At 40.5% G+C, this 144,179-nt stretch overlaps 1 protein-coding gene across 4 annotated transcripts; it reads right to left on the reverse strand.

The window, feature by feature from the left end:
• Positions 1 to 4,580: 4,580 nt before the first annotated feature.
• Positions 4,581 to 118,757, reverse strand: PCDH19 (protocadherin 19). Of its 4 annotated transcripts, none has more exons than XM_050775535.1 (6): positions 116,533 to 118,757; positions 113,598 to 113,738; positions 112,594 to 112,921; positions 62,047 to 62,105; positions 53,325 to 53,494; positions 4,581 to 8,401 (listed from the first exon to the last, which is right to left on the reverse strand). In XM_050775535.1, exons 1-6 carry the CDS (start codon positions 118,677 to 118,679, stop codon positions 7,803 to 7,805), a joined length of 3,444 nt encoding a protein of 1,147 aa, XP_050631492.1. In that variant the 5' UTR covers positions 118,680 to 118,757; the 3' UTR covers positions 4,581 to 7,802. The 4 variants fall into 4 exon arrangements, with proteins under 4 accessions (XP_050631492.1, XP_050631491.1, XP_050631494.1 ...); XM_050775534.1 differs by having other exon boundaries at positions 53,325 to 53,497; XM_050775537.1 differs by lacking the exon at positions 113,598 to 113,738.
• Between the last annotated feature and the right edge of the window lie 25,422 nt (positions 118,758 to 144,179).

Raw genomic sequence — 144,179 nt, forward strand, 5'->3', positions numbered from 1 at the left:
TTTTCAAACATGCCTCCCCTACCCACTACCACTATAACCTTGCCTTAGCCATCAACCTCCCTCACCCTCAACTAACTTTCTGGATCTAAAAAAGTAGCCAAGACCTGTTGCTAACATATACTGGGATTGACTCCAACTGTGCTGACCTGTAACACACATGAATACATCCTTGACAGATTGCTTGAAACCCAGAGGGACAGATGAATATAGGGTTACCAGACCTTCATTTCAAGGGCTGTTGACTAGCTAGAGTGCACAGACTCTAAAAGGAGTCACAGTCCTGCCATGCATGACTAATGCAACTTGAAAGGCAGGCACTCGGTAGAGAAGGAGTAGGAACATGCCTAGGAGGCTGATCAAAAGCACCCTAGCCTGAAAATCCCACTGCTGCAATCACTTCTTTGGGCCATGACATTGGTTTCCCAAAGATCTCAGTTAAAACGTCAACATGTCCTCCAGGATGGATAAATGCCTTAAGACATTAGCACCATTACTACTCTAGCCAGGAAGAACTTATCATGTTGGTTGCTGATCCCTTAAGAGTAATTGAAAAGAATAGTAATTCCTAAGTAGACAAACATGGATTTGAATCCTAGCTCTGTCATTTAGTGTTCCTGTGGCCCTGGGCAAAATCCCCTAAGCTCTCTGAGTCTCAATTTATTTGTATATAAAATGGAGATATCAGTATTTACTACATAAGTTGCTGTAAGGATAAAATGGGATAATGTTTGTAAAGTGTGTTGCACATAGTAAGTGCTCATGAAAAGTCTTAGTACCTTAAGCCCTAGTACTCCCCACTCTGCCCAGGTCTTGAATGTCCGTGTTAAATGAGTTGCCCACCAAAAAATAGTAAATGGATGGAAGTGTCAGATATATACAAGCAGGTTATTTTTCAACGTGTAGAAAGGTTAAGACCTGAAACTCTCAAGGAATACCTCTCTGCTCCCATCCTAGAGAATTTTGTTCTCGAGATAAGAGCCCCACCCCTTTACAAGTGGTGGCAGTGCATTCAAGGTATACCTCTCTAAGGCATGTCCATACCCCCAAACCAAAATAATAAAAATGGTTACTCGTATCTTTGTCTCTGGAGCAGCTATCATCTCCTGTTGGAGAATGCCCTCTTACATATCAATTCCCATCACGGTTTCTTGACTTCACACACAGCATGTCAGTGACATATGTAAAATGTGTCACAAGCACTTTGGATAGTTTTAATAATGTATTTTGTTTTGTTTTATAAATTTGAATCGATTTGAGGTTATGCCTATAATCTTGCCACTCACCCACACTTAGGCAGAGTTACTGGTGTTGTCAATGACCTTGGATATGCCTGTGTTGCATATGTAAATGCCCTTCATCATGTGAGACTTTGTTTTTCTCTTGCTCATTCCTTGGAGGATCTTATTTTAGGATGGAGTTGCCATTTCCTTTCCAGCCCCTACCCCTGAAAAAAAGGTAGTTGAAATGTGGTCAAAGAAACATTTTCTTTGTGTTTTTGGTGTGAACTAACTCAGAAGCACTCATATAGCCTCCTATGACTTAATGTGCTCCAAGTCAGTCACAAAGCAGCCTCCTTCCAATATGCCTTTATGAACATCTGGGAGTCTGCGTGAACATCTGTACATACATCAGTATGTGTGACTCCATGTGTCCCAGCATGTCTGTGCTTGCATTCTGATGCAACACCTGTTAAACTATAGTACCAAATTGCTGGCTATTGCTGTGACTTTAGGGCTAATTCTGGAGAATAAGATGCAATCTCAATTTAATACAGGTGGATAGAGATAACAGGAAGATGGAGATCCAGGGAGACAGTAGATTTCCTTGAGATCATTTTTAATTGTCCGGAGAGAATAGGTCATGCTGAAGCAATTTAGCCTTTAACCACTAATGGCACTATTTGGAAATGTTCTGCCATGCTCCTGTTTTTCCTCTACTCTTGATTTTTTTTCTGCCAGTCGCAGGCAGAATGAATACTTACAGTCCAAGTGCTAAGTCCCAGAGAATAATGGCTTGGATAAAGAAAGCTTGTCAGGGTTTTCTCTGCAGCCTTGTTCTGTGCAAAGTCAGAGCCTCTCCTGTTGCTTCACTTTCAAACCTGAAGGCATCAAAGGGGCAGCCAGGTCATCTTTGTTTTAAACTCTCTTTTCCCCTGCTGTCAGCCTCTACTATTTCTCACCTTTTTTAAAATTAATTCTTCAGAGAAGTCTCACTGTGAAGTTGCCCTGAAATGATTTATTTTAAAGAATGGCTTTAGCACTCTTGTTTAAAGTACCATCCAGGAAAGTCTTTACCATTCCAGATATGTTTGGGTCTCCCTCCTCAGGCAACGGTATTCACTGGGGTAGGAAGGAGAGGAGGTGCTCAGGAAATAGCTGGAACCTGCTGGAGGAAGAGCCCACCCCCGCCCCTTAGTTGGAGGTCGTGAATGCTGTGAAATGGAAAAGGCAAAAGGATCCCTTGGGGTCTGAACATCAATGACTCCACTAAGGACTGGTGACCTCTTAGGTCTAAGAGTCGCTTCCCGCGAGCCAACAAACACTCTCTGAAACACATTCCACCAGACACTCAATAATTTTCCCATAATAGCCTTTAATACTAAAATGCATTAAATTTTTGAAGCAGAGAAAACACATTTAAAGGGGGAAACAGAGAACCACCAGATAAAAGGAAACAATGTGGCAGATAACACCATTTGAAACATAACTGTAATAATTTAATAAAGCTGCTTTATCATCTTCATAAAATAGACAGTGGTGATTCTTTTTTGTCTTTTTTCTTTTTACAACGATTCAATCACTGTGAAAATGTACATAACATACAGATCAGCATATACAACAATTTCATCTTCATATAATCAGCAACAGAGACTGCTTAATGAGACATACTGTACTTGCATCCCTCTAAATTTCCACCCTGGTTTGACAGGTAAACAGTAATAGTGTCATCAGGCTCATTCCCCTCACTAGAGGAGCGAAGGCGTAAGCCTTTTGCAACTAATACCTTAGCATTCAAATACCACAAGGAGGTATTTGTTGCTGATTTCTAGCTTGAGCTAGTCTGGCTCTTGGTCATTAAAGTCTGTATCCTAGCCTTCCTCAGCTGAACGCCAGCCAGTGCCAGTAAAAATCTACTTAACCAGTGCTGTAATGGTGTTAGCTAGTTTGTTTGCTAAGGTTGACAGCAACTTTCAGTTAGTAACAAGGTCATCTTGAATTGCCAACACAGCTGGATCAACAGTCAGCATCATCAGTTTTCCCTAATGACCTACAATGCTTTCCAATCAAGATCAGGTGTTTGTGGGTTTGTCTTTACCAAGAGCGCCTTCCAATCTATACATCAGACAAGGTGGTAAATTTTCTTTGTTTCACAAAAGCAATATGATTCCTATTTGAAATTAATTCACTTTTGCACAACAAGTGACCCACGGGCCAATTCCAGCGGCACAAGAAAACAAAGAGAGCTGCAACAACTTCATTAGGACAATGTGTTTTGCTCTGGAATATTTCATTATCAATATAAAGCCACCCGGTCCCAGCCCCACCCCCACACATCCCCTTTGAATATTACTTTGTTACATACTTAAACTAAAGAACAACATCTCAATACACTTCAGTGTCAGCAGATACAATTTGACTCATGAAATGACATCCTTAAATGTAATTTTACCAAGAAGGCAAACACTAGGACTGTATACAATGGATTTCTTAAGCTCATTTATGCCAGTTTTTCAAAGTCAATAAGGGTCTTCCTACCTGGGGTAAAGAGCCAAGTGGACCAAACTTGTCAGAATGCTTTGGGGGAACATTCAACATCAAAATGATCCCCAGAAAGTGGATTGGAATTCCAGCCAAAACTGCTATTATGTACAATAATAATCCTTTTCCACTCTGGATGCCCAATCGAGCTATCCCCTTCACCCTGCCTCTCCCTAAATTGCCCTTTGTCCTTGCTGCTTCAAGTGGACCACTTCTGTTTTGCTTTTTTTAATATGATAGGGCTATAGGGAAAAGTCAGCTAAACTCCCTTCATAAAATCAGTCAGTCATATGCTGAAGTAACACTATCAAGATGATACTCTGGTAGGTTCCAATTTTCAGAGACCTAAATTGTATTTTTTAAAAATATTTTTGATTAGAGATCAGTGGATCACTGAGTGAACAAATTTGTCTAAATGAACACCTTAGGTGCAATTAGCTCTATCAGGCAGGTTTCCACTACAGAAGTGGTACTCGAAGTACGGTCCCTGGATCAGCTGCATCAGTATCATCTGGGAATTTTTACATATGCAAAAATGCAGACCCCACCCCAGACCAACTGAACTGAAAACTCAGGGAACTATCAACCTGTGCTTTAACAAGCTCTCAACCTTTAATGGGCAACTGATTCATAAGTATTTTTGGACCCCACCCCCAGAATTTTTTATTCAATTGGTCTAGGTGGGGATAGAGAATTAGCACTTCTAACAAGTCCCCAAGTAATGTTGTTGCTGCAGATCCAGGAACTACACTTGAGAACCACTGCTCTACAAAAACTGCAGGATCCTTTGGGGGCCCATTATCTATTTCAGCAATAGGGTGGGCCATAATTTACTCTACTGGCTTTAAGAGGATCAAAGGGATGGTAAGTTTAATTCTGAACAGGTTCACAGATTAGTCCCTAAAGGGAAGAGAAAAAAGGGATTCCACATGGCATTGCCCCCTTCTCCTTTGTTATGTTGTATATCCCCATATTTGGAGGAAAGCAATCAATGTAAACCAAACCCCTTATTTTGGATGAAGAAGTTTACCTGTCTGGGGAAGGATGAAGAAGTTTACCTGTCTGGGGAATTGCCAAAGCAGTTATCATTAAAGTATGTCACACTTCAACACCAACTCCTCCTTAAAAGGGACATCAGAATAAACGGAATAGAACTGCCTAGGACTTAGGAACCAAAATCACTCCCTTGAGTTTACGTGTGCAACATGTTTAGAGAACGAAAAGGAAGAATATTTGGCCCTGTGGACCTTGTAGCTTTTCACCAGACATGCCAAAAAGGAGAAGGTGGGGCGGGGGGCGGGGGAGTGGGGATACATGAGCCAAAGGGAAATTTAGGATCCTTGCTCAGAATGCCTATTTGCAGGTACAGCCTGCCTACAAAACCAGTTTAGTTTACAAAGCCCTCCTAGTATGCACTTGTGCTTCTGAGAGGACAATTTCTTAATGAGAGGAATTCTCTGAACATGCTCAGTGAGGTTTGGAAGCCAAAAAAAATCTGACTGCCCACTGAGAACAAGGTATTTGGATAGGGAAGAAGGATGGATCTATAACTTGAAGATGAATTATGAAAAGAAATGAAGAAAACTCAAAAGAAAAGCAAAATCAATGCCAATGCCACTCTAACCATTTAAAACTTGGTTGGTAAGAGGCATGGCAGCCAGTGGCTTCTCTGGCTCAACAGCCACGTGACAATTAATGTTCCCACTTTCCACAATCTTTTCTGCTCCCTCGTTCCCACTGAGCATAGCAAGAAATACACCTGTAGAAAACTGTAGAGTCTGACTTCAAAGTGACCTTGAAATGGCAGCTAATAACATATCAGGATGGATCAGGGTGAGAAACAGTCTAAATTCTATATAGGCAGCCATTATAACTTAAAGGGGAAATTTAAAAAAAAATTTTAATGTGTTAATCAAATAGTCACTTGCAAAGAGAAATAAATACTTAATTCAAAATCTACTACCAAAATGAAATAAATCAGAGGGAGAAAACTGTATGAGAGGCAATGAAATGAGGAAAAATGAAGATGTTATGGTAATTCATCCTTAATTGTGTCAGTTTCAGAAGGAAATTTGCAGCCACACCAATATTTTGCATGAGGTAGTATTCAGCACTGAATAAGAAATAAAGATGGATTTGTAGCTTCATTATAAGTTCTTTTTCAGAAATGTTCTCCCCTACCTAACCCCATCCCTACTGCCTTACCCACCCCCTCCCTCAAAACCCTTCTCCCTCCCATAAAAGAAAATACTCCTAGTAATGTGTAAAGCTAGGAACTCAGGCAAAAATAAGTAAAACATTCAAAAGAGCTGACTTATCTACCTAAACTTAAGAAAATAAATCCTCTTTTGCATTCTAGTGATCTAACCTCTAGGCCTTCTCTCTGTGTACTCTTGAATTTCAAAAAATGAAACAAATGAAAACAGAACCATAAAACTTGTTTCTCTAGAAACAACTCTCTTAAGACCAAGGCAGAACAAAGGTGACATATTTCTTTAGTTTATTTTTAAATAATGAACTCTTAGGCTGCAAAAATACTATGTGGGCTAGTGAATATTAATAGACAAAAGATAAATGGGGGAGTTAGAGGAATGTTAAAACAGAAAAAAAAGGATGTACAGTTTAATTTAAAAAGGGTGTATTCCTAGCCTATAGCAAAAAGAGTTGGCTAAATCTAAAGGATTTTTATTTTAATATTTTCTTGTTCACATTTTTAATCAAAAAAGTATTAGTCATAAAAAGACGAGTTCAAGTGTCTGAGTGTCTCCGTTTAGAAGGCACAGTAATGGGATTAGCGATGCTGTTACCTGTTACCTGTCTTTTCCAAAATGTACACTTTGTACTGCTTACTCTATCCCTATGTATAAGCCTAAGATACAGAGCAACATGGAGTTCTCAATTCCAGCCCATGACGTGCTTTGCAGTCTAATTCTAATCATGATTGGGAAACACTGAATCAGGAAGTGTGTGTCTGAAGAGATGCTAATTTAGATCTTAAAATAGATTCAGTCATCTTCAGTTTTAGATGATTGGAGAGAGGGAATTTCTAAGCCTGGAAACATAACTTCAGGAGCAACTTTCCTGTTCAGGGCCTGAAAATTTAAAAGATGGATGTCATAAAACTTTCAGCACAGTATTTCTGACAACTGCAAATTAGAGAGCAGCCTATCCAAAAATGACTTTCTGCAATGATCTATCATGGACCTGGGCAGACCACCGAAAGGCAGGAAAAATACTTTGCAAAGTGGTGAGCAATCACTACATGAGTTAAAAAACGTGAGTATTCTCCAAGTACTCAATCTATATGCGTGGTGTTGCTCATTCATTTGCTGTCTCAGTTGTTTGCACTGTTTTTGTCTGTAGTTTTATTATTTTTTTAAGAAAAAGAAAACACCAACCTTTAAAAGCCTTTTGCCATCACCACACACATAGCAATTTGCAATATCAAATACAACAATAGCACAGCTAGCAAAAGGGTTTTTAAAGCAGGGGTGTCCACAGCAAAGTAGCGGCATTGGGAAGTACTCGAGCTTCAGAAACAACCTTTTGGGGGCTCAATTTCACATCACTGAATCAATGAATAGTACACAATAAATGACCATTAACTTGTCTACACTACAAAAAACAGTGGCGGGCTTATTAAAGGTGTCCAGAGCTTTTTTTTTCTTTTTTTCACTTTTTGCTTTTTTAAATGTAATCCTCCACAAACAATGGTAATTTATATTATAATTTTGACATAGAAAAATATATAAATTCAAACACTTAATACATAATACTTTTCACAACTGAATTTGTCTCTGTTTCCCCAACATCAAGGCCCCATGAACAACTCACGCCAAAGCTAATTTGCTCCAACTGAACACCCCTGCCGCCTGTTGAAACAAGGGATTGTCACGGAATGATAGTCACCTATAAACAATACATTTAGGAAAAGCTCTGAAATATAGCCACTCAAGAACCAACCATTGGTGAGCAATTAAGACAAGAAGCTCCTGCTTCTTCACTAGCCACTGTGGTTTCTTTCTCTTCTTCCCGGAGACTGGTTTAGAGAACGATATCCTTCAGACGCTTCACACCAGGGGACTCTTTGTGGCGACCTTCCTTCAGAATGGGGTTGACCTCGTGCATGACTTTCTCGCTGTCAGCTCCACGGGGCTCAGCTTCAGAGGGACGAGCAGGGCCATTGTTGACATTGCTGACATACTGCTCCAGATCACGGGCCGGGGGAGCCAGGGCAATGGTGTAAGACACGGAAGGCTTGGTGGGCAGAGGGCTCTTGAGGTGGAGGGGGGAGGTGACAGGGCTAATCGCCTCACAGCCATTGCCTGCCTCCCGGATAACGCTGCTGACCTTGGGGCTGCAGATGGTCACATCGACAGTCCTCTTGCCTTTCAGGGTGGGCCTCTCCTCAGCCGGGTGGTCGCTGACATCTTTGCCAAAGGTTGCGAAAGTCCGTTTGGTGGGGCCGCAGTCGTCATAAGCCTCAACATCAGCAGCAGTAGCTTCAATAGACAGCGCGATGATGTTCCTCACATGCTCAGGGGACTTGGAACGGATGGGCATGGGGTTCCGGGGCATCCAGCACCTGTCAGAGTGGCCAAGAATCCGGCATTCTTCCCGGCAATGAAATCCTTCATTCTGATCTGTTTGGGAAAAAAGAAAATATCAATTTCATCAGCTTTTCCCAGGAATCATTGTTACTCCCCAGTGCTCTGGTTTCTTAGATATCCACAGGCCCTTCTGGGAAATGGCACTTTTAGGTAGTCCTTTATTGCCTTTTGGGACAAGTGTGAAGAATTGGATTTTTAAAAGGCTGTAGATCTCCCACTATGTACATCCTTTTTAAGGTTCCCACTACTGACAAAACAAAAAACCTAAAGGGAAACACATTATGATGAAAACACATTATGATGAAAACACATATATATTCTAAAGTTCATCTGGAGTGTCAAGGTGCTGAGAGTCAGCATTTTAATCAACAGCTCCTGCTAAAAATCACCTATGTTTGAAACTGGATTCAGCAGATGAGGGAGCGGAGGCAGGGAAGGGAATCCAAGTGTCAGTATATTTAAGAAGCCTTGGCCATATTTTTGAACAACAGCACTGCCGAACACCCTTCCACTCTACCCATCACTGATACACAGTGCTTAATTTAAGTTTAGATTGATATCCTACTCTCTGTGAAAGCCCAATCACACCCCTTCTTTTTGACCACTAGTCCCACCGGCCAATCTCCTCACTATGCCACTTCCATGACTTGATTTCCCATCAGAAGGAATAAACTGAGATCCCTTCTTTCCAGCTGACCCATAAGCTTCAACTGGCCCTATGCAAACATCAGTCACATCTTGGGCATTGTTAATTAGACCCAACTAGCCATCCCTCCTTATCTTTCTTATCTGCAGTTTTGTTAGAGAAATATTTCTTAAAGAAATCTTTCATGGATTATTTTAACTCCATCCTGGAAGATCTCAGCAGTTACAATTCACAATTATTGGGGAGACATAGATTTATCTTTCCAGGTCAGGTTCACTAAGGGTTAAAGTTTCAATTTGGCTCTCAGAGAGGCTTACTACACAGGCTTTACCAAGGCATGGACCCAGGGTTAACTTCTGCCTGTCACTGGAAAACTGTTAATCTCAATGTTTGTTTTATAGCCTCAGTTTTCCAGATCTATTTATATTTATGTTACATTCTTGCAAGAATTTTCATTAGGATGACCTAATGAAAATTTTCATCGCATTGCACAATGCATCAAAATAGGAGCAGCTTAACATTTACAGAAAATATATATATATACATATGTATATAGAATATATATATTTATGCTGTGACTGATTTTTTGCAGGGGGAAGATGTCTGCAATTCAGAGTCTTACTTGGCATCAGTCTGGATATAACACACCTTCCTTGTATACCTGTATTTCTATATTTTTGGTGTTTTTTTGCTTGCTTCTTCATTGTTTTTAAAGAGTAAATGGCATAGCAGAGCAACGTACTGCTATGCCTCATTCATTAAAGGTTCTTTGTTGAAGGGGCACAAGGCAGAGGGCTCAAGGAATAATGGTTGAATTGGCTGTACACTTCATTATTTGGAGGAAAGACATTAGAAGCCTGTTAAATATCAAGGACTTAATCCAAGCTAAATCCAGCTTTCAACACAATTCTGGGCATGGCCCTTGACCTCATTTAAGCTACTTAAAAGCAAACTAAAGACAAGATCTCTTCAGTGTACCTGGACATAATTTGCCAATTTATCTTTAAGATGGGCACTTCTATCCCCCTTTCAGTGCTGGGGAACGAAACACTCAGAATTTTGCATAGTGGAACCAAATAACAAATGAACAACATGGCAAACAGGAAAAGTGCCTTCCACATAGATAGGACAATGTTTCTGCAAACTCCAGCACAGTTCCACATCAGGCTGCATGGCCACTTCTGCAAAATGAAAGGTCAAGGCCCTTTCTCTGCCCCTTCCCTGCAAACTCTCTGTGTTGTCATCTGATACCCTATTATCATTCAACATGCATGTACCTGGGAGGCAGAAAATATGAAAGTAAGGGAAGCATTTTGGGATATACTTGAGAAGCACTTTGTGTAGACTAAACAGTATGAATGGAAGAGTTAGTTGATCTACTTTTAATCAGTTTCCTCCAAATATAGTGCTTTCCACAGGAGGTCCCAAGATCCCTCAGGTAGAATGGAAGTCACATCTTTAGGGTTTCTCAGTAAGCTGTGTTTGCCTCTTCACCTCTTCTGAGGCCTATCTGGTAACTTTCCAAACAATACCTCTAAAAAATTAGTGAAAATGTTTCAGGGTAGAGAGAGTAAGCAGTTGCAGGTGAGGGAAAAGTTCAATAAATTATTTCCATTTCTACAAATCAGAGTAAAAATCCCTGGAAGCCAGCAAAAAATGTCCAGAAGGCTATAAGATCTCTGTCCTTTTTGTCCCTAACTGAAAGGCATAAAAGCATAAAGACCTAACCCTTGAGCCCTGAAACCATGGACATATGATCAACTAAGAAAAGAAAATCCCAGCCAAGATTAAGACTGATATTTCATGCCACTTGCTCACACTTCTAAAGCAGAACAGTAGTGAAGTACGATTGAGTAGAATCTGCCCAATGTCCTCAACATGAAGCTCAACATTTCTTTGAGTTTTTTAATATGAAGTGACTGTCCTCTAATTTTGAGGTTCAGTTTTTTTCAACACCATTCAATAGGAGAATGCCACCCATATGTCACCCTGAATCCGAGTACGGTGCTCCTTCCCTGTACTAGGCTGCCTCAAATGAACAGCACGAGGAGACTTGAATCCCAGAATACAGGGAGGGAGAATAGAGAGCCCAGAGACAGACACCTCCAAGATCTAATAAATCTAGGAAGACCAGAGCAGGGAATTCAATCTTCTCTGAGGCTTCTCTGCATAGACAGTACTTGCCTTCAGCTGACCCACTGTCTAAATGAAACAATCACTGTTGGGAAAAGGGAAATGTAGACTAACTCAGGACACACCCAACAATGCAATCAGTCTAAGCTTCCCCACCAAGCTCACTGAGCCTACCTCAGCTCCATGTGAGCTGGACTCATATGCAGTTTTCTCAGATTACTTATGTAAACTTATATGCACTGCCCTTACCTCATGCAAGTGAAGACTTGAATCTAAGAGATTATTTTACTCACAATGTCTCATCCTTGGCTTGGATCTGATACCTATATACTTTTTTAAGTCCTTACCAAGGGCACCGAGTTGCTGTTTCTTATTTTTGTGTTTCAGATATTTTGTCACATTTTTGTCTATACAGTTACAATGAAGTCTAACTTAGCTTAAGTATGTTTATAGCCACTTTATATATGAAGTAAAAATGGTTAATATAGACAGGCAGGAAGAGCATCTCTGCCCAGCACAGGGTAATTTACATTCATAAATATACTGCAGATGAATTACCTTTCAAAAATCAAAATTTCAGTTTAGTAAAGAAATTGTGTAGTAAATGTGAGAAAGTCACAATACAAAGCCCCTTAAAAGTAGCAATGAAGACAGACCAGATGTAAAAAAATAAAAATAAAAAAGACTACTTCTGTAACTGTATAGGACTTGTAAAGATTATGTGCCAGCCTTCATGTAGTTTAGTGGCTGGGAAGGGAGTTATGAGACTAGAGAAGAACCATTTTGTAGCATCACAAACTGTCAAGGTGCTGGCTCCAGCTTACATAGAGAGGTGGGCTAACAATTCACTAATTTCCTGCTAAGATTCTTCTTATGAGCCTATTTGTGACTTGATACTTTGCTACATTTTTATCTGAAAGTTCTGACCTGAACCTAGGCAAAGCAAAATATGGCATTCTAAAATCCACATGTAGTTGTGGAAATTCATGTATAGATGAATGAAGGCAGGTATCTTTAATTTAAACATAATCATGATTAGGGTTGACTGACGAATTTGTAAATTGGTTTTCCCTGCTTCTGAAGTTGTTCCTAGGATTTGCAAAACAAACAAGAAAAAGAGAGTGCATAAATTTGGAAGAGGAACATAGATCTTGAGACCAGAGAACTCCTTAGTTCAAAACAAATCTGATTATTTTAGACCATTAAAAAATACAGAAAAAAGTGAAAGTTTCTTCAATCCACATGGTAATAAGTATTTGGGGGTCGCAATTTGTCATCAGGAAACTTGGTGAGAGAATCCCAAAACCCCTGGCAAAAAAAAAAAAAAAAAAAAACTAAAGCATCAGTCTTGTCAGGGTACAAGAGGCAAAAGAGGCAGTAATACAGTAATGACTAACTCATGATGGATTAAGGAAGTAATTCAAATAGAAAAAGACCAGAATATGTTATTTTGTGCAGATAATAGCAAAACTTTATGCAGCAATTACTACTCTCCTCAGGATATGAAACTGCCGTCTCCTCAGATGTGGGCAAACAATGTACTTCCACACTAGAAAGAGCCTACCCATGGTCCCCACCAAAGTAATAAAAGAAAATGATGAAAACCTCATTTCAGGCTTTGCTAAAACTTTCAAAGTCCTGGTGGGATAGATGAGCTAAGAGGCTCTGCTGGGCTTGTATAGATATCCAGTCACAATGGATGTGTTCGATAACGCTGGCAGTTCTTTACTGTGACTCAGAGTTCGGGTGTATTAACTCAAAGATCCTAATGATCACAGACAAAAATCCAACACTAAAATAGTTCAAGGTTACAGTTACAAGAGCAATATGTTTCCTCTTCAGAAATAATCTGCAATCAATGAAGCAGAAAGAAAAAAGTTAAAGTGAGTTCCAGTTCCTGAGAGCTCAAGTAGTTGGCTACTTCTAAGTGGCAGCAGTAATAGAACCAGCAAGCAAGTGATGTGCATATCAGAAAAGCTTCCTGAATTGTACTCTTATACATCTACTTAGCTTATTCTGCATCACCTCATGAACAAGACAATCTGTAACCAAAGAAGGGCCATTTTTTTGTGAGATATAATGGAAGAGATTATGGCAATGATTATGAAGAAGTTTAGTGGTGTTAAAATTGGTCACATGTGCCTAATCAAGGAAATATAACTGTTGAGAAGTCCACCTCCCACCCTTGACCTATCTAACACCTACTCGATGAAGCAGAGATAACTAATTACCTGCCAAATATCTTTATCTGTTTTTGTTAAATAGAAACAAAGCCCCATTTCTGTTAGGGATGGCAATGTGCTCAGCTAAAAGAAACTACATTTCATAGGCTCCCTTGTAGACAAGGGTGGCCATGTAACATAAGATTGGACCAATGTTATAAAGCAAGATGTTAAGAAAATTCCTTAAAAGGGGAGAGCTGACTTAGGTAGGAGACTATTTTGTCTTTATTCCTTCCTGCTTTGTCCTGTCTGGAATGGAGACATAATGGCTGGTGCTGCAACATTCGTCTTACTACCATGAGGCAACCCTGAAGATAGAAGCCATGTGCCTGTGGGTGGCAGAATAGAAAGATATAAGGACCTTGGGTTATTAAAGATACTGTAGAGCTACCCTCACCAGACTTGAACTTCTTTAACAAGAGGAAAAATAAATCTCTCTTATTTAAGGCATTGATTTATTTTCTTTAGTAGGAGAGGGGTGTCTTTATTACTAGCAGTTAAACACAATTCATGATTAATACATTATCCCTGAAATCTCCATTTAAATTTCACTTCCCCAGGGAGTCCTTCTGTGATCCTTTAGACTAAGGTAGATCTCATAGCACTTCCCTTTTATGACATTCATCACATGCGTAATTACAGTTGACCCTTGAACAACATGAGTTTGAAATTGCATGGGTCCATTTACAGGTAGATTTTTAAAAATAAATATGGTCAGCCCTCTGTAGCTGCAGGTTCTGCATCTGTCGCAACATGTGAATAGAAAATACAACTTCTGTGGGATGCAAAACCCTCAGATTTGTAGGGTCAACTTTTCATTTATCCACAGGTTCCACCAGATTCCCCAGGGCAAACTGCAGGACTTGAGCATGCACAGATTTTCGTATCCTCAGGAGTCCTGGAACCAATCCTCCATGGATGCCAAGAGACAACTGTACTTGTTTAATGTCTATATTGTCTGCCACCTTTTAAGCTCTGGATGAGCAAAGATTACATCTATCTCAACCTAGCAAAGCGTCCAGCACAGAGCTGTCAATTAAACTGTCAATAATAGTTCAATTTAATTGAATGAAAAATGCACAGAAGGAAGGAAGAATCTTGGTCAACGCCCCAGATACTGTCCGACCCCAGATACTGTGCAACTCCTAAAAGTGGAAATAACTATTTTATCATAAACACTACAGAAACCTACAAAGTAAACTATGTAGCTTTGTCACAGGCAGTAAATTTAGAACTTTTGAGAAACATTAAGTGTCCTCTTAGCCTCTGTGTGGTTTCCTGCACACTATATACAGGTGTTAGAGAGATCTAGTACCGAGAGATCTAGTACCCTCTAACATTCAGTTGAAAATACATTTGCCATAGATCTGCAAGTTTTCTATCCTAACAATAGTTAATAGTGCTCTCTCCTGCACTATTAGTGATCCCATCTCTGTAACTTAACAAGGCAAGTAGGGCAGCAACGGGCTCAAAGGAAAAGGAAGGAAATGGAAGAAGGAAGGAAGGAAAGAAGGAAATAAAATATTGCCAAGGCTTTAGGCATTTTATTTTGGTTTTGATATGATTGATACCTTGAGGATTGATTGGGCTTATTTGAGTGTTTAGATATCATATGGAAAATATCTGTTACGTATCTAGCAAAAATTCAATATGGGCATAATGACAACTCCCTAGAGCCCTCCCAGGCTGTAATGTTGCACGGGGCTTACAGTCATATTCTAAAGTAAAAGTTTAGCACAAAAAAAAGATGATATTCCATCTGTAAAACATTCAAGGGAACACCAGTGAAGGCTGAGATATTTGTAGACACTCATGAACCAATGACACCAAGCTATCCTGTAGTCACTCTAAGTGACAAGAAGTACATCACAAATTACACTACAAACAACTACTTGTCTCTTTTTCACTCCCTTCTTCCCTTTTTTTCAGCAATTTTCTCCACTTTTGGTTGCTCCCTAAAACTTTCTTTTTGTTCTCCTGTTTACTAGCCTCCTCCTTGTTAGCAGCCCTCCCCTACAACACTATGGAATGACAGACATCAGGCAGAAGGGAAAGGATGCCAGCACTGATTGGCATTCAAAACACTGATGTGGTATTACTTGACAGATGCCAAAAAGTGCCATCCAAGAACCAGCCCTTGTAGCATGGAGAAAAATTTCCACATTTTTCATTAATCTGGATACATGCATTAAAAAATGCCTGTTAAAATAAGATGATCCAGCATCCACACTACAATACTGCAGCTGATACACTCTGGAAAGCATCACCTCCTGGCTGGAGGCCAATCAACACAAAACCAGTGCACTAAACAAAAATACAGCCAAGGACCCTCACAGAGTCCACTTCACTCTCCTGCTATCTCCACTGGAGCAGGTGCCAATATCCATGACCGAAAGACCTGAAGAGAGATCATGTCACAGGACTTTCTGCAGACACTCCCCAGTACCAGCCCATAGCCTGGTAGCTCCACTGGGTGGCTAGACCCAGAAGAGAAAGAACGATCACTGCAGTTCGGCTCTCAGGAATCCCCATCCCTAGGGGAAGGGGGAGAATACTACATCAAGGGAGCACGCCATGGGACAAAAGAATGTGAACAGCAGCCCTTGAGTCCTAGATCTTCCTTCTGACACAGTCTACACAAATGAGAAGGAACCAGAAAAACTATTCTGGTAATATGACAAAACAAGGTTCTTTAACACCCTCAAAAGATTACACTAGCTCACTAGCAATGGATCCAAACCAAGAAGAAATCTCTGAATTGCCAGAAAAAAAAAAATTCAGAAAGTCGATTATTAAGCTAACCAAAGCGGCTCCAGAAAAAAGGTGAAGTCCAACTTAAATAAATCAAAACCATGACACAAGATAAGATATGAAAGGAAAAGTCTTCAGTGAAATAGATAGCATAACAAAAAACAATCACAACTTCTGGAAATCAAGGACACACTTAGAGAAATGCAAAATGCACTGGAAAGTCTCAGCAATAGAATTGAACAATAGAAGAAAGAACTTCAGAGCTCAAAGACAAGGTTTTTGAATTAACCCAATCTATCAAAGAAAAAGAAAAAAGAATTTTAAAAAATGAACAAAACCTCCAAGAAGTTTGAGACTATGTTAAGCATCCAAACCAAAGAATAATGGGTGTTTCCAAGGAAGAAGAGAAATCTACAAGGTTGGAAAACATATTTGAGGGAATAATCGAGGAAAACTTCCCCAGCCTTGCTAGAGATCTAGACATCCAAATGCAAGGAGCTCAAAGAACACCTGGGAAATTCATTGCAAAAAGATCATCACCTAGGCACATAGTCATTAGGTTATCTGAAATCAAGACAAAGAAAAGAATCATAAGAGCTGTGAGGCAAAAGCATCAGGTAACCTATAAAGGAAAACCTATCAGAATAATAGCAGATTTCTCAGCAGAAACCCTACAAGCTATAAGGGATTGGGGTTCTATTTTTAGCCTCCTTAAACGAAACAATTATCAGCCAAGAATTTTGTATCCAGTGAAACTAAGCTTAATAAATGAAGGAAAGATACAGTCTTTTCAGACAAATGCTGAGAGAATTTGCCACTACCAAGCCGGCACTATATGAACTGCTAGAAAGAGCTCTAAATATTGAAACAAGTCCTTGAAATACATGAAAATAGAACCTCCTTAAAGCATAAATCTCACAGGAGCTATATAACAATAACACAATGAAAAAAAAAAGGTATTCAGGCAATAAATTGCATGATGAATAGAATAGTGCCTCACATCTCAATACTAATGTTGAATGTAAATGGCCTAAATGCTCCACTTAAAAGATACAGAATGGCAGAATGAATAAGAGTTCACCAACCACGTTTCTGCTGTCTTCAGAAGACTCAACTAACACATACGGACTCACATGAACTTAAGGTAAAGGGGTTAGAAAAAGATATTCCATGCAAATGGACACCAAAAGCGAGCAGGAATAGCTATTCTTATATCAGACAAATTGTAAAGCAACAGCAGTTAAAAAAGACAAAAAAGGACATTACATAATGATAAAAGGATTAGTCCAATAGGAAAATATCACAATCCTAAATATATATGCACTTAACGCTGGAGCTTCCAAATTTATAAAATAATTACTACTAAACCTGAGAAATAAGATAGATGGCAACACAATAATAGCGGGGGACTTTAATAGTTCACTGACAGCACTAGACAGGTCATCAAGGCAGAAAGCCAGCAAAGAAACAATGGACTTAAACTATAACCTACAGCAAATGGATTTGACAGGTAATTACAGAACATTCTGCCCAACAACTACAGAACATACATTCTATTCATCAGCACATGGAACATTCTCCAAGACAGACCATATGATAGGCCACAAAACAAGTCTCTATAAATTTAAGAAAATCGAAATGATATCAAGTACTCTCAGACCACAGTGGAAAAACTGGAAATCAACTCTAAAAGGAACCCTCAAAACCATACAAATACATGGAAGTTAAATAACCTGCTCCTGAATTATCACTGGGTCAACAATGAAACCAAGATGGAAACTGAAAAATTATTTGAACTGAATAATAATAGTGACACAACCTATCCAAACCTCTGGGATACAGCAAAAGCAGTGCTAAGAGGAAAGTTCGTAGCATTAAATGCCTACATTAAAAAGTCTGAAAAGGCAAAAATAGACAATCTAAGGTCACACCTCATGAAACTGCAGAAACAAGAACAATCCAAATGCAAACCCAGCACAAGAAAAGAAATAACCAAGATCAGAGCAGAACTAAATGAAATTGAAACAAAAGAAATAATACAAAAGATAAATGAAACAAAAATCTGGTTCTTTGAAAAAAATAAATAAAATTGATTGACCAAGATTAACCAAGAAAAGAAGACAGAAGATTCAAATAAGCTCAATTAGAAACAAAATGGGAGATATTATTACTGATACCACAGGGAAACAAAAGATTATTCAAGGCTACTATGAACACCTTTATTATGTGCATAAACTAGAAAACCCAGAGGAAATGGATAAATTCCTGGAAATATTCAACTCTCCTAGATTAAACCAGGAAGATACAGAAACTCGTAACAGATCAATAATGAGCAGCGAGATTGAAATGGTAATAATTGTCAACAAAAATAGTCAGACAGATTCATAGCTGAATTTTATCAGATATTCAAAGAAGAATTGGTACCAACCCTATAAACACTATTCCACAGGATAGAGAAAGAGGGAATCCTCCCTAAATCATTCTGTGAAGCCAGTATTGTCCTAATACCAAAACCAGGGAAGGACATAACAAAAAAAGAAAGCTACAGACCAATATCCCTGATAAACACAGATACGAAAATCCTCAACAAAATACCAGCTGGCCGAATCCAACAGCATATCAAAAAGATCATCCACCATGATCGAGTGGGATTCATACCAGGGATGCAGGGACAGTATAACATATGCAAGTCAATAAATGTGACACATTACACAAAATTTAAAACAAAAATCACATGATCATCTCAATGGATGCAGACAAAGAATTTGATAAAATCCAACATCCCTTTATGACTAAACCCTCAGCAAAATCAGCACAGAAGAGACATATCTCAAGGTAACAAGAGCCGTCTATGTCAAACCCACAGCCAACGTTATACCGAATGGGGAAAAGTTGAAAGCATTCCCCCTGAGAACTGAAACAAGACAAGGATGCCCACTTTCACCACTTCTATTCAACATATTACTGCAAGTCCTAGCCAAAGCAATCACACAAGAGAAAGAAATAAAGGGCATCTAAATTGGTAAAGAGGAAATCAAACTGTCACTGTTTGCTGATGATATGATCGTATACCTAGAAAACCCTAACGAGTCATCCAAAAAGCTCCTAGATCTGGTAAATGAATCAGCAAAGTTGCAGGAAACAAAACCAATGTACACAAATCAGTAGCACAGCTACACACCAACAGCAAACACACTGAGAATCAACAAGAACTCAATCCCTTTTACAACAGATGCAAAATAATAATAATAATAAGGAGTATATTTAAGCAAGGAGGTGAAAGAACCCCTACAAAGAAAACTATAAAACACTGCTGAAAAAAATCATAGATGACACAAACCAATGGAACTATATCCCATGTTCATGGAGGGGTAGAATCAATATTGTGAAAATGACCATACAGCCGAAAGCAATCTACAAGTTCAATGCAATTCCCATCAAAACACCACCATTATTCTTCACAGAACTAGAAAAAACAATCCTGAAATTCATATGGAACCAAAAAAGAGCCCACACAGCCAAAACAAGACTCAACAAAAGAACAAATTTGGAGACTTCAGAGTACCCGACTTCAAACTATATATAAGGCATAGTCACCAAAACAGCATGACACTGGTATAAAAATAAGTACGTAGGCCAATGGAACAGAATAGAGAACCCAGGAATAAAGGTAAATACAGCCAACTGATCTTCGACAAAGCAAACAAAAACATAAAGTGGGGGAAAGACGCTCTATTCAACAAATGGTACTGGGATCATTGACAAGACACACGTAGAAGAATGAAACTGGATCTTCATCTCTCATCTTCTACAAAAATAAACTCAAGGTGGATCAAGGACTTAATTCTAAGACCTGAAACCATAAAAATTCTAGAAGGTAACATCAGAAAAACTCTTATGGACATTGGCTTAGGCAAAGACTTCATGACCAAGAACCCAAAAGCAAACACAGCAAAAACAAAGATAAATATATGGGACTTAATTAAACTAGAAAGCTTCTGCACAGCAAAAGAAATAATTAGCAGAGTAAACAGACACCCCACAGAGAGGGAGAAAATCTTCAAAATCTATACATTTGACAAAGGACTAACATCCAGAATCCACAAGGAACTCAGACAAATCAGCAAGAAAAAAACAAACAATCCCATCAAAAAGTGGGCGAAGGACATGAATAGACAATTCTCAAAAGAAGATATACAAATGGCCAACAAGCATATGAAAAAATGCTCAACATCACTAATTATCGGGGAAATGTAAATCAAAACCACAATGCCATATCACCTTACTCCTGCAAGAATGGCCATAATAAAAAATAATAAATGTTGGCATGGATGTGGTGAAAGGGGAATATTTTTACACTGTTGGTGGGTATGTAAACTAGTATAACCACTATGGAAAACAGTAAGGACATTCCTTAAATAACTAAAAGTGTATCTATTTGATCCAGCAATCCCACTACTAGGTATCTGCCCAGAGGAAAAGAAGTCCTTATATGGAAAAGGCACTTGCATACTCATGTTTATAGCAGCACAATTCACAATTGCAAAAATATGGAACCAGCCCAAATGCCCATCAATCAACAAGTGGATAAACAAAATGTAATGGAATACTACTCAGCCATAAAAAGGAACAAAATAATGGCATATGCAGCAACCTGAATAGAATTGGAGACTATTATTCTAAGTGAAGCAACTCGGGAATGGAAAACCAAACATTATGTGTTCTCGCTAATAAGCGGGAGCTAAGCTATGAGGATGCAAAGGCATAAGAATGATACAGTGGACTTTGGAGACTCAGGGGAAAGGGTGGGAGGAGGGTGAGGGATAAAAGACTGCACACTGGGTAGAGTGCACACTTCTTGGGTGATAGGTACACCAAAATCTCAGAAATCACCACTAAGAACTTATTCATGTAACCAAACACTACTTGTTCCACAAAAACTATTAAAATAAAAAATAAATTTCAAAAAAAATTTTAAAGAGGCACCACTATCGAATTGAGATTATCAGATTTTTTTTGGTCACATAACAGAGCCCTGAATGAGGGTATCGAGGATAAGAGAGTTTTGATGGGATTAAAAACACTAGAAATGTCTGGATGTGGAGATGCCTCAGGAAGGATGAAGGATGGGGATGGGGTGTGGGAACAAAGTTCCTGAGACTGGCAAAGGGATGTCACCAAAAGAGAAGATAGAAGAAAAAAGGCCAGCCCTGATTAGCATAACTTGGCATTTTCAGTATGGCTGACTAAACAGCAGAAATTCTGCAAAGTTTAGTTTTAGTTTTGAGATAAGGAGAATGGCTAAAAAGACTGATGAACCCCAACCTTGTCCTAGATCATTTGACAGATCAGCATCAGTTAGCAAACGTCACCCAATATTCGGCCTCTGTGATGCCAAATGGCACATAGGCCTCTCCCATCATTCACAGGCTATGCACCTGAAATTCACTTAACTCCCAGTGCAACATGAAAATAGATTAAAAAGATGCCCCTTTCAGAATTCAAAGCAATTGAATTATCTTCAATGGAATCTTTAGTGCTGAGCTGGTCAAACAGACAAAGTTAAAACATATTGAAGTATAAGTGCTTGAGAATTTAATATTTATGATAGATGACAGTGTGGCGCATACAGTCATAAAATCCAAGTTGCAATTTGGGCAATCACAACAGTTCCTGGAGTTTTCATTTTTGTATTGGGGCTCAATTCAATTCAATCCATAAAGAAGAGATTTCAAGATGTATATAAGTATAAATCATTTGTGCTGATACATGGGGAGCAAGGAAATCAAGCAGAAGGCTGCCTGGAAAATTGAGACTAAGAAATAAGAGGTGCTGACAGTGACTGAGATAAGCAGAGATTGACTAGACTGGAATCTTTGTATTTTGGCTTCTGTGAAGGAGAAAATAATCTGACGAAGTGCTGGACTTCATCTAGGTGCTTATAAACCATTTGAAAAAGCAACTTTATAAGTAAATATGAGGTGACACAGAAGGCCAATGAACTATTCCCCAAAAGGTAGAACACTGAGATGCTACAACTCTGAACAACATAGGACCGTTTTTGAAAGTTTCATATGAAGATGCCCACAGAATTAAGTCCCTCAAACCTATATTAGTGGGATACCTACAACATCTTGTCACTTCTCTGAAGAGTTCAAATCAGTTATTTGACTTGGTGTAGATTAAAAAGTCAGGCACATTCTACATGCGGTTATACATCTAGGATGACAGAGCCTTTACAAAAAAAAATAATAAAATAAAATAAAACGTCTTTAGAGACAAGGTTTCACTCTGTTGCCCAGGCTGGAGTGCAATAGTGCAGCCATAGCTCATTGCAGCTTCCAACTCCTGGACTCCAACAATTCTCCTGCCTCGGTCTTCCAAGTAGCTGGGACTGCAGGCTAATTAAAAAAAAATATTAGAGGCAGAATCTCACTATGTTGCTTAGGCTGGTCTCAAAATCCAGGACTCAAAGGATCCTCCCACTTCAGCCTCAGGAGTAGCAGGGTTTACAGGAGAGAGTCACTGTGCCCAGTCACAGAGCCTATCACACTTAAAGAGTAGTTCTGAACCTAAAGTTATCTCCAACTTGGTTTCACTCTTTCGTGGAAAATAAGGAAACTGCTAGCAGATCATCAGCTTCTGAAGAAGCCACTCTTACGATGGTCATGAGCTTCTAGGAGAATACATAGTGAAGATGGCACACATAAGACTGACACAGAAAGCAAGAGTAGACAGAGCACATTGGCCAAGAGAAAAATCTTCCTTTTTTTTTTAATGAAAACTTACTATTGAATGGAACAAAAAAGGCACCCAGCAGCTGGTGTTCCCCTTAACAGGAACTGACACTTCCTTCAGTCAAGTCCCAGGACATTCAGTTTTGTAGAATAGGCCATACTACACATGAGTCAATGAAAAATGTTGCGACTGTAACTACTAAATTCCTTAAAGGTTCTTGACTACCAAAATATTCCTAGGACTGGGTGGGGAAGCTAAGAAACAGCTTTAGTAAATCTCCAATCACTTCTTCCACATTTGGAAAATAAAGAGCTCGGTAAACCAATCACTGTCTCTTGTAATGATTCAAAGGGATAGTGTGTGTGTTTTGTCATCAGCTGGGTATCACTAGAAATGGTCCTTGGAAACAAATATCTATTAATTAATATCCATTAACTACCTCGGATGGACTATTCATTACCAATAGAGGCATCATAAAAAAAGTCTAGCATTATCTTGATGTTTCAGTGTAACTTAGGGAACCATCTGGAATACTGTAGTTGTGATGACACTGCTTCTGGGTACAGCAAACAGCACAATCATTAAAAAAATTCATTTCAAATATCTTCCTGGAAGCTAATAAATTTTACAGCAGTTTTAATCCTTCCTTATTGCAACAAAGAAAAGCTTAGCTCCAGACGAATTAAAAGTAAATTGATAGCCTTAGGGGACTCTACTCAAATATCAGTTTTCCATGTTAGAAATCTTTTTTCCTAAAACATTGAGGGGGGGGGAGAGAGAGAGAGAGAGAGAGAGAAGAGAGAAAGAGAGAGAGTAAAACATTGAGTGGGAGAGCAAGGCTGATGATGGAGACAAAGGGTGTAAAAGGGGCTAGAAGCCAGCACTGTATATGAAAAGACAAGCAACAGAGGAAGAGTGAGAGGCAGCCCAAATCATTAAATCCTTGTTTGCAGAACAAGGTAGAAATCAACTTAAAATAAAATGCAAATGTGTCACTGGGGCACAAGCCTAACATTTGTGCTGGAATTTATGAATAATAGCTATGAATAATGAATACCAAAATTGAAGGGATCAAACACCACCTTCTGTGTTTACTTGTCATTATCCATCTTCCATGGGCAATGCTAAATTTTACTCTTTTGCCCTTTTCTTTAAAATTTACTTTGAATGATTCTTTTTCCATTTGTCCACTTAATTATACTAGTCAGAAAAAATAAGCTATTTTCAGGGTGTTGCCTCAAAAGCAATTATACAAATTCAGAAGAAAGGCTAATTGATGTATTGTTTGAGGAAGTCTGATAATTTGAAGGCACCCTATGCTTGTCCCAGTACTCTTATTAAGAAGAAAAGGTTCTTTACACCTTTCAGCACATGAAGATTACAATATAATCCTCTGGCCTCCAGCTTTCCCAACTTGTCTTTGATAGAGAGAACGGCTCTTCCATCTGAAGTTTCAGAGAAGTCTTGGAATCTATCTGGGCCACAGCTGTGAGGACTTTTTCTGAGTTGACTCGAGCCTTTGCACGTAGGAGTAGCAGAAGGCTCTCTGGTTGAGATGACCTGAATTAAGACACTCAGACACAGCTCTATAAAAATCTCTTTAGGAGCTGATGCATAATAAGCCTGGATCATGGCCACAAAACCACACACACACACACACACACACACACACACACATTCACCACCACTACCACCAGTCCTCATCATCCTTAAGATGCATTTTCATTCACAAATTAATGGAACAAATCAAAAAATTACTGAAAACCAGGCTGGTAAATTTAAATGCTCTGTCCATCTTTAGATCATGTATCTTTACACTCGGAATAATGTGTTTTTCCAAAACATTGCATCTCCTGAACTCCAATTTTATTGTGTTTTCTACTTGTTGGTTAACATGCCAGTTCTTCATGACTGGGTCTGGGAAACATGGGGTAATGGAGAAATGCCATGCTGTGGTGGGGGAAGCCCTGAGGAGTCTAGTTCTGTGTAGAGACAATAAGACAACACTGGGAGAATTTGAAGCTCCGTTCAAGCCTGCATGATTTCCATTCCAAGATTCCAATTTGGCAGTTATAAGAGGAAGAGTGCACATATGTTTAATATAAGATGTTGAACTCTAGCATAAAAATATTCTAAGAGCAAATGGAAATTATTAAAGAAAAAGACTTCTTTGGCTCTAGTACTTTCTTATTCCCTTAATTCCACTTTGCAATCTTTTTTTTTTTTTTATTTGCTTTCATAGTTAGTGAACAGCAAATAATCTGGTCTGCTATTAAAACTGCAGATAAAATAATCAGCTTTGGCAAAATGCAAACAGCACCTAGCTGAAGAGCTAAGGATCATCATTTGCTCATATATTAAGACATGGTACAACTCCTTTATCTATCCTAATGGCCCTGGATGGGTTGGTGGTGGGAAGGGAGGTAGAAAAGGGTTGGAAAGGACAAGAGAGAGGGGCAGATGCAGAATTATATTTTAAAACCTCCTGCTGGAATTCAAAGAGTCCTCTGCTGTTAATCTCTCTCTCTCTCTCTCTCTCTCACACACACACACACACACACACACACAAAGTCTACACAGAATTGTAATGCTGACACAGCTTCCTGAATAAGATGCTTATAGGACACTAATAAACAAGGACATTGATGAATGGTTTTATTCTCCTGGGGAATCTTTGTCCCCCTTCTTCCAGAGTTTATGCAAACTAAAAAGTTTATATTTTTAACACCCTGTTGTGCATTCCGATATGGGAGGTCAGCAGTATTTCAACAAAGAAACCACTCATGAGTAACGATTTTACGGAGACAAGAGTGGGGAAACGAACTGCTTGAAATGAGTCTAATTCCTTGTGTGATGGCTAATAAAAAGAAACATCTGAACACAGTGCTTGAGAAGCATTTTTGTACTGTTCAACAGACTGAAAATAATACCCTTTTTTCTGGTCTGCATTACCATTAATAACAGCCTTCTCTTCTGGTCATGTGTGTTTACAGAGGGAATAAAGATTGATACCAAGAGCTTGCCTTTTTTTCTTCCCGACTCAATTAGACACAGACTGTCCACATGATATTTTTAGCACAAACTAACTTTGATTTTTAAAAGTTAAACGAATAATAGTCTCTAAATATTTCAGAAATTACTTGGATCGGTGAGGAAGCTAGAAATTTTTCCAGGTAGCTCTCAGAAAAAGTAGTTTAGAAAGTAAAAGGTTATGCTCACATCTTGCCTTTGTTTAAGGAAGTTCTTGAACTCTCCTGAGAGGAAATCTTCCATCTGTTCTATCCACTTTATCTTGACCACACCCGGAAGAATGTCCAGGGTAGGAAAATAGAAGAGTGATTGTGCACTAGATAGAATAATCCATAAACTGCAGGTTGTCAGCTCCCCCAGTGTATTTAAGATTGAACTGCTGTTACAAAATTTCAACATATTCACAAGCATTTCATATAAGAAGGGTCCCCTGGAGTTCAACGAACCTTTAATTCCAACTTATAAATAATAAGTGCTTTCATGAATTCATTCCCACTCCTCTTCTCATCTTGTCTCCATTCCATAGTGTTCAACTCATCTCTGCCATGACCAAAATAGCCTCTCACTTAGTTTTATACAGACCTCATCTCTCTTCCTTCAGTTTTGTGGCTTTCCCTCACCACAGCAAATCTTTCTGCTTAGAAACTCATACCTCCAAGGAAGCTACAGGGAGGCAATCAGAGACAATGGCAGTGGCCAGGACTCTGCCAGAAAATCCACTAATATGGAAAAGGCCTGGTCTCTGGGGCCTTTCCTCCTTCCCAACAAAGAACCTTGAGAGTAAGCCTGACAATTCTGTAGGGCGGGGCACCTATTATTAGAAACAGCTGTGCCTGGAATTTCCTTAGTAGGGTATGTTATCAGCACCCCTTACAAGAAAAACACAGAGAAGAGTATTAACTGTACAACTACATAACATGCACACCCTATAAAACAGCCCACATTTCCCTATTAGGAGAGTGAATGGTTAACATGTACTATAAAATAAAATTTCAAGTCTTATATGTCTCTCAAATTATGAATTTTGTGTTTGCCCCACCAAAAAAACAACAGGGTATTCAGTAAACCATTCCAACTACTTGCTCATTAGAAACTCACAGCCTAATGTAACATTGTTCCTCTCCTGTCCTTCATGTCAGGATTGTTGGGCCATCAGCCAAAACCTAGAGAAGTAAGCTTCATCTTGGTGAATTGGGATCTCTACTGTCAGATACAGTCAGCCTGACTAATGGGAACCACAGCTTGCCAAAATCTACAGCCTCCCTGTCTGTTCCGCCCACCAAATATGCTTAGAAGTCCCATGGCACAAGCCCAGCAGTTCACATATCCTAATCAACTATCAATAGTTTAAGTGTAAGTGATTGTGGATGAAGTACAAGCCAAATGTGTTTCCTTTTTAGTTGCAGGAATTCCCGTGCTATTATGGCACCCATAATGTTCATATCTAATGATTCAGACAAGCATCCATGAGCTAAGTGTTGTGGTATGTACATGCTACAATGCACATGCTACAAATACAGAATTCAGTGAAGCACTAATAGGCTCCCAGTCTCAAGTTCCAGAGGTACCACATGGGCAATATTGACAGGATTAACCCCCACCTGTAGTTGAATATGATGGAAGATGGAGGGGTTCCCCTATACCCTGCTGGTACTCTGGAGGCATGTTTCTGCCTCTTTGGGCTACCACAACTAGTGAACAAAAGAATGCATGTGTGTACATCATAGACTGGAAATCTCTAGTGAGTCTCTTATCACTCTGACCATCCAATATTGCATCAACAGTAATTTATTGAATTTTCCTCTCTTTCCGTTCTTGAACACTTTCCATATGATTCAAACTCAGTGCTTTATCAGCCTAGCATTTCTCTTTTTCAATCCAGAGCTCCCCATCCTATAAAAGAATATTCTGTCTCAGAGACATTTTGAAGTGAGCTTCTCAGAAAAATAGTTTTTCAACAGCCAGTTGTAACAGGAACCAATACTATTGATTGGGTTATTCCTAAAAGTATTAGAATCCCCAGCACATTCAAAAGGTAATGCTTTGTTTTCTTCCTTGATCAGGACCATGTCTTGACATTCATATCCAGTAGGAAGCCAAGTACCTTTGTGTTAACTATCAATGATACTCCCCCAAGAATAACCTGGAGAATCTAACAAAACAAAACCTGCTATATCATCAGAAATCCCATCCTTTAGGGCTCAGGAATATGTATGCCCATGTTCCTCTTTAGATAGACAGAACAATTACTAGATCTAAGACTCTACTGAACTGAGCAGAGCCAACACTGTACATAATTGTGGGTGGAGGAACAAGGACAAAGGAATTGGGTGATCCATAATATTTGTATTTGTTATGAAGAAATTGCATTTCCTTCCATAATAATAGTGCTCCTTTATTAGAAGTCTTTAGCATTACTTAGCTACTCATTATTTAAACAAATCTCAAGAACAAAATTGAGTCCAAATATTAGAACAAATCAATCTTTTACAATCAATACAATATTTCTCTACTCTTGCTTCAAGTGACCACAAAAAAGAATCAACTGGAATATAAATGCAGCTACAATTTCAATAGATATTTTATTGGATTTTTTCTTGTCATATTTAGTATTTGGGGATTCCTTATTTTGTCCAATGTCTTCCATTTCTTTGTTTCCTACTGCCATAACTGGAGCATATTTGAGGGTATAATTTTAGATTTTTCTAGCCCTTGCCTAGTTCTCATCCCCTACCGATAAGAAGCTATAAAACAGTATAATTAACTCCAGCTGCCCCATCTTCACTTCTGACTCTAGGAGCTGAGCAAGCCGACTCTGCAGGGTGTGGACTGAAGTGGGTGGAAGAATGTCTGGCTCCAGCCCAGCTATGGTGTGCCACTCCTAAATTGCAATCCTCCCCCATTATACAATACTTAAGTTCTGCAAGCATGTTTACACAGCTGGAACTGTGCAGACCCTGAAAATCATGCAAAGCACAGACTAAGACTGCTCCTTGCTTCATTCTGAATTTAATCCTATTTATCTAAAGAAGAACAAATGAATGCATCAAATTCCCAATGTTGGGGTAATGGCTGCTGGGAAAGAGAATGAATGCTCCCCTTCTGAACAGAATGTTCATTGTCATGATTGCAGCAACCCACAGGTGTGAATCATTCTGTCTACTAGTAAGTAAGCAGCAGTCAATAAAAGTTCAGTCCAAAAGGAAAAAAGTAATAACAGAAAACACAACCATCCACCTCAGAAAACAATTCATTGTATCACCACATTAAAAAACAAAACAAAACAAAACAAAAAAAACCTACTTATAGTGAAGAGACTAGTGCTACCTGAGTGAAGCATGGTTTCTAACCATACTTGCCTTGAGAGTGTGGGTGAGTCTGCTCTCCCCACCATGGACGCCCCCCCTCCACCCGCCCTGCTGACCCTGAGTCTGTCCTATTCATGCTCACCAACACCAAAGAGAGCCTCCCTCCCCCACACATATACATAGCTCCCTCAGCTCTGAAGGTAGAGAAAAGATAGAGTGTAAGCTTGGTCCTAAGCATTTGGCAAATATCCCTATTGATGACTTAAAACTACAGGGGCTGGTGAAGAAAGTTTTTAATACTGCTAAGTTTTGAGGTGCAGAAAAGCAAAGGCAAACCTTTCTGCTGTAGCACTGTGTCCAAAGGCTAACTTCTCTCCAGAAAGAATGAGATATGAGCCAGATCTACTGGAGCAACTCAAGACTTCATGTGTTCCTTGCCAAAGGGAAGCTTACTACCCAGCAGCACATCTGAAGTTAGCTCTTCTGAGTGAAGTGTACATGTGAAAAAGGTACCATCCTTCTCCCAGAGGCAGTGCAGCAAAGAGTCTAAGACTATGGGCTCTGGAGCGAGACTAACCTTAGAGTCCCAGATCTGAGACTTAATAGCCCTATCCTATAGAAGCTACTTAAAGTTACTCTGTGTGCTTTTTTTCTATTCCGTAAGTCAGGACTAATAGCACTGATGTTCGTAAGGAATTGTTGGAATGATTAAAAGAGAAAATGCATGTAAGCTGAGCTACACAGTGCCCGGCACTAAGGAAAAATTCAATACATGTTAGATAGGTATTATTATCCATCAAGCAGCTCTAACTCTCTGGGATAAATGGAGTCCAAGCTAGCCTTATCATTTGACCATGTAGCCAACTATTGGTAGGATATAAGGGAACTGATGCTGGGAAAAAGACCGTATCCTAAAGACATCACCCCATCAGGCTGCATTGGTGACCCAAATGCCACCATTAGGTATTCTTTTGGATTATCATCACATTAAGATACAAATACTATTTGGAAAGAAAGAACAGATCATTTTAACAGGTCCCTTGAAATAATTAGGATCTCGGGGAAATGGAACATGGACCAGGTAAGTTTTTATGGGGAAAGTAGGAAACAAGGAAAGACTGGGAATGCGGGGCCCCGACCAGAAGGGTTAATGGTGGCAGAAACTAAGAAAACCCAAAGAGAATATTGAATGCCTGTGCTCCCAAATGGAGGGGAAGGTGCAGGCAGATAGATATAGTGGCACTGTATAAATAATTGTGCCAAGGGCTGGCGCTCACATATACCTTCTGAGAATGTGAGAAATATTCTTTCCCTCTGTGCTTTCCTTTCCTCCTAGGCACAGAGCTAATTCTGGCTCTCTGTTGCAGTAGATCTCATCATTTAAGAAGAAAAAAAAAACCCTACACATGCAGAATGCATTCAAATTTTAAAAATAGACCTCAGAAAGGAAATATTGACAAGAAGCCTAATATGCTAAGTATATGGAATTAAATTGAATGAGGCGTTTGGGGTGGGGAAGCAAAAACGGGCTGCACCACACACATTTGGAACAGCACTACTAAACCCACAATGCTTTTGATTGATTAACAGGGAGTATAATGTGAGAGGGGAATTGGAGTGGAGTGGAGAAGTTGACTTGATATCTTAAGTGTAAGGGACACATATGATAAAAGGAAATCCCAACAATTAACAATGGATATGAAATCATAAAATTAAAGGCTGGAGGAGCAGATGAAGTCAAAGTACATGAGGAAAACCAGCAATCACTTTCTTAAATACTGGTACATAAGACTCAAATGGAACAGGCAAAAGGGCTTTTCAGAAACTGAAGTGGAGATCCTGTGACAAATGAGGGCTATTTGATTCAGGAACAAAATAGACTGAGGATCTTCTTATCTTCTATTTCTCCAGCAAAACCACATCGGGGACACCAGGCTAGGTTCTCTTCGTAGATCAGCATCTCAAAAGGCTGAACAATGAAATCACTTGAGATAATGAGATAAATGGAGCTCAAAGATTGATAAATCCTCCACTTCATATGAATTAAGTACCCAGAAGACTAAAAGGCACTAAAGGCAAATTGGAACAATTCTGGTCATGGGATTTGGTAGTTCCATCACACAGGAAATGGGCTAGTAGTCCTGAACTAATGGCCAGCTAAAAAATCAAAGGAAAGAGCTAATCATTCCATTTTGGGAAAGACAGAGGCAGTTGCCAAAGTATCAGAGGAGGAACAGCTGTGTTCTTCACTTAGGGGAAAGACCTCATTAAGTTGAAAATTGCTAACTATTCAGAAATGGATGATTCAGTAAGGAAGATGAGAATATGAATTTGGTGTAAAAGGAAAAGAGGACCATTTCCACGAAAATACACACACTTGAAAGCAGAGTTAAGCTAAACATGTGCAAACAAAAGCCTAAGAGAAGGAAGGAGCTCAGAATGTTTAACAAAAGCCAACATCACCAATGTCTCATCCTCATTCCTCTTGCCACAACGGAAGGATTATTACAGCCCAAAGCCCCAGGAGTAAGAGTCAGATTTCCCACCTTGCCTTGGTCTTTAGAAATACACAGGAAAATCCAGCCAAAATGCCATCCACTTTCCAAACAATCTTTCCATACTAAATATACAACAAACAATAAGCACCTATAAGTCATTCCAAGTCCAAACTCTTCATTTACAGATGAAAAAAATTGGAACCCAAAGAGACGAAGCAAGTTGCTTGAGATCACACAGAGTTAGTGGCAGTTCCAGGACCTGAATCCAAATGCCTGAATCAGGGCTTTTCCCCTTTCCTATGCAATAAAAACCCCAATTAAAAGAAAAAGGCAATAAGAAACACCTCGATAACTACTGGGATGTTAGGAGTAATAACAATGTGTTTAAACAATGTGGAAAATCGTTTTTGGATCATTTTTGAGAAATGACAATCACCAAAATGCCCATATAGTACCACAAAGAACTAATTGATCTTGAGTGACTGGGCCTTAGCACACTTGCAGTCCAATAAGCCAAAAAGAATAGAGCCATCTGATAAAACTTTTGAAAACATCCTATCTAAAACAGCCCAGATCAGCGGAAATGACAAGAGGAAAAGAAGCTAAAAACTTGCATTTCATCAGGCATTTTTTTTGAAAGAAAAAGTTCTTTTTTTTTTTTTTTTTTTTTTTTTTTTTACTTTTTTTTCCCCATAAGTGATTGGCATACAGGTGGTATTTGGTTACATGAGTAAGTTCTTTAGTGGTTATTTGTGAGATTTTGGTGCACCCATTACCCGAGCAGTACACACTGCACCCTATTTGTAGTCTTATATCAATCGCCCCCCACTTCCACCCATCCCCCACAAGACCCCAAAGTCCACTGTATCATTCTTATACCTTTGCATCCTCACAGCTTAGCTCCCACATATCAGTGAGAACATACGATGTTTGGTTTTCCATTCCTGAGTTACTTCACTTAGAATAATAGTCTCTAATCTCATCCGGGTTGCTGCAAATGCCGTTAATTCATTCATTTTTACTGCTGAGTAGTATTCCATCATATAAATATACTATAGCTTCCTTGATGGGCATTTGGGTTGGTTCCATGATTTTGCAATTGTGAACTGTGCTGCTATAAACATGTGTGTGCAAGTATCTTTTACATATAATGACTTCTTTTCCTCTGGGTGGATACCCAGTAGTGGGATTGCTAGATCAAATGATAGTTCTCCTTTAAATCTTTAAGGAATTTCCACACTGTTTTCCATAGTGGTTATACTAGTTTACATTTCCACCAGCAGTGTGGAAGTGTTCCCCATTCACCGCATCCATGCCAACATCTACTGTTTTCTGATTTTTTATTATGGCCATTCTTGCAGGAGTAAGGTGGTATCACACTGTGGTTTTCATTTGCATTTCCCTGATCATTAGTGATGTTGAGCATTTTTTCATATGTTTGTTGGCCATTTGTATATCTTCTTTTGAGAATTGTCTATTCATGTCCTTAGCCCACTTTTTGATGGGATCGTTTTGTTTTTTTCTCATTGATTTGTTTGAGTTCGTTGTAGATTCTGGACATTAGTCCCTTGTCAGATGTATAGATTGTGAAGATTTTCTCCCACTCTATGAGTTGTCTGTCTACTCTGCTGACTGTTTCTTTTGCCATGCAAAAGCTCTTTAGTTTAATTAAGTCCCACCTATTTATCTTTGTTTGTATTGCATTTGTTTTTGGGTTCTTGGTAATGAAATCCTTGCCTAAGCCAATGTCTAGAAGGGTTTTTCCAATGTTATTTTTTAGAATTTTTACAGTTTTAGGTCTTAGATTTAAGTCCTTGATCTATTTTGAGTTAATTTTTGTATAAGGTGAGAGATGAGGATCCAGTTTCATTCTCCTACATGTAGCTAGCCAATTATCCCACTGCCATTTTTTGAAAAGGGTGTCCTTCCCCAACTTTATGTTTTTGTTTGCTTTGTTGAAGATAAGTTGACTGTAAGTATTTGGCTTTATTTCTGGGTTCTCTATTCTGTTCCATTGATCTATGTGCCTATTTTTATACCAGTACCATGCTGTTTTGGTGACTATGGCCTTATAGTATAGTTTGAAATCAGGTAGTGTGATGCCTCCAGATTTGTTCTTTTCGCTTAGTCTTGCTTTGGCTATGCAGGCTCTTTTTCGGTTTTGTATGAATTTTAGTATTGTTTTTTCTAATTCTGTGAAGAATGATGGTGATATTTTGATGAGGGCTGCATTGAATTTGTAGATTGCTTTTGGCAGTATGGTCATTTTCACAATATTGATTCTACTCATCCCTGAGCATGGGATGTATTTCCATTTGTTAGTGTCTATGATTTCTTTCAGCAGTGTTTTGTAGTTTTCCTCATAGAGGTGTTTTGCCTCCTTGGTTAGGTATATTCCTAAGTTTTTTTGTTTGTTTGTTTGTTTGCAGCTATTGTAAAAGGGGTTGAGTTTTTTATTTGATTCTCAACTTGGTTGCTGTTGCTGTATAGAAGAGCTACTGATTTGTGTAAATTAATCTTGTATCTGGAAACTTTGCTGAATTGAAAGAAAAGGTTCTTAAATATCAACATGAGCAAGAAATCAGCAAGGCTGGAGGGAAGGAAACTTGAAGACTCAAGCTGTTACTCAACTGAAGTGTTTTGGTCAACAGAATTACCAGTGACACAGAAAACACAGCAGGCCAACTCAAAGAGTAAAATGTAAAACACACACTGAGAAGTCAATATCTATACAGGTGCCAATTCTGTAGACATACCTGGGTACTATCAAACATGCTTCTGAGCTAGTTAGGCACACCAGTGATTTGCTTCCATCTCATAATAATACTTCTGACTCCCTGATCTTTCTGGCTTTACTGCTATAATCTGCTGCTGTTTCCCTAAGCAACATCTCTTCCAAACTCGAGGCAGTAACCGTTCCGTAACAGGAATTAAAACTTCCTGTCAGTCTAATAGCCTTTGAGATTTCAAATGGAAAAGCAGAACAATGCCCTGGAGTCACATAATATATCCAGGAAACACAAACTCTCTTCTGATACTTGTACTGCTTTACAATAGATCATTTCACCTCTGGAATCTGTAAAATAAGGTAGATAAGAACTGCCCTGGGGATCAAACATTGGTGGATGGCATCTGTTGTTTGGTAATGTTCAGAGAAATAAATTGATCAGCACTTATTCATTGAGGGTCTTCCTCACTCATGGTAGTATCCTGTGAATTGTGTGGAAGGAGAGAAAAAATAGTAAAGAAGGTAACTTTACCAAATAAAAATAAGCCATAAAAATCTTTAGAAGGGAAGACTGAACCACTACAACCAAAAAAACAAAAATTCTCATTCAGTGTCATTAAAAATTATTTCTATTCTCTGTAAAAACACAGTGATGAATGAGAAATTGCCTAGAGGGTAAAAGGATAGAATTAGGCCAAGCAGAAAGGGGGGAGGGTTGGAGAAAGAACTAAATAAGAAGCATCAAGGAAAAAAGTGTGTGTGACGAGAGAGGAGGAAGAAGACAGACAGAGGAGGAAGACAGAGGAAAGGAGTTTATATAGTAAAGTTAGCAGTTTACAACTGGCTCCAACGATGAAAGGACATCAGATTTGCCTTACAGTGTTAAGAGTTTAAGAAGAACAGACCAACTGTGAAAGGTGTGACATGATGGCCAAGGAGAAGGAATCTTCTTAAACTTTAAGAAAAATGGAGACAGTTATCAACTAGAAATAGCCACCTTGCTTAGGAAAGGAGGAACAACCAGACAATTAAGTATGCTGAAGAGTTACTTGGTCCCTAACACTAGAAGTTACAAGCCCCTCACTTGGTTGACCTTCACTTAGTTTTTAACAATAACTTTTTCTGAGCTAGGCAAGTGACCTGCTACTTGTTTGATTTTCATCCCATGCTTTATGGCATTGCCACTGAACAGCATCCAAAGAAGGAATGCCAAAGGGAGGAAATTAAGATGAAAGAGCAACTACCCCTCAAAGCAAGCACACCATACCATCTGTTAATTTGAGTGTGGCACCCATTACAGATCCATTGGCAAATGGCTGTGTGCTCAGGAATCTGAAAAGGTTGTACTCAGAACCCAAAATCAGAATAAAAGAAGCTCAGAAGTTGAAGGGTCTTAAAAATTATCAACTTTCTCATTTTACATTTTAAAAAAATAGGAAAAAAGCAAATTAACATGATATAAACTCTGTACATGGGTATTAAAGAACGCCAGGTAAAGAAGAGATCAGGACAAACTGTTAGTCAAAAGAGGCTGCTTTCTGGGACTTAAATTTTGCTTGTAATTTTAAAGACAGAAAGAGATGTGGATAAACAAAGAGGGGAGACAGGAACTCAGGGAGAATGTTTCATCAGCATCATCTTGCCACTACTCTTTTTAAGTGCCTACTGTGGAACAGACACTGTACTAAGTGTTTTACATGCATCGTCTCATTTAATCCTTACAACCACCCTACAAGGCAGGTACTACCAGTATCCTCCATTCTGCAGATGAGAAATCCAAAGACTGGACTGGACAAGTAACTTGTTTATAGGCTATGAATCTGTGGAATATGATGAACACATAAAGTTCCCAATTCTCCGGTCAGGTCAACAGGCCAAGGAAGAGAAGGGCACAAAAAAAACCAAAAGCAAAAACAAAAAAAAAGCAAAACACCTAGCCATCCGATTCACAATTATATTGTACTAAGAAAAAATACTATATATATGTATACATATATACATACACATATATACACATATACATATATATACATACATACATATACATATATATAGAGAGAGAGAGACACTTTGATTATTGGTCTTATCAACGTTAATGCAACATTGCTCATCATTCCACCTGTAAATATACGAATTGAGACTTTGAGAGGTTAGTGATTTATCCAAGCCTCTACAATGAACAAACAAAAGAATGAAAACTACAATTCTCATTTCCCAGTAGGTCACATGGCATTAAAGTATTTTAGGGACTATGATGATCTTAGCATTTTCTGTACAGCACGTGGATTTAGATTTTGGGGAAGCCCAAATGTATGCACTTCCAGTTACATTGTTCATGGAATGTTCAAACTATAAAAGAAAGTTTATTTTCACAATGAATCTGCCTTTTTCAAAAACACAGTGCTTGCCTCTGTGTTTTGTTTTTTCATATCCCTAATTCCACACAGTTCTATGTGTGTACATGTCTCCCCGAGCCTTGCTTTCCAATAGGATGTTGACAAACACAAACATGTCACGAGGTCCCTTACAAGCAAAAATACTTTATGCAACAGAACTGTAGGTTGCTATACTCAACACCATATTATCAGTGAAGGTGGGCCACCTAGCTTACATTAATGTAAGACAAACAGCTGTAAGCAAGGCAAGGGTAAAAAATATTTTTTCATTTATCAACTGTGTGTCTGAGTGGCTCTCTCCTGGGAGTTATAGAGAGAGAATTTTATAAAGGGCTTTGGTTGAGATTTTTTTTCTATCATTAACAAATTCATTTTTCCACTACAAAATGAGGCCAAAATCCAAAGGCACATAAATTCCCATCATTTCTCAGATGACACGCTCCCTATGGACCTGCTGGAAGCTCATTCATATGGCAAGGAGATATGACCTTTCAGGTAGAGCTGAGCATTTTTCAGTCCGTTGTTAGAAAAAAAGAATAGAAGGGATTCTTTGCAGTGTGGCTTTTTTAGAAAAAAAAAAACTAAAAATGAAAAATGCATCTCCTCATTTATTTTTTAATGAAAGTCTGGGCATGCAGTGGGAGAGAAAATAAAGGAATCAAAATGATGTCTACCACCCATTAGCCATTTAAGAACTGTGAAGCGAGAGAGGGAGAGCAGGGAAGAGCAGCAGGGATTCTGGGGTTGGGGTATGTGGCTTTTGATACAGGGCAGGCAAAGTGGAGTCAATGCCTCCAGAGAAGAACCAGGGTTTCTCTTACCTCACAGTAAGTGCTCAAGAATATGTATATTTTGCAATGTAAATGAACACAACCTCTTTTCAAACCTTTGGCAGACATCTTATAATTTCTCAGAGTCTGGGCTGATTCAGAAAAATGATTTGATAGTAAAGGCAGCTTTCCAGCATCCAGACATTTCACAGTGAGTAAATCAAATTACTTTCTTTGGACACCAATAGCTCCGGCAAACTCATGAGGTTGTGACTCCTTGGCACCCCATTTCTATGCATTTATCCCCTCTGACTCTCCCCTCTGAGACTTTTAAAGTTCAATATTCTAGAAACTATATTCTTCCCTCCACCACTCCTCTCAAATAATAAGCTTAGAAACAATCTAATAGCAACTATTTACAACTTAGTGTGAATTTGAATAAATGCATTTTCTCTCCCCATGGACTGCTTGAAGTGTGAACAGTAATTGTAAAATGAAATGCCTCACTTTCTGTTAAAGGGATCACAGATAGCAAACAGATGGGGGGCTTTGGGTGGTAGGGTACCTGAAATGCTATAAAGTGGCCATTTCACTGACTCAGTCCCCACAATAACACTTGCTATGTTTTGGGAACTTGCTATATTCCAGGAAGTACTTACCTGGATCTTCTCACAACATTCTGATAGGTAATTTCTATCATTACTCCCATTTTGCAGTTGTGAAAATTGAGGATTCAAACAAATAAGGTCAATAGCTATTAAGTGGCAAAGATAAGCATGAAACTTAAATCTGTCTTATTTCAAAGTCTGTACTCTTAGCCACTATGATGTTCTGCCTACCTTTGTATTTACAGGCAGACTAATGATGTCAATCTTGAATATAATGGAGTAGAGTGGAAATAGTTGTACTGATTCATTAGGACTGGCTCATATTAGTTGGAGCCTGAATTGATTGGACACTATCTGTCTGGAAGATTCCAATGATAATTAGAATTATTAGGTTTATCAATGTACTATCTATTAGCTAGACAGTAGATGTAAAAGGAAATCTGGATTATAGCCCTTATGTCCCTGCCAATCTCAGTTTCAACCATAGATATTTTTATCTTATTTCATTCTCTCTTATCACCTCATTCTAATTTTTCTGAACCTTTCCCCATTAGCCAAGATTTTGATTTTGATCCTCAGTATAGATGGCTGTCATTTCTCTATTGACCATTTGGAATTCTATGCTTGTCTCTCCCTTTCAGTGTTGCTGTAAGGGATAAACGATATATTGTAACATGAGTTCCATATCACAATGATTTCAGGGACTTTTTAAGACTTTAAGCATTCCATATTGATGACAGTGAAAGCTTAAGATACCAAAGGGGCCCCAGGTAACGCTGCAAGAAGAATATTGGATTCTGTGCCTGCATTTCTGGTATGAATATTTTAATTTCTAAAGGATCCTAGATGACTAATATTTGGCTTATGGAAGAAGTACCTCTTTGCTAAATCAAATAAAACAATGTCCAGCTTTGCAGATCTCACTTATTTAATAGACAGCCAATTCCTCATCTAGAGATTCTGTCCCCTAGGATCATGTAAGTCATTTGTGCTAGGTAATTTTTATTTTAAATAAATGAGAGAAATGAGGCACTAAAAGGTGCTATAGACAGGTAAACAAAAGCACAGGATGAACACATGGGTCCAACATGCTTAGAACACTTATCTCATAATGCTCTTGTTCTGGGTGTAAAAAATATGAAAGAGGAAATGAGATGGGGGACTAGAGCAGGAAGGCATGCTGCTCCTCCATCTTCATCATGCAAATATAATAGTTTGAATGTTGAGTGGACCCATTTGATAACTTATTTGGAGCTAAACAGCATGTCAACTTAGAAGACTTTTCCTTCTCCCAAGAGTACAAAGCTCATTCCTTGACTCATCATCCCCCAGAAAGGAAGCAAAGCACACATCTAACCCCCTCAGGCAATCAAAACAAATTCACACCAAAGGAGGAGGCAGACAGGCAGTCTGGCAGACAGGGCTACAGCGTGGGAATGGGTACTTTCAGACAGTCGAAACATAACGGTGGTAGAAACATCTGCCGCCTACTTCAGTACCACCGGAATCTGGAGAGTATTATAAATTATACCAACTACAGAACCAACTTTTCCTGGCATTTTAATTACCAAAACATTACAGATTAATTATCCAAACTTTACTTAAATGGCAAGTCAGTCATTTTCCTTCATGAGGGAAAAGGCCATACGAACAGGAGCCTTAAAGTGAATTGTGTTTCTTTGAAAATTGTATTTTAAACCGAAGATCTAGAGCAGATAGTTTTATGGGTCTCTAATTAGCGTCACAAAGGAAACACCAAAAGGTTAATAAGAGATGGTTAGTTGGAATGGTGGTTTCCTGGTGCCAGCTCCAGCCGCTCAGTCTGTTTGCAGACTCATTAGCTGCAGATTGATTATCAGCTGAATTCAGCAAGTGCTCACTTGCTGTTTTAGCAGAAGGCTAGTGTGATTTGATACACCTACCCTCCAGCTAACCAGGGTCCAACAATAAGGTAATACTTTCTACAGTCAAGAAAAGAAGGTTTTCTTTGACTTCAACTTCAGTTAACATCAATTATAAATCTGAAAGTGTTTGATGAAGCTGATGGAGGCATAATGAAACCTTCTAAATTGACAGTTGGCACAAACAAAGGTCTGGCTCTAGGTCATTAAAATCCACTTGTGCATAGACACTGTATTTCCGAATTCTCATTTTGTCACTAAGCAAAACCATCCACTGAAGAAAACTCAAACTTAATAGAGTACTCACAGATAGTCACTAAACTTCTAAAATGTACAAACAGTGTGATGAGCATTGAGTCAAGCAAAAGAATTTGAACTTTAGGCTTCACTCTGGACTGTGCTATAGATTTGTGTTCTGACATTAATAGAGTGTTTAAAATTTTGGTGCATTTGTTTTTCTTCTAAAAAAATGTAACAGATATTTATACACAGCATGTCTCCGGAATGCAATGGCTACTTGAATTAAAAGAACTAAAATTTGACTGGGCGTGGTGGCTCACGCCTGTAATTCTAGCACTTGGGGAGGTCGAGGTGGGCAGATCACGAGGTCAGGAGCTCGAGATCAGCCTGGCCAACACAGTAAAACTCTGTCCCTACTAAAAATACAAAAAAAATTAGCCGGGCATGGTGGCGGGCACCTGTAGTCCCAGCTACTTGGGAGGCTGAGGGAGGAGAATCTCTTGAACCCAGGAGGCGGAGGCTGCAGTGAGCTGAGATCACACCACTGCACTCCAGCCTGGGCAACACAGGGAAACGCTGTCTAAAACAAACAAACAAAAAAAGAACTAAAATTTCTGGCTAGTGATGGTAATAATAAGAGCTCCACAAATTTAAAACAGTTCACGTTTGCATATGAATGATGGTTCAGCGTCAACATTTGACTTGCTTTGGTTTATCAACAGTGTGCAACCTGACTCTTACAAGCTGGAAGCATTTTTTTTTTCAATAAGCTGATTTTTAAATTAAATTAAAGTCAAAACAATTCTTTTGCTTCACCTCCCAGATTAGAGCAACTGACAGCCTCATTAATGATTAAAAACAGCAGGTGGTGATGCCTTGGAACAGTTTGACCAGCCTAAATATCTTGAAACATACATCATTCCTCTTTTCCTTCTTTTCCATGTATTAATAGAACTAAATATTCTATTGTTCACACAGGTTGGAAACTCTACAGAGGCCGAAAGAGGAGGAAAGAAAGCAAGTTGTCAAACATTTATTATTATGCAAGAAAAGGAGAGAATATATGAGCTTAGAGATGGAAAGGCAACCACAGAAATTGGAAAATATATCTCTGGCATTGGACTTGGACTTGCAAACTCATGACTTGGAAGCTGCCTTGCTGCAATGAACTAACAGTACCAAGTTTCTCCAAATTATTAGAGTACTGTGTGTCTACAGATTTCCACTTAAAAAGGAAGCAACATTATAAGTTATATTTTTATTCAAAGCAGATTACATTTGCAGTCCTGCATTACTTAAGAGTCTAGGGACTAGACCATAAAATTTAGAAAGACCCTAAGGCTTAGCTTACTGGGGACAGAGGAAGATAAACTTGCTTTTAGAGTACTAAAATTCTAGAGCTCTTTAGCCAGATTGAATATTTTCCTGTTAAACTAAGGCAGTAACCTAAAGAGTCTTATTTGCCATTGAAATTAATATTACTAAGGTTAAAAAGAACTAAACTAATGATAAAACAGGGTTGTCTGTTATTTCAAATTTAATAGTTTGAATTTTTGTTGTCTAAACTGTCGTGAAGGATAATGAAGTACAACTATTGTTTCTGATGACTAGAGACCCTCAAAAGAAAAAATTATTTGTCATGAGGCCACCTCAATGTAACAAAACTTTGAGTAACTTCAGGCACAAAGAGTTCATTTTCTGATCAATTCTTTTGGCCCCTTCCAGATTCACTGCCTTTCAAATCACCTCTTCTACACACCATCCTACACACACTTCCAATCACACATTAGATCTCTGAATGGCACATTTTTAAGTGAAGTCCAGTGTTTACTACAAAACCTAAAATCCTACAGCACCCTTCTGACATAGACACCTGCACACACACACTTACAGTCCCAAAGGATTTGTTCCAAAACAACTCTGGAGACTGATATTTCATGATAATCTCTTTAGCGCAAACTATGAGAACTGCTTTATATTCTCTCTACATGGCAGAATGACTGGTTTACAGGGTTCCATTTTGTCCAGTTGCAAAAGAGTCTGTTTTGTCTATCCACTGTGAGCTTTACAAGTCCATCTAAGACCTAAGCCTAGATTATGTGAGATCTTTGAAAATATCCCCAGAAGAAGAACCTGTGTGTGATCCCCTAAAAAGCAACTTTTCTGATGTTCCTAAAAAGGGAAGCTCAAACCTTTTCTAATTTGGTGCTTGATGATTGATATGGTTTAGCTCTGTGACCCCACCCAAATCTCATCTTGAACTGTAATCCCCATGTGTTGAGGAAGGGACCTGTAATCCCCACCTGTTAAGGGAGGGAGGTGATTGGATCATGGGGACAGTTTCCCCTGTGCTGTTCTGATGATGGTGAGTGAGTTCTCACAGGAGCTGATGGTTTTAAAGTACAGCACTTCCTCATTCCCGCATTCACTCTCTCTCCTGTCACTTTATGAAGAAGGTACCTGCTTCCCCTTCTGCCATGACTGTAAGTTTCCTGAGGCCTCCCCAGCCATGCAGAATAGTGAGTCAATTAAACCTCTTTGCTTTATAAATTACCCAGTTTCAGTCATTTCTTTATAGCAGTGTGAGAATGGAGTAACACAACGATTTTTCTAGGCTGGAGTTTTACTGGGGATGAGCCTTACAGAAAGAGAAATGAAAAAAGACTTTCTTGTCAAAAAGCCACATTTCCAAAGTGGATGTATCAATTAAGCTTTCCTTGATGCAAAGTATACAGGGCACTGAGCCATCTGATACAAACAAGAGACCAAAAATACCTTGGGCAAGTCCTGACCCTGGATGACAAAAAGCATCTATCATAAAAGAGGAAAGCCATCTCACAACTGTTTTGTCCACACAATAAATAAATGACCCATAATTTTGGTATTGTTGAAATTGCTTTTAAAACTATGGGGCCAGGGCATCAGAGAAATGCAAATCAAAACCACAATGAGATAGCATCTCACACCAGTTAGAATGGCTATCATTAAAAAGTCAGGAAACAACAGGTGCTGAAGAGGATGTGGAGAAATAGGAACACTTTTACACTGTTGATGGGACTGTAAACTAGTTCAACCATTGTGGAAGACAGTGTGGCGATTCCTCAAGGATCTAGAACTAGAAATACCATTTGATCCAGCCATCCCATTACTGGGTATATACCCAAAGGATTATAAATCATGCTGCTATAAAGACACATGCACACGTATGTTTACTGCAGCACTATTCACAATAGCAAAGACTTGGAACCAACCCAAATGTCCATCAATGATAGACTGGATTAAGAAAATGTGGCACATATACACCATGGAATACTATGCAGCCATTAAAAGGGATGAGTTCGTGTCCTTTGTAGGGACATGGATGAAGCTGGAAACCATCATTCTCAGCAAACTATCGGAAGGACAGAAAACCAAACACCACATGTTCTCACTCATAGGTGGGAATTGAACAATGAGAACACTCGGACACAGGAAGCGGAACATCACACACCAGGGCCTGTTGTGGGGTGGGGGTAGGAGGGAGGGATAGCAGTAAGAGATATAACTAATGTAAATGACGAGTTAATGGGTGCAGCACACCAACATGGCACATGTGTACATATGTAACAAACCTGCATGTTGTGCACATGTACCCTAGAACTTAAAGTATTAAAAAAAAAAAAAAAAAAAACCTATGGGGCCAGGGGTGGTGGCTCACATCTGTAATCCCAGAACTTTGAGAGGCCGAGGCGGGCGGATCACCTGAGGTCAGGAGTTCGAGACCAGCCTGGCCAATGTGATGAAACCCCGTCTCTACTAAAAGTACAAAAATTAGCTGGGCATGGTGGCACAGGCCTGTAATCCCAGCTACTCAGGAGGCTGAGGCAGGAGAATAGCTTGAACCTGGGAGGCAGAGGTTGCAGTGAGCCAAGATCATGCCATTGTACTCCAGCCTGGAGCAAAACTCTGTCTCAAAGGAAAAAAAAATCTTGATTCCAGTCCCTTAAACTGGCTATGAATGGACTTAATTACCCACATTTATTTCATAACAAAAGGATTAAAAGGAAAATAAACAGAAAAAAATACAAATATTCAAAATCCATGTTTAGACTTATGATTTCCCATCCTGATGGAGTTTATGGCTCTTAACCATCTTATGACAGGACAGAAATAATGTTAGGCTGGGAGCGATGGCTCATGCCTGTAATCTTAGCACTTTGGGAGGCCGAAGCAGGAGGACTACTTGAGCCAAGGGGCTCAAGATCAGCCTGGGAAACATGGCAAAATCCTGTTTCTACCAAAATAAATTAGCCAAGCATGCACCTATGGTCCCAGCTATTCGGAAGGTTGAGGTGGGAGGATCGCCTGAGCCCAGGAGGTCGAGGCTGCAGTGAGCTGTGATCGCACCACTGCAGTCCAGCCTGGGTGACAGAGTGAGATCGATCTCAAAAAAAAGAAAAGAAAAAAGAAAAGAAAAAAAAAGAAAAGAAGAAGAGAGGGAGGGGAAGGGAAGGGAAAGGAAAAAAGAGAGAGAGAGAGGAAGGAAGGAAGGGAGGGAGGGAGGGAAGCGGGGCGGGGGGGGGAGAGAGAGAGAGAGAGAGAGAGAGAGAGAGAAAGAAAGTCCGTCCCACAAAACAACTTGATTTGTCTCTCATCTATAACCCTATTGGCAGTGTCCCTACTTTTCATGGCCTACAGAAGTTGATTTTTTATGAAGCAACTGGAAAACATTCACCTAGCAAATCACCCAAATAGAGCATAATTTTATCTAGCATACAGTGTTGGGGCCTGGCTTCCACTATTCCTCCAAACAGATCCCATTACACCAAAGGGTCCTTTTAAATGCATTTTGGTTTCCAGCTCAAAAAATCTTAATTATTTTCTTCACCGATCCTATGTAGTCTATTCCATACTGGACCATTTTTGTTATTGGGCCATAAACTACTGGAGAATGAAATTCTTAATTGTTCATTGGGCTCCCTTTACATATCCTATATCCTCTAATGTTTTCAAAATGCTTAGAAATGTTGAAATTCTTAATGTCAACTAATCAAGAACAGCTTTGGCATTTATTTTTTGATGAGTAATGAATTCCTTACCACAGGCAGTTTTCTGTTGTTGTTTTTGTTTTCGTTTTGTTTGTTTGTTTGCTTGTTTTGAGACAGAGTCTTGCTGTGTTGCCCAGGCTGGAGTGCAGTAGTACAATCTCGCTCACTGCAACCTCTGCCTCATGGGTTGAAGTGATTCTTGTGCTTCAGCCTCCCAAGTAGCTGGACTTACAGGCACGTGCCACCATGCCCAGCTAGTTTTTGTATTTTTAGCAGAGACAGGGTTTCACCATGTTGGCAAGGCTGGTCTTGAACTCCTGGCCTCAAATGATCCACCTGTCCCAGCATCCCAAAGTGCTGGGATTACAGGCATGAGCCACCATGCCCAGCCCACCACAGGTAATTATTAGTAATAATAAATATTAAAATAACTTTGAATATCAGACAACTAAAAGTTCCAAGTAGATCGGGAAAACACACATGCACGCACACACACTATGTAGAGAGAGAGAAAGAAAAAAAGCATAAATATATATATATAGAAAGAAACAATGTATTGCATATTTCAAGATAGCTAAAAAAGAGGATCTTAAAAGCTATTACCACAAAGAAATGATAAATGTTTGAGGCTAGATACACTGTTTTGAAATTCATGTGGTTATTTCTTCCCCAGTTTTGCTCATATAGAGACTTTTAAAAATGTCTTCATCCTCTTGCAAATATATCTAGTGAAATGTTTAGTTACTTGAACCCAGGAATGTGGGTCTAGTGTACACTTCCAGGGCATGATTCCTATAAACCCCAATCTCATATCAGGATTGCATATTTAAGTAAGAATAATGGGATATCCACATCATCAAAAGTGGTTATGCAAAGAAGCAAGGAGGAGCCAGCTCCCAGCCCCCAGCCCCCAGTACTCAGCTCAGAGATAACCTGGATAGGAAGAAATTCAAGCCCCGTGATACCCGTAATCATGCAACAAACCCATGAGCCTCTGGCATCTCTCACCACTCTACTTGTCAATCACTCTTTTTAGAGACTCTCTGCGGGAACCGCATAACATATATATAACCAGTGTGTGTGTGTGTGTGTGTGTGTGTAGTGTGCGTGTGTGCATGTGTTTTCCTGAAATATATATATATGTGTGTGTGTGTGTGTGTGTGTGTGTGTGTGTGTGTGTGTCGGGAAACACAATATGCTGTGACACAATATGTTAAATAGATATGCTATAACACAATAGCACAATGCCAAAAGAATACTAGAAAAGAAATTCTGACAACAGGGAGGTTTCCATTAGTGAAGAACAACTTTTTATTCTAGTGATTATTTTTCCAATAAAATGTAAATGTTGCTTTAGAAAAAAATCCAATTATGTGGTACAGCAGATAACTGGTTTTGAAAAAAAAGAAAAAGTTCTACCTGTCACCTCTCTTCCTACCTGCCCAAAAACTGCTGAGACTGAGAGAAAAGATAAAGTTTCTGGGCATCGGAAAAAAAGGGGTACTAGGCATTGAGTGCCACTGACTGCCTCTAAACCAGCAAGGTAAGTAGACATGTCAGACATGTCAGAGATTAAACTTAGAATCCTACAATGACATTAACCAAAGGTGAGTAGGAAATTCAACCTCACAACAGGTGGATTAAAAATATGTCTACCAATGTGATATGGTCCAAATTAGAACATCAAAGGAGAAATATTTCATGATATTCCCATTGAAAAGAACATCTTGATTATAACAGTCTTTTCGTATTGCTTCTCTTGCTTTACTGGTACAATATTCACAAGATTTTTAATGACCCCAAAATCTATTCTTATAATTTTTTAAAATAGAATTATTCATTTCATCATTGAGCTGGCCTTGCTCACCTCAGTAAATCCCAGATTACCAAAAGCAAAAAGATGACAACTTTTATAGTCAATAACAGCAGTAGTTGAAACATTCAATTGCCAGAGCCAGGCACATAGTGGGCATTCAAAAATATTACTGAGTAATGAGTGAAATATATCTGTCTGTTCATGGTTTATTCCTGCCTAGTATACCAGAGGCAGGATGAAAGCAGCTGGAAGTCACATATATAGAAACACTGTGTACACATTCCTGGGTTCAAGTAATTAAATTTCACTAGGTATATTTGCAAGAGGATGAAGACATTTTTAAAAGTCTCTATATGAGCAAAACTGGGAAAGAAATAACCACATGAATTGCAAAACAGTGTATCTAGCCTCAAAGATGCTAATTCAGGTCCAGGGGGATCTAATCAACCGCTTTGTTCAAGTAAAGATAAAACTTTTTGACAGCAAATGCTATTCTGATAAAATGGAATTTTCAATTACTCTATGAACATCTGGCCCATGCTACCCTATCTGGAGCCCAGCAGCACACTGCTTTGCAATGACACGAAATAGTCTCCATTGAGAACTCCCTATTTTGCCAAGAGACTAATTGAAATGAGTGTTTCAAAATTCAGTGAGGTAAGAGGTGAGTCGGGGGATAGATAAGAAGATAAAAGAAGGGATGTTCAGTCATGGAATCATAATTTCTTTAAATGGCTAGAGGAAACAAAATTACACATTGTTGGTAGAGTGTTGAAAGTGTAAACATCTTAATACACCTGTGGTTGACACTAGAATAAGCATAGTAGGCAGCCTACAGAACATTTTCATGGCAAATTTGTAACAGCAGTTGCATTAGGCACAGATCAAGTTCTTCAAATCCATGTTATACACAGCGAGCATGTTAAATGCTCTTCAGGTGATGAAACTAGTAAATAAACAAGTCTACTAAAACTATACTTCCAGAAATAAAGCAATCATTATATTGCACTTGGATGCATGTGATATGAAAAGCAGATAAATCTTACAAAAAAATTCTGTAAGTTGCTTCCATTTGGTATCAGTCAGCATGGAGGGAAACCAATTCAGTGTTGTAGTGAACTCCAAATAGGGTGCATATTAGAGCAATTAGGGTCATCTTTTCATCTGGTGAATTTATAATCAATAATTAAAATCATAAGGAAAGAGGGAATGAGTGTAATCTGAAACAAAATAGCTGAGCTTGGGACTATTGTACACTTCTAGGGCATGATCCCTATAAACCCCAATCTCATATCAGGATTACAATTTAAGTAAGAATAATGGGATATCCACATCATCAAAAATTGTTATGCAAATAAGCAAGGAGGAGCCAGCCCCCAGCCCCCACTACTCAGCTCAGAGATAACCTGGATAGGAAGAAATTCAAGCCCCGTAATACCCGTAATCATGCAACAAACCCATGAGCCTCTGGCATCTCTCACCACTCCACCTGTCAATCACTCTTTTTAGAGAGTCTCTGCAGGAACCGCATGAAGGCAAAATTCTTATCCCCACCAGAGGGTGGTAATTTTACCAGGTAACTCAGACTCCTTCAAGCCAAATAATTCCCTCAAGGACAGAAGGCATCAGTTAAAAAATTTGAGTGTTGACTCCCAAGCTCAGCACCAAAGTGCCTCAAGAACCAAATCAAGTGGTAAAATCTGCCAATGACAACACTTACTTGGTCTCAAGCCACTCAGAGCTATTAAGAGACAGCATTCCAAAAAATGCCATTCTACAATACACCAGTAGAAAGCACAGGATAAAGAATTCTCTATCATCTTCTTTTCGGGGAAGCCATAACAACAAGAGCTGAATAATAAGGACAAACTGAAACGTATTAATTCATGGGCACTGGATAGCAAATGAATTTGTAATTCAGTCAGCTGGCAACCAGGAAATTCAACTTAGCCAGTTCATCAACCAACTGACCTCGTCTTAGGCATGTCAAGAGAAACACCAAGATTGACAGTAATCCAGAAAGCAGAAATTCCTGTCATTCTCTCTCATTTCCACCCTCACTGAGCTCACGAATGTGTCTGGTTGGACAATCAAAACACAATCCTTCTGGTGTCTATACATAGTAGGGAGACTATAGCTTATAACAATGTAGTGTATATTTCAAGATAGCTAAAAAAGAGGATCTTAAAAGCTATTACCGCAAAGAAATGATAAATGTTTGAGGTTGCTGGATATACTAACCACCCTCATTTAATTATTATATTATTATATAACATATACATGTATTGAAGCATCACACTGTACCCCACAAATATGTAAAATTATGATGTGTCAATTATAAACAAAATAATAAGTAAATTTAGACATTTTTAAAAATTGAAAAAGAAACACATAATGCAAACTTCCTAGTGACTAAAATACCTGACTTTTGCCATTTGAGTTCAAAAGTCTTCTAAGCCAGGCGCGGTGGCTCACGCCTGTAATCCTAGCACTTTGGGAGGCCAAGGCAGGTGGATCACTTGAGGCCAGAAGGTCGAGACCAGCCTGCTCAACACGGTGAAACCCCGTCTCCACTAAAAATACAAAAATTAGCCAGGAGTGGTAGTACACATCTGTAGTCCCAGCTACTCGGGAAGCTGAGGCAGGAGAATCACTTGAACCCAGGAGGCAGAAGTTGCAGTGAGTAGAGACTGCACAAGTACACTCCAGCCTGGGTAACAGAGTGAGACTCTGTCTTTAAAAAAAAAAAAAAAAAAAAAAAAAAAAGTCTTCTAGATAGTCTCCTTCCTTTGTTGAATATAATATTCTCCTTCCTTCATTAAATATAGTGATTCTGGGTTCCCACCTCTAGGAATATTCTCAGAGAAGGGTTATTGAAAATTAAGGAATTCGGGCCCTTACTCAGAGTCACAAAGCACCCTTGTCATTCACACCGATCATACTTCTGCTACAATAAAATCTTAAGGACAAATCCCATAGAAACTTTTGGCAGTGTGGAAAAGCACAGGGCCCAGGTGTCTCTTAAAAAGAGGAGCAAATATAGTTTATACCTTTACCCCAAACACAGGCAACACAGTATCAGCTCCTTGAACAACCCATTCCTGCTCAAAGGAAAAATTAACCGATGCACAAAATTATCTTTATTTTGAAAATTCTGAGATTCCCCTTCAATCATGTGTCCACATATGTGCAAGGAAAGATGCAGTACTAATATCGAAATTAGAAAAGTCACAGAGAGAGCTATAGACATGAAATACAAGGTGAGCCAAACTCCCCAAAACAAAGGTGTAAGGCACACTCTTCTTGGATACATTTGGCCCAACTTTGGAGTGGTTCTGGCAGGACTACAAGAAATATCAGGATCAGAGTTAGCCTGACAAATTCACTATATTCTTTACTCTGCTCCAGTGACACCTACACAAACCTCAAGAATAGTTGCTCTGGAACTCCAAGAATTTCAGAACACTTGGGTTTAAGATTCCTATCACAGTGTCAATGAACCAAGGGGATTGGGGACTAGTTTTTTTCTCCTCAAGGAATTCTTGAGATTTTCAGTACAGGTCTCAGTCCAGTGCAGATTCTATTTTCCCATCTCACCTTTCTAAATTGGTAATCCTTTGAAGCAACAATACCATGTTACCCTGGGACAAATCTAACTAAAATGGTTATAAGATGAGGCATGCATGGTGGATCACCCAGTGACTGCCTTTCAACCACTGTACCTTAAGATAAAATGTGATATACTTATTATGCAAATGCAGACTTGAGATAGTAAAATGCTATGAAATATTAATTGTTGGAATTGTTCCTCTTTTTTGAGGTTGCAGTCATCAGTCCAAGTGAACTGGTGATGGAATATGTGTGGCAAGCCTGAAGTTGATTTGGGACACACAAGTATGATCACAGAAAGCTTCAGAAGTAGTAGGATATCACAAGGGAGAGACTGAGGTGTAAACAAGGCCCAAATTCTTTTTGTACCTAAACTTAGGCAATCACACAAGTTGAAAAGAACTCACTCAAGGGTTTCTTCAAGTGGTTTAACCACTGCTGGAATAATAGAAAAAATGAAGATACACACATGCAAATCAAATAGTAAGAAACAAAACGTGAAAGTGTTACCAAAATGACCCAGCAAAAAGTGTGTGTGTGTGTGTATGCATTTGTGTGTGTGTAAAAATCATCATCTTATATGTAGGAGAATCTTGGAGTATTGCCACACATCTCCTTTAGAATATTCTCATTATTGATTATGCCAAGGACACAGATGTAAAGTGAGGTATACAAGGCAAATTGGGTTATGTGGTCACTCTACCTATATGGCGACTGGTGGTCTCTACTTTCAACCCAAATGACTAAGCTGAAATAAAATTTAGGTATGCATTCACAAAAAAGAATACTCTTATTATCCAATCTACATAGCATATATATATATATATATACATACACACACACACATACATAAATACATATATATGTAATACATCCAATTTGTAAGAAACACTCTCTCAGAAAAAACTAGCTGCAGTTCCCTCATACTGTTTTCCTAGAGAAATGTGACAAAAAATTAAAACAGATGTTGTTCTAACCACGCATAAAGTGAAAATCAATTATGACTATTTCCTTTCCTGGAGTCATTTCATTTTAGAGAGCATCTAACTAAAACCCTTTCTTGATATAAATGAAAAAGCACTTCTTTGAAACACACAACTAGTATATGATATATATCAGTTTGCATCCTGTGACATACTGCTAATCCTCTAAGTATTAAATTGCCTCTGTTTCAGTTATATAAGTGTTTAATTTTTTTCATCTTGAGTCATAGTGAGGTTTCCCAGAAAGTGTATTATCTCTGCAGATGTCACCACTCACCAATTAGGGAAGGCAGCAGTGCACAATTCATAGTGACCTCTCTATATAATAGACTTTGACACTTGGGTCTGCTGGGGATGGGATGGATTAGACAATTTAATAGAATCTACAGTGACTAATTTTTTTTCCATGAAAAACATTTTGTTTTGTAGATAGTGCATTTTTTTCCTTTGATTTCCAAAACCAAAACAAAAGCATTTAATGATGTTTACAGTGAAATGAAACAGCTGAAGACCAGCACATAATCACCATATTTTGTTTTCTCATCTTTAAGTCTTTTAGCAGTAGGGCTTCCAGCTGAGCTTGAGTCTAGCTTTTTCTCAAGACATAGCCAAGCATTCTGAAGCTTCACTGAGCCTAACCACCAAGTTGAATTCATATTTCTTAATTGAAAAAGACAGGCTGGTTGCATAGCATATTTGCATCAGTAAAATATTGAAAATGACATTTGTGCCCAAGTCCATCTAAACATTCTGCCTTAGCTGAACTCTGCTAATGTTTTTATACCCTGGTTTCTGCCTAGCAAAGTTTTAAATAGTGCCTCTTGATAAAGCATGTGTGGCTGAGTTCTGAGTTCACAGAAATAGACTCTTTTTCATACATGAGGATGCTACTCCTGACATGTGCTTTGAGGTACCTTTCACATTAATGGAATATTTTACATTGACTCAGCCATGTTCTCTTACCCTGGTCTCCCCTATGACTAATGGCATGGTTTTGTGTGGAAGCTAGAGGGAAGGATTTGGCATAGCAGCCCCATAGACAAAATGGGAAGTTTAGTACTTTCTATCCTCAGTAAATAGTACACAATCTGCAGTCAGAGAACAGAGTCTCACTCTGGGTAAAGCTAACCAGTCTGATAGGGAAATAAAACCCACCCCTTTGGTCTCATTAGTGCTGCGTTCTATGCAATTCAATTGATCAGCTGAATTCATGTACTAAAGCAAAAAGAGGCATTTATTCCTGGAGAGAAGGCATCTGTTCATCTCCTATGAGCTCAGTGTAGTTTTATTGAAGAAAATGTATGCAATATGTACATGTAGTAAGCTTCTGAAGTGCCCGAACATTATACAGACCTAGAGGATCCACTTAGGGAGGGCAAAGAAGAATCTGGCTAGGTGTCAAGACATCTCAAAAACCTGTAGATGCTGCTGAGGTGTGAGCTCTGTAGACACCTTGATAATACACTCATTAAGCAAAGTAGTATAGTGTGCCTACAAACATTTTGGGTTCTTTGGAGTCGACTGTTGCAACTTACATCCAAACAGTCCTTACCATGGTCAGGCATCTGAGATCCCATGGAGGTCACACTGGTGTTCAGCACATCATTGACAGCAGTATCACAATACAGGCTCCGCTGGACATCATGCTCACTGTCAGTTTGGTCACTCTCCTCATGTCCACTATCCTTCAGGCTGTTGCCCTCTAAGTCCTTGAAGGTGGAGCTGCTGGGTTGAAGAAAGAATGATAATTTACGACCGTGACAGATCTGATTTTAAAAATCTTTCTGAGCCAGGATGATGTCAGCTCCGTAATGAGGCAAACAGTGGCTAGATTGCCCAACAGGGTAGGAATAAGGCGAAGAGAAATTTGTGTTTAAAGATAATAAAACTTAACATTGCAGAGAGGTTCCCACTATTGGATGCTGATACAGCTAACATTTTCATTCACTTATCTTAAATGCATCACTACAGACAAGGTGGAAGAAGTTACATTTCTAAAACTGCTTCTAAAGAATGTCATCATTTCAGAAGGCTTTTTTCTCTTCTTATAAAATCAAAGTAAAATAATAATAGCTAGTGTTTACTGAGCAATTACTATTCATGAGGCACTGTTTTTAAGTGTTTGACATTAATTAACTGTTTAAATCATCACAACTGTATAAGAGAAAGGTGCTACTAATATTCTCATTTACAGGTGAAAAAAAAACAGAGGTACATGGAAATGAGATAACTCGCCCAAGGTCACACAGCTGGTAAAAAGTATAGCGGATCTAAGACTGAAAACAGGTAGTCTAGCTCCAAAGCCTCCCTAGAAATTTAACCACTATGTATATTGACTCCTAAAAGATGTATACTAACCAACTGTAAAAAGCAAAGGTAGCAGAAATTGAAGTAGTGTAACTAAAATAGGAAGGATTATCAGGATCAGAGAACCCAGGTCAGTTTTATCTGAGAAAAACAGATGAACATATTCAAAGAAAAAGAGGAGAGTCAGTAGCTGAGCATGGAAAGTGTGATGTTTAATTCTGTGAGTCAACTTGACTGCACCATGGAATGCCCAGATAACTGGTTAAACATTATTTCTGGGTGTGTCTATGAAGGTGTTTCCAGAAGAAATTAGCATTTGAATTGGTAGGGTCAGTAAAGCAGATAACTCTCCCCAATGTGGGTGGGCATCATCAATCTACTGAAGGACTGAATAAAACAAAAATTGAGAAGGAAGTTGAGTTTGCTCTCTGCCTTACTGCTTGAGCTGGAACATTAATCATCTCCCACCCTCAGTGCTCCTGGTTCTCAAGACTTCAGGCCCAGACTTGAATGTACACTATTGGCTCTCTGGTTCTCAGGCTTTCAAACTACACTTCCATCTTCCCTGGTTCTCCACCTTGCAGATGGCAGATTATGAGACTCCTCAGCCCCCATAATCACATGAGCCCATACCTTACAATAAAACTCTTTCTACATATTTATAGATTTAGATATGCCTATTGGTTCTGTTTCTCTGCAGAACCCTAACTAATATAGAAGGTAAGACAAAAGTGAGAACCAGAAAGTGAGCACTAATACAACTCTGAGTATAGTTATACTAAGAACATGAAAACTTTCAGCTCAAGTGTTGATGTGTAAAATGATTCTTGCATTTATTAAATCAATCTACCATCCAATGCACTAAGCATGCAATCCAAGAACTCCACAACATTTCTCATGAAATAGAGAAAAATGCATAAGGTACAGCTATAGGGCATCCATCTGCTATTTCTAATACTTTGTATGTCCTGACAGAATCCACAGCTGTGCTACACCATGAACCATAAATTATGCATCTGAAATACCTAGTGGATGGTGAATCCATTCCCTAGTCGGTGAGGAAGCAGCAAAGGCACACTCAAGAAAATGTGTTGTTGCCTCAACAAGGAAGAGTGTTATGTTTGTGAATTAGAACAAACCCTAGTAGACCTACTATGCCTCTGAGAAAAGAGTCCTGTGGAGATGACACTGCAAACTCACTTGATCTGCTCAACCTTGGACATTCACAGGCCTGGCTCTCTGAGACCGATAAGAAGATTCAGTACACATAATGAAGAGCTATGCCATGGACACAATGGATACATTGTCACTTTCCACACTTGGTCAAGAAGAATCACAGCAGATTTTTAACATATGACCAACCTAGATGTAGAATGCTTGCTGACCTCAATATAAAAAGTAAAGATCAGGAAGGCAGTAACTGGAAAGCCATAATTATAAGAAAATGAAGAGCAGGAGAGACTGAAGCATTTACCTGTTAGCTAATTATTTTCAGAAAGAATAACTGAGCATCAACTGCACTAAAATTAAAATTACTCAATAGGCCAGCTCATTCAGCTCCTTCAATTTATGTCACACAGCTAACTCAGCCTTATGGACCCACCAGGATGCTGTTCTTTAAAAAAAAAAAATTATCTTACAGTCCTTTTATGGTCATGATGGCCAATTGGAAACACATTATTTAAAGTGTTTCACCATTTCTAGCTTTATGGCACATATTATGGAGTTTTCTGTAAATACTGTTATAATCCCACAGTTTAAATAGATTTAAAGTTTGTTTTTTAGAAATTATTCTCTGTTTTGTGAGGTGGGTGCCTGCCTACAAGCATCCATGTACCTCTGGAGGAAGGAAATGACCTGCCTGGATGATATTCAGGTAACTCCATTTTTATAACAAATATTTAACTTTCCAACCTGTATATTTTCTGGTGTCTGAAAATTTCCTTAATCCACAACACAAATTTGTCACTTTAAGCCAGAGAATTCAACTCTGAATTCAGCAGCTGTTGAAACTTGCTTGAAACATATGATGGTGAGGGGTCTAGTATGGGGGCAATGTAACTAACCAGCCCTTTGAACAGGGCTTCCCAGTCTTGGCAATATTGACATTTGGGGCTGCATAATCCTTTGTTGTGGCTGTCCTGTGCATTATAAGGTGTTTAACAACATCCCTGCCCTTTATCTACTGGATGCCAGTAGTGACCCCCACTTAAGGGAAAAAACCAAAAGTGTCTCCAAAGAGACATTGCCAAATCATGCCACAGTTGAGAACAACTGCTCCACGTTCTTTATTTCTATAGCAGACTGCAGTGAACAGCCTGAACTTGGAGTCATTAGGAGAGGTAATAATCTATAATCTGCCACTTCATCTGTGTGACCCTGGACCTGATATCTAATGTCTTTAAATCTCAGTTTCTTTATCTGTAAAATGTGTTTGCTAAAACCCCCTTCACAAGGCCATTTAGAAGACTCAAAGAGACACTGTACATGAAGTACTAGATACACATAAATGCTCCATAAGTGGTTATTGTTTAATATGATCATTATTCTGTGTAGTAATGTTTTCACTGAGTTACAATTAAATATTATGTCCATAGTTTTTATAGGATTGGTATAGAAAATTTATATTTAAGGAACTCTTCTATATCTTCTGTAAACAATAGTCACATACTATTAGGTTAATTTCTTCTAACATTAAAGAACAGAAAACAATAGTTCTCCTGTCAAATGGCCATCCTTCCTTTAGTGAATAATGAAAACTATATCACTTGATGTACTTACTGCTTTGTCTTGATTTCTCAAAAACTTCAACATAAATGTAATGTTTAGTTGCAGTCAGTTACCTCCCTGGATGCCAGGGATGTCTACCTTACTTCTCCTAATTGGTTTTGCATCTGCCTTTCAAAAATTTGATCATCTTTTTTATAGGCATCTGAATGTTATAAACAACCTCAGAGATTTTGTTTTTTTAAATAGAAATGATGGAAATAGTAAAACAGTGAAGGATTAGCTACTAGGATGTAAGGGACTGGTAGTGTGAACATGGTAAGTTGTGTAGTCTCAGAATAAAAAGCAAGAGGTATAACAACTCCCCAAAACCTTGGAATAGTTAACTCATTTAAAGATTAGTTTGCCCATCTGACAAACTAAGCACCACTTACACTGATCTTGTAAGAGCATTTAGTGGTTTAATGAATGGATTTGTGTAAGGCAGTTTAAGACCCAGTGAGCAAGATGCCGCAAATTGTAAAACAGCCTGGTAAATGGCTACTCACCCAAAACAAATAACAATTTATGCCAGGCATAAAAAATGCTGATTTCACTTGCTTTATTACCTGCATACCTCTTGGGAGATGAAGGACTTGTAAAACAACTTTTGTGGGACAATAAATTAGGGGTTCCTGTTTCCAATGATATTGCAAATGCACATGTTTCTATTACTGCTCTGGTGGCCAACAGAAAGACAGATATGTTTGAAAACACCTAGAACAGGGTTCTGCACCAAAGAGTTACTCAGCAGATGCATGACGAATGAACATCACACAAATTCTGACCCATATTTACCATCTGAAATATTAGAGCTCTTTTCCAAAAGACATAAGAATCTGAATGGAAACAGGTTATATCTTACAGTAGGTGATACCACATACCCAGGGAATGATATCTGAGGCTAAGAATGAGAAAGGAGTGAGAATGAAGATTATTATAACTGTGTTTAAGTAATACAAGGAAAATCCTAGAGTGGTTTCTGGACCACCTGTATCACAATCACCTTGGGAACCTGTTACAACTGGAGGTTCTCTAGGGATGGAGCTAGCATCTCTGCATTTAACAAGCCTTCCAAGTGATTCCAATGCACATTAAAATCCAGAAATCACCAGCTTAAAGAGAAATCTAGTGCTAGTCTTTAATAGAAAAATGCTAAGGTTTTCTTCAATTCCTCTCATGCATTCATTCAATAAACATGTACCAAGCATTTATTATATACAAGGCACCATACGAGATGCTGTAAAAACCCCAGGACAATTTGGGTGGAAAAGAAAGCATTGTGCATGATTTAGGAAGCCAAAGCTCCTAATCCTTTCCACACTGAGTCAGTGCTTTGTTCATTTTCTATTTCATTTTCTTTGGGCCACAGCCTTATGCCCTGCTTGATATTGTTCCCAAAGCACTGTAGGAGTGGATATCAGACAGCAGCCCACAAAACGGGCATGAGGAAAGAGTGCTGCAGCAGGGACAAAGTACCACTGCTGGCTTTCCTTGCTCTGAGAAGACAGCAAGAAACAAATAGAGCAGGAAGGAAGGCCATTCAGAAGAAACTCTGCACTGCCATGATTTGTTAATCTGGGGTCCTCACATAAGCCTCCTTGGGTACACCTGCAGGTTGCAAGTGACATTCTGAAAAAAGAAAGAAAAAAAAAACTACAGAAATATAATGCTAGATTCCTTGGTGCCTAAAATTATGGGAAGCCTGTCATATCACTTCCTTTTCCCAAGGCTGAGCTCCTTTCTCAACCTTGATTTGTGCCTATGAGAACCCCCTTGCCCTCTGGCTTTCTGTTGCGTTTAGCCAAAGGAAGACACCAGCAGGAGATCAGAGCAGGGGAGAACAATGATATCAGGATATTGATTGTCACTTCATGATGACTGGATCCCTTGGCCAACCAGAAGTCACTGTTACTCTCAAGTCAGTGTTCCCTACATGCTCTCTTCCCTGGTCCTGTCTGAAGTATTTTTAGTTCCTCCAGTGCCATAATACTGCAGTATCCCTTGAGGTTCACTACCCATGCCCAAGCCTTTGTAAATGGTCCCCTTCGTAAATAAACTTTCCTCAAGCCATTCCAATTTAGGTGTGCCAACTATTTCATGTAGGAACCCTGACTGATGAAGGAAAGACCCAGAGATGGACAGTGGTGGCTGCTGTTCAACTACTCAGGGTAGATAGAGGTAAAAGAGGAAAAGATGCCTGTATGTAAACAGTCTGGCTAAGAATGCTAACAACTGCTAAAGAATGCCGAAAAGAAGGGTCCAAGAAACATCCTTGAATAAGTAGAAAGTGAATAGAAGAAGAGAACACGGATAGAAAAATAAGTTCTCAGCCGGGCGTGGTGGCTCACACCTGTAATCCCAGCACTTTGGGAGGTCAAGGTGGGTGGATCATTTGAGGTCAGGTGTTCGAGACTAGCCTGGCTAGCATAGCGAAACCCCATCTCTACTAAAAATAAAAAAAAATTATCCAGGCACGGTGGCACATGTCTGTAATCCCAGCTACTCAGGAGGCTGAGGCAGGAAAATAGCTTGAACCCAGGAGGTGGAGGTTGCAGCAAGCCGAGATCGCGCCACTGCACTCCAACCTAGGCGACAGAGCAAGACTCGGTCTCAAAAAAAAAAAAGAAAAGAAAAGAAAAAAGAAAAATAAGTTCTCAAAGTTAGCCTGAAATTGTATTGGCATTCAAAGAAACAGGGACTTGATAGTAAAATTAAAACTGATAATCAGATTCAGAATTTCCTGGCCAAGAGCTTTTACCACGCATGTAAATGGATCTTCAAGAAACCACATACAGCAAAACCCCTTTCAAACATTGCTGTGAGCTATTTGAACAGGCTTTGCATGACTTTATCACCTGGTGTTAGCCACCACTCTCAACATTTTCCTCACATTTTACATTTAACACAGTTGGTCCCCAGAACAGCATAGCACACAAGACTCCCTGTATCTTTCTAAGTATTATGCTTCGTCTATACTCAATTGACCACACAAATTCCAAGGCCTTCAGGGTTTCCCAAAGCCCTCACAGCTCTCTTAACAGAACCCTGGCAAAAGTGCATGTGTCCCTGAGTTTTCAGATGTTTCCTCTTGATCAAGGTGGTCCCTGCTTTTATTAAAAAAAAAAAAAAAAGCTATCTTTGATTTCATGAAAAATCAGGAGACTTTTTCACCAAGAGTCCATTAAGTCTCGGTTGTGCCTTTTGTGAGTATGTGTCTATAAACAAAAAACATAAAATAATTAACCAAAATCAGAAGTTCCCAGTAAGTCTCAACGCTGCTGTGGAAATACATGTATCCCCAAAGCCATTAATGTTTAAACATAAGTTTTTATCTTATCAGTCTACCTTGTAAATTGGATAGTCAGGACTGATGTAAGATGCAAGGGTGCCTGGGAGTCTTAGCTTTCTTCCAGGCTGTGACAATCAGACTCATATTATCAGGTTTTTAATTTTATTTATTTATTTTTCTTTTTGGTAGAGATGGTAGGGGGTGGGGGGGGGGTTGCACTATTTTGCCCAGGCTGGTCTCCAACTCCTGGCCTCAAGCAATCCTCCACCATCAGCTTCCCAAAGCACCGGGATTACAGGCATGAGTCACTGCGCCCAGCATCATGTTATCTGTTTAACCTGGCTATAGAATTCCCAGGTACCCTGAGTTAGCCCAAGGGACCTGTGAGGCTAAGGCAAGTCACTGTTTTTATCAAAGTTTTAAAATGGAGCTTTGAAAGTAACAATCCGGAAGCAGAAAACAAAGCAGGTTTCTGCTATAAAGGCACTCTAATCAGTGCACATAAGAGGGTTATTTTTTTCTTTCTAAAACAAATTAGTCAGATAATTTTGAATTCCTCACCTTTTGCTTTTATTCTGTGAGCCAGGAAAATATTCTAAATGGATTCCTCCCAACCCCTCAAAAAAAAAAATTTCTCAACTGTGCTTTCACTGATAATACAAGGGCTACCCATTTTCAGACAACTAATGATCGTCACTTAAGGTCACAAGCAATTCCAGACCAATACAGATAAACTTAGCAAGGTTTAGGGGTTACTGAAGCCTCATGAATTAAATTAGACATGAATGCAAGTTACCTGAAGCTTGTTTATTCCTTGAAATCTACTCTTCTGGTGATGTAACTTTATGGGATTAGAGCCAGCAAAATAATAGAATTTGCAAATCTTCTCTGCTACAGCTCTAACATACCCTGCTTGCCTCTCTGTTTCATTTCTATTATTTTAACAAACATACTCAGAGTTCAATTTTAGCTGCAGAATAACCACTGGACTATGTAAGCGATATTTACATGAAACAGCAATAAAGGCATCATTTGAATGGTCAGGACTGGTCTTTCTGTGCAAGAGGTTATCTTCTTTGCTCAGTTTCCACCTTTTAGAGGGCTTCCCAAACTCTTTGTCCTTCTCCCATTGGGTGTAGCCCACTGCACCAGATGGGATCTTTCTTGGCAATATTCAGCTCTGTACTCAACATCTATTATGGCTCCTTGGATACTAAAATATGACCAACCAATCACATAAATCTCAACTTTGTTTCCTCTGAAACACTTCTAAATATTTTAAGAAGAATCAGGCAAATTTCTTTTTCTCTCTCATCTAGAAAGGAACGGATTAGCTTCTGTCATTAAAATATCCTTAAAATGATTTCCAAGTTGTTGAAATAGCATCAATCTCAAAACTCATGGGAAGTTCTACATGCATAAAATTTTTAAGGCTTTCCTTTATTTAAAGTGAAGAGCAACAAGAATTTTGGTATCAACATGATTGTGAAAGTTTTCTACCGTATATTTCTAATATCACATTAGAAATATTAGAAATAATATTAGAAATTAGAAATAATATTAGAAATATTAGAAATAGTAAATATTTGTAATATTGGATTTCTGTCACTAGATAAAACTATATTTTAAAATAATCCCAATTTTATTTTTAATTTTGAGTGTTTATACATACATTTTCATACCAAGAAATATAAAATGTCAACAGTGATTACCTTTGATTGATGAAATTACCAGTGATGTTTATTTACTTTTTTATGCTTTTCTCAATTCTCCAAACTTTCTACAATAAGTAGGTTAGACATTCATTTTAAAATCCCCCAAAAAAATACGGTTTAAAATTTTTAATCTGTTTTGCTTTTTAATGTTAAATCAAGCTTAGTTGTAGCAATAAGCAAGCAAACCAACATACCTTTTGATTAAATGGGCTCGGCTATTCACGTAGTTGGAGTCAAAAGAATAGTTTTCAGTCTGCAATGAGAAGAAAAAATTAAAAAGGTTACATAGATGATTCATAAGTAGATTTCGAACTATCCTACTTAGAAGGAATTTTTCTTCTGGGCCAAGAAGCAGCGAGTGAATTGGAACCCAAGGCCACAGTGGAGCAGCAGCCTCTGCCTCCTTCAGGCCCTAGGGGCTCCTGGAGGCAGTAGCTCCCCACTGCAGACCAGGACAGCCTTGGCATAAACATTCCCTAGAATATGACTGGCTACTGACCATGCGGCCACTTACCGAGAAGAGATAACGTGACCTACAATCCTTACAGAAACTAATTGCTTCCCATTCCCCAGTGGAGAAAATTCTATGCCCATCAAATTGACTGGAAGTTCAAAGGTATTTTTATTAGTAGTAGATAATTAACATGTTAAAATATTTATTCCAAAGATATGGAAATGCAGGCAAGGTAATCCCCCACTGTGGATTTAAACTCCGCACTTCCCTTTGTTTCAAGACATTTGCTCAGCACTGGTTATGCAGGAAGGCCTTTGTTTTATCACAGATATAAAGGCAAACAAGCATTATGCCTAAAACAGGGTGAAGGGCAGTCCACAGGGGGTGCCAAAGCCTTTCATGTGAAACATGAAGTTTGCAAGCAAACCCCCGTCTCAGCTCCTATCATTAGAACACCGCTGTTTAATCTGGTTACAGCAGACTGCTGGAGCAATGGCTTTATAAAAGCAAATGCAGAATACCTGCCAGATGAAAGAGACGGAAAAACAGCTTATGATCACCCAGAGGTTGGGAGAACTAGAGGGGAAAAGCCTTAGAAGGGTGAAATCCAGAGAAAAGTCAACACTAAAGTAACTGAATGTCCTGGTAAAGTGATCTCACGCCCAGCACTAAAGTACCACTCTTCTTGTACCATTGTATAATCCAGAAACTACCCAAACACATCTCCCCGAACCTCTTGCCATCCCACTAGAAATCTCCACCATTCCCACTATTCCTTAGGAGCCTTCTGAAATTACTTCAACTGGGAGTGTGTGGAAAAGGAAACACAACTGCTATCTAGCAAACAAAATAGCAGATTCCTCTCAGACCTCTACCTGTCAGAAACTAACTGTTCTAGGCTCCTAGATGCAGCCCTTACTTCCAAGGAGCTCACAGTTTGATGGAGAAGAAAACAGAACAGGCAATAGCAGATCCAGCTACCACATGGGCACCAAACAGCCAGCAGTCAGAGTACAGACCCCAACTGCCTACAATAGGTAGTAACGGGGATGGTGAATGTGTGAGAGAGAGGAGGAGACAGTACTTCAAATGAAACTAAACCCCAACATTGCCCTGCACTTACTCAGGTGTGTTCACAAACCCACCCATGCCCCTCATTTGAAGATGGACTGTGTAATATCTACTCACACTGCTTTTGTCTAGAAGTTTATATCCCCTTTTTAATGTAAACCCAAGCAATTTTTAATGCTATTGGAAGCATGGGTTGGGAGATTAAGAATCAAAAGGGTTGGTTCATTTCTGGTTTCTTTAGAGAGTGAATGCTGAAATTGTCACAAACAGGATTAGGAGGCAAAGTTGAAGCTGTGTTAGGAATACAATCCAAGTATTTGCTGGAAGAAGTTTATCCAACAGTCAGTCAACCAACAAAGATGTTTAATTGTTGTACCAATATAACAGGTAAAAATGATGTTGGTTAAATGTGTTCATCTATGGTATTCAGTACAATATATAATTTAACAAGTGGGAAGTTCACCACCCCACAAAAATTATGCTACCCTGTGGATGTGGTTTGGACCTGTGTCCCCACCCAAATCTCATGCTGAATTATAATCCTCAATGTTGGAGGTAGGGCCTGGTGAGAAGTGATTTGATCATGGTGGCGATTTCTCATGAATGGTTTAGCACCATCCCTCTTGGTACTGTCTTCTCGATAGTGAAGGAGTTCTCGTCACATCTGGTTGTTTAAAAGTGTGTAGTCCTTCCTCCCCATCTCTCTCTCTTGCTCCTCTGGCCATGTGATATGCCTACTCCCCCTTAACCTTCCATCATGATTTTAAGTTTCCTTAGGCCTCCCCAGAAGCCAAGCAGATGTCAGCATCATGCCTCCTGTACAGTCTGCAGGACCATGGGCCAATTAAACCACTTTTCTTCACGAAATTACCCAGTCTCAGGTATTTCTTTAGGGCAACTTCAGAATGGACTAATACTTCTGTTAAAACCCGGAATTGATTAAGCACTCAGCAGTTCAAATATTCATTTCACTCTGCGATCTTAATCCCTGTGTGCTTCAGTTTCCCTCTCTGTAAAATAGGGATAATAGAACATGAATCTGAAGGAGAATTTCAGCTGCATTTATCAGACCCATAACAGGAATGGCAGGAATCCTGATCCCCTGCTTTATTCAGAACCTGCAACTAACTCCAAGTAGGATCAGGAATTTGACCTCATTCAGGCAATAAAATAGTGGCACATGCATGTTCCATCTCATCTTCCAAACTTACTAAACCATTTTTTCAAGAAGGTTAGTAAAGAAACAAAAATACAAAAAGGAAATCTAGAGGATACTGGCTTTGCAGGAAAAGGATAAGCAGCAACCCAAGCTACTATATTTAAAGAATCTGTCTTTACTGCCTTTAAAGAAGACAGTTCTCAAGTAGAAAATTTTCCATATCTTTGCATATGAAGGCATGGAACCTGTGTGCACTGTGCATCAAATATGAAGCTCCATGGTGACCTGACCTCCAGGCATGGTGCCAGAGCCAAATGTTCAGGCAAAAAAAGCAATACTATGCACATTTTATCGCTAATGAAAATACTACTTCTTGGTCCTAATGCCATAATATATCTCATCATGAGAATTCCCACTCCCGGGCACTGAGTTGAGAAGAGACAAGTCTCGAGGGCTTGTTTGTAATTACCTTAACAATTCTTCCCCCAAATACAGTTCTGTTAACCTTGGGCAGATGTGCCAGGCATGATTTGCTACTGTAAAGAGGAGAATATCATAGAAGCTTATAACCTTCCTATCTTTCTTCCTCCTTTTTTAACTCCAAAGGAATAAACCACCCATTCTTATGGGTCCTGACCTTCAAATGAAAATATATTCCCCCAAATCAAAACAAACCATCACGGGCAGATGTCCCATGCTGCATCCTAATGCAATTAGTAGCGCTAGTCAATGTGGCAGGTTCCTAGAACCGATTTTCCCAGAATGGATGGGGCTATGCTGATTCATCCATTGTCTTGTGCCTTTGTAATCCGTCTCAGGTCTCTTTGTGAGGCAGCTGGGTTACAGTTATGGGAAAAATCTATGCAACAGAATTATTCTAATTGGACAGAATACACTATTCTGGCCTCATTAGTACTACATTCCAAACAACTGAGTTAACTGGCCATAGATGGGCTATTATATTATGGGTCTATGTATACTGACATCAAGTGTTCTAGCTCATACTGGTTCGAGGTGTATGCCCAAACCCAACTCCTGTACACTGAGAGAGTATATTTTTTCACACTTCTGGTGGAGCAAAGGATGAGATTCAGATCATCCTGAAGAAGGAAATATTTTCTTAATGAACAGTTTGTATGTCTTAAGCCAGTGGCTCTCGGCCCTAACTACAAATGAGAATCAACTCAGAATCTTCTTGTAAAACATAAAAAATAAAAATACTGTCACTAAGGACCCACTCCAAGAGATTCTGAGGTAATTAGCCTGGAATTGGACCCAGGCACTGGGTGGTTTTTTTAAAAGCTTTCCAGGAAATTTTAGTGTACCTCCAGGGTGGCAAATAACTGTCTTGAGCAAAGGACTGGCCACAGGCTCTGACCTAATGTGCTGCATTTTCTAAGGCAAGCCCAGTTGTTTAGAAGATGTCATTTCTTTTGTCAGATTACCTACCAAGGTCATCTCAATATAGGATAAAGAACCACAGAAGAAATACATTCTTTAAGATATAATACAAAAGCCTTTTTTTTTTTTTCATGAGTGTATTGGCTCCTACTTAGCCTTATTTAATCAAAATTTGCTTGACATTATTCGAATACCTTCTCTAAGTATACTAAATGGCAAACAACATGAAACATTTGAGAGAGGAAATTTTCTCTAAATGTCACATTAATTTCACTAGGAAATGTCCCCATTTCTAATGAGACAGGCAGGTTAACACAAGAACACAGCAAAGAGATAAGAACAACATTTGCTTTGGAAAAACCTAATTGTGACATTAAAAAAATGAGTCTAGAGCAAACTTTTTTATTTCATCTCAGTGGTAAATAAGAGTCACTTTCTTATTATTTAGTATATTTATCGCAAATTTTTTTTCTTTTTCTTTTTTTTTTTTTTTTTTTTTAGTAGAGACGGGGTTTCACCGTGTTAGCCAGGATGGTCTCGATCTCCTGACTTCGTGATCTGCCCGTCTCGGCGTCTCGCTCTGTGGCCCAGGCTGGAGTGCAGTGGCTGGATCTCAGCTCACTGCAAGTTCCGCCTCCCGGGTTTACGCGATTCTCCTGCCTCAGCCTCCTGAGTAGCTGGGACTACAGGCGCCCACCACCTCGCCGGGCTAGGGTTTTTTTTGTATTTTTTAGTAGAGACGGAGTTTCACCATGTTAGCAGGATGGTCTCCTGACCTCGTGATCCGCCCGTCTCGGCCTCCCAAAGTGACAAATTCTTTTTCTAATTTGAATTCTTTATCCTTGGGTGTAACAGTGAAAGCAGGTGTCTCACTTGACCTAGGTTTAATAAAATTTTGATTTTTAAAAATTCTCAAACAATAAATAATTCTGGACAGCTCAGTTTCCCAGATAGCTTAGGGCATTCTCCTTTAAGAACTAAAACTTTGATTTAAAATCCTAACCATCTGCCTTGTTTCTGAAACATATCACAAAGTTGCCCTCCTTAAAACAGGGTATAAAAACATAATTTAACCACTTATTGGTTACTTAGGAGCATCTTTATAAATGTAAATTATTACCCCATGCAGGTTTTGCCTGTATACTCAACAGCCCCAAACTGCTGTGGTTTTTTCTTGTCTTTAATTTTTAACATAGGATCGTCACCAACCTTCCATCAAACATAGTGTTTTTAACTTTTCAGTGCTGTTGGTATATCAAAAGTAGCTTTTCTTCCATTTCAAGTTTGACGCTTTTACTCTACTGTGTTCTTGGAAACTATACAATTATATTTGTGTCGAGAAAAAAAGAGTTGCAACGTTCTGCATAGAGAGCTGAGATGTTGCAGTCCTAAGGGGGAAATTACATGATCTTTAATATAGGGATTTTTGTGCAATGTTTTGGTTTTCGTTGTTTGTTTGGGTATTTGTTTGTTAGCTGCTTGGGAGCTTTATTTGCTTACTACTTGCTGTTCTCAGCTCTCTTCTGGATATAGGAGGATTCTAGTAAGACGTTTGGGTGGGGGATATGTTATTACATTTCTACGTTAGTAAGTCTGGCATATCAGAAGTCAAATACTTCCACTTTGTCAGGCCCCCAAGGTACCAGAGAATGCCCTACTTTAATTGTCATTTTGCATTACTTTTACAGTTCACTGAATCGTGCCCTAGTCTCTAGAAGAGTGACTGCAGCTCTCTCAGCACCACGTTTATCAGCAGAGAGACTTCGACCCTAAGGAGAAAGAAGCCCAATAAATGCAGATATATCCAGGACTAGACTCTTTGTCCAGTGGCACAAATCCCAGGTCACTATACCAAGCAAAAAAAAGGTTGCAGACACTGGGATTAAAACAGAGGTTACTCAAATCTTTAGATTTTCATTTGAAAATGAACGATACTTTTAAGCTACACTTTTAAAGTCCCATCAAGCTGAAAAGCATTATAACTGTAACTTGCTACTTAATTTTTTAAAGGTTTTAAGTCTTAAGTCACTTTAGCAATCAAAACAGGAAAACTGGAATCCCATATCAGATATACAACCAAGTGATTATAAAATGCTACTTCTTTTTTTAACTACTGACTTCCAATAATGATAATTGTGTCCATTGACCCATAATGAAAAGACCCATAACCTTTCCTAAAGCTGGTTGCTGTTTTAGATATTCAAATGGCCATCTCCTCACAAAGATGGTTTTTGGAAATGAGATAATAAATAGTTTTTGCCTACTTCCTATCCCCGACACATAAAAATGAATATGTAAATTCTATATAAAAATAAAGCTGACGTGCCTCCAGCTAGAATGTATATTCAAAGACTCATCCATCCAGACAGCAGCAACCGAAGCAGGAATTAGTGAAGGTGGAATAAAAGGCACCATCCCCAGCTGCCAACATTACAAAGTTCATATTTGCCCTGAACTAGAAAACATGCTAGGTAAACTCCTACTAACCACTTATTGTCAATCGTATGCTCCCCACACACCCCAGCCCTAATTCAAATTCATTCTCTCTCTCTCTCTCTCTCTCTCTCTCTCACACACACACACACACACACACACACACACACACACACACAGTTTGACTACAGAAAGCAGTGTGGTGTAGTGGGGACAGCTGGATTCTCTCCCTAGGATTGTCATTAACTTACAGATGACCTTGGATAAATCACATTAACCCTCTTGAGGCCTTAAATTATCTATCTTTAAAATGAGGAGAATAACCAAAAGGATTCCATGTTGCCTTCAAGCTCCAACAATTCTAGCCGTCTAAAACAAAGTGATTCTCAATTTATTCATTTATTTATCCAGTAAGCATGAACCAAACCCTGGGAATTAAAAAAAAAATAGCCTGAACCTTCAAGGAGCTCACAAACTAATGGATCTTTTACCAGAGATGATCAAAATGTCAGACATTCAGGTAAATACACATATACAGACTGGCACCTATGTATCTGCAGATACATGCATATACTTGTACGCAGGCTACTGGAGTGCGACTTGGAGAATTACACTGCTACTTTGTAGAACTAAATAACACCCTAATGGCTCAATGACTGTAGGTGACTCATATAAGAGAATCTGGCCCTCATATGTGTCATATGTATATAACCCACATCATAAAAGGCAAGAAACCTCCCTATCCTATCAAATAGGTTATACAATTCATAAAGTTCTTAGAAATAGCTCATATATCTGTCCTTTTGGCTCCATTTCCACAGCCTTCATCACCTTGTGCCATTGTTTTCTCACCTTCATTTGTTCTACCTCATTCTGCAAAATGCTGTTTGGATAATCTTCCTCACCCATTATTTTCATCACATCACTTATCTTTTCAAGACCTTACAGTAGCTCCTTGTTGCAATTAACATTAAATCTAAATGAAGTCCTTAGCTAAGCAGTCATCCAACACAAGCCATCTAATTCCCCTCATTTCTAATATATCTCCATCACTGATCATCCCACATTGCTTAGCATTTTCTCAGCACTTTGTATACAGACTGTACCATGTAATTATGCATTTCCTCAGGTTCTATGATTATTTCATGTGTAGTGTGTCAGTTCATCTCTCAACGGGACTGGAAGCTCTCTTCTGAGGTCCCTGTGCCATCTGCCACAATGCTAGACATTTAGCATGTGTTCGTGTAATACATCAATGAATGATCAGAGAAGAGATGGAAGGGATTAAGAATGAGGCTACTTATCGCAATTAAGGAAGGTGACCAAGTTTATTAGGCCAAGGTGGTTCTACTTCTTCAGAAAGCATCCACTCTGCACACTGCCTTCTGTAGTTACAATTTGTTCACTGTTATCATTCCCAATTACTACCTTATAAATACACAACAGCCTATATATAACTAAAAGGGATAAGATGACACAGTTAGGTGCTTTCTGTCCATCTAACTCCATCAGTCCCACCACATCTCTGTGAATGGTGGTGACAACATATGTTAGTGTTCCCAAACCCAAGTAGATAATGTTTCTGTGAGAAGACGAGGGTTCACCAGAATGTAGACCTCTGAGTCACAGATTGACAGTGTGGCAGCTACTTTTCTACAGGTGGTAAACAACTCTAGCATCCCACTGACTGTCAGGACAGGGCTATCAATGAGAAACACAGGCCATGTGGTTAACATTCAACAAACTAAAGTGAAAGAATTCCCCTCGTAGCAGCCTCTCATCATCATTCCTATTGTTTCACTGGCACTAATGATGTGGTCACCCTACCTAGAGGTGGCAAAGATGGCTTAGGGAAAGCATTTTTCCTTGATCTCATCTTTGGGTCAAAGTTATGCCTTTAGAAGAGCAACCCAGTTGTGAATATCACTACAGAGGCCTCCTTGAGAAACCTAGCAGCTGTCTGCAGTAATCCATACAATTCAAAGCCTGCTGAAAGACGAGCCTAAACACCATACCATAAAACAAATACAAGTTTCTGAATAAGGCCCTTGACCCTTTTCTAAGTCCTTTGTGGGCAGAGTGCACTCCGAAATATTATTATAGAAAGCTCTCTGGAAGCAGTTAATGCCTATTATATGTACAAATGCAAAATCAACAATATCTTGGTATGAGTAAGAGTACCTCAAGAGCAAATAAAATGAAAAATCCAGTCATGTAAGTCAAACTATTTAATCCCATGTAAACAGAACTTAATGGAGAACCAAATAGCTCTCAGCCACATTTGCCAGTGGAACAAATTCTGGAGTCCAATCACCCTCCTGAACATGTAACAACAACACATTAAAGCTATTTTGCAGGCACAGAGTGCCTTTCATCCCCAAATATCAAAGCACTTTACAAGCAAGTGCCAACTGTTATTTCCCCTTTAAAGAGCCATGAAAACAAACACACAGGTTAAGTGCTACAGCCACATTAAGTACTAACTCAGCTAGAGCATGCCGCAACAAGGACAATAAGAGAAACCCCAGGAGCACCGTTCTTGGCATTTTCTGCTACTGGGATAGGAAGCAATCAGAAAACAGTAACATCAGGGAAGTGATTAGCCTGCTTCCTACCTATGTTTCTCTGAGTGATTTCCTTGGCTCATTCCAGTGAAAGGGTCAGGGGAGTATAGTCCAGCACTTAGACAAAGGAAAAACTTGGCACACACTAACTGGAAATCATTCTCCAGACCTAGCTGGAGGGCCTAGTCACAGAGCCCAAGGGATCCAGAAGTGAGCCACTTTGTTCCCCGAAACCTTGATGACCATTTTGGTTGCTCTTTAGAGACGCTGGCAACCATTGTTAGAAGGTGACCTAAGATGTAAGATTAATAGTCATGATGGTGGTTTCAATTTTAGAAGCTATGATTTGGTAAAGCTGGTCCAACTGACAATAATAAACCCATATAGGATCTCCCACAAGAGGGTTGGGCATTGTGGCTCATGCCTGTAACCCCAATGACTTGGAAGACTGAGATAGGAGGATCGCTTAAGGCCAGGAGTTCAAGACCAGCCTGGGCAACATAGTGAGAGCCCATCTCTAATAAAGAAAAAAATATATACATATACATAATATATACACATATATGTACACACATATAAGAGTGTGTGTGTGTGTGTGTGTGTGTAATCTCCCACAAGCAATGGGATCCAGGAACCCACAGTATGAGCTCTCCTGGATCCAGCCTACCTTTGAGCCCTTCTGGCCCAGAGAAGGACCCTCTGAACCTGAGCTGGACCATTTCTTTCTGCTAAATTCTAGTATATCAGTGCCTCAATTCTCTGCCACTTACCAGCTACAGAGCCCTGACTGCCTGCAGAGTGTGCAGAGTACAAGTTCTATTGAGTAAGCTTTGTCAGCTGAAAAGACTTTCAAAATATTTAGAGAAAGCGGCGGGTGGCCGTGTGCCTTTGGGCCAAAACAACACCCCCAAATTCTGTTCCAACCCCAATCCCATTATTTATATTATGTGCCACTAAAAACCCAGTTGCCTCTACAAGCTTATTTAAGACTGAAGGAGCAACAGCCTTTGGCATATCATTCTAAATTCATTTCCCTCGTACCAGCTTGTTGCTGAAGCCCGTAAAATGTGATCATGCTGACAAAAAACAATCAAGTGATAGACCATCTTGGAAATAGTGAATGCATTAACGTCTAGTATTGATATTTTCTAATTAGATACAATACAATAGATCATTTTCTTGTTTGTGATCAATGAAACCTGCCATAGTTCTCTTTTGTTGCAGATATTTTGATTACTGCCTTGGCAGACAGAGGGGTGTCTCAGTACACTGAAATGAGTAGAGTCAAGGATATGAACACACAGCATTCACTTATATTTACTGTCACAAAAATATAAACAGATTATTTATTTCTGACCTTTAAGTACTCATTTCAGATTTAATGAGGCACAATAAACATTTCCCAAACTCAGATTCCATGGTTGCTTAACACTGGCAGCCCTCTAATTATGACTGTAGTAAACAAAGGGCATTTGGCTCTGTTGAAATTATTAGGCACAGAAGGAAACCCACAGGAGCCTCCAGTTTCTAGCAACTTAAACAAGCATTGCAGCAAATCAGCCTTGGAGGCAAGATAGAGCTTACACTTTGGCATCACTTCATAAACTGTAACTGAGAAGCAATAAGAAGATGACTCAAAAAATAATAATAGATATGTTTACTCATTCTCTAAAATGTCCCACCTGTCCTTCTCCCAAATCCTCACAGTGCTTCTCATTTTATTTGGGAAGGGGGATGAGGAGGGATGAGGGCAGGTTAGAATTTGATCTGATTTAAAATAGAGATTAACCAAAAGGCTACTATCTGACATGAGAGTGCTGGCAACCATGCACAGAAAGCCACAATTGCACTTCACAAAGTGGCTAATATTATCAGCATCTTGAAACTGCCAGAGTATTAGAAATCTGTAATGCAGTTATGCAAGGCACCGACAGAACAATTACTAAAGCACCTTGTATTTCTATGAAATCTTTTATCACAAAGACTTCCAGAATGTCTAACTGGCTGTTATAAAAAGGGTTCATTTCCCCCCACAGCTGAAACACAATAGTCATTTTGCACCAGTAACAGTAAGCATAAAAAGATTGCAAAAGAGAGAAAAACTACTAAACCTCAGAAAACACATAAAGAAGAAGAATGTTTTTAGATAGGGAGAAAACAGACACCCAAGTTCATAACTGGGGCTGAAGGTAGCTACATTTTCTCAGATCTCATGGCACAAAATTGAAGAATTTTCCCACTCATGCAGCCAGCAAGACTTCCATGAGGTGCTGAATGACCGTCATGGAGCAGATGCTTCCTGTTAATAAGAATTAGCATTTGAAAATGGACACAATACACAAAAACTTGCCTTTTCTTTTTCTCAAAGCCTTTTAAAAAACATTAACTATTTAATCCCCCTGCTGCCTTTATGAGCTAAATAAATATTATTAACCCCGTTAATGGCATTACAGAAGAGGTCAAGAGACTTGCCCTCTACTACACAGAAGCATCTAGCATCTGCAACTAGAATTTGAGACTCTTCATGCCAGGTCCTGTGCTCACACCACTAGGCCACACCTCATTAGGATTCTGGAAAATGCACTGAAATCAAAGTAAATAGGACTGCCTGACTAGGTGTACTATTTGGGCGAAAGAAAATACACTAGCCTGCTTAAACACGACAGGTTCAAAGGCAGTGAACACAACCAGAGCAATTTCCTCCTGCAGGCAGATTAAGAAATGAAATAATGAGGGGAACACCTCACTCTACCTCTGCTATCAGACTCCCAGCAGCAAAAATCAGGACCAATTTTAAACTTAACTGTCAAAAAACAAAAGTTAACACTGTCAGAAACATAACGCTGTACTATGTCAGACAGCATACTCCTCAACCAGTGTGGCTGATGTCTCCTTTCCTTTCCCCACATTGTTCTCAGCTTCCTCCCTCCACAGCTCTCTCTTGGACAATTTTTCAAATATGTTTGGAAACCTCTTTCTTCTTTCACTCTTATGTACACACCTTTCTCTTGAAGGAAGCTTTCCTCATCCTGGTTGGCTCAATACCTGTGTCTATTTGATAACAAAGAAACATTTTTGTAGGGGCTAAACCAGTAGAAACAGGTGTGGTCAGTCATTTCTTAACTCTGTATGTGTGTGCGCGTGTGTGTGTGTGTGTCTATATATAGTTATATATACGTGTATTATATATAATTTTTGTGAGGGGGAAACAATGATGTACCTTTGTGTACAGATATTTTTAAATGTTGGTTCCTGGTAGACCCAGCTTCAGTTAGGGTCAAAAGTTACTCTGGAGATTGTTTCTTGCAGATGGCTGTAAGCTTTGAAAAAAAGCACATAAGAAAAAAAATTTAAAGAAAAATCCTACAAAGCTTCCAATCACAGAGCCTTCTGTGATGAAAACAGAAAAAGTTCTTACTCGCTGCGTGACCTTGCAGACATCATGGAGCCTCTCTGACTAGATTATTAGAAATAATCTATAAAATGGAAATAATATTGGCCGGGTGCGGTGGCTCACACCTGTAATCTTAGCACTTTGGGAGGCTGAGGCAGACGCATCACCCAAGGCCAGGAGTTCGAGACCAGCCTGCCCAACATGGTGAAATCCTGTCTCTACTAAAAATACAAAAAAAGTAGCCAGGCGTAATGGTGGGCGCCTGTAATCCCAGCTACTGGGGAGGTTGAGGCAGGATAAACACTTGAACCCAGGAGGCAGAGGTTGCAGTAAGCCAAGATCACACCACTGCACTCCAGCCTGGGTGACAAGAGCGAAACGCCATCGCAAAAGAAAAGAAAAATGGAAATAATATCTGTCCCAAATACCTTCTAGGGGATATTTTTTTTAGGACCAAATGTACAACCACTTTCCAAAACTGTGAATCACCAGACAAATGGCAAGTCTTCTTATCAGATCGTAAACTTGATTTCTTCTGAATATTTATTTCTATGTCCAACTAAACTCCCATTGAATATTGTGAACAGTTTTCTTTCTGAGGTTTCCTACTAGGATATTTTATCTCAGTCTCCCTTTATCTATGCTATCAGAAAAAGAATAATGCGGTGAAGAGTTGTGTTTTTGGCATGGGAAGTTTTATATATATATATATATGCATATAATATATATTCTGTACATGATAAATGTATTATGTATAAAATATATTTTATATATTATATATGCTTTATATATATAATATATATATTTTATATACCCAACTTCTCTAATTGCTGATTCAACAGGAATACAAGGAGCCTCATCTACCACAGCAGACCCTTTAGGTAGAATGTGCGTGCGTGTGTCTGTGTGTGTGTGTGTGAGAGAGAGAGAGGGAGAGGGAGAGAGAAAGAGAGCTAACACTCAGCTTAAAGAGTTGAAATGACCTCACACCATCTGAAATTACGTGAAAAGCAAGATTTCAGACATTTTAAAAGCTTTTATAAACTAGTTTTCTTTGACCCATTTTCTTCCTTCATTATGACTGAACTGTCACAGAGTATCCTTTCTTTATGGCAGGGTTGGGGGAGGGGAGTGAGGGAACCTCATGCCATGGTTGAGTAACACACATTAGCATGCATAATTCAGAGCTGTCAGCTGGAAAGGAGCCATTCAAGGGCTAGTGTAGTATTTGGATAGGAAAACAGGGTTAAAGGACAGGGGCAAGTTGACTGAAGCTTTCTATGATCCAACTCAGGACCTCCTTGGAGCCTGACTGTGGGCTCACACTACCATTCCTCAGAGGTGTGCTGTCCAATAACATAGACATTAGCCACATGTAGCCAGTTAAATTTAAATTCACAAAAATTAAACTACATTACAATTTTAGTTTTTCAATCATAGTAGCCACATTCCAAGTGCTCAGTAACCACATGTGGCTAGCATGTCCTGGACGGGGCAGACATAGAACATTTCCACAATCACAGAAAGTTCTATTAGACAGCAGTACCTTAGAGAGAAACCGGAGGCTTGTCACCCAGGATTTGCCGGTTCTGAAATGTTACCTAAGAAAATATAAGGAATATACTTACCTCTATCACATCACCTAACACATTGTGTTGCTTAGTTATATCTCACCCCCACTGGGTCGGAGAACTCCTTAAGGGCAAGAACCACATCTTTAGTATTGGTATCTTCAGTGTCTGTCACTGTTCCTGGCACTGGCTAAGTGCTCACCCACTGTTGGTTAACTGATTAACAGCTGATAGGAATCTCTCACCTGTTTCTTTCATAGATTGAATCAGAAATGCAAAGTTTGCAAAGCTCTTTTAAGAAAGGCTGCTGTGCTTCCTAGACTTGTATTTGTTTCAACGTTTCCCAAGAACTTAGTAGGAAAAACTGACTTAAGTCAAAAACAAACTAACATCCTGTTTCCCCATCCCTCTATGCCCATCTCTTTCATTTATCCAAAGTATCGCTTATAAACCTAAAAAATTAGAATCCCATATTTATTAACATAAAAATGCCAATATGTAATACACATAATATTGAACATGATATAATCCACACCTTCAAAGACAGTGTTTTACAATCTAGCACAATGAGAAACACCTGTAGAACTGTGTATCTCAATGGCCCAATTTTAAAAATTATTTTCTCAAATAACACCTTGCATTAATATAGCAATTGTTTTTTTTACAGAACCTTGACCTATGCTCCCTTCTAATAACCACAACAGTCTGAAGATGTATATAGGCAAAATACTCCTTTCCCTTTTTAACAGATGGAAAAACTGAGGCCCAAAAGTTTCTGAATCCATGATCATAGCCAATTACTGGCAGAGTCAGAGCAAGAACCTAAGACTCCTTCTTTCCAAACCAGGGGACCTTCCACCCAGTCTAAATTTATAAATAGTAGAAAATGGAAGCCCAATTGGCTCACTTACTGCTTTTGCTTTCAATCTATAGTCCCTTCTGAGATCTATCCTTCATAAATTAAAAAATACATTTTTATGCAATATTAATTATTTCTTCAGGTCATGGTAGAGCCTACAGTAGCTTTATTGCCAAATGTAGTCATTTGCAAAGGTTCTTGAAATCATTACTGCAACCTGACAATGCTATGCTGTCCACTGAAGGCTTTGAAAAACTGAAAAATTCCCCTTTGGGCTCATGAACAATCACAGAATATATATCCGTAAAGCATTAAAATTCAACATGACCTTAGAGTTCATCTAATCTATAATCTCTCTCTTGCACACGCACGCACACACACACGATATTTTGAAGATAAGGAAATGGGCCCAGAGAAACTTACAACCACCCCCAAAGCAACGCAGCTGGTTATTAGAAACTCAGGCATGGGTTCAGAACTGAGCTCTTCTGACATTCTCTCTACTTGCCCAGCTCCTTCTTGTTATTTCTCTTAAGAAGTCCTGGAAGAATAAAATCTAACACTCAAAGTCTTGTCAACTAAATTTCTCATGGGAGGAAAAAAGTGAAATTTAGTGTAAATGATGTTTGTAGATCACATCTTGTCAATACTCTACCGTTAAGAAAATTAATTGTTCCTAGGGATACTGCAGAAAGAGGATGTACGATCCACCCAAGGAAATAGACTGCCTTTAGCTGAGTGATCCAGAGAATATTGAATGATAAAGCTCTGTGAAATATGGCCTCATTCTAGCAAACAACTTGCTTTGTTGCCACTTAAATTGCTCATCTATAATTGCTAGAGATAAACTGCAATCAAAATACAATATCTTCTATTAGTTTTGCCCACTGGGGATTGTTTGATCATAGTGAAATTATCTAAAAGGTAAATTTTCTCATTTTTACTGCCTCAGTGGAAAGAAACTTCTCTGGCATTAGACCACCAAGGGGAGCTGGAACGATGACAAGTATTGCTCCCTGGTGAAGGGAGCTTTTTTCTTGTCTAAATAGTACTGAGCAACTAACTCTAACCTTCTGCCTTTGCAACTAACAACACCTAAGTAGAAAAGGGAAAATCTGTTCTGCTCACTCCCTGAAAGCATCCATCTCAGGCTTACTTGCTTTCCCGTGTTGGAGTCATACCTTTGCGGTTCAGATTTCAGTAATTCATATTTGGTGATCATTTGGACAGAGCTAGGCTGCTGTATCTATTTTTATAAAGGTTTGCTGGGCAAATTGTGGTATCAACAAGGTTACAAGGAAAATGTTTAAAGAGAATAAATTGTTTTTAAGCACTTTAGAAGCAATTTACAAACAACAAATATGTTAATTGCACATCATTCTTATTTATTCATTAAAACAAGTCCAAGGACTTCTACTTGGCAAAACTTCCTGGCACAGACTTTATTAGTCTACTTCTTCTTATTCTATGAACTGGAAAGTAATAAAATTGAATTTCTTTTCTATCTGTAATTCTGACTGCCCTACTCCCAAATAAGTCTCAATTTGACTATGCCATATAAAGCATGAGTAAAATGAAAAGCCATCAGCCTCGGGTCAAAAGACAAAAAAGTCACAGAAGATCCTGCACTGTGTTTAAGACTTCTCTTTGCACAAGGTGCAGGCAACCAGTAATGAAAAGGGGTAGATGGAATCGATGAGAAGGGTAGAAGAAAAGGGCAAAAATAGATCATTCAGAGGCTTCCCCACAATTGAAAAGCTTTGCCTCATGCTCCCTAGCTGTCCTCGACTGACTGTTGCAGAACAAATGACAGCTTGTACAGCTCAGGGCTGAAATAACTTAATTCAATTCAGCAAATACTGTTAAGACTATGTGTCAGGCCCCATGGGAGATGCTAGGGATCTGGAGATTAACCAGATTCCACTCCTGCCCTCAAGGAGTTCACATTTCTAGTGTCGGCGACAGTTAAGTGGAGAGACAATTATAATGCAGGGTTGTAAGTGCTACCACAGTGGCATCTCAGTCAATTTGTGTTACTATAACAAAATACCTGAGACTAGGAAACTTATAAAGAAAGGAAATTTATTTATCCCAGTTCTGGAGGCTGGGAAGTCCAAGATCAAGGTATCAATAGATTTGGTGTCTGATGAGAGCTGCTCTCTGCTTCCAAGATGGTACCTTGCTGCTGTATCTTTCTCTGGACAGGAGGAACATGGTGTCCTCACATGGCAGAAGACAGAAAGACAAAAAGGTGCTGGTCCCTGGAGCCATTTTATAGGGCCAATAATCCCATTCGTAAGGGTAGAACCTTCATGACTTAATCACCTTTTAAAGGCTCCATCTTTTAATACTATCGCATTGGGTCTCAGGTCCCCAACATATAAATTTGGGGAGAACACCAACATTTAGGCCATAGCAAGTGTGCCATGGGAGCACGGAGGAGACAGCAATGGAGAAGAAAGCCTCCATTGGTAACACATGCCATCAGAAGTGCCCTCAGACTATATGATCTAAGGGGGATAGAACTAGGGAAAATATTTGGTTTGGGGGAAGAGTTTGCTTCTCTCTAGCTGTAATTTTTGATTTTGCAAGTTACATATAAATGTCAGGGGAGAGAGAAAGAAAGAACATAAGCCATGCTTAATAAAATCAAGCAACTTCTCTACAACCACAAATCCAGCTGGATTTGGGTTGGCTCTTCTGTAAAGTTTGGAAGATGAGTTACATTCCGTACAAGTGCTAGAAAAATCAATGTCCGAAGGGGTAGCTAATTAAACCACAGAGACTTATTTTTTGAGCCAGTAAAGGTTTTCTCCAGTGGTCAGATGTTCATGAATTTCAAATTCTTTTTGCAGACTTTGCATAAAGATGAGTCCTGAGACAAGTCGACCCTAGCTTGGATAGCCTCTGAAAACTGGCTCTAGTCCCCTTGTCAAGGATAGGAAAGACAGACTGAGCGCCTTCTTCCTGCAGCAGCCTGTAGGTGGAGACCTTCACTTTCCTGAGCAGGTCAGTCCCACTCTCTGTCAGTCCTATGAATAGAGAATATACCATAAAACTTCCACACTTGGTGGGGAGCAGAGACAGCTTTCCTTTCACCATTTATGGACTTCAAGGATGTGGATTTTATGCTTGTTTTCCTCCTCTCCTGATTGCTCGACATTGTGCCTTTTCTCCAAAAGAAGCTGAAAAGTTACTGAGTCACCCTTCTCCCTCCCAGGAGCTGCTGGACCCTGAGTCCCTTCCTGTCTCTCCCCAACTAACTGTGTGCCATCCCTAGAGGCCTGACCCCATTCAGTGCCCAAAAGAGGAAGAAAGTCACAAGAAGAAACAAGGGAAATCTTGGCTTGCTCAGAAACACAGTCTCTACTCTGAGAACGATGTTTTTGTGTCTTCTCTTCCTGGATAAGAGGGCCTGAAGGGCTCTGAGGCCAGAGTCTTTCTGTCCACCACAGGCCTTAAGCCAACAATGTACATATTGTGTTGCTGTGCAAACAGGGTTTACGTTTATCTCTTCCCCCCAAAGTTTTATCTGCTGTGCTTTGGAAAAGTAAATCAATAAGGCATGAGCAGATAGACAATTAATTAAAAAAAGGTATGAATGACCTCTCCCTAGGTGTTCTTAAAAGAATAAGGTGGTTAACCATATTATAAAATTTGCCTTTTGAAATTTTATTTTCAGAAGTCAATATTTCTTCTGTCATTTGGGCATATTATTATTACTATTATTGTTACTACTATGACAAGTGCCTCTTGGAAAAAAAGCCTATAGCACCAGTAAATTTCAAAATTTCCCACTACGTGTTCATCTTCTCAATATTCCTAAGAGGAAATCAAGCCACATCCAAGGTTTTTCCAAGATATTAACTCCTTCCTAACCCCACTAAAGCATACCACTACAAAGCTGCTAAGGGTCTCAAGCAGATGGAAGAGAGCATAACAGCCATCAGTCCATCTTTTCGAGGAACCCCACCTCTGTCAGTGGTGAGTATCTGGTTTTTAATGATGAGAAGATTAAATACAGAACACTCTACAAAGGGAAGGGAAATCACCCAAGGATCAGTCTTTGGCCTTATACCTAAGAACGAATTGTCCTTGCTGAGTGTGTGAAAGCTGTTGTGCTGGTCAATTAGCTGGTCCTAGACTCAAATACTATAAATATTTGTACTCAACATAAGTAATTAACAAGCCAAACATTAAGAAGAATGTTTCATGCTTTTCTGAAAGTTTAGTCTCTTCAATTCAACACATTTGCCCAGTGCAGATCAATGTTAAGGCTGGCTTCATACAACTCTTTACCTCTCTCATTAAGCAGTATGAATGTTGTTCCACAAGTGACGTGGTCTCCAGGCTGTTTATCAGTCTCTTAACCTCCCTTGAAGCTCATTCTAGTGTGTCAGTGTTTCACGTAAAATAAGGCATCCAGAATTAGACATAATTATCCAGATGTAGTCTGAACAGCAAAGAATTCAGAGGGACTAATACCTCCCATAATCAGAAAACTATACCTCCTTAATGAGGCCTAAGATTACATTTGTTTTAGCGGTCCATTTAACTTCAACGTGATTCCCTCATAACATATCTACCCTTCCCAAATATTCCTTCCATTTCGGCATCACCAGCTCCACTCTGGATTGGCATTGGGCTGGAACTTCCAAAACGACCACCAGATAGGCAAGCAGAGCCACTGAAGGAAAAGAGGACCAAAAGGAAAAGTAACAGTCCTCCCAAAGAAATTCTACTGGAAAAGAAAGGGAACAGAGCAATTAACAGGGTTACCAATGCACACAGATGTAGAAGGAAATTTGGGGATTACCAGATATCGTGGTAGGGAAAAGAATATCACAGTTATGCCTACTGCATTCTTCATTCGTAAACAACTAATTACTTCTGCTCACAAAAGTAACACCACATCATACATAAAGGCAGAAATCAGCATAAATAACCAAACTGTTGTCTACTTGAAGAATAAACTGAAAGGAAAAAAAGTTCTCTAAAACTGTATTCTAAAGCTGTCTATTTAGACTTTATTGAAAGTCAAACTCTCCTAGACGTATTTTTCCCTGACCTAGCCTTTTGTTCTTCTATGCCCCTCCCCTCTAACCTCTCTGAACGATTAAGAATTTGGTAAATATATTCAATTATTCTAAAGGTGCCAAAACTCTCATTTCAACTTGTTTCCCAGTTAATGTACCATAGCAGAGAATGAATCGCTATTACAAGGAACTAAAAATAAAAATGTTTCTGAGTCCATAATTGGCTTGTCTTGCTGGAATTTTTACAGAGCCAAAGTACCAGTTCCAGACTACTAGCCGTTGGTTTGTAGGAGAATAATATAACATATTTCATCATTAAAATACTTCGCTGTCTACCACTTAAAAATTAAAAGATGCATTTTTTTCCTATCATCTTTCATTTTTAGGAGGTTTTGAAGCTTTGGAGGCACAATGAAAGGACAAGAAAAAACAAATAGGTACTCTGCTCTAAAAATCAGCCATTACCTTCATTAACATTTTCCCTCCTTCTAAGCCTGTTTTCTAGCAGTTCCACAATACACCACATCAAAAGATCATTTGTTTTCCAAAGAATACAACAGTGTGTGTGTGTGTGCATGCACGCGTGTGTGTGTGTGTGTACGCATGTGTTTAAACTCAAATGCCAGTAATTGGCTAGGTTGGAGGCTGAAAGTATCTCATAAAATTATGGCAATCAAACATTTGAAATCACAAATTCACAGATCCCTAGACACAGGTTAAACCAAACGAGACTTGTGGCTTTGTAATCATGTCATCGTGGTCCTTCCTACTAGAATCCAGGGATACCAAATGTTTGGTGGTCCATCTGTGGCCTTTAGCTTAATAGAATTAGTAGCTGTGTATTGGCCTCCATATGTAGTATGTGCTAGTACTTTCTATTACTTCCATCACACTTATCACAATTGCAAGTAATTATCTGTGTAATTATTTTTTAAACGTCTATCTCCTGTACTATACTTTGGGCTCCAAAAGGGTAGCGGCAAGTCTGTTTTGTCCTTAAATGTGTATTCTGTACCTGGTAGGATATAAAGGTAGGTAGAGTAGGCATTAATGAATGAATGAACCATCTGCTTTGCTGGAGAAGAAAGTTTGTGTGTGAAGTGGTAAGAAATAAAACTGGGCCTCATTGAAGCCTTACCTAACCACCCTATTTAAATTTGCAAATTTCCTCCAAAATGCATTATCTTCCTTTTCTACCTTATTTTTCTCCATAGCACTTATTTTCTAAAATACCATATATTTCACGTATTTATTGTGTTTATTATCTCTCTTCCCCTACTAGAATGTTAACTCCATGATGTTAGGAATTTTTTGTTTGTTTGTTTAGTTTACTGCTGTTCCTGGAACCCTGAAAACAGCTCCTGGCACAAAGTGCTTATCAAGAGAATGAAGGTCCTTCATGGACGAGACAAATGACTATACACACACACACAAACAAAAAAACTTAAAAATACTAAATACATGATATCATGGCCCATTTAATAACAACATATCAAGAAATGGAGGCCAGGCAGAGTGGCTCACACCTGTAATCCCAGCATATTGGGAGGCCGAGGCAGTTGGATCACTTGAGGTCAGGAGTTCGAGACCAGCCTGGCCAATATGGTGAAACCTCGTCTGTACTAAAAATACAAAAATTAGCCAGGAGTGGTGGCGCATGCCTGTAACCCCAGCTACTTGAGAGGCTGAGATGGGAGAATCCCTTGAACCCAGGAGGTGGAGGCTACAGTGAGCCAAGATCGTACCACTGCACTCCAACCTGGGTGACAGAGCAAGACTCCACGTCAGAAAAAAAGATAAAAAAGAAATGGGTCTATGTGTGTCAGTTTTCAGCTTCCTAAGATGTCAGAACCTGATCCTGATCTCTGACTTAGTAGGACAGGGACACCTGGAGGACCCTAAACCACTCCATCTTCCATATATGCCGTGCAGCTTCCAAGCACCATCAAGCCACTTCTGCAATAGAAAGCCTTTCTTCCCTAACAGGGCAACTGAAAGTAAAATAGAGGAAGCTACCTTCTGATCATGAGATTCCAGCATGACATGGGAAGAAAGTGCCTTGGCACTTTTTCTAATGTATTAATCTAACACCCTCTGCTAAAAGCTTTTTACCAGAATTTCCCCTAAACTTGAATTTTATGGGTCAGCCAGAATGCTGGCACTGACCTAGAAATCTCAATTGCCGAACAGGCAGTGAAACAAACAAAATAAATGGGCATTTCTATTCAATAGAAATTTGGGGCGTGAGCAAGGCATCTGGAATTAATAAAGTACTAAAAGCCTCTCGCTTTTTGGGGGAAACTCTGTTCTAGCTGGTGTAGAAGAAAGGAGACTCTGAATCAGAGACTTGAGGTTTAAGACCTGCGATCTCAGAAAAATACTTAACTTTCACATACTTTAGTTTCTTTATCTGTAAAGCTAGGATAATAATGTTTCCAGTGTCATAGAGTTGTTGGGAGGATTAAATTAGTTAATATATGAAAAGCACTGAGCCCAGAAACTGACATAGATTAGATGTTTAATTAACATCCTCAGTTCTCTTTCTGCCTTGTATCCCTTCTCTTCTTCTTCTTCTTCTTTTTTTTTTTTTTTTTTTTTTTTTTTTTGATGGAGTCTTGCTCTGTCGCCAGGCTGGAGTGCAGTGGCACGATCTCGGCTCACTGCAACCTCCGCCTCCAGGGTTCAAGTGATTCTCCTGCCTCAGCCTCCCAAGTAACTGGGACTACACGCACATGCCACCACACCCGGTTAATTTTTGCATTTTTTAGTAGAGGCGGGGTTTCACCATGTTAGCCAGGATGGTCTCGATCTCTTGACCTCATGATCCGCCTGCCTTGGTCTCCCTCCGGATTACAGGCGTGAGTTATCTCCCCCAGCCCCCTTCTCCTAGTTTTATGCAGGAAATGGAGAGAAATTGATTTGCTGTTTAAACCATTACAAAAAGTCTTAAAGTCCTTTTGTGAACATTTACTCTGAAAGAATCATCTCATTGGGGGAAATCAGTTTCAGTTTTTAACCTCTCCCTTTCTCTCTTCTTTGCACCAGAATAAGAAAAACAACTTAATATGCTGTGATGCACAGAGAAGGAACTTGGACTTTTACTCTTCACTTTTTTAAGGAAGAGAAAGAGAAAGCTCTTCAGAGCTAGCCTATTTTCCTTTCTTTGAAAAAAAGAGCAAAACCACCATCAGGCAATGTTAGATGGTCCCTAAGGCATTAAATTAAAAAAGGCCTCCAACAAAATTAAAACTTGGAAAACCTCAGAGGGGCAGAAATGTGGGTGATAAAAACTCACAATTTCCTTGTGAGGGAAAAATAAGAAAAAAATGATACAATGAACAGGCTGCAGAGCAAGGCAAGAAAGTTCTAGATGAGCAAAAAACAAAGCAGGGCTCTGCTAAAAGTAGAAGCCAGAGGGACGGTCTCTTGGGAGTTCTCACAGGTGACTAAAAGGAAAGCAGCAGCCTCGGGAAACTATTTAGTTCCTCTTTTTAACTACTTTTTTTCAGTATGGCTTGTGCTTGCTGACTCTGAAACATCCAAAAGTAGAAGAAGGTCCCATAAAAAGGAGGGTTTCTCTAGGGGAGCACCTTTGGAGGGTAGGTAGCTTTCACTAATTTCATAAGTAGCTTTCTTAGCAGAAGGATTCAAGCATTATTTTAAAGTTTACACCCCTCACCCTTTTGATAATGCTGAGGCAATATCTTGGGAAAAGGGGGACAAACAACAGTTATTAATTACCCTGATTAACCCAATTCATAAGACATATTTGTATGGCTGCCATGACAACTGCTTTGACTAACTTGCCAAGAATAGCTTAGCTGTCCATTCAAATAAATCCCTGATAATTACCAGTCTAGTTTACTGGGCTTCTGTGATAATAATAATTAGTGCTACTGTGCAAAAGGTCGCACCAAACAATTTATGAATGATGCATTTTGCATGGTGATTATGTGAGTCACAGGCAATGTACAGAATGTTTGCCATTATGCTATTAATATTAATGTGAAAGGGGGTGGTTAGATTTCAGGCAGTGACTGGCATTATGGTCTTTATAGCTAAAAATGAGCAACGGGGGAAAATGGAAATTTTACTATTAAATAAGGCATGTCCAAGGAATCATAAGATACACTATAACTCACTGTTTCTCTGAAGCCGTAATCCATAAATTATGGTTACAAGTCTTGGATTCAGAAGAAGATGAAATATGAAATATTTGAGTTATGGAAGTACATGTCTTGGTAGGAATGTTTGTGAAGGTAGGAACATGCTACATTACACATAACAGGAGCTCCGGAAAGGTTTGGGGACAGCATTAGGGAAGAATAAAGTCTGTGTCTAGATGTTCATATTAAGCCCTATATGATTAAAGACAAGCCTCAGAAAAGAAAACCTCGCTGACTACTGGTGATAACCATGGTCAAGAAAATAGGGCATTTCAACTGAAGATCAACATGTTATTCTTCTAATGAAATGGTGCTATGGTCCAAAGGCTTTGAATAGCAACACACCTTTGAAAACTGAGTTCTAAATGCTGCTGTCACTTTTCCATACTAATAAAACCTCTTTATGCTACACAATTAGGTTAGAAAATACAGATATCGGCCGGGCGCGGTGGCTCACGCCTGTAATCCCAACCCTTTGGGAGGCCGAGGTGGGCGGATCACTCGAGGTCGGGAGTCTGAGACCAGCCTGACCAACGTGGGGAAACGCCGTCTCTACTAAAAATACAAAATTAGCCGGGCACGGTGGTGCATGCCTGTAATCCCAGCTACTTGGGAGGCTGAGGCAGGTGAATCGCTTGAACCCAGGAGGCGGAGGTTGCAGTGAGCCGAAATGGCGCCATTGCACTCCAGCCTGGGCAACAAGAGTGAAACTCCGTCTCAAAAAAAAAAAAAAAAAAGAAAGAAAGAAAAGAAAAAAGAAAAGACAGACATCATACTCTGAATTTTAGACACACAATACATATGAGTAGTTAGAAAAGATTGGATAGATAGCAAAAGCATTGGTCCTGTGACCTCTTTCCACTTTGACTTACTTTTGGTTCCCTTCCTTCCAGGGATTTTTTTTAAATGACGCAATATTTTGTTGTTAAAGAAAAAACTTAAACCGAAGTCTGGGTTTTTATTGAATTCCTATAGCAAATAGCTTTTCTTATTAGCTAGGTCTTTTTCTAAACTATTTTCTTTTTAAATCACTGTCATTTCAAGCTTCAGACTATGCTAGGAGTACTGTTCACATCAAATTAGAAATTTGGCATTAATGAAGTGCTCTGGTTGAATTGGCAGAAAGGGATAAAAACACATCCCTTTGTTGCCAGTAACTTAGATTTTTTTTATCTACAGCAAATACAGAGAAGGAAGATTCATTTATGATGAGCAATAACTGGGATTCTACAGTAAAGCATCCGGAACAGTGCCTGGCACATGTTAAGCATTCAAGGAATGAGACGCTACATGAAGAAGGTATTAGGCAATATTTACACTATTGTGAGACACCAGATTGTGAATTTCCAATGAAGTTGAGAATGCTGAGCAATAAAATAACAACTGGTAATGCCTTCTCCACTTTGTTGCTTGTGGGAAACCATGACTCACTCCACTTTGTATTACTTTTGGTTCCCTCTCTTTCCAGGGGTGAATAAAATCGCACAGTATTTTGGTACCAAAAGAAATACAACAGAGATAGATCCTAGTTTGCAAGTAATGTGAAGGCATGTTAGAGTGCAGTCTACATAGGAATGTTTATTTCTCTATGCCTAATGGATATCTCTTAGAATTATATGATTTCTAATACTGTCTTAGGTCTGTATGAAAGCAGGGTTGTTAAGAGTTTAAGAGACCCAAGAGTTTTCTACCAACTCTACCAATAACTGCATTGGAACCTGGTAAAAGGTTTTTTTTTTTTTCCCCACACAATTGTGTTTTTAATGTCTTTTTTTCCCATTATGGAACAGAATGGTGGCAATAATGGCATTATGATGAATATGTTGCCTTCTAAGGTGCTTTAAACATGCCAGAAACTAAACTGTTTCTAGGAAAAGAGTAAAACCAATACTTAATCTTTGCGCAAATAATTCTTCATCTTATGCACTGCCCTGCCCTGGATCCACCCCAGTAGACTGTAAACTCTCTGAGGGCAAGGATTATTCAGCACCCATTTTTGTAAACTCTGCAGTATCTAGCCCAGACTCTGATGCATAGGTATTCAATACCACACAGCTCAGGTAAACTGAATCTGGGCAGATATGGCTAAGGCACTGAAGTGTGAGGTCAGAGCTTTGGAGAACTGTGTGTCACAACATGTGCAGGAGAAGTGAATCTGCAAGTGTGTAATTAACAACCCAGTGACTGCTGATGAGAAAGAGAATTCGATACTACGCAGCACTGAACACAACTTAACAAGCAGCAACTCATGTAAGGGAACCTAATACTCTACACATTGTGGAGAGGAAAATCCTGAGACGCAGTGAGGTGAAAGGGAATCTAATCTATGAATGGAAGGCAGTCTAATAGGGTTCGATGTGATTGGAAATCCAATGTACTGGTATAGAAGGAAACCCAATACGAAATAGTGGTGAAGAGGGAATAAACGTTGGTGATTAACCAGACTGGTCACTGGAAATTTCCTTTGTTCTAAAAACACAAAACCAAGCTGGATAAATATTCAGCCCAGGATTTCAAGTCCATTGAGAAAGGGCAGAAATGACCCTGACTATACAAACACTATTCTTAAGTTGTTCATTTATACCACACAAAACTAAGAAGTAGCCTGGGCTCAACTCCCAATCCTGCTCTCATCGTACAGAAGCCAACCAAGAGAAAGCAAGCTGGCAGTACCACTTGCTCCATCAGAAACAGTTACTGTGTTAAATGTCCTTTGTGTTTAGATTATTAGTGTTTTGCTGGCATGGAAAGTAAGAATGTGTCTATTGGGTTCTCCGGCTAACATGCAATCTGCCTACGTGGATCCTTGAGATAAGGGGGAACCCCAGAGCCCCAAAGGGAAAAGCTGAAAAGTATTTTATTGAGTAATCATTCTACTTTTAAAATAACCTGTTCGTCAATACAGCTCTTTTTCAAGCTCACTAACAGTAAGGAAATTTACATGAAAAATGGCCTTTAGGAGCCATCAGTATTATTTATGAGACGCTATAACTGTGCCTGATGCTTTACAATAGGCAGAATATGCTAAACTAAACCTTGCCTGTTCTTCATGTGTAGTTATTATGAGACTAGTTGGTTATAAAACACCCTGCACTTGTATTAACGTGCTAGCCAGTATAACCACCACCAGCCAAGCAATTCTTCCTGTCACTGGAATCGTTTGAACAAACTACAACAAAAGTCAGGTTAAGACATCAGAAGGAGATTAGCACTGGGACAGATAAACATGAAGTGTGTGGGCTTTTGTCAGAAGACTATACTAAGCTGCACACTTCCTCACTCCCTGCAGCTGGGCCATGGATGTCTTCTCTGATTATGTCATTGACACAAACAAGTCTCCCTTTTCGTCAGCACTGCCATATCAAGGCATCTTTGGAGCAGCTTAAACTACAGCTCTCCTCTGCCTCTCACATATCATCCACACAGCTGTCACAGACAAACATGGATCGCTCTCTGCAGCCAGAGATGTGGGAGGCAGACAGGCCACAGCTGGATTCTCTGACCTTGGGCAGAGTAAAAAGGGCACACAGTTAAGAGGAGACAATCCTCTCTGGACTTTAGCAAGGGGAAAATTCAATGAAGAAGTCAGATTAGGGAAGAAGATGAATCGCCCCCTGGCCACATCATCTTCATTATTAGGACATGTCAGGAAGCAGGGCAGCTGCTATCAGGACAACAGTCCGGGGAAAGCAAAGAAGAGGAACCCAGACTGTTTGCTTTGCTATTGGCAAAACGAGTCCTCCCCAAACGAGTCATGTAGGGCACCAGCAACTCTGAGATCTGTCACATACACATACACACACACACACACACCCCATTTCCTCCCAGCTCTCAGGAACACAACTTTTTTCCCTTTATCTAGACAGTAGCTTTTGCCCACCTTTATAAAATAGGTAAGGAATGGTTGCCCTTGATGGTACTATTACAAAGAGAAAACGCCAGGATGCATCCCTGCCTCTGAGGAATGTAAAGATGAAGAGATAAAGACAATGAAATTACCGTGGTGGCCAAGTTGAATAAAGGCTGGATTTTGATGCATCTATACGCCCTCTGCTGACTGTCAGACAGAATGTCAGAGAAAAAAAGTTGGAGCAGAAAGGAAAAAAGAAACAGATTGGAAGCAGAAAATAGGGAAGGAAAGACGCCTTTCTTCTCTGGAGACTGCTGTCTGTTTATCCAGAGGGAAGATAAAGAGGAGGAGGCCCTTGACCTCCTATTTATCAAGAGTAGCCAAGAAAGAATATAAAATGCTAAATATTGCCTTAACACTACTCTGATTCTATGTTATTAATGTGACTAGATGAACCTTGCATGCCCTAAAAACACTATCTTACTGAGCTGCATCTGCACACCACCCATTGACATTGGTTGGGGGTGGGAGGTGGCATAGACTCAAAAGGGCCATCGAGCAGTAACTGGAGGAATGGATTTGAGCCACAAACCATCCATCTGAAGCTGACTGCAGGCTGCTTCTTTCTTTACTTTGAAATAGATTCCTTTCATGACTGCTTTTCTGAAATGAATTTGCTTTTTCCAGAATTCATGGTAGACTTGGTGTGTTACCACAACCACCACCTCCTGCCTCAGCCTCTTTCCACTTTTTAAACCAATGGCTATGTGTTGGATTCAAGACTTTGGCACTCAAATTCAGACTACCTTGGTGGGGGAGGGGTGGGAAATGGTTCCCTGAGATTAGGCTAAGAGTTTAATGTCAACAGCCAGACATCCACCATTTTCCTGTCCCCCACCTTTTTGCCTCACAACTCCTGTTCACCCTTCAAGGGTCAGCTCAAATATTACTTCCCTTCCCCCAGACTAGGTTGAGTTTCCCCATTTTTCTCTTTCATAATAATATGCTCTTTTCTTTCATAGCATTACAATTCTATATTGTTGGTGTTTTGTCTCCCCACTCCATGAAGACAGGGGACTATGTCAGTTTTGCTGACCACTATTTAGTCATTATCTAGAACAACACAAAGAATGGCGTAGATACTGAAAAAAAATAGCATAGAATGAAATAAATTAATATATCCATAGCAAAGCAAACTAAACTATTCAACAAAATGAGTTGCTAGTATTGAAATAACACTTAAGAAAGCATTTTGAAACACTTCCTCCAAAGTCTCTGTTCTCTGATTCTTATTCCTCCCAAACCCCCAGATATATTCAGTTACTTCAAAAAGTGCTGGCAGAAATTTTATGCCACAGCCTGCTTTCTGCTTCAATCACCTTTAATTTTGTTTTCAAATTCCAAATGAAAACCCGTTTCCCTGCTACAACTTACCACTGCAAGTGCTTACACTATGTTTATTTAATTTTGCAAACCAAGGAATCAATAAAACATTGTATTGATAATATAATTTCATTGAATCCTGCAAACAGGCCATCAGCTGATACTGAACCAATTAATATTGAATTCTATGTAGTTTCATTTGGTCTAATAGTCACATATATTTACAAAGTCCATTATTCAGCAATAAAAAGTCCCAAGATTATTTGATCTATTTCTGACCTTTCTGGTTCTAAGCAATCTTTTTTTGTCCACTTTGAAATATTACCTATAAGGCATTTTACAAAACTGTACTCTGTGAGCAACATAGAAGGTCTAAGGCCAAAGATAAATATTATTTGTAAACACCTCATCTTAATAGTAGGTGACTAAACATGTAATATTACCTAGCCTACAAATGTTTAACATTGATAAGAAAAAACTGGAAGGTCTTGGTTTACTTGAATTTCACATACCTGACTTAAAGATGAGTTAGTGCAATCCACCAACAGAGACATTGAAAGTCTTCCCTATAGGATATGCCTGTGATAACAAAAGACAGCATAGTCTGACAAACTGAAACCCCAGTAAGACCAAGCCTCTTGTGGCCGTTGAAGATAGCTTTTTTTTTTTTTTTCTCTGCTACTCAATGACAGGGAAATTAAATTTCATTTGAGGTTAATGCTTACTTGATATGCTGTGGAGGGAATTTTTCTCCCCTTGGTTCTTTACTTACGCCAAAAGAAAGCACATCCCATGGAACATTTTAGGTAGACTGTAAAGGTTACTGGCACAATGAATATGATACACTTCTCTCTGCTACATCATTATCAATCATTAAATTACCTTAGGCTTGAACAAGAAAGCAAGAACAAAGTAGGGGGATCTGTTTAGTGCAGAGAACCACTCCTAAAATTAATTTAAAAGAAACTGTCCACCTGAAATGAATCATTAGATAAGCCTTGTATTTTGCACATTTCACAATGGTTGGGATGATGTAATATGGGCAATTACACACAAGCAACTAGAAAGTTGTCGTCCAAAATAGCTGCAGCACAGCTGAGGTTTACTCTGGGTCTGTGGTTTATAGCAAAGCAACAACCTTCCCTACACACACAGCCATTACAAATTCAAAGGAAACTCTGAGCTGCATTTGGGTATCATTTTAATTATACGTGCATGGATTACAACTCAATAAGCTAGAGAAGGAAAATAATCAGCCTGTACTGAAATGAACAGAAAGCAGTTAGTACTCAACTGCTGACTCTATTGGGAACGATATCTAGTAATTTTTTTTTTTTTTTAAAGCAAACTGGTGTCTCAGGGCTGTATACAATCTCATTAAGAAACAGACACAACCAGCTACCTATTATTTTCTTGGCAATGGTTCACTTACAGTGAGACTCTGTTTGGCAGAGTTCACATATTTTACATTCAGGTTAAATATTATAATAGATAATTAAGCTTTTGTTCTCCCCTCCCCAAGCCGCCTGGCACTTCCCTAAAACTCCCCACAAGTATAAATTTGTCCACAAGTGGCCAAAGTGAAATTGGAGTCCCTGCCCTAAGCCACTACATTTCATCCCAAAATTGAGAAAAGAGTGTAAAATATTCTTGGATAAGAGAAAGAAGAAGCTGGTTTCCTGGGTAGAAGGAAAACATGTCTGAGACAGAGCATAGTCCTGGGAACATGATCTCAAAAGTTCCTCACCATGAACTGGCTATTTAAAATTCATTTGTAAGTCACTTGCATGAAAGAAAGAAGAAAAGGCAGTGGCCCTGAAACAGAGCCCAGGTCTGCGGAAGCAGCAGGTCACAGGAGAAGAAAGGCTTGGGGCAGTATTTATTAAAGTGCAGGTCACAACCCCAAGCCAGTGGTCCATGAAATTGCCATCTCCAGAGCTTCCTAGCTAATGGAGATACCCAGCACAGAGTCATGCAGGAGAAAGGTTGAAAAATGCCAGATTAAGGCCTAAATTGATATCCACTGACTCTGGAAAGAAAATACTAAGGGATAACATCAGAAAAGGGCTTCTGGCTCTCTGGCCAGCACATCTAGCTAACTGTGATTCATGTAGGACCTCCTCCCACTTCACATTTGAACTAGAGATGGGTGTCACAGTAAGGAACAATGAGAAACTCTGAAGAAACCACTAAGGAAAAGAATAAATACTGCAATGTAAAAAGGAATTTGTGTAACTAAAAGCAGAAAAGCACACTGAGGTGGAATTTATTTGCAGTAACAGAATAGAGGCAAATGGAAGTTTTCTTTAATTTCAAAATTCAATTGTGTTGCCCTCTACAGTACATTGCTAGGGGCAGTAAGAATCTGACTGCATCCTTCCAGAGTAAGAGGCACAAATTAGATATTTTCCTAGTCAAAAAGAGATCAAAATAATAATAGCTACTTAACATTTACTGATGGCTTATTATGTACCAGGTGCTTGAACATTCACATTGAATCCTCACAAGAATCTAGGAGGTGGGTCCCATTACTCTTATTTTACAGATAAGAAAGCTGAGGCACAGAGAGGAAGTAATTTCCCTAAAGCCACTCAGGTCCTGACTCTAACTTCTAAAAGCAAAGATGCAATAAATCAAAATAACTATTACATGAACACTCAAGTGACAAACCGTATCTAAGAAAACATGGAGGGTTCAATACAAAATGGAGATGCAAAAGTCAAGAGCTCTCCTATGTACTCTGCCAGCTTTGTCCGATTAGAAAATGTAATGGAATAAAGAGCCCACTCAAAATAACAGCAAAACTATTAAATAGTCAGAAGTAATCTTAACAAAAAATGTAAGGAGAGCTATGTAAATATGCTGATAACATTAGAATGAAACATGACTAAATGGAAAGATGTCATATTTCTAGATAAAAAGCCTAAACATTATACGCATGTCAATTCTTCCTAAATTTATCAGTTTGGTACATTTTCAATCAAAATCCCAAGATAATCATTTTTGAAACTTAACATGACTCCAAAGTTCATCTGAAACAATGAACAGAAAAACTGAAACTCTTTTTAAAGACAAAGAATAACGAGAAACTAAACCTACTATCTATTAAAATCTATTATAAAGCGTCAATAATCAAATCAGTGTGGTATTGGTATAGGAGTAGACAAACAGATCAGCGAAAAATAAATGAATAGCCCAGCAAAGGGCCTAGTCTCTGTAAAAACTCAACATGTTTTTCAGAAGCACCAGAAAGTTAAGGTGAAGAAGAAATAAACAATAAATGGTACAAACTCAACCAATTAACCATCTAGGAAAATGTTTTTTACATCATACTTCCAACTATATGTCAAAATAAATTCCTAATGAATTAAAAATGTAATGTAAAAGTGAATTCATAAAAATACTGAAAGAAGTGTTATATATATAATCTCTTTGTTGGTAGAAAGTTGAATAGCTTAAAAGCAACAGAAGAAATCACAGATTAAAGCACTGATAAATTTTTTTTTCAAATAATGATTCCAAAACACTGTAAGTCAAAAATAAGTATAAAAAGTTAAAAGTCATACAACAAACTGAAGAAAAGTATTTCCAATAAATTAAACAAGGGATTTACCTTAACATATATATTAGTAATCAAAGAAATACAAATTTCAACTAAAATTAGATGCCCATTTTCCATCTATGAAACTAATAATTCTCCTTCCCACCCCGTCCCCTGTCCTCTCATTTGCCATTCTCCCAACAGGTCTCCATTCTAATTAATTTTGTATTTATTCTTCCATACAATTTCATGTATTTATATAAACCAATAAAATATATATTCTCTTTTTCCCTCCTTTTTTCACGGAAATAATAGTGTGCCCTACACTTTTTTCTGAATCTTCATTTTATTTAGTTAACAATATATTTAGAGATTTTCCATATTAATATATAAAACGTTCCTTAAAAAAAAAATTTCTACTGACAGACATACACATTGTTTCCATTTTTGCTATTTCATATAATACATCAATGAAGAACCTTATATATACATCATTTTTCATGTGGTCAAGCATTTCTATAAGATAAATTCCCTAGAAGTAGAATTGCTGGGTCAAAGTGTACATGCATTTGTAATTTTGAGAGATAATGTCAAATTGCCCTTTATGGGACTGGTACTAATTTACACTTCCAGGCCGGGGCCTGGTGGCTCACGCCTGTAATCCCAGCTCTTTGGAAGGCGGAAGTAGGCAGATCACCTGAGGTCAGGAGTTCGTGACCAGCCTGGCCAACAGGGTGAAACCCTGTCTCTGCTAAAAAATACAAAAATTAGCCGGGCATTGTGGTGAGCGCCTGTAATCCCAGCTACTTGGGAGGCTGAGGCAGGAGAATCGCTTGAACCTAGAAGGTGGAGGTTTCGGTGAACCGAGATGACACCACTGTACTCAGACCTGGGTGACAGAGTGAGACTCTGTCTCCGAAAGAAAAAAAAAAATTATACTCCCACCAATAATGCATGGGACCGCCTGTTTTCCCACAGCTTCACCAGATTGGTGGTGACGTTTAAAACTATAATAATGTTTTGCCAGTACAGTGAAATGGGCTTTCATACACTGTCAGTGGGAGTACACATTGCTACAACTTATCTGGGGGAAATACCACTTTTAAAAATATATAAACCCTCAGATAAAACAATTTCACTTGTAGAGAATTTATTACAGGCAAACAATCAGAGATCACAAAAAAATTTATATATAAGGATAGCCGTCATAGTGTTATTTATATAAAACAAAAATTTAAATAACCTCAAAGTTCAATACTAGCAATGGTTTGAGTAAAACTAAACCCTATCTATAGAACAGAATACAATTCGGCCACTAAAAAATTGCTTATAAATATTCTGTAATGACATAGAAAAAATGTTAGCTGGGCATGGTGGCTCATGCCTATAATCCCAGCACTTTGGGAGGCTGAGGCAGGCGGATCGCTTGAGGTCAGATGTTCGAGATCAACCTGGCCAACATGGCGAAACCCCATCTTACAACACAAAAATTAGCCAGGTATGGTAGCAGGCACCTGTAATCCCAGCTACTTGGGAGGCTGAGGCAGGAAGATTCTTGGAACCTGGGACGCAGAGTTTGCCTCCCAGAGTGAGCCGAAATTGAGCCACTGTACTCCAGCCTGGGTGACAGAGTGAGACTCCGTCTCAAAAAAAAAGAAAAAATGTTATAACGTAATGTAACGATGAGAAAAGAGAAACAGAATGATCTCAACTAAAATTTTAAAACATTAAAACCATGGACGTTTTTCTCATTAATTCAACAAACATTTATTGGGCATTTATTTAGTCATGACATTAACATATGTGTTTTCAAAAATACCAACTCATTGAGATTAGCATTGGTTTCAGGGAGCTTTTGTGTATCTACATCTCCCTACGTGGCTCTATCTCCCTCGTCGGCACTGGTAAACAAGAACATTTCAGTCACAGCATCCCATCAGTTCTGTTCTTGGGACCTAGCAAACAGCAGCCACAGGAAGTGGAGGGTGGGAGCTAAGGGTACCTCAAGGCCTTTTGGCCTATCCGGGGCCCATAAGCAAGTTCAGAGTCAGACCTTCACACATATCAAATAGAGCATCGTGTGCTTAGTAGGGCTCTCTTCACAGCCAGTCCAAAACCCTCACTGATTGGCAAGTGTAAATAGAATTTGAATGCAATAAACAAAATTCCTTGCTTTTGATCTTCTTATCACCTTCTGGGGTTTTATATTAACTTTCGTGCTGATATGAATTTACATAATATTACATAAATTTTTTTCAGCTAGAACATTCTGCTTTATCACATTAACTTTTTCCAAATCCTGGCTTAACTGTAATTAAATATTTTAATTTCATGGAAATTCTTTTCTAATCCAAACAATCTCATCTTTAAGCCATCTGAAGAGAAAATATGAATCTTAAGTTGCTCCATAATCAAGTTTCAAACATTCTCAATACTTCTTTAAATGAAGACTTTTACTTTAAGGAACTGAACTCTAAAGGAGGCTGGGGTGGGAGGTTCCCTCAATTTTTAGACCTTTCTTTCATTTCTATCAAATGCTCCATGCTATAACATGAAAACCTTGTAATTTGAATTTAAACCCATCTAGTTAAATGGTTGCACATATAAGAAATATAGTCCTGCTGAAAGTCAGTCTCCATTTATCCAAGGGACAGACTACAGAATTAGGCCACAGACATTGTCCTGTAGCAAAGATTTCATTTACAATCAGAGTGATGTTGTACACGGTTCTCATGCATTAGCTATGGGGTGGAGAGTGAAGCGTCTGTGTGAGTTTTTTTTTTCCATGAGAATTTTCTTTACAATATCTAAGTAGTTCTGATGTCTATCTACACAGGGCCACTGAATTAAATATTTTGCCCTTAAGCGTGCTGCTTAGGATGTGAGAAGTTTATACAGCCATCAATTAAAGAAGTGTTCCAAAGGATGCTGGCTTTTGTATTTATGCTGTCCAAAACTAGCCTACTAGATGAGGAAGCAATCAAAAAATTTGCCTTTCATAAAAGGATTGAACCCATTCTACTTTGTTGAAAAAAGAACAAAACTAGTGCATTTAGTCAAGGTTGAATTTAAAATTTTTAGCATCTCAGTGATCACCAAATCACTGACTCCTTCTTCTTTGTGTTCCAAATGGTTGGGGCTATCATGTTGAAACAGGATGCTTCAAAGCCCAGAAGCAATAACATGAAATCAAGTATTGGAGAATACTAAAAAAGCACTTCCCTCCAAATTGGCCATTTGGTACTGAAAAGGGCACTGAAAAAAATATATTTTGTGAAAAGTGGCCCTTAGATAAAGCCTATATCATTTTTATAGTATTAAATATCTGTATAAGTTGCAGTTAAATTTTACTATTTTAAAACCTCTCATTCTAAAAATAAAATATGTGAACTAGATGTCTAACACTGATGAGACAAATCTACTTTTACAAGAGTATACATACGGGCAAGAAGAATGAAAAAGGAAACAAATATTGTTCATAACATTATTTCTCACATTTAAAAGGTAAACTGTAAATAAAAGAGTAATTTTTAAATGTAAAACTTCATACTTGTTACCTTCTGAGAGAGACCTCCAAGAGAAGAAAATTAAGAAGAAAAAATTCATATGATCTAATTGGAAAATGAAAATAAGGAACATTTTGGTCTGCCCCTCCTCGGAATAACTGATAAAAACTGTCTAAGCCACCTTTTTGGCCCTTAATACCTACTGCATAGTATCACGGTTAATTTAAGTAATTGCTTTTCTGATGTCAAAAATAATACGTATTCAATGTAGAAAATTTGGAAAACTAAAAAAGTATACTATTTAAAAAGCAAAAATTGCCTGACTTCCTATAACCTGAGATAACTGTTAATGCTTTGCTAATTTTCTTTCCAGTCTTATGTGTGTGCATATGTGCATGTGTATGTGTGTATATATATATATATATATATATATACACACACACACATATATATACACACATAATTGGATTGTTTACATATTATATGTATTTATATATTGTAATATATTTAAACAATTTGAATAACTAATATATGCATATATTAAACTGGAATCTATGTATGTTGTTTCATTTTCTGATTTTTTCAATTAATATATATTATACCGTATTTTCATGTGTAATTAAATATTCCTCAAAATATTATTCTACTGGCTTCACAGTATTCTAGCATATCTATATATCATAATATATTTAGCTATTAACATATTGATGATATTTAAGATATTTCTGATGTCTTATCCTCATAAATTATACTGAGATTAACACCTCTGTACATGAATTTCTATGCTGATCTAAAATTATTTCCTTAGGATAAATTCCAGAAGTAGAAATATTAGATATCTTAGGGCTTTTAATGTGTATTGCCAAATTGCCCCCAGGAAAGATTATATCAATTTTTAAAATTATATTCCAGGTTGCAATGTATCATAACCACACCCTTGCCATCACTGTTATTTTTTTAATCTTTGCTTATTTGATAAGTACAAAATGACACCTTACATATCAAATCATTGTCTGTGATTCCCCAGAGGTAACAGATTGGTGAGGAAATAGTTGTGAAGACTTTAACTTTTTACACATTCCTGTGTTCCTTGATTTTTTAGTAGTAAGTATGCATCATCTTTGCAATTAAAAATCAATAGCAGTTCATTGCTATTAGTTGATTACTATGGTTGAAATATTTTTATATATCTATTGGCCGTTTGAATGGCCTCTTTATTAATTATCCATTTGTGTTCATCTTACATTTTTCATATTGGGGTGTTTGTCTTTTCATTGTTTTGTAAGAGCTCTTTATATATAAGGGTATTGTTTAAAAGTCCTCTTATTCAAGATGTCTTCCCTGACCTTCCTAGAGCAATCCTCGTTCTCGACAAAACATGTACGCTTCATGGTTCCTTATTTTTCTTCGTATCACCATTTGCCCATAAAAATGTAAACTCAATGGAAACAGAGATTTTTGTTCACGGTTGTATCCCTAGCACCTTGAATAGTGACTAACATGTAGTAAGCACTCTATAAATAACTGAAGCATTAATTAATGAATTAATAAGCACAGGTTCTTCATAGAAGGAGAACAGAATGGTGGTTGTCAGGGGTTGTGGGTGGGGGAAACAGGAAGATATTGGCCAAAGGATACAAAGTTTCTATACAAGATAAGTTCTGGAGATCTAATGTACAGCATGGTGACTATAATTAACAATGCTGTATTGTATTCCTGAAATTTTCTAAGAGAGTAGATCTTAAGTGTTCTCACCATTTTAAAAAATGGTAACTATATGAGGTAAAGGCTATGTTAATTAGCTTGATGGTGGCAATCATTTCACAATGTATACATGAGTCAAAACATCAAGTTGTACACCTTAAATATACACAATTTGTATTTGTCAATTACACTCCCAATAAAGCTGAAAAACAAATTAATAAATATAGGTTCTCTGCACTATAAATTTAAAATATTTTCCCAGCTGATAGTGAGAGCTGCTGGTATTTTTCTTTGTGCTCATTTTCATTGTTTTTATGCTCTTGAAGTCCTCTTCAGTTTCAAAATTAATTGGATATTTATTTATATTTTCTTCTAATAATTTTATTATTTGAGTTTTCATATTAACTAATAAATGTGAAATTTATTTTTGTCATATAGTGGGAAATAAAATCATATTTTTTCCAATTGTTAACCAATTACATGGCACCATTTAGTAAATGATCCTTGCTTTCCTCATTGACTTAAAGAAAACGTGGTTAACTTCTATCTTGTCTCCTCAGTGGCAATATAAACTACAAGGTGACGTACCACTTACGCTTTCTCTATGTCTCTCTGGGCTGAATACAGGCCTGGTCAGTGAAGGATGATCTATAAATATTTGGTGGAGGGATGAATGGATGGATATTTTCAAGCTAAAAATTTTTTTTTAAAGAGCCTAACTACTGAACAGTAAGTCCACTCACTAAAGTCTGGAGGCAAATCATCATAGAGGGCAAGGTTTGACCCAGAATAAATGAATACTCTCTAACAGCAGGGCACTGTAACCAGTATAGAGCTAGTCATCAGTAACAAAATACATTTAATAAACACCTGACACTGTCCAAAAGAAATTGCATAGAGTTGATCCTACCATCAAGGAGCTCCTAAAAATTATTGTTTAGGGAGCCTAGGGTAGAACAGAGCTTCCAAGGGTGTCCCCTCCGACTGCCCCTTCCCTTGAAGTAACAGTAACTCCCTGAAAGAAATAGATTGCTTTGTTACAGAAGGTGCCCCAAATCCTGCTGGATGCAGTCCATCAGCCTCCAACATGCATTGGGTTTAATAATTCTGGAATCAAATCTAGTTTAAAAGAAAATCTACCTCATTTTTGGCTCTTAAGTCAAACCCCAAGTGCCAAGTATACATTGATTCTGTAGGGCTCAGTCAGCCTCCTATGGCCTGAAATTAAAAATAACAGCAAGAACAAAAATACATTTTTTTATTGAATTTTGGCTCTTTTCTTATAATCTATAACAAACAGCAAAATGAGCAGAGCCATGGTGGGCTGCTTCTCATGCCAACAAATCCCACGAAGAGAATGACAATCAGTGAAATATATTGTTAAGCATGAATAGCAGCTAAAATATTTATCTCTGTTGCAAGGTATTAAGATGAAAAAACTCTCAAAGTGGAAGCTTCGAGCAATTGCATTAGAAGTTGCATAATTTGGTTAGACTGACCTTAGAACGGAATAAAAAGCTGCTTATTTCCATAATGTTGGCCTTCAACTGTATAAAAGGTTAGATAATTTATCATGATATACAAAACAGTTTTCAAGAATACCCAACTTAAAAGGAGATCTCGGTGACTTCCAGCTCTGTAAATTTTTAGGTACAGTGATAATCGACATAATTTATATTTAAGTGAATTTGTGCTCTCCTGAAAGGTCGTTTGCCAGGCAAGACACGTGCATCTCCTATTCATCCCTAAAACAAGTACAGACCAAATGAAGCAAGGTTAGAATACCCATTGCTGCCTTTATGGCAGAACTCGCATTGGACAGGAAGACATATTTGAACAGAGAGGCTCTGAGTTTTGGCATGCACACTCACAACCCAGATTATACACAGAATATGCTGTCCTCATTGAAAGCTAATGTGCTGTACCTATTGTGTCACCTGCCATAGCTAAGTCCTCTGTCTTCAATATCACCTACAGAGCAACCATTGTCATCACATGGACTCAAACTTTAATGCAGGCAGCTATATGAAGCCCTTCAAACCAATGCAGCAAACATTGACACATTTACACCTAGAGCTGAAAGACAACTTGGAGATCCCCTAACCCAATCTCTTCACATATTGTTGCAGGTTTGGTGTAGTTCGGCATTTCTCTGGAATTTTCAGAATTCTCTATGTCTTGGGTTCTGATTTCCCTAGTAATAACAGGTTTCAACAAACTAAAGCTTCTTTTTTACGTGGTTGTTTCATCTGTTTTGCTAGTGACCTCCTCCCCTACCTCAGAATTGCAGATTTCTAGATGGTTATCTTTGATGATACAGTCACTTGGGCTCACTCACACACTAGAGAAAACTGTCCTGATAGAGTTTGCTAGGCTCAAAGAGTGAGGAGAGCAAAGTGTTGCAAACATCACACATATTTATTTGATCCAATACTTCCAAATATGACACCATGCACAGCCACAAACCTTTACAGGTACGGATTTGTCTCCACCTTCCATGATCTCCTCTTGAGGGTACCTGGTGATCAGATGTGCAAAAACCAAGCCCCGGATGTCATTCCAACAATGCCCAGTGCCATGGTATTTATAGCTTACCAGTTTTATAAGGTTTTGCTCCATCAGGCCACTACACAATGCAGAGTTTTTGCAAAGGCAGGTTAGCTTTCTTTCCGTTTCAGGAAATTATTATATTTTTACTGCAACAAAGCACACCTCTTTTTCTATTTCTAAAGAATTACCAGTAAAGGCAAAATTAGAATGACCTAGAAGTGTAAGTACACATATGCCATTAGTAAGTGCACAAGCCACACAGAAAATTGGTGTTTCATATGTAGTATTTGCAATTTGTTTCCAAAGAGCCATAACTATCATAAAATTATTTTGCAATTTTAAAATCAGGCAAAATTTCACTACGAAAAAAAACAATATTTAGTACTAATACCATTGTCTTCTCTCCCCTAAGCTTTTAGGAACAAATGTTACCATTAGCATACTCCATCACTCAAAAGTCTATACTTGAAAAAATGGAAATGCACTAATTAAAGAAATGATCAGTACAGCAAGCTCATAGTCGATGCCAATCTTATGAGTGCGGTGTGTCTGTGTCCTTACTGTGGCCTCTGTGCCTGGCTGCACAGAGGAGGAAATCAGTCTTCCAACAAGCCATTCACCATTACCTGTAGCCATATGCCTCTGTTCGTCCCTGTATCTCCAGAGCCCTGCCTCCTTCAAGTATGTCAAGTTTCAAATATGAATGCTAGATTATGGACCTTTTTAGTTATAAAAAAGCCTCTTAAAGGTTAAGCCAATCCCTCTGAACACAGTTTGACAGGGTCTCCCTGTCCATTCTTCTCACTTAGAAAAGATACGGTTTTATAGCAAACGACCTGTATACATAGGCAGCCCAAAGCAGACTCCCTCAAGCCAAGAGAATTAAAGAAGAGGAAAGCTTGATACAGAATTGTGCCCAAAAGAAACAAAAAGAGAAAGCAAGCCTCAGAAAATAATTTCTAATAAATTGAAAATATGCACTATAAAGTATTCTTAAGCTGAGTTGTATGCACAGCAATGATTATTCGGCTGCTTCCTACTCACCGAGTTCTCAATTAAAAAGAGTCTCTGAAATATCTATCCTTGAGCTATATCAAATTGGGGTGTCATGGTCTCACATTTGGGGGATCACAGCCTGCTGTGACTAAGCTTATGAGCATTTCCTCAGGGAGACAACCAGCAGAATGTCAAAGAGTTGGGAAGGGGGCTCTGAGGACCTAATATCATAGACATGTGTACAGTCAGCCCAGCCAGTAAAGGCTCCATCATCACAGAGGCAAAAAAGTGAATGAGAGAAGCAGATAATGTTCATTTTATTCCCTCCCGCTTCTTTCTCTCTCTCCTTCCCCCCTCCCTCTCCCACACATACATACACACACACACACACACACACACACACACACACTCTCCCCTGAAGAGGGATCTGGCCTTTGGATTGAACTTTTCTTCCTGTCAGCTTACACAGGGAATCCATTTTGCTCAGAAGAGCAAACTACACAATCTGAGAAGAGGTGCCCTTCATGCTCTGGAAATCAGATTTGGGAGCGAAAATAATCCAGAAGGCAGAGACCGCCAAGGCCAGTGCTGGTGGCAGTGAGGGAGAGCAGCTTGCCACAGAACAGCGGCCAGATGGGGCCCAGTGGGAGAAACTGAAAACTGGCCACCCTGGCACTCAGAGACTTAATGGAGCATCAGAAGACTATGCACATCAAGGCAGTGCTTAAGCATCTGACATTAAGAAGCCGCAGTGCAGCCAGGCATGGTGGCTCAAGCCTATAATCCCAGCACTTTGGGAGGCAGAGGCGGGTGGATCACCTGAGGTCAGGAGTTCGAGACCAGCCTGGCCAACACGGTGAAACTCTGTCTCTACTAAAAATACAAAAAAAAAAAAAAAAATTAGCCGGGCATGGTGGTGCATGCCTGTAATCCCAGCTATTCAGAAGGCTGAGGCAGCAGAATCGCTTGAACCCAGGAGGCGGAGGTTGCAGTGTGCCGAGATCACACCACTGCACTCCAGCCTGGGTGACAGAGCGAGACTCCGTCTCGATAACAACAACAAAAAGAAGCCGCGGTGCTAGCCCATGAACAGAGCTCAAGGAGAACAGAGATTTGACACCAAGCTTCCTGCCTGCTTCAGTCCCAAAGGGTCTGCTCAAAATTCTGTAGGCAGTTGGTCCTAACATGTGTCTGTCAATTTGTCTATCTCACTCTCATTCTCATTTTTCCCCCATTCTGAAAAGTGATTTTTCTCCCTCCCCAAATACTGAATTTAAAGGAAAGTCTAAGAGAGCTCTTTCATTTTCCAAAGTAATTCCCAGGCTCTACCCAATACAGGAAATCCTTACTGACTTGGGGAGCTTTCGGAATCTGAGACGGCAAAGAGGAAGCCATCTCTTTTCAGGAACAAGCTCTAGAGGTGAAGACAAAAAACAAAACAAAACAACAACAGCAACAAAAAACATTCGTGATGGGCTTCTGTCCTTTGAGTCAAGGGTTTACAAACAGTGGAGAGAAAAGGATGGGAAGGTGGCAGCTGTCATATTTTATTTCATTTTTTAAGAATCTGGAGCAAATATTAAATGCTAATACTTGTTAAATTTCAATGGCTCGTACCCATCTTTTCTGGACACTATATTTTAAATATTACATAGTTGCAAGTTGTTTAATTAAGTAAAATTCAAACAGGAAGGCTAACCAGTGAGGATTCAAGGGCCAGATTTCAATCAAGGGAAAAATGAATTGGCCCACCTTTCAAAGGTTTTGTAAATCTTGTCAATTTGAGGAATCTAATTTTAAGCAAACAAGATATGTGAAAATCCAGACTTACAAAATAAATCAGTTAGGAGTTGATTATTCACATTATATAAGGACTCTTCTTTATGAAAGGATCCACCACAGGCTTTCTTTAAATACAGAATTCCACTGCTGTGATTAGCATGGGGTCTAATTTACAAAACAAACACTCTTAGGCTGACCAGCTTTTCAGGAACACAGCTACCATTGAAAGCATACCCGCAGGTCCTCCTGGAGAGTCCTGTCAGGTTTTTCATTAAGTGACAGAAAACGCTTGGAAGCTGCACCAGAGGAACTACTATGAAGCAAAATGGAGGCTTGTTTGGCTGCAAATGTTGTGTGCCTGGGTAAGTCATTTGCCTTTTCCATTTTCATCACTGTAGAGTGGAAACACTGGTCCATTCTGACAGCTCTTCTAGAAATGCTGTGGAGCTGTGTGGTCCTAACCAATATGCCTAATGATAACAAGTAAGGTTTCCGCATAGGAGCTCAAGCTCCCGGAGTTGGCAGAGTTGCTGTCCCCACAGCTGCAGGAATTTTCTTCATCATTCCCCTAGGGGGCACAGGGAGGTGCTAGCAGCCTGGGTACACCGACCAGAAGCTGAGTGACCCCACTATGCAGCCCACACAAAAACCACTCTAACTACACAGCAGCCAAATAGGAAATGTAACTTGAAGAGCATTTCCCTCTGCAAACAACTGATCCTCTGGGATTTTCACTTCAAGCCTCTCAATTGTTCGAAGTAAATGAGGCTCACATCAAAGGCCAGCCAGTCACACATCAAGAAATCAAACTTCTTCTCCGTGGGGGAAAATGGCTGCTCCAGAGCCAGCCTCCCACCTCTCACACACAGGCCTCTTGTAAAAACAACTTTATTTACCCACATCTGAGACACTCGATTCAACCAAGCTTGGCCTCCCCTAAATCCTGGAAGCTGAGGTACACATGCAGAGGGGTCAACATCTGAAACTTGAAGCAGACGCCTAAAAGCCACAGCACTGCCACAGCTGAAAGACTCCAGCTTTGCCAGGAGGTGACTTCATCCTTTTTTAGTTCCCTAATTCCTAACAAGCAATCCCCTAAGCCCTTAGCTTCTGCCCTGGGCACAATAAGCTCAAGCCACAGCACAGGCTGGGGCAAGGTTAGGGAGAGAGAGGTCTGCAGCTCGCCCCACCTTGTAAGTCTGACTGACAATCAGAGAAAAAACCAGGTGGAGCCACCTGGACCCAAAACAAGTGGTCCTCTGATAAGGCGAATTCCAAAGCCTTAGGGCCCTCTCTGGAAAATGTCCTGCCTCCAGCCCCTTAGGGAGAAAAAATCTCAGGATCATTAGCAAGAGCTCTGGCTGAGCTCAACTTTAGCGAAGGTGTACGGGGAGAGAGGTGATCTCTAAGGTAACCAGCTAATTGCCAATAAGGAATGATAATAATAAATTAGCAGATACTAATGTAAACTAACTCAGTTCTGCAGTTCTGTGGCAGTTGCATGGAGACAACAGAGGAACAGTTTATTCTGGAACACATCTTGCAAGCCCATCCCCGCTGGGAAACTGGCTGTCTCAGCTAGAGGTGAAACACGCCAATAAGATACAATGTAGGCAATGGGTGGCCCTAGAATGACTGCTGGTAGAAATGGAGTCCTTGATTTTTGAAGAAAACTGAAATGAGAATGCTTGAAAAGATGTGGGCTGCGTTGTTTTTCATTGCTTTCTCCTGCAGGGTTATTTTGACCCTTAGGGATAGGACTTAAACGATTATAAGACCCCGCTGTAATAAGGAAACAAACAAGATGTGCACTAAAGGGTTTGTTGGTTTGTTTTAATTAGAGGTGATGCTTTGTGTCATTTCCATGCTATCCAAACCAGTCTTATCATACCTATTATTTTTTAGCGCTTTCTGAATCTACTACCTGATAGGTTTGTGGCTGTCTAATTTAGCCCAGAATTTCATTTAAGTCACTGCAAATCTCTAACTTTAAAACTGTTTTAGGAACTAAAGTGTACTGGACTATTTGTTTTAAAAGCCTAACTAATGTTTTATTTTCATTATTTCCACTAAGATGACCAGGCATTCAGACTTTCTGTAGGATAATTGGAAGCATTCAATTTGGCTACCACACACATTCTTGTTCTGCAAACTCTTCCACGGCTACTACATCGCTACTTATGAAGACTGTTGCATGAGTGACTATAGCAGAGCATGCACACACAACCCTTAGATGCCTCATATCAAAGAAACTACAGTTTCCTGATGAAAGGTAGAAAATAGAATTCATGATTGAGATTGAAACCAAAATTTAAATCCCTACGTAACTATGACTGTAATTCTCTAAGTTTTTACCTCCTATCACTCCGTTAGAACTGTCAGCTCAGAAACATTCAACATCAGAAAACTAAAATTTAAAAATACTGCACAAAAGACACTGGGTGTTTGGGCCATTTCACCCCTCCTGGAGGCAGGAAGAAGTCTCACCCAAGTCTCCATTTCCAGTACAAGCAATGAGTTGCATTTTCTTCCTCCAATAATGACTGGACCCAGGTGACAAAAATGGTAATGCAGCAACGCTGCTGTACAAAGGAATAACACTTTCCAGCATCCAGAGGCACCAGTAGACATGTCTCCATTCCATAAGACTGGAAGAAAAAGTATTTGCCATACTAAGGAGCCTCTCAAAAAACTTGGACTATTTTTAGAAAGATCTTAGCAAACTGATAAACCTACTATCTTTCTTCTCCATTTTCCTTCTTTTTCAACCTCCTTTCCTCTCTCTTCACTCTTTTCTACTCCCTCATACACACACACACACACACACACACACACACACCGTCTAATTCATTCACATATACACTAAGTCTATGAGTAAAATAAACCAGGATACCAAGGAATGCAAACCTCACCTTTCAGTTTAAAATATGTAAAAGATACCTGACATCACTAATTCTACAAAAGTCTTCTGTAAACAGCAAAGGCATCCTCTACTTTGCCCCTCAAATTTGTGTACAAAACCACAAAATCCACACAGCTGATTTCCCAGCCAACATCAGAGGACAAGTAAATAATGATATACAATTCTACACAAGATTATCTCTGCAATACTGTAAACTGAGTTCCAATTCTTGACTAATGTTCTATTCCCTTTACCTTGTCTACCTAACCGCATTCAAAGTTGTATTTCTGTTAGCTTCTAGAGCCAACAATGTTCAGATGTGGCTAGGTTTGGACACTGATACAAGAGCTATCTTCCATTCAGCACTAAATTTTGAGGGTTCAATGGCAAACCTACATAAAATGTAAGGCTGCCATGAAAGGAAGAGAAAGGAGTTCTTAGGAGTCTACAAAGCGACAGGTGATCAGAAACTATCTTGTATTGCTTGCCAGTGAAATCATTCTGGGTGATCTTAGCTCCCCAACTAGACTGTGAACTCTCTGAGGGCAGAATTTACGTCTTGAACTTATTTGGAATCTCCATGGTCCCTGCCACACAGCTGAGCACATAGTAGATACTCCAACAATGCTTACTGACTTGATCTAATGCCATGGTGACAAATTTCAAAGTGTGATAGAGTACAGCTAGCATACAACAGGTCTGAGTGGACTCGTCTATAATCCCTTTGAGAGTAAGCCCTGTAACTGGATCTACAGCTCATAAAGGGAATGGGTTTGACACAGGTAATCCAACAGAGGAACCTACTAGGTAGTGCCCTTTTGTCCCAACCTGGAGAGTAAGAATGTAACATGTGCTCAGGAATAGGATGTTATTCTGAATTGAAATTACCTGTTTACTTGTCTTTCTGTAAGCTCCCTGGGGTCAAGAAACAAGTGTTTTATTATTTTTGATCCTCAGGAAATAGTACATTATCTGGCACATTCTAAATGTATAATAACTGGTAATGGGATAAATTAATGAACAAATGAAAGAATTATTTAATGAAATAATATAAAGAACAATGTAAGTAACATAATATGATTTAATAGAGAAATTTCTATAGAATCTTATATTTGCCACATCATAGCACTTATCATTCTGTGCTATAATTGCTTAATAAATGTTGCTTTCTTGAATGGATTAATTAATTAGGGAAATATAAAGATAATGTAAGAAATATATCAAGATGTTATTATCCTAGCAATGGAGAATATCCCATTGCACCTTATATTAGCATTTATTACTCTATATTGCAAATCACCTATTTACTTGATTGTCTCTCACGTTAGAATGTGCATTTCTTGTCTTTTTCATCTCTCTAATGCCAAAGCCTAGAGCAGTGCCTTACAAAGAGTAGGCTCAACAAATATCAGTTGAATGAATGAATCAATCATCCCTGCTCTTCTGTAGATTTCATTGAACCTAAGTATTCCACCAAGTCCAGTGGCCTTTGGTATAAAAGAAAATGAGAAGTGCCATTTTCCCTATGCAGGGCATTGTGACTGATTCAAGTTAAATGGCCTGGTATATATTTGGCTGTAAGTGGGCCTCTCTCCTTTCTGAATGGGTTTGCCAGTTGAATTCTCCAGGAGGGACTAAATATTAGAAATACACACAACCACACTATGTCTAGTACACACTGTCTTGGCCCTGACCAGCTGTACACACCAAAACTGTGTAATTTTGTTAACCAAGGAAAAGCATCTGGCTTTGTGAGTCAGAGACAGGATCAGAACTGAGATTTTAAATGGCTTTTCTAAATAATTGAAGCAATATTTTGTTTCATTCAGCCCATGGAAGAATCCCAGAAATGATACTAAGTCTTAGGTAAACCAAGCAGATGTAGTCATATGTTTTCTGTCCTCTCCATCTATTTCATAGACACCAGAACTCACATTTATCTAGTACCTTGGAATGATTGCTTAAGTGATCACCAAGTCCTCCGGATTCAACTCTTTTGTCCATCTCCACAAGTAACAGTGCTGTTACTTGTGAACAACTGAACCCACAACTTTGGCATCTTTCACCTCTACTGTTTAAATGATCAATATGAATAGTATGGCCATAACACTTTGTAGGACTTACCTGTATAGAAGCAGCCTAAATTCCTCTTTGGTTACAAGTGCCTAGGGAGACACAATCAGTAGTGCAAGCCATTGTAACACTGATTCTCCAACTGTCTGATGAAGAGGTCTACTCTTTTGGGGACATCAATGAGTTGGACCTTCTACACTACACAAGTCATCTTGGAAAAACTTTGCATGACAGGTATGCCCATTTTGTAGATAAAGAAAGAGTCTTAGGTTCCACAGCAAGCAGTGATCCCTGGCTTCAAAATCATGATCAATCTGATTCCCCTACACACCACTACCTCTCACTTTCTATTGCTGAGCTATTGGTGATCCACAAGTAGTCTTCCAAGTAGTCTACAGTCTAGGCCTTAGTAGTATTCACTAACATTGATAAGTATAACTAAGTTTACCTAGCACAATATTGGACTTTCGAAAAAAATCCTTATTTATAGAGTTATAAATAGAAAATATTGGTGCTTTTGTTGCTGGCAGAATACCATCAGTTACTCATCAAAAGCACTGGTGTTCGGCCCCATTAATTCTGATGAGAATTATTGTTCAGGAACTAGAAGAAGCAATCAATGTAAGTGGTCCTAAGACCCCTTATCCTACAAAATTGACACAAATACCATGAGGCCATTTTATGTATGCATCATAGCCTGGGTATGTCAGGTTGAATTACTTTTAAGGCAGGAAGGTGTCACTGAAATCACATTTGCCAGGGAGTATGGAGTCCTTCAGTCTGGTCCTCCCTCTCTTGATGACCAGCTTTGTGAGTCTGAGTAAGTCTCTTAGCATCTCTGGACCTCTGTTTCATCATCTACTGAAGGGCAACCTATCAAGATACCTGATTGTGAGGATCAAACAAAACAATGTTTGGGAAGGTGCTTTGAAAGATGTGAAAGAGATCTCCAAGTGTGCAGTATTCTTTTCACTGGTAGCTTGGAAGAGGACATATGCCTTCCAGGGCATCAAATTTCTAACCAAAGAGGGACTTAAGCAATTCATGGAAAAATGAAATCAACTTAAGAAATGTTATTTATAGCCTTCCACCCAGCTACCCACCAGCCATCATCCATATACCACTCTACTGCCCTGAAATATTTCAATAGCCAGCAAACATCTGACCACATCACATTTTTAAAAATATTTCTACTTAAGCCCAGCGCGGTGGTAATCGCAGCACTTTGGGAGGCCAAGGCAGGCCGATCACCTGTGGTCAGGAGTTTGAGACCAGCCTCACCAACACGGAGAAACCCTGTCTCTACTAAAAATACAAAATTAGCCAGGCGTGATGGCGCATGCCTGTAATCCCAGCTACTCGGGAGGCTGGGGCAAGAGAATTGCTTGAAGCCGGGAGGCAGAGGTTGCGGTGAGCCAACATTGCACCATTGCACTCTAGCCTGGGCAACGAGAGAAACTCTATCTCAAAAAAAAAAAAAAAAAAAAAAAAAAAAAAATCTACTTAAAATCATTCATTCCTAGTGAAGAGAAACAGAGCTAAATCGAATGCATAGATAATTCTTATTCTTTTTTTTTTTTTTTTCGTTGTTAGAGACGAGGTCTCACTATATTGCCCAGGCTGGCAAGCCGATCTGGAATTCCGGGCTCAAGGGATTCTCCTGCCTCGGCCTCCCAAAGTACTGGGATTACAGGTGTGAACCACTGCAACCAGTCAACTAATTCTTAAATTTTTAGCAATAATGACAGTTTCAATCTTCTCAACCATCAAATGTTACCACTAGAACTGCTAAGAAATGGCAAAGTGGCTTTTTAATTTTTTGCTTTGCCTCCTTTTAACCAGTCCATCCATATCTCACCAAAATGCTAGAGAACAGTGATGTGACGAAAGAAAAAGCAAATGGGGGCTTTAGGAGGCTGAATCACTCTCACGCTGGAAAACTGGTCCCAGGGCATTAGAGGGTTTCATCCATTTTCAACACTACTTGATGACTCTTTCTAAGCCACTTTACTGGCATACTGGTACTGCTGGCTGTCAAGCGTGCTATATTTGCAACAGGTGGAGCAAACTTGAGTTATGCCAGGATATCACACAGTGATTTCAAGGGTTCAGACTCTTTGAGTTGCCAATTCCAACACCCACACCTACACAAAGGCCCAGTATGTTAGGTTACCATTTGCTCCAAGAAGCACTGGTAGCAAACCCTTAGTATGAAAATAGGCATAAGCAGAAAAATCCCCCCCACCCCTGCCAGAGGATGTGCCAGCACAGCAGCTTATGGTATCCAGCAAGCAGCTAAAGAAGGAGGTCTGGGAGAACCTCACAGAGCCACTTAGCTGCACTCACCTCAGGCAGAGGCACACCGTTGATAATCAGGTCAGGCTGCTGGGGCCCCTGGCTGTTGAAAGAGTGATGGTAGATGTGGTTAGCACTGGTGTTGCGGGTATTCTGGTTCTCCACATTCAGGAAAGTGCTCTCAGAGCGGCGGCAGCCCAGAGGCAGCGTCTGCTGGTGGTAGTCAAAATAGTTGAGGGACGAGGTCAGGGAAGAGCAACTGACAACGTTCATCTTGTCTGTCTCCTCCACATCCCGGGGTACCAGGCGGATGTCATTCTTACTGATTTTTTTCTTCTTGCTTGATTTCTTTTGATGCCCATAGGAGTACTCAGCAATTCTATGTGACAGAAAAGGCAGCATGAATCACTAACACCCTCCCAAACCATGCACTGATTAATAAACATTAAGCACCCCAGAGGGTTGCACCCCATTTCTGCTCCAGCTCCTTATTCTGGCGCATTACATCATCGGGTTTCTCCCTGTGCTTTTTACATGGGAAAACAAGCTGAGGGCCATAAACTTTTCATATTAAACATAGTAACCTCCCACCAACCCCCCTAAAAAAGTTTCTATACTTTGGATTTGGAATTTTTCATTGTGAGTGGCCTGTGAGCACGGGTGTGGGGACAGGGAAAGTTGAGCCTATGGGAGAGAAAGCATGAAAATGCTCAAATCTGGAGCTTCCCTGGAACCAAAAGGAACTCCTAGGTGAAATACAAAGCAAGTCACCAAAGAGGAGATAGAGGAAGATAAAAAATACCCGCCTCCCCCCTCCCCGCTTGCCAGTTCCTCCAGGCATTTGCCATGTGGCACACGCCCTCAGTCGGCTTCCTCTATGACTCACTTGATCAGTTTTGGACTGGGGTAGGAGATCAGACCCCATTCTTTCACGTCTCCTCCACACCCTCCTCCCTGCCCTAGCCCAGTTCCCTTTTACTCTCCCCCCGACCCCCTCCTCTCCTAGAAAAATCTAATAGCCAAACCCATTTAAATGAGGGGAAATGCCTTTTTACCTCTTTCCCCTTAGGCTCACTTTCTCCTCTGTCTTTTTGTCTTGCTCCTCGCTAATGGGAGAAACTGAGATGCAATGCAGACACTTGCTGTTTTGTCCTTTTATAAAACAGCCGAGGAGACAAGTGATGGTTAAACAATTACTGCAAAGGAATTTAAAGGTTAGTGCATTCAGCATCCTTCTCCATTCAGGTGTACCTACAAGCAGCTGTGCTGCAACTGGAACATAAAGAGCTCAATTTAATTAACACTGACACAGACCCAGCAACGTGCACCAAAGACACCAAGCATTAAGAGACTTATCAAAAGAAATACATTTAAATGTAGCCAGATTCTCAAAGTCATTTGTTACTTTGCACATAATGATGTAGTTTATTTTTTGGAAATTCGATTTCTGGGCAATAATCAGCAAAACAATAGGGTTAATAAATAATACGGGTTGATCTTTACAAGGGAAAGACTGTGCCTTATTTTCACTCGACAAAGCTAATTGTCTGAATACAAAAAGGGAGCCCAATTCAAGCAGCAATTGCAGATCATCTCGCAAGTCTCATAAATGAATGCATTTCAGGAAGAGGTTCTGCAGAGGCTTAGCAAAAGAAACCTCTGCCTAATCACATGGAAAGACACACTCCTGAACTTTAGGTCTCTAAAAAGTCTGAGCAGATAGGGAGACTGCACATCTACAGAGGCAAAATCTTGCTCTGTCCCCAGGATCTATCTAGAGCTAAGCAATTGAGTTCCCCTCACCCCTTCGCTCTGTGCTCAGGCAGATTTGCAGTGATGGCAAACTGGTACTACTGGGGTTTGGGAGCAGATAAAATCCCCAAAACCCTAGTACTAAGGTTGATTTTCTATTCTCATCTGTTTACAGAATCAATGGGAAATTTTAATCATTTTGTTTACCCAAGATGAGTAAGTTTGGCAATGCCCCATCAAATTATTCAGCTGAAGCATTCATTGTGCAGCCCTTTCTGTATTGACCAATTATTTAATTATACTGTACTTCATTAATCCCAAACCATCACAGGAAACAGAGTGCTTCACAAAATACACATTTGGGTGAAGTTGGAGAGCACTTTGATTTACTCTTTTTTTTCAATATTTGGATGCTCTCCTCCTGTTTAATCATCTCCTTGGCAAGTTCTCAGAAAGGGCTCTCACTTCTACTCATACATCACCAAGAGGTGGCAAAGCCTTCAATATCTTTATTTCAAGCTAATTTCTTTTTCATCAAGGAAAGCATCTTATGCATTTACTTCTATGCTGAGAAAATGGCTTTAAAAGAGTCCTCTCCATAATTATCTCCATATAAATAAAATTTTATTGACCCCACATTTTTCTCCTATAAAAATCGCCACTAGCAGTCACAGGTTTGAAAGGTAAGAGCAATATTAATTTCCATTTCTCCCATCTGAAATGACTTGGTGCTGAAGGAAAGAAAAGTCATGGCCATTTCACTAGTAACAGGATTAAAGCATTTATGAGGCATTGCAGCTGCTCTTTTATGGCACCTGATTGATATTCATGTGTGGTTAGCATTTGTCTACTAACTTGTGTAACGCAGAGAATAGTAAAAGGGAAACAATAATTGCATGGCTGTTACATATTCAGGGGGCTCTGATTCACAGAAGTGTGCATTTCAGACGGTGTCAAATACAAACTGAACCAGAGGAACATATTTTGACTGATTAACATGCAGACACAAATGGCACAAAAAGACACACTGATGTGTAGGTGTGTGGAAAGCACACACACACCTTGGTTGTAAATAGCAGCATCATTCATTTTCAGCAAACTAAAGAAACAACTTTTTTCAACTGTTTCGATGAGACACTGCTGGAAAAAAAAATGTCATGTATTATTCTAAATTGGATTCTAGGATTTTAGAAATGCTTAGACTTATGTGCTCTATCCAAATGTAAGAAAGGGGTTCAGTAAGACCTTCTAATGTGCTTATCAGGAAATCTTTTTTTAAAATACTGTGCTTCCACATTTCTTTTCTCCCTTCTCCTCCCCCTTCTATCCCTCTCTCCCCCCTCACACACACACACACACACACACACACATCCTGCACATACTTCAAGAGAAACTGTAACACAATAGCCCACAGTGACATCCACTGGTAGCAACCAGATCTTAATGCCACAACACAGCCTCACATTAGAGGAAAGCATCATCAACTCTAGAAGATTGCTATTTTTACTGAAACATCTGGATGCAAAGTCTTGTTCCTCATTGGGATGTTTGGTCTCCACACTACCAACCAACCAGATATTTGAAAACATACAGATGCCTGACAGAATTTCACTTTATATAGCCAGATGTTTGGGGACTAGATAAAAAACAAGCCAAGAATAAACTAAAAACCACTAATCACCTGCATCTCCACACACTCCTGTTCTCTCCTCCCCCTAATCTCCCTTTCCCATTTTACACTCCCACTCCCAGTCTCTCTCCAGAGTTCATCACTGCAACAAGACAGGGTAGCTGCCAACACTCCCTCTCCTTTCATTCAGTACCTGTCCCAAAAACACTGTGCCCCAGACACCAAGTTGTGGTAGTTGGCGGTTTTCCTAAAAACATGAACAATCTCTCTCTCCCTCTCTCTCTCTCTCTCTCTCTCTCTCTCTCTGTTTTTCCTGCCATAACTTCATGGAGACAGCTATGCAAATTTTAAAATGGTAATTGCTTTTCTGCTCATCATCATTATGTGACAGAATCCATTCAAACACTAAATGATTGTCTTCCAGCAAATTGTCAGATCAAAAGAATTGATCAACTTGGACTGCCACAAACTTTTCACCCTACAAAAAGAAGCACTGCAAGTATGCTGCATGCATTTAAGTAGGAAACAAAAGCACCAGGATTTTCACACAGAGACACAGATAAACACACCTTATTCATCCAAGACAAAGAAAGAAAACTTGGCTTTACCTGCAGTTGTAGGTCCGGATCTCTTTGTTGTCTCGCTTGCACTTGATTGCCACGAAGATCATAGTTACAAAGAGGATGCCCGCAATGGAGCCCAGGGCAATAATGAAAATCAAGGACAAGTTCACAGAGCCCATTGACTCTTGGGCATCGAGAGCAGGGGACAAGTATATTAGGACGAGAGCAGAGGCAGAGAGAGATGTCTTGCCGTGGTCGTGAGCCACCACGATAAGCTCATAGGAGGACTTGGAGCTCTCCCCGAAGGTGCGGGTGGTTCTGACTTCGCCGTTGACCTGGTCTATTTCAAAGAAGCCGCGGTCGCCCTCCGTCATGTCGTAGGTGACTCGGCCATTTTCGCCCTCATCGTAGTCTTCTGCCTTGACAATAGTCACCAGGTAGCCTATGCCAGCGTTGCGGGGTATGTAGACTTCGGCAGTGCCGTTAATCAGAGGTGGGGCTGTGATGACCGGGGTGTTGTCGTTGACGTCGAGGATGATGACCCTCACCGTAGCGTTGCTTTGCAGTGAGGGAAGGCCGCCGTCCTTGGCCAGCACCTTGAATTCGAACGCCTTGGTCTGCTCGTGGTTAAAGGATCGCAGCGCGTAGATGTCGCCTGAGTTTGGGTTGATGGAGACATAGGTGAAGACAGGCATGTCCCGCACCTGCGACGGCACGATCTGGTAGGAGACACTGCCGTTGAGACCCAGGTCGGGGTCGCGAGCAGACACAGAGAGCAGATAGGCGCCAGGCGTGTTGTTCTCCTGCACAATGACCTGGTAGTAGGGCTTGGAAAAGTGCGGGTGGTTGTCATTTTCGTCAGTGATGAGCACGGTAAAGGACTTGGCACTCTGCAGCATGGGCACGCCGCCGTCGCGTGCCTGAATTGTGAGGTTGTATTGGTCGTGCTGCTCGCGGTCCAGCCGTCCGTCCACCAGAATAGTGGAGAAGCTCTCGTATTCCTGCAGTCGAAAGGGCACATTGCCCAGCAAACGGCACTGCACACGTCCATTGAGGCCTGAGTCGCGATCAGACACCCGCACCAAGGCGATCACGTAGCCCGGGGGGGCGCTCTCGCTGACCTCCACAAGCTCACTGTTGACTGACAGCAGGTTGATGACCGGCGGATTGTCATTGGTGTCCAGCACGCTGACGGTGACCTTGCAGTGTGCCGGGATGGAATTGGGCCCCAAGTCCTTAGCCTGCACGTCCAGCTCGTACACGTGCCCCTCTTCGTAGTCTAAAGCGCCAGTGACAGTGACCAGGCCACTGTGCGGGTCGATCTGAAAGAGCTCACGCGTGCGGTCGTTGACGTAGCCGTAGAAGGAGTAGACCACCTGGCCGTTGGTGCCCTCGTCTGGATCGCTGGCGTTGAGGCGGATGACGGGTGTGTTGGGAGGCGAGTTTTCTGGCACGCTCACCGAGTAGGTGGACTCGCTAAACACCGGGTTGTTGTCATTGGAGTCGGTCACCTTGATACTAAGGCCAACGGTGCCCAGGCGCGGCGGGTCGCCACCGTCTAGCGCAGTGATTCGGAAGCTGTAGTGCGACTGCGTCTCGCGGTCCAGGCTCTTTTCCACCACGAGTTCGGCGAAGCGCGAGCCGTCGCCGCGCGTCTTGATCTCCAGGCCGAACAGCTCGTTGGGCGTAAGCTCGTAAGTCTGCACGCCAAAGCTTCCTGAGTCTGGATCGTAAGCGCTGTCCAGCGGGATGCGCGTGCCAGGGCTGGCTGCCTCCGAGATCTCCAGCTCCATCTGTGCTGCCGGAAAACTGGGCGCATTGTCGTTCAGGTCCTTGATCTCCACCTTTATCACGCAGATTTCCATTGAGCTGGACATGACCTCGAGCGAGATGATGCACTTGGGGCTCTGGCGGCACAGCAAGTCACGGTCAATCTTCTGCTTGGTGACCAGCAGGCCAGAGCTGGGATTGATGTCCACTAGGTGTGGAGCCGAGTTGGACACCACGCGAAAGGCCGAAGCCTGCCGGGAGTCCAGCGCGAAGCCCGCCTCCCGCGCGTCCTTGGCCACGTTGGCAATCACCGTCCCGGCGCGCTGCTCCTCTTCTACTGAGTACTTGAGGTTAATGAGGGCGGCTGCCTGCGTCCATAGTACGGCCAGCAGCAGCAGCACCGGCAGCAGGAGCGACTCCATGGCTGCGCGGGGCTCTGCCTGGCCTCGCCTCTCCACACCCCTCCGAGACCGACGCCGTCGGCGCTCCAGCTTCCCGCCGGTTCGGGCCGCCTGTTGCGCGCGCCCCGTGGCCCCGGAGGCCGCGGGAGGAGTCCCGCCCAGGGCGGCCCGGCGGCGCGCGGGGGACACCCGCGGCGGCTCCAATGCTGAGGTTGCGGCGGCCGCGGCGGGGGCTCGCGGGGGCCCCGGGGGCTCCGAGGGGCCAAGGGAGCGCCGCGCGGCCCCGAGCCCCCTCCCTCCAGCCCGGCTACTCAGTTTTCCCCCTTCAAAGTTAGCCGGGCGCGACTGTCCGCAGCCGCCCAGGGCTGCGGGTCGGGCAGCGTCTGCGCGGCCTGGAGGACGCGCCGCTGAGTCCGGATAGTACTTGAGGCGAAGGCAAAGAGGGCGGAGGAGGCGCAGCCCTTCAGGCACTGCCCGGCCCGCCGCGGCGCACCGGCACTGAGGCTGGCGAACTCGCTGTCTGTGCACCTGGCATGCGCAAAGACCTCCCCCCAGCGCTCGCGGTTCACTGCGGAGAGAGTACCCGCTTGGAATGCGCCCTCCGGGGTCTGGGGGGGCCACACTGGCCTCTTCAAGGCCTGTTCGGGAGAAAGGGGTGTCACAGGCGGGAGTCAGTTACTGGCAAGCGCCGCGGGCACCCGGCTATAGGGTTGAGCCGGATGGCGGTCCCGGGGCCAGCAGAGGAAGGGGGAGGGGAGAGAGGCTGCCAGGGCTTGAGGGCGCTCCCTCGCGCTAAGGCTGGCTTCGGAGGGCTTGGGGACGCGTCTGTCCAGGATCCGAGGTGGGAGCGGAGTTCCCCCCACAGAGCAGTTGAGGGTCTGCGGGCGTTTGCGTCTAGGAAATCAAAGTTAACAACGCAGCCCGACCCTCCACGTCAAGTTTGTGGAAACAGGGAGGTGGCAATTTGTCCAAGAAAATCAAAGCCCCGGTCTTTCTAATGGTCCGGGGTGGCGGGGAATGGGGAAGAGGGAAGGGGAGGCAACAACAGTACCGGCCAGGAGAGGCGGGGCCGCCGCCGTGGGTACCGGGTGCTTCTCCTCTCTCCGTTTGGGCTGGGGTGTCGCTCCAAGGGCCGCCGCCGCCGCCGCCGCCGCCGCGGGAGGAAGCCCTCCTAGCTCAGTTGCATGTCGCTCGGATCCGCCTCAGCAGCTGCCACAGTCGACGATTTTGTCGCCGCCAAAGTTTACTTGCAGGAGAGTCTTGATTTCATCTTCCCGGAGAGGCGCTGGCCGCGCTGCCTTGGGCTCCCTCCCTCCCGGGCGCTCGCGCACTCGGGAGGTCTGTCTCGCTTTCTCTGTCTGTCTCGGGCTGTGTGTGAATGTGTGAGAGAGAGAAGAGTGTGTGGTGTGGGGAGTGTGAGTGTGGAGTATGAGCAAGCAGGAGGCAATGGGTTTGGGGTAGGAGGTTTAGGATTTCGGATGAATCCGCTCAGCCGGAATGCCGCGGAGCGCAACGCGCCAAGGGCCAGCACCTGGCTAGGGACGCGGGTGCCAGTGCCTCCCGGGCAAGCCGGGCATGGTGCACGGGAGCTGTGCTGCCGTCTGTGCCCGCTCGTCCGTCTCCGCGCTGCGCCAGCCGCCGCCGCTACTGCTGCTGCTGCTGCTCTTCCCGATGCCGCAAACTACTGGCCGCGGAGTCTGGAGAAAGCCGGAGAGAGCTCGAGCTGCCGAGCCCGGCTACGCCAGGCGCTGGCCAATCAGCGCGCCGCCCAGCGGGCTCCAGTCTTGGGGCGGGGCCAAGGGGAGGGGGGGTGGCGGGGGGTGGGACCAAACGGAAACTTACACACCGGCAGGACCAAGTGGTACCCCGGCCCGTAGAGCCCTGGCGGGATTCAAGGGAGGACGGACAGACAGGCCAGGCGGGAGCAATAGGGCAGGAATGAGCAGGGAGGCGATGTGCTGGGGCTGCGGCTGAGCCTCGCCGGGAACTGTGCGCTTCTCATGTTTGCAGAGATTTCAGGAAAGATGAGGATGTTATGATTCTCTTGTGTTTAACTCCCTCACATATCTTCATATCTTGAATATAATATCTATATTGTAATCATATATATATCCCTCTCTTTCTTCTTGTCTCTTCACCCTAAAAATTTGTCTGTTTTTGTTTGCCTCTCTTCTCATTCTCCGGTAGTGGAAGGAAGAAAGGGAAGGAGAAAGCGCCCCTGAGGTGGTCATTCATCCCGCTTTTGGCCGGTGCATCTTCACATCAGGCGACAGCCACGGCCGCCATCCCCCCCGGACCGTCACCCCCATCCTTCCACCCCGGGCAGACGCCACACTACTCTCTGCCCGCTGCACTCCCAGCAGGGCCCCCTGGTTCGGTTCGCTCTTGTCTGTTGCTTGTTAATCAAATGGGATATGTGGCACAGAGAATGAGCTGCGGAGGGGGCTGGACACATTTCATTGCCCCTCACCCCACCCTGTTGGAGAATTTAGCTCCCTATAAATAAACTCTACGTTTGAGAAGAGCCGGTGGAGCGGACGCCGCCGCGCCGCGCCGCGCCAAGCCAGCAGAGCTCAAAGCCGGGCAGGAGCTGTGGGGCGGGCGCGCCATACGTGTCCGCTTAGGTCGCCGACAGCTGGGAGCCGGCGCCGATGTGCAGGGCGCCCCAGCCTTCCCGCGGGGTCTCGGTCCCAGTGGGCTGCCAGCTCCACTTGGGCGGCGGTGGTGGCTGCGGCATGTGCCAGTACTGGGAAGCGGGAGGCCGGCATGGCCAGGGCTGACATCAAGCTCATCCTGCCTTGTGCATTGAAGGCTCCCTGGGGGCAGCGGGGCATTCCTCCTCACTCGGGCTCTGAGGCTTTTAATTAAGGTCGCCGGCGGCGAAGAATCAAAAACATGCCCGTTAAACAAGTTTGTGGGTTTTTTTTCCCCCCTCGTAGAAGGTGGGGAAGCTGCTTCTGAATTCACAATTCTTGGAAGAGTAAAAATGTCTTCTGAGTGAGTCGTCTCGGATATTTGGGAGTGGGATAAGCAAACTCATAATTAGCCCAGCGACATTGGCTCGAGCCTGTGGACTTAACATGAGAGTCACTTTTGCCCTCTAAAAAGCGTTAAACAAGAAAAGGAAACCGGCATTTGGACACATAATGGGTTTTCTCAAAACTGCCATATTTTAGTGGAGAGCAACCCAGCTGCTTTTTAAAATATTTTTCTTTCCAAGAAGAGCTACTTTAGCAGCCTTTACCTTGGCGGTGGGAGAGGGGAAAGGCAGCTTCCTCCTACAGAAAGAATTTCGCGAGTGAGGTTGCGATCCCCTGAACGTGCAGCCGAGGCCAAAGGGAGAGCATAGGGAGCCTGATCCGCTTTCCGCGTGGGGGTCGTTTCACTGTTTCACGTTAGGATGTGATTCGGCCCAGAAAAACAGGGAGAAAACCGATGCTTCTGCAAGGAGTATCATTTAATTTTGGTCATTTAGAGCTGCGGGTGGACACCAGAATGGTGGCTCAAGGGAGCCCGGTGGCCCTCCCGGTTTTCTCCAGACACCGTTGGAGAAATGGGCAAGTAGTAGAAAATGACAACATGGCAGGCAGCGGTGGGCGCACCTCGCGGGCTCCGCGAAAGGAAGGGTTCCATTTGATTTATCACAGTTATTTACCTTTGATGTCAGAGCATGGGAATGAAGTGCATCTTGGTCTAATTAAAAAGGCCTAAAAAGGCATTTGAAATGGGTTTGCTATCTGCCGGGATGTGAATTCGGCGTTTGGCAGCTTTCTAAAATATTGCTTGGACTATTTAAACAGAACAATTAGCAGCATGCTAAAATGTTTGCATGCTATGCTTAGAAGCTTTTAGCTGTAAACTTTAAGGCGATCTGTTCCCCCTTTAAGTTAAAAAAGGATGATGCTGCTTCCTTGTGGCGAAGGCTGTCAGGAACCCACTGATCAATAAAAGTAAACTGGCGCCTCCACGGCTTGATTGAGCGGGAGCAAAGAGTCTGAGAAGTAGTCTCGGCCATTAACAATCCCCCAGGTAACGAGAAATGGAAGAATTATTCAGGTAAAATGATTAACATTGTCGTAGGATCCGAAAAGATGCACACAACAAGATAAGAAGACTGCAGACCTCTTACCTTAGGGAGTGCTAATAGAATGTCTATATTCTGCTGTCTTTTAAAGATAAATAGGAGAATTCAATTCATGTACAATGTCATTACCTTCGTAATTGCAATCACATTGTAAAGACATGTTCTGCATTTGCAAAGACAAACGCTCTTTGCTAAGGCGATGCCACCGTGTTCCCAGGTTACTGCTCGCTGTTCACACTCTAGGCACCCCTCTTTTCCAAGGAGAGCATCCAAGTACTTCCAGCTACCAAACCACTTTTGCACAAGCCAGGTGCTGAGGGAGGCAGGGGCGTGTGCCTATGCTTTCCTTCTTTCCTATTATCTCCTCCCCACCCCTAAGCTCAAAGTGACAGTTACACAGCCTTCCCCACCCCCACACACAAGATAGCTCTTCCATCCCCCAGTCTATTTCTACAGATAATCCTAACAACAGCCTTTGCCCTCAGAATTTCTTTTTTTCTAATAGGCACACTTGATCATTACACTCCAACAATGCCATTGACTAAATGAGTAGCCCAAAACACTTTCATGATCAGGAATTTATTAACTAACTGAATAAAATCGTTCTGCATGTAGATAACAAAAACAAGAAAGTTCTCTCCGTTTTAGCTTCCCTTTACTTCGATCCTGAAGGGAGCCACGCCTCCTCAGCCTCTTTAGAGACACAAGAGGGACATCTAGTGACCATCCTCAGTATTTTTTATCCAACAGCTACTAAGAAATACTAACTATGGTGCTATGCCGCCTACAGCTGCTCTCCAGGCCAAAGCAGCTCCACAGAGGCCAACATCAAAATTGGTAAAGAGATTTTTTTTTTTTGTCTTTAAAATGTCATCCATGCCACTAAAATCATGCTGAAAGGCAATAAAAGAAGACCAAAATGGGAGAAATCTTAAACCAGTATGTGAAGCTAATTCTTGTTCTCCTAAGATTGATAAGGGTAGGGTAAAAGGTTTTGTTCAGAAAAGTAAAAAGTAATGGTAGGAACCAAGATACCAGTATATGAGGGACTGTAACTCTGAGAAGTTTAAGGGAGCTTTCTGAGATGTGTTTGTTTTGTTCTGTTGTTTTAAAGACAAGGTGTCATTCTGTTGCCCAGGCTAGAGTTCAATGGTACAGACACGGCTCACTGTATCCTCAAACTCCAGGGCTCAAGCGATCCTACCACCTCAGCCTCCTGAGTAGCTAGGAATATACAGGTGTGCACTGTCACACCTGGCTCATTTTTTTTCATTTTATTTTTTGTAGAAATGGGGTCTCTCTCTGTTGTCCAGGCTGGTCTCGAACTCCTGGCCTCAAGCAATCCTTCTCCCTTGGCTTCCCAAAGTGCTAAGATTACAGGCATAAACCACTGTGCCCTAGCCTGAGATGTGCTTTTTTTTAAATGCTTGCTTTAAGCTCAAAAGAGATTAGCCTTCAAATAACTCCAGTCTCTCTCTCTCTCCTCCTCCTCCTCCTCCTCTTCCCTTTTGTCCCCTTCTCTTTGCCCTGGCTGCAGAAAAGTGGGCCATCTTCTAGCTTGGCTTTCATTGCATATCATGGGGATCCCATTCCACCCAACTAGTTTGACCAGCTGCCTGATGAGGTTCTCTTAGAAAGAAAAACTTGATTTTAAAATTAGCAAATTCAATCAAACTCCTTCTGACTGTATATCTGATCTCCTTACTTAGGTTACAATGCCTAGAGAAGAGAATATAAAAGAATGAAAATGGAGGAAATGGCAAAAAAAAAAAAAAAAAAAAACTATAAAGTGTCATTATTAAAGTCATCATCTTATTTAATTTTTACAATATCCCTGGGAGATAAAGACACTTTGCAGATGTGGAAACAGAGTTGCAGAGCAGTTCAACGATTTTCCAAGATGACCTCATTACACAAAACTCAACCACTTCCCTTGTGAGATCAACAAGTGTTGGCTTTTTGTCCAGCATTGTGTTAAAGATTGATAATTTTTTTAGTGGATCTTGCCCTTGTGTAGTTTAATATGCAGTTGATTAATTTAATAACAGCATGTATTTCTACGTACTATAAATTTTCCTAGAGGAGAAACTAGGATGGGATATATCATGTTGACAGATTCCTAAAATTCTGTTCTCTTCTGCCCACGATGATTGCCCAATTTCTAGATAGTCCTTACCTCCCTTCCCGCCTCCCCGGCCACTATCCCAGACAGCATAAGGAAAGGCATCAACAGCAGCAATCGGGGATGTGGACCTGCTGGGCAGGGGTGGGGTTATCCTGGATGCTGTTTCTAACCCTTCTGAAACACCAAGAAGACTAGGACAGAGGCCAAGAAAAATGTTTGAGGTCCCTCGCGCTTTTCCCTCTCTTCCTCTCAAACTCCACCCCCTTTCCTACCCTGTGACAGAGGATAACATTAACAGCAGGGAGCTGCAGCAGATAAACAAAGTAGAGAAAGTGTTCCTTAAGTGCTGAAATTGTTCACCATGGCCCCAATGCCTGCCTTTTCCAAGAAACACAAGAGATGAGTGGGACAGTGGAGAAAAAGAGACTGAGAAAGTTATTAATCACTTCATGTCTTCCCATTTTGACAAGGCCAGCATCCTTGAACAAGTTATGTCCAAACTCCCTCCATGCCTTATCCCCTCCCTTTAGGAATGGCACTTCCCACAGGACCAAACCCCTGCTGCTGCCAAACTCATAACTGTCCCTAAATAAACACACATCATGGGGACCATTTAATTAGCAAACGCTAAATCAGCAGATACATTTCAATAAATGACACTGCTCTCTAACACCTTTTGTACTGCCCTGCAGTGATCACCTGTGATGTTTTGACAGCACCATTTGGGCTCTCAGCATTATTGCCTCAATCTTTTCATGTGAATGTTCTCCAAGTGGACCCCAAATGCTGGTTTCCTAGGTGCAACCTCATGTCAGCTGTTACTCCCCCCATCACCACTTTTGAAAACAGAAAGCTCTCTCTTCAAAGGCACTCTGATTAAATCACGGCCAGCCTTCCCACTGCTGACTCCCTCATCCCAAGGAGGAGGGTAAGGGTGACATTCCACAGCTCCCCAGAGGAAATGCTTTTTTGACAGCTTGAAAAAAAAAAAACTATCACCAAATTGGAGACCTCAAAAACCATTGAAATATGAACCACAATGATACAAAGAATACGTAATTGAAAGTGAGCAGACTTTCACTTGGGATGCACTGTTTTAGGCCAAGGCCAAGCCTTTTTTTTTTTTTTTTTTTTTTTTTCCTGTACTTATATCCCCAGCCTCTAACGCTGCAACCTAGTAGGTGGATCCCAGGCACCTTATAACTTGTGTAATTCCCTCAGATTGGAGCTTCTGATTAGGGCTCAGCTTTTGACTCCCACCCTAGGCTTCTCTCACAGTCTCTTCTGCTATTTCTGAGGCAGTACAAGTGGGGCAAGAAGAAAGCAGAACTATCACTGAAAGGAATGGTTGAGGGTTAAAAGAGCCCTGGCCAAAATATCAGCCCTACAGAATATGCCCTGAAGATCAGCTTTCCAAATTAAAAAATAAAAATAAATAACTGTCTGGTTGCTTGATCTTATAGGAGGCTGAGTTCTTTTTGGAGATATCCACAAGATTGGAGAAAACAAACCAGATCTTTTAAGACCTTGAGATATACAGTACTGGAGCTGAGGTGAGTTTGTGAACTCCACACTATAGTACCCTTTTGCATTAAGTTCAAATGAACAGTAATAGCCAGAAGAATACAAAAGTCAGTCTGATGAGCCAGTTTCCTGGGCTTCTCTTGGTATCTTGGGCAAAAGATGATCTCTGTGAGGCACCAAATCTGTTGTATACTCTTTAGTTGTAAGTGACCAGGCTGGGCCTAGATTTGCTCTTGGTTCCTCCCAAGCTTCTCCTAGAACTCAGGAGAGGCCTAGCATAGCTCCCTGGGAGTTCCAGCTGCTCCACCAACTGATTTTTCACTGAACTAGGAAACTCGCTACTTGGCTAATGTCAACTTAAAAGGGAAAGAAGGAAACTAATAAACATGAAGAACTGCCAGTTTGACAGCTGCGGTTACATTACCTGGGCTAGCAATATAAGTACCAAAGGCATGTCACGTATGCCACTAACAGCACAAGGCACAGTATCTGTTCAGGTTGACAAGCCCTGGGGCAGTGGAGAATAAACTGAAAGAAGGAGATCCCAGAAGGAGGCAGAGAGAGCCCCACAAAGGGGACAGATAGAGCAGAAGTAACAGAAAAATCATTTTAGCAGCATGGAAGTTATGTACCTTTTTATGAATGAGAAGAAAACAATGACTTGCCAGCTGGGAAAACATCCTGTTTTAGGGTCCAAGAGTTTGCATATTGGTGCACTGGACTTGGGGGAAAGCCTATTAATTTGTGTCTGTTGTCTCCGGCTGGAGCCAGAATGGCCATAGAGGACCAGTGACCTTTCTTCCAAAAGCTGGGAGTTGAGAGGGTTAGGGAGAGTGTCCTGTGTCACAGGAGATACCAGTTGGGCTGAGCTTGGCTGATCTCTTTTAGCAAAGATCACAAAATGCAGTGACATCAGTAGCAGGCCATATCCACCCAGAGATAGCAACCTAGGCAGCAGTGATCAAATTAAGTCTTGTACCTACTGATGGGTTAGTAAGAAAACTAACAGTCATAGAGGACAGTGGGCCCAGCTTGAGGCCTGTGCAGCTCTGCGTGCTCTCTGCCCGGGGAAATGGTGGAACTTGAGAAAGCCTCGCTGTCTGGCTGTGCAGTTTCATTTGGGAGAACAGGCAATCAGTTCTGGAAGCCTGACTGAAGAGAGTGGACAGAATGATAGCTCAAAATGAGATCCATCAATGACTTTGTTGCAGCCCCAGCCAAACAATCAAAAGCAAATAGTCAGCTTCTAAAATCAATGCTTCATGAGATGATGAGCCAGCCAGCGGAGTTCACATGGGGGTGGGGTGGGAAGGAGGTTATGGAGGGAGGATAGAAAAATTCCCTCTTTCAAGCCACCCACCAAAGCAAGCAGCTGCATTTCCTTGAAACAGCAGATTTGGTTCCTAGCAAAATCAGAACTGCAGTCTCCTAGCAAAGCAAAACAAAGGAGCAGGGGGCGAAACAATTTTGAAAACAGGAAGGCGTTTTGGCAACAATCACAGAAGGGCTGGTAAGCCATTGTGCTCTTGGGATCCATCTGCTGAGCTCCAGAACATCTTCCCCCCACTCCACCCCCACTCGGCGCTCAGATTGCATGCTTAGGGTCAAGAACAGGGTCATTCAGGAAGAAACGGTAAAGTGGAAAAGACAGACTCAGCCTCAAGATGTGAAGCAAGAAAGTCCAGGCCTGATTTCTTCCATCCATGGAGGATGTGGTGAAAGACACAGGCAAGCCCTTCCCATTCTTGGTGCCATTGCAGGAGAGCAAAAGTTGGCTTGATTAAATTAATGGAAAACACATTTAAAATCAGCCTAGAATTTCCTGCTGTAAGACACCTTTAAGAGAAGAATAGTGACTGCATCTTTAAGGACCTGAATAATTTTTAGCTATTAATAATGTTGTTAGTCATGCAATATAAGTGAACGCTAGCAAGGTAATCAAATTGCTTGCTCTATAGCAGAGATCAGGGTAATCTGGAAAAGGAAACAAAGTTTTTCTTCAATGCAATGTATATGAAGACATCTTCCCCAGACCTCTGTTCCTAATGTAGAGAGGATAGAAAGTCATATAGTTATTTTTAATAGAACAACAAACTTGATCTCATAGTCTGTGAAACCACCATATTAAAACCCCAGCAACATTAATCACCTACAAGTGTTAAAAGAGAATCCATAACGCCCAATTTCATATCTTTTATTGTACATTTCAAGAGATTCATGCATGGGCCTCCCTTTCTTTATAACTCGGGGCTCTGAATATTACTTAGTGGACCATTAACCTGTTCTAATACAGCATTAGATTTTTTTAACCAAGGAGAGTAAAATAAAGATGCTTAATTTAGTTCTCTTTTCCCTGAGAAATAAATAGCTGTCACACATCCAGAACAGCAGGGTTCATGAACTGCTTTGGAACGTGGAGATCAATGAAATCTGATCCTCTCTTGAGAAAAGGAGCTCCACGTAGAGTTTAACCAAAGATTTCCTATGATAGGCAGTCCCTGATCATCAGGAAGCCTTTGAAGACCCTCCCAGGTTTCCTGTTCAGTCTTATTTGATCTCCAGTGAACATTAAAATGATTGTAAAGCAGTTTTATAAATGTAAATTATCCCATAAATGCAAAATAATTATGTCCAGCCTAGGCAACTAATTTCTGGTTTCTGGAAGTTCCCATGGATCAGTCTAAAATAGACAGTAGACATAACAGGATAATTCAACCTCTGAAGCAGATTTATTTGTAAGGGTGGTGGTTATGATGATGACTATCTATTTCTTCTTTGTTCCTTCAATTTCTTATTCCAGTAACTAATATTTGCACATAAAAGGACTGTCATGTTCTGATACATCTTTATGTAATATAGATCTCTTGTAATTATTCATGAACCTAACTTCAGTTTTTGGCTCCATTTTAAGCCAACAGGAAATATTAATTGCTTTCTCAGAAAATATTAATTGATTGCCTACACTTGATGCATAAGACTGATAATGCATAATAGTGTGAAACATGGATTGTGCCCTCCAATTGCTTACAGTCTAATTATGGATATCATAAAAGGAGAATTAAAAATACAAGGATGTATTTTTCAGGTGTCAGAGCAGCAGTGCTCAATATTGGTACAACCCAAGTTACAAACGGGTGACTGATGACCTAGAAGCTGTGGGATGCCTTTCAGGTGAGGGAAAGGGTGTTTGCAAAGGCACATAAGCTTCAGTAAGGTGTGTTAGGAATGAAGAGTGCAATTTGGCTCAAGCACTTACTCCACAAACACCACTGAAGTGCTGTGCTGTAGTTATTAAGGGCACAAGCTTTGGGGCTAAATGGATCTGAGTTGAAGTCCTGGTTTTACCATTTCCCTAGTTGAATGACTTTGAGAAAATTATATAATGTCTATTTATAAAGTTGTGGTATAACATGAGATGATGCCTGCAAAGGGAAATGATACCTATACAGTACTTCATGTTTTACATGCCTAGCACAGAATAAATAACTCAATAATTTTTAGTTGTTACATTTTCTGAACACCACAAAGTTCCACATACAATTCAAGGTGCCAGTCTGCTACTAAAGAAGAGAAATCCTGTGCCCTCAAGGATCTCGTGGAAGGATTGTATAGTAGAATAATGGGAGTTGAGGTTAGAGAGGTAGGTAGAGGCTATTGTGTAGAGCCTTGATTGTTAGACTGAAGGATTAGAACCTTATTAAGGTCAGTGAAGTCGGCCGGGCGTGGTGGCTCAAGCCTGTAATCCCAGCACTTTGGGAGGCCGAGACAGGTGGATCACGAGGTCAGGAGATCGAGACCATCCTGGCTAACACGGTGAAACCCCGTCTCTACTAAAAAAATACAAAAAACTAGCCGGGCGAGGTGGTGGGTGCCTGTAGTCCCAGCTACTCGGGAGGCTGAGGCAGGAGAATGGCGTGAACCTGGGAGGCGGAGCTTGCAGTGAGCTGCGATCCGGCCACTGCACTCCAGCCTGGGCGAGAGAGCCAGACTCCGTCTCAAAAAAAAAAAAAAAAAAAAAAAGGTCAGTGAAGTCATCTAAGGCTTTTGTGGTAGGGAATAACTAAATATCATTTTTATGATTTGTGATTTTTAAAATTTCCAAATAATGTCAGGTTGGCTTCCTCAACCTTCCTCCACTTTGCCCACATTTTGGATTATGTCACTAATTCTTACACAAGTCAAATTCCAGTATGACATTTACCATAACTCTTACTCTTAACTAGAGTAAGCTCAGAAGCAAGGGCTCCTAAAAATGGGTAGGAACACTGAGATGGGGGTATTGCAAGTAGAGGAGGCTGGTATCAGCAATAGCAGCTGGGTGTCCAAGTCATTGTGTTCAAGGAATTCATCAAGTCCCAAAATGTTTCATGGAAGCAGAAGATAGGATATGTCAACAGAAAATTTCAGTCAACAAGCACAGGTGGCGTCTTTGTTGGTTCTAGGACATCTGGCCATCTGTGACAGATGGTGCAGTGAGCAGGATTTATGACTTGGAGGCTACACAAACAGCCAGGGTTCATCTCTAACACACTTCATGCTAGAGTAAGGTATCTTTACAGTTTACACAACACTTCAACTTTTTTTTTTTTTTTTTTTTTGAGACAGAGTCTCACTCTGTCTCCCAGGCTGGAGTGCAGTGGTGCGATCTCGGCTCACTGCATGCTCCACTTCTTGGGTTCATGCCATTCTCCTGCCTCGGCCTCCCAAGTAGCTGGGACTGCAGGCACCCGCCACCACGCCTGGCTAATTGTTTTGTATTTTTAGTAGAGACGGAGTTTCACCGTGTTAGCCAGGATGGTCTCAATCTCCTGACCTCGTGATCAACCTGCCTCGGCCTCCCAAAGTGCTGGGATTACAGGTGTGAGCCACCGCACCCAGCCAACACTTCAATTATTTAATATGTTTGTACCTTTATAATTTTGGTACCCTAGTCTACATCATCAATAGCTTGGATGATTGACAGGATTTGGGTCCAAACCTAGGGGTAGGTCCCATTAGTAGATCTAGCTGTCAATAGCTGGAGAAAGCAAAGGCACTAGTGAAAAAGAAGGGCTGATGTGGAAAACTGTTTGGAATGTGTTGTCCTGGCATTTTGTTTGTAGCAAATATTCCTTAAAATAAAATGCTTCATCAATTTGTATCTAAGAGTCTTTTTGTTATAAAGAGATTTTATGGCAATGGGAGCTTGGGGTAATAAGATTTATAATATTTGAGTTGTTTAGGGAAATTTTCTTAAATTATCATTCATTCACTTGGCAAGTATTTACTGAGCTCTTGCTGTGTGCTAAGCACTGTGCTAGGCACCAGGGAAAGAAGAATTAACAAGACGACCATGGTTTCTGCCCTCATGCAACTTTCAGAACAGTGGAAGAGAGACAACAAACAAACAAACAAACAAAAACAGAAAAACTGACACCTACAACAATTTTAATTCATAATAAATGACATGAAAGACACAACCCAGGCTCAAATTATAGTGATAATGGTGATAGTCAGGCACTGTTCTGAGTGCTTTATGCACCATGACTAATCCTCATGATAACCCTTTGAAGTACATACTATTATTATGCCTATTTTACAAGTGAGGAAAGTGAAATGTAGAGAGGTGAAAGTAACTTGCCTTGGGTAACACAGCTAGTGGTGGACAGAACCAGGGAAGTGATGCCTGGCTCTGGAGCATGCTTTCTTAACCACTATACCAAAAAAAAAGAGGTCGGAGCAACCGACTTCAGAGCACATAGTCAAGGAAGGCCTCTCTGAGAATATCTGTCACATTTAATATGAAACGTAAAGACCATCTAAGGCAGTCTACATTGATAAGAATTCACTAAATGCCAATATATGGCCTGTCAAATAAACCTGATTTTCTTCAAGATATTTCCTGGAGATTAGACCAAGAAGGTTTTGGTAAAAGCAATAAGTGCTTTTCCAAAAGGTTACACAGTGTAAGGAAAAGACAGTGTAAGGAATGCAGAGGTTAGTATCAGACTTAGTGCTAGAAATGAAAATGATTAATTCTGAGAACTCTGACAGTATAACTGTAAAACCATGTATTGCAATGATTTGCATTTTCTTGGGAACTGAATGTCTTGGAACAAAACTCTCCTGTGTATTCCCACAATTTCTACTTCTGTCAGATCTTATGACTGCACCAGAGGTGTGGTGTGTTCCACACTTATAACTTATCTCTCTTTAGGTCTTTCCTTGGCATAATGAAAATTAAATGTGTGTCTCAGAGCAGCCAGATGACCAACACTACCAACCAACCTCTTTCATCTGAACACAAAGCAAGCCTGACTTTAAAAGTGAAGTCAGCAAATGGTAGCTCTCTTGGTGCTCTCCACACACTTGTTTTAGGCCTGACACATGGACCAATTCCAAAGTTCAGAAGGCCACACATGGTTGGAATGTATGCATCCCTCCAAAATTCATATGCTAGAGCTGAAATTCCAATGTGAGAGTATTAAGAAGTGGGGCCTTTGTGGCGGGTGATTAAGTCATGAGAGAACCCTCATAAATGGTATTAGCAACCTTATAAAAGGCTGGAGGGAATTAGCTAGTTGTTTTTTTCTTTAGCATCCCTTCTACCATGTGAATACACAGCATTCTTCCCCTCCAGAGAACACAGCAACAAGGTACCATCTTGGAAGCAGAGAGCAGCCCTCACCAGACACTGAACCTACCAGCACCTTGATCTTGGACTTCTCAGCCCCCAGAACTGTGAGAAATAAATTTCTATTATTTATAAATTACCCAATCTGTGGTATTTTGTTGTAACAGTGAGAGAGGAGAGTTCCCTTGACCCCTTCACAGGACTTGTGACAGGGGTGTGACTCGTTTACTCAGCCTCCAAGCTCAAACCATTTGCAGGAGAGGGAGCACGCAGGTGAGCAGGTGCAGGAGCCAGGGCGAGTGCCTTCAGGTGCCAACCAGTCTGCAGCAGTGTCTAGAGGTTGCACACAACCACTGGAGCCCCAGAGGGTGTGAGTTACAAACAATGCTATTTTAGCTTTGCCATCTGTGGACAGCTTAAGCGTTAAACAGCTCAGATGTAAGGATGTAAGTGTGGTGTATGTGGAGGATTCTATTGAGTGATAGAGGTGTCTCAGTGGGATGGGGAGCTGGAAAGGGAATGGAGTGGGAAGTTCTTCTCTGACTGTCCCTGGCCAAACTCCTCTCGACGTTCAGACACTTCTTTTCTCTCCTTCTCTGCCATGCCACTCTGCTCCTCTGCCAGTGGAGCTTGGGGTTTCTATGGGTACAGGGTGGGCGGACCTGGTGGGCCAAAAGGCAACATTCAGGTAGAAAAACAGGGATGTGAAGTTCTCATTTAGGGCCACAGGCCCAGGCTTGAGGGTGAAACCCTTGCCAGGGCCCCGCCTTTTTCCACCTAGTATTCGAACAGACTAAGATAAAAACTTACCCATCTTACACTAGATTTCACGTATCTATAAGAAGGTAATCCCAGACAGGCATGGTGACTCACGCCTGTAATCCCAGGATTTGGGGAGGCCAAGGTGAGAGGATCGCTTGAGCCCAGGAGTTTAAGACCAGCCTGCACAGCAAAGTGAGACCGTCTCTACTAAAAATAAAAATAAATAAATAAAAATAAAGGTAATTCCTACTCTCTCCTTTAGCACAAAGATCATAGCAGATCAAGCAGTGAAGTTCACCTTTGTCTTCTGCCAAGAGTCACAATTAAAGTCTGCTATGAAAATAATCTGTGGTTGTCCCAAACCAGGAACTAGCAGTGCAGATGAAACCAAGGAGATAAATAGCAAGGTTCTCAGCACAGGTTGGTATTAGGAAGACAGAGCAGCCAACCAGCTTTCCAAAACTTCTTAGGTCTTATAAAGCATATATAGCATATAGTATATATAGTGTAATTAACAAGGAGGTCCTCAGTCTCTCGATAGCTATATGTCCTCAGACAAGAGGTTAACAAAGAGAGTTGGACTGCAGTTGGGCCGCAAGATTAATCATGCCCTAGCACTGGTCAGACCTAGGTTACTAATGCACTGTTTTATTAATCATAATGGATAGCTGTGGCTAGTAGAGTACAAGAAACCTGTTTAAGGATTCATCACTGCCAACCTTGTAAATTTCATCAGTAGCCCAGAGACCAAACCCTATTCCATATCAAGCACTCCCCAAAGAATCAGGAAGCTTCTGGAGAAAAGGATTTTTCTCGGACAAGAGAATAAATTCAGCATTCTGTCTGTAAATGAATAACTGCTAAGAGTGAGGTAAGGACAATATCTGCTGAAACACTCCCCAACCCCAGGTGGTGGCGGCACAGCTCTAGCTCCAGAAGCTGAGGCTACTTCACTCTAAGCCTTGGAGCAACTCAGTAGTTACAAATGGCTGGAATCAAAGGAGAAATCTTAAGTCACAGCAGATGACCAAGTCAGACTCGGGCTGTAACTGAGGTTCCCTCAAGCTTGTCCCTGCTGTTCAGACACAACTCCACCAGAGTCCTTGGATCCACTGACAGGAGTATCCTGGCTGGCTACTTCACCATGTTATCTGCACAAAATAGGACCCAAAACGTTTTCATGCCACTCAGAAGGCCAACGATGGATCTGGTCTGTTCTTTTGTAGGCTTCTGCTTCAAAAAATAGTGTCCACAACAGAGATTGGAAGGCTGGGAAAGGAGAGAAATGTGGGAGAAAGACAGAACAGTTCTCCCTTTCTTTGGCTGGGCTACATTCTTCCATCTCTAGTTCTCAGCCTAGGAAGAAAAAATGATGTAGGGCCTCCCAGAATAGCTATGACCTACTCAAAGTGGTTGGATGAAGTCAAAGCTACAGAAGAGCTGAAATACCATCTTCTTTTCCTCTTTACCACCCAAAGTCCTCATCTTACAAAGGATGTGCTATTCCAGGCATGACTGGAAAGTGGAGACAACTCATGCCAGGGATGGATATTATTTTCCTGTAAATTGACCTATTCCCTCAGCTTGGTATCACAGTAATGACAAAGGTAAAGAAAGCTGTACAAAAAGGCCACAGGCAAAATTGACATATGTACATATTCAGGACTAAAATTGATTCCTTGAGTATTATAGAGGAATAATAGTCATTATAGTTCTTATTCCTAGGGAATTCTATGGGTTTTTGTTTTACAAAATACTCTCACATACACTGTTACATCTGAGACTCCCAACAACACTGTGGACAAGTTGTAGAAAAACCATTTTGCAGATGAGGAAACTGAAGCTCAGATGATTAAGGGACTTGCTCAAGATCTCTCAGCTAGCAAGTAAACAGAAGCCAAGACGCAAACCCAAGTCTGTCTGACTCCAAATTCAGCCCTTTTTCCTATACCTGTTGCTGTGGCCTGAATGTTTGTGTCTCCCCCAAATTTACATGTTGGAACCCTAATCCCAATGTGATGGTATTCAGAGGTGAGAATTTTGTGAGGTAATTATGGGTGGAGCCCTAATGATGGGATTAGCGCTCTTATAAGAATATACATGAGAGATGTGATCTGTCTCCCTGCCATTAGAGGACAAAAAGAAGGCAGCCATCTGCAAATCAGGAACGGGGCCCTCACCAGACACTGAATCTGCCAGTTCCTTGATCTAGGACTTCCCAGTCTCCAGAACTATTTTTTGTTCTGTAAGCCACCCAGTCTATCCTCTGTTGCTTTAGTTGCCTTAATTGACTAAGATACCTGTGATTCCCAATCTTCATGAATATAAGGACCCCTGAAATAGTTCAAAATATTTCAACCTCCCACAAAAGGGTTGTTGTTCTTTTTTTAGCCCCTGGTTTAATAAAATGAATCATGACATGAAGCCAATTTTAATTCATTAATGCTTTTATTTATTTTTGAGATAAAGTCTCTCTCTGTCACCCAGGCTGCAGTGCAGTGGCGCAATCCTGGCTCACAACAACCTCCACCTCCCAGGTTTAAGCAATTCTCCTGCCTCAGCCTCCCAAGTAGCTGGGATCACAGGTTCCCGCCACCACGACTGGCTAATTTTTGTATTTTTAGTAGAGACAGGGTTTCAGCATGTTGGCCAGGCTGGTCTTGAACTCCTGACCTCAAGTGATCCACTCACCTTGGCCTCCCAAGGTGCTGGGATTACAGGCATAAACCACCGTGCCCAGTCAATTCATTAATGCTTTTGAATGAATTTATAGTTTACTTACTCAAACCCTAATATTCATGTAATAATATTTGTTGAGCACATTAATGCTTTTAGTCTACAGATAATGCTTAGAAGATATATATATATATATATATATATATATATAGAGAGAGAGAGAGAGAGAGAGAGAGAGAGAGAGAGAGAGAGAGAGATTCATAGGCCCCGAACAATAGCTAGGAACAACTTCACTAAACTACCAGGAAAGGAGAATTTGATTCTTATTCTGACCACTAAATGATATAACATGGTGACTAAATACTTAGGCTTGGGAATCAGACTTTCTGGGTTCACAGTGGTATCTACACTAAGGTGCAGATACTTGGTTCTGATAACTTACTAGCAGTACTGCCTTGGGCAAGTTATTTAACCTTTCTGTCTCTGTTCTCTCTTCTTTAAAACAGGATAGTAATGACACCTACTTCATAAGGTTGTGGAAATTAAATGAATTATACACTAAAAACAATGCCTGACACATGGAAAACACTTAAAATGTTGGATATTATTATCTGCTACTAACCAAATGTATTATCTTTATTTGATCGTTGGAACTGTCTTCAGTGATTTCAACTGTAAATGGAAATAATGATAGCTTAGTTTCCCTAAAGCAGGTGGCTTACCATGATATCATGAAGTCTCCTCCAACTCTAAGATATATGGTTCTCAGACCATCACCAGCTCTTCGTAATAACAGGACTGCTATTAGATTCAAGGATCCATAGCAAGTAAATCTAGAATCAGAGAAACCCATGAAAACTCCACTAATTCAGAACAACCCAAACAATATATGTGATCTGGTATGATCTCATCCTAATTTGATTACATCTGCCAAGACCTTATTTCTAAATAAGGTCACATTCACAGGTTCTGGGTGAACGTGAATTGGGGGTGCAGGGGCACTATTCAACCCACCATACCTGGGAATGTCACTTGATTTTCCCATGCCTTAGTTAATTTATCAGTAAATTGGCGATCATAACTTTGGCCATGTCTATGACACAATTATATTCCTTTTGGGAAAACCATTTTTACTTGTAGAATTTTGTACCCACATTTGTGATTCCAGAGCTAATTTGAAAGATGGGGAAGTAGTTTTTCCACCCTTCCAAAATATAGTTGGTTGCTTCTTACAGGAGGTACAGTGAAATGGAAGCAACACCATTACATGCTACAAAACTATAGGCTGGGTTTTCATAAACCAATCATATATATATATATATATATATATATATATATATAAAATTATTTAATATAAATAATAGATGTGTCAGAGGTAGCCACTTTTGAAAAATAAAATGTGCTGTCCTTTAAATAGAAATAACCCTACCGAGCCACAATCAGTGAAACACACACTTTGAAGTGTTTTTCCAGAACAGGAGTTCATCCAAACACCCTCCCGCACACACACCCGCCACTTAGTCCCCATAGCATAGACATAAACCCAAGGCCAGAATAAGCCCAATCTCAGGCTGCTTCAAGTAGCTCCCTGTGTATTCAAGACTCATTTAGCAAGTGATTACACAGTATACTGAGTCCTGTGCAATTTCCCTGAATCATACATAGATGGAAATACACCAGTAAGTTTATCATTATTTGAGGCTAATCAACAATAAGCTTAAGGTTAAGTTGAATAAATAGAATGTTATTGGTTATAGTTTCCTTGTGCTGGAGGCTTCACAGTTTTCTACTTGGTTCAGTGAAGTTGGTTGTTGGTGTTGCATGTGCTCTTGTGGAAAGAGGCGTACCTCCCATCAGCCATACTTTTACCACCACTAAAATGAAAAGAAAAGCAACACAGAGAACAAATCAAGAAATACCCCTATGGGCTAATCCCTGAGTAGTTTCCCTTGGGCCCTCTATGTACTTACTGATGGATTGTTTTGCCACACTAGAGGACTGAGAAAATCCATCGTCTCTTTCAGCTCAAACCACCTACATCTCAGTAATAGCTTTGCTCAAAGGAAAGGAGAATTTTTTCATATGAAAATTCGGCAGCCAAGCAAAAATTTTGGTAGACGTTCCCCAAACAACAGCTGGGTGTCAAACTACACCTTCAAAAAAAGATGTGATTTTGATCACTTTGGGGTGTTAGAATGATCCTCTTCTTTGACTAATCAGATTGATTTTTCCAATTAAGAATTAAGAGGGAACCAGGCAGCTAAGACTATTTAAACCAGTCTGCAATTGGGATTTCTCTGGTTCTTTCCAGAAAGAAACAGCCAGTTTGAATGATGACATAGGCTTACTGAGGTCAGACTTGAACACCTGGAAAGGAGATATTTGCATGGAAGTCTCTAAAATATGTTAGAGAAAGAAGTTGTGAGATTTGGAATATGGAGTCTCTGCATATATAGTTCAAGAGGTCTCTCTGCCGAAGTAGTCTGTCTCCCCTGAATCTGTTAGGGTCAGTGTTACCTACCATAACTAGATTATCAATTTTACCTAAAAAATTAAAAATAATTTTATATTTTCTATTTAAAAAGTAAAAGAGTCATGATGTCAAAATCAGATTTTTGGACTTGCTACAGTTTAGTATAATTTTCACTTTTGAATTACATAAGTTGAGGAGTTGATATTTCTTGATTCACTGAGGATTATAGAAAAAGTACAGGATCAGTAAGGAAGAACTATAAACTTTTCAGTGCTTAGAACCTCTAGGTGTTAATCTGACCAGGAATGAAGCACGCGGTAAAGAGATGCTTGGGAGCATTGTTAAAGGATGTCTGAGGAAGAAGGTTAGGAAAATCTGGGGGTCCGGAGTTTAATGATTCTTGCTACAAACAAAGGCGCTTTCCTGTTGATCCTACCAGAAGCCTTGTGTCTGTTTACAGCAAGTTAGTTGGGCAACTGAGGTGAGACTCTCAGACTAGTTTCCAGAGAGCAGATGCTAGTGGTGAGCCCTGTTTACTAGGCCATGGCAGGTCTGCCAAGCAGAAAGACCCTGTGGAGAGGCTGTGGATTGCAGACTTACGACTGTAGCTCTTCTGAGATGGTCCAGGACTCCAGAGCTGCCAAGCAGGCACCTGCTGCCAGCACTGAGATTAGGAGAGAAACCAAGCAAACAAACATTCTCATCAACCAGTATTTAACCTCCTGTTGCTGGGAGTTGAGATTTCTTGATTCACTGAGGATGATGGAGAAAGTACAGGATCAGTAAGGCGTGAGTTCTATACAGGCTAATGCCAAAGAGGTTAGAGTTTCCTCTCTGAAACAAGCCAGTACAAAGTGTATTCAACCTCACTGTGTGATTAGGGGTCACATTTCAGTCAGTCAATCATGCAAATGAAACTCGTTGAAATTCTGCATGCCTTTTTAAACAAACAGGGACTTCAATCTTCATCCCAGCCTCTTGCCTGAGTCTATATTACACAAATATGGAAATCCAGTTCAGGATTTTACTTCCACTGTCATGCGCTGAAGCATTAACTCAAAGACTTGGCCCAGCGAGACAATTCAATCCCTACCTGAGCCAGTGCATTCACTTGAAATAATTTAGTAGCAGGGGCTTTCACCTCCGGCAAGCATAGGTAAATCCTGGATTAGCAGTCCTTGTCATTCCTAAATGGACTGCACATCTCCTGCTGCTGGGCCTTCATTAACAAACCACTGAATAAACTGAAGGGAAATAAACAAGTCTCTTGTCGCTCACACATGTACTCGCGACCTCCTCCACTTTCTTCTCTGACTACTTCTCTTGCCTCCTGGGATTCTCACTTCATGCTGGGATCTTTGAAGAGTATTTTCCTCAGTGCCTTTTTACTCCAATAACACGTCCACTTCTTTTAGCTCTTCTCTCTTCGACTCCTCTTTCTTTGCTCCCCAACTGCACAATGTCATCATCTCCCATGGATTTCTTTTTTTCCTCTGTCTACAGTGACAATTCATACTCAAAAATAGAGCTCTCCCATTCTCTACCTTTTGCCCTCCCCTCCCAACATGAATAGCCCTAAATAACAACCCATGCCATTATAGACGAGGAGATAAAGGCATGTGTGATTCACAATACCTTAACCATACTCAAAGGACTGGACAGTTCCATTTCAAAAAGGATCATGAAGAAGGAATTGACATGGGCGGGTGGGCAAGAAGGAGTCCTGAGTTTGGTGCCAGCTGAGTGACCTTGACAATTTCATGATAGTTTCCTACACTTCTGTGTGCCCATCTGTTAAAAAAAAAAAATACAAACAGCTACTTGATCATTTTATAGGAGACTTACAAGTCAGTTATACAAGAGAAAAACTCTAGAAAAAACATAAAGAACTCCATAAATCTCTCTCTGGAAAAGTGGGAAGAATAGTGAACATAGGAGTAAGAAGCTGCCAAATTGTGCCCCCACAAATCTGTCCTTTACTCGCTTCTCTTCTCTCTCCATTCTCTCTTCACAAGTGTATGGTCTGAATGTTTGTGTCCCTCCCAAAAATCATATGTTGAAACCTAATCCCTAATTCAATAATATTAAGAGCTGGGGCTTGTAGGAGGTGATTAGCTCATGAGAGTGAAGCTGTCATGAATGGGATTAATGCTCTTATAAAAGAAGCACAAGGGGCCTGCTTGTTCTTCCACCATGTGAGGACATAGCAAGAAGGTGCCATCTATGAGAAATGGGTCCTCACCAGACACTGAATGTGCTGATGCCTTGATCTTGGACTTCTCAGCCTTCAGAACCTTAAAGCGATAAAATCTGTGTTGTGTATAAGTTACCCAGTTTAAGGTATTTTGTTATAGCAGCCCAAACGGACTAAGACAAGGAGATCACTCATAACTAAAATTTTAATCTTTGTGCTGAGGACTTCTAAATCTCGATCTCTGGGCCTCACCTCTCCACTGAGCTCTGCATTTTTATATCCAATTGCATACTTACTGGGTATCTCATATACACTTGGATATCTCATAGACATTTCATAGTTAATTTACCCCAAATCTTCTTCTCTTATTCCTTAATCCATAAAAAGAGTAATTATCCACCCAATTATCATAGTCAGAAACGTGGAGATTAGCCCCTCCCTCATTCCCATCTTTATTCAGTCTACCACTGTAACATAAGCATTTGTCCCTTTCTCTCCACCCACACACTACCAGTCTAGCCTTGGCTAACGTCATTTTTCACTTGTATTACTGCAACAATCTCCTAATTGGCCATGAACCCTCAACTTTGCTTATAATACTCCGTATACTTGTCAGTGTGCTTCCCCCACCCCCTACCACCCCCCACCATTCCATTCTTCTTTCCTAGACAACTAGTCAGGCACTGTGTTAGGACCTTTATATGCATATTCCCACTTCATCCGTACAACAACCCTTTGAGATATGTACTATTATTGTCACCATTTTACGGAGGAGAAAATGAAAGCTCAAAGAAAAGGAGTAATTTGTTTAAAAACAAACAGCTAATTTAAATTCAATCGTGGCCAGGCGGTGGCTCACCGCCTGTAATCCCAGCACTTTGAGAGGCCGAGGTGAGTGGATCACCTGAGGTCAGGAGTTTGAGACCAGCCTGGCCAACATGGTGAAACCCAGTCTCTACTAAAAATACAAAAATTAGCTGGGCGTGGTGGTGGGCGCCTGTAATCCTAGTTACTAGGGAGGCTGAGGCACGAAAATCACTTGAACCCAGGAGGCGAAGGTTGCAGTGAGCCGAGATCACACCACTGCACTCCAGCCTGGGCAACAGAGTGAGACTTTGTTTCAAAAAAATAAACAGGCAGGGCGCGGTGGCTCAAGCCTGTAATCCCAGCACTTTGGGAGGCCGAGATGGGTGGATCACAAGGTCAGGAGATCGAGACCATCCTGGCTAACACGGTGAAACCCCGTCTCTACTAAAAAATACAAAAAACTAGCCGGGCGAGGTGGCAGGCGCCTGTAGTCCCAGCTACTAGGGAGGCTGAGGCAGGAGAATGGCGTGAACCGGAGAGGCGGAGCTTGCAGTGAGCTGAGATCCGGCCACTGCACTCCAGCCTGGGCGACAGAGTGAGACTCCGTCTCAAAAAAAAAAAAAAAAAACAAGTAAAAATAGATTCAATCATACATCTGCCAGACTGCAAACTCTATATCCTTTCTGCCACATTACACTGCCTTCCTTTTTCTACCATTATATTTAGAATTATTCATAAGACTTATTTGGTCCTTTTCTCCCTCCTAAACTGTGTTTTGCCTGTAGGCACCATGTTGTTCTGGTTTACTACTATATCCCTAACACTAAGCACCATGCCCAATGTCTAGTGTGTACTCAATATGTAATCGCTGAATAAAAATAATGACTGACTGCTGGGCGTGGTGACTCATGCCTGTAATCCCAGCACTTTGGGAGGCCAAGGTGGGCGGATCACAAGGTCAGGAGATCCAGACCATCCTGGCTAACACGGTGAAACCCTGTCTCTACTAAAAATACAAAAATTAGCCGGGCATGGTGGCAGGCGCCTGTAGTCCCAGCTACTGGGGAGGCTGAGGCAGGAGAATGGCGTGAACCCAGGAGGCAGAGCTTGCAGTGAGCCGAGATCGCGCCACTGCACTCTAGCCTGGGAGACACAGCGAGACTCCATCTCAAAAATAATAGTAATAGTAATAATAATAATAATAATAATAAGTGACTAAGATTCACTAAGGAATGCTCTCCACAACTTCACACATCTCAATTTTTCCCACCTTACAGTCTCACTGGGGCACTACTTCACATATTGTGCCCAATATGAGGCCTGGTTTGGAACTATAACCTGGGAAGAACGTGTCAGGCTAATTCTGCTGATTCTCCACTTCCCTTACAATAGCCCAAGATACTTGTAAACCTGCTGGGTTTTCTTGCCTAGTAAAGCCCTTTCTCAGTCCGAGCACAGCCAGGAATGTGGCTGAGATGGTAGGAGTCCCAGCTCCCAATAAGATTGGTGGGGTGGAGATGGGGGTTGAAGGATGATTTACTTTTACCCTGGACAGCTTCAGAGGGTATGACACTATGCCTTTCTGAGCTTCTCAGTGAAAATCAGGCTCATCAAATGTTATACATTTCTAACCAATAGAATTTGGCCAAGAGCCACTCATTTTGTTTAATGATGCAGCACATGCTCTTGGCACTTGAACTCTAATAAGGACTGTACAGGCACTTGGCAGCACACGTTCTATCAAGAGGTTTTGACAACTAGAAAACAAACAAAAGGACAATTTAAATGTAACATCACATCCACTCAGACTGTCACTCAAGTGCCTACCAGTGATCTGACACCAAATCAATAGTATTATGGTTCATTGAAGTCAGATCAATGGCTTCACAAAAGTTTCAGAGCAGCAGTAGCAGCACAATAGCAAACTTCATGTCTCCTGTCTATTATTACAAAGTAGGTAATCACTGTCTGACTTCTCTGAGTGCCAGAGCCTCAGCACACTACTGCCTGAAGACTCTGGGATTCTAATTGAGATGACTGGGTATGCTGCCATGCCATTTTCTCCTCACCCACCACCTCCCTCTATCCTGCATCCTTCTGCTCCAGGAAGGAGTTTGCAAAGGATCCACCCCACCCCGACCCAAGAGCCAGGAAGAGTCCGTTGTACACAAGCTCTGTGAGGAGCCACCACAAGAGTGCAGATTCCCAGGGAAAAGACTACTTTTTAACGCTAGCTCAAGCTTGGAGGGTTTCAAGTGTCTCT

The sequence above is a fragment of the Macaca thibetana genome, chromosome X (genome assembly GCF_024542745.1).
Source record: "Macaca thibetana thibetana isolate TM-01 chromosome X, ASM2454274v1, whole genome shotgun sequence".
In the NCBI taxonomy this organism is placed as follows: Eukaryota; Metazoa; Chordata; class Mammalia; order Primates; family Cercopithecidae; genus Macaca; species Macaca thibetana.

Excerpts from the sequence above, each read along its gene's own strand:
- PCDH19 (XM_050775534.1), bottom strand. The coding sequence starts at position 118,679 with ATGGAGTCGCTCCTGCTGCCGGTGCTGCTGCTGCTGGCCGTACTATGG. Across the intron at positions 113,739-116,532 it reads ATCCGGACCTACAACTGCAG|TAATTGTTTAACCATCACTT; the intron begins GTAAAGCCAAGT and ends ATTCCTTTGCAG. Across the intron at positions 53,498-62,046 it reads CGAGCCCATTTAATCAAAAG|CAGCTCCACCTTCAAGGACT; the intron begins GTATGTTGGTTT and ends TCTTCAACCCAG.